Source organism: Dasypus novemcinctus, chromosome 30, assembly GCF_030445035.2.
Source record: "Dasypus novemcinctus isolate mDasNov1 chromosome 30, mDasNov1.1.hap2, whole genome shotgun sequence".
Classification (NCBI taxonomy): Eukaryota; Metazoa; Chordata; class Mammalia; order Cingulata; family Dasypodidae; genus Dasypus; species Dasypus novemcinctus.
This window is the reverse complement of record NC_080702.1, coordinates 42,924,762-43,068,940: the sequence shown is the minus strand read 5'-3', so window position 1 is coordinate 43,068,940 and position 144,179 is coordinate 42,924,762. Positions and strand designations below refer to the sequence as shown.

The following is a 144,179-nucleotide window of genomic DNA, read 5'->3' as shown; positions in this document are numbered from 1 at the left end:
CCATTCTTTTTTTTTAATATTAAATTTATTTATTTATTTTTAAAAATTACATTCAAAAAATATGAGGTCCCAATCAACCCCACCGCCCCCACCCCCACTTCCCCCACAGCAACACTTTCTCCCATCATCGTGACACATCCATTGCACCCAGTAAGTACATCTCTGAACATCACTGCACCCCGTAGTCAATGGTCCAATCATAGCCCACACTCTCCCACATTCCATCCAGTGGGCCCTGGGGGGATCTACAATGTCCTGTAATTGTGCGTGAAGCACCACCCAGGACAAATCCACGTCCCAAAAACGCCTCCACATCTCATCTCTTCCTCCCATTCCCCAAACCCAGCAGCCACCATGGCTACCCTTCCCACACCCATTCCACATTTTCTCTGTGGACATTGGATTGGTTGTGTCCATTGCACATCTATGTCAAGTGGAGGCTTAGATTCCACATGGATACTGGATGCACTCCTCCTGCTTTCAGTTGTTGGCACTCTAGGCTCCATGTTGTGGTGGTTGACCTTCTTCAACTCCATGTTAGCTGAGTGGGGTAAGTCCAATAAATCAGAGTGTAGGAGCTGAAGTCTGTTGAGGCTCTGGGCCTGGGTGTCATATTATCAGTCCAGAGATTCAAATCACCTAAATATATCTTAAACCCCAGCACCAACTACAATTCCAATAAAGTAGCATGCAAGTCTTGTGAGAAGAGATCCCTTCTGAGTCCAATTCCATCATGCAGAAACACCAGCTCCAAAGAAGGGCCATCTGCCATGGCAGTGAACCCCATCTGCCATGACCATGGAACCCGTGGGTCTCTTTATCCCTCAAAAGAACCAATACCTGGGGTTGTATCTATTTTATCTGTCTCTTAGACTCTGCTCAGTTGTGCATAAGGGCATTCCTTCTGACAACCTCCAGACTCTTTTATAGAGACTCATAGCCTTATAATCTCATTTCTCCTTTCCATTTCCCCCTTACATTAGGTCAAACAGCATTTTGAAGTCCTGTTATTATATGTAGACAGGGATATTCTGCTGATCCGTATTGAACCTTTAATTCAAGGTCATTTTCTAGTTGCATCTTCAGCTGGTATGTGGTAGTGATCCCTCGGTGCCAGGGAGGCTCATCCCCGGGTGTCATGTCCCACGCAGGGGGGAATGCACTGCATCTACATGCTGAGTTAGACTGTGAGAGTGGCCACATTTGAGTAACATGAAGGCTGTCAGGAGGAAACTCCCAGGCACAGTGCTACTCTAGGCCTTGTTCTTATTGCAGGTGTATAGGCTCAAAAGCATAGCCATTAGTATCAGGAGCCCACTATTGGGCCCTCCTTCCTTCCTGGAAAAAAACCATTCTTAACCCTCTTCCTCTCAGGGGGTCCTTGAGAGCCTATTGAGGTTTTCTACCAACTGCCTTCATTAGGAGAGTTGGAATTTTCATAGTTTCAGCATGGGACCAGTCTGTTGCCTGTCTCCACCTTCTCACCACCCAAGCTTCTTTCTCCAAGGGCAGCTGGGTTCATCAGGCTGCCTGAGCAGATTCCACTCTCCCCTCTGCCTTGGGCCAACTCAGTGCTGGCTGGTATGTTCCCCCAAATTATAAAGGGTTGCATTAACCAAACTCACAGAAAACAAATCTCTTTCCAAACTTGGCCAGAACCCTCTTCCTCCCAGAGAATGTTGTCTCCCACTGGTAGCTGGTGAGGGTCAGGGGTTATGTGGAGGCTTTTTGCTTTGAGAGTGGGTTTTAACTGCTCACAAATTTCAGCCACAGTGTTGAGAAACTCACGGTATCACTTGGACTCTTTACCTCTTTGTCCAGATCCCTCCAGGTAGATGCCCTGAAGATTCCTGCCCTGTGGGTTCACTAAAAAGCTCACTCAGGTAGGATTTTACCCCTTCCCAGCAATCCTTCCCATTCTCCTTTCAGGAATGCCCACTTAAGTTGATACCATCTTGCAGAACCTCTCTCATATTTTTGATATAACATTTATGTAGTCTACAGCGTGTTTAAAAATAATATAAACAAAGAATTTGGTATAAAAACTGATTAGTATGATGTATCTTTTACTAAGAAGTAACTTGGTCCATCATGTCATTTATTTATGTAGGGTATTGTTTTTCAGTATTTGAATGCTCAAGATATGCCTGTCACAACTGTATGCAAACTTATCATAAATGTGATAAAACTTAATTTGCATATTGTTATTTTCTGATATTTTTCACCTGAAAATCTGTAGGTTATTTCAAAGTGGCATGTTTTAGAATATTTAAGATGAAAACGATAACAATTTTTTCCAAAAAAAAATCCTTTATATGAAAGGACACTTTTCCCCACATCTATTTTCTAAGAGGTTTATACCATACAATAACCTTCATAACATTGACCCAATACCAAAAAGAAGGGCTACTGTTTGAAGGTGTTTGGAGGGGGAGGATCTTGCATCTTTCAAGGTGTTTAATTGGGGGAATCTAGTACAAGGTTCACCTGGGGTGGGCTTCTAGGGAGTGTTCGGTGGTCATCTTGTCATAGTGTGTTATAATCAGTGGGGGGAGACCCATACAATGAGTGGGAAGGTGTTGTACCCCCATCCAGGGGAGGCCAGATGTTCTCAAACAGAGCAGAGTGTGTCTCTCAAGAGCATGCTTGGCTCTCCATGTGGAAGGACAGACTAGTATGTCAAGCCCTCAGAATTGTTGCAAGTGTCTATAAATCTTGCCCTTCAAGCAGTGAAGCTTGGTTGTCACATTTTCCTATCTTTTGTTTTCTGTTGTTTTTCTACTATTCTGCCTCTTTTGTTTGGCTGTCATTTACAAAAGTTCTCTTTTCAACTCTTGTCGTCATTCTGGCCTTTTAATTAATTCTAATTTTTCCCTTGTTAAAAATTTTCTATTTGACTTTTAATTCTTATTCCTTTGTACTTTAAAAAAATTTTTTACTCATATTACTTGTTTAGTCTGCTAGCTTGTACGATTCCTCTTCTGACTTTTTACATTATTTTTACTATTGTTCTTTTTTCTATTCTTATCTCTTTTTCTCTGGTTCTAATATATTTTTCAAGGCAACGCAGACAACTGTAAGGATATAGTGTAAAAGGAAACAAGCATCAAAAAGTAACTTTCCGGAAAGCCGCTGTGGCTCAATCATTTGGGCTTCTGTCTACCATGTGGGTGGCCCTGGGTTCACATCCCCGGGCCTCCTTGTGAAGACAGGCTTGCCTGCATGCTATGGAGAGCCACAGGCCTGGGTGCCATGGAGTGTTGCCCATCCCACAAGCACCGTGGAATCCCACCTGGCCTGCAACTGCTTGCAGAGTGTTTCTGGTCTGCAAGTACCATGGAGGGCCACCTGGCCCACAAGCACCATGGAGTGCTGCTGGCCTGCAAAGGCCGTGGAGAGCTGACTCAGCAAGGTGATGTAGCAAAAAGGGAGACAAGCAAAAATGCAGAAGAGTGCACAAGAAATGGACATAGAGAGCCCACACAGCAAGCAAGCTGCAAGGGGGGGAGGGGAAATAAATAAGAATAAATAGAGACACAGAAGAATGAGCAGTGAATGGACATAGGGAACAGATGGCACACAAAAAGCCTCAAGGGGGGGGGGATAAAAAAATTAACCTTTCTCTCCCCACACACAAAATTAAAACTGTAAAGCAGAAAGGGGAACTAACTAAACAAATAATCACATCATGATGCCTAGACACCAACAAAAAATTACAAGCCATACAAAGAAATGGAGAACATGGCCCAGTCTAATGAACAAACTGAAATACAAGAAGAGATGCAGAACATGGAACAACTAATCAGAGATGTCTAAACAATTATCGTGAATCAGCTTAATGAAGCAAAGGAAGAGATAAAGGCTATTAAGAAGACACTGGAGTGGGAAGTGGACTTGGCCCAATGGATAAGGTGTCCACCTACCACATGGGAGGTCCGTGGTTCAAACCCCAGGCCTCCTTGACCCATGTGGAGCTGGCCCATGTGCAGTGCTGATGCATGCAAGAAGTGCTGTGCCATGCAGAGGTGTCCCCCGCATAGGGGAGCCCCATGCGCAAGGAGTGCGCCCTGTAAGGAGATCTGCCCAGTGCAAAAGAAAGTGAAGCCTGCCCAAGAATGGCACCACACGCATGGAGAGTTGACACAACAAGATGATACAACAATAAGAAACACAGATTCCCAGTGCCACTGATAAGGATAGAAGTGTTCATAGAAGAATACACAGTGAATGGACACAGAGAACAGACAACTGGGGGGATGGGGAGGGGAGAAAAACTAAAAAAACATTTAAAAAAATAAAAAAGAAGATACTAGGGTAACATACTAAAGAAGTTCTAAACATACATAAAATGATGATGGATATGATCATGATGAATGGCACAATGCAAGAAATCAAAAATACCCTTGAAGCTCATAACAGCAGAAAGAATTAGTGATATCGAAGACACTACATCTGAAATCAAATAGATAGTAGCAGAGATAGATAAAAAGAGAAGAAAAATCTAGCAGGAATTTAAGGATTTGAATGACAACATGAAACACAAATATATAAGCATTACAGGCATCCTGGAGGGGGAAGAGATGGAAAATGGGGCAGAAAGTGTGTTGGAGGAAATAATGGTTGAAGATTTCCCAACTCTCTTGAGGGACGTGTTCTTACAGGTCCAGGAAGGGCAGTGTACCTCAAACAGTATAAATCCTAATAGGCTTACCTCAACACACATACATTTCAAATTGTCCAATGGTCAAGACAAAGAGAGAATACTGAAAGCAGAAAGAGAAAAGAGCTCCATCATGTATTAGTCAGCCAAAGGGGTGTTGATGCAAAATATCAGAAATTGGTTGTTTTTTAATAAAGGGTATTTATTTGGAGTAGGAGTTACATATACCAGGACATAAGGCATAAGTTACTTCCCTCACGAAAGTCTATTTTCACTTGTTGGAGAAAGATGGCTGCCAATGGCTGTGAGGGTTCAGGCTTCCTGGATTCCTCCCTTCCAGGGTCTTGCTTCTCTCTAGGTTCAAGGTTCCTATCTTCCGGGGTCTGGCTTCTCTTTCCTCTGTGAGCTTACTTCACTGGGTTCTAGCTTAAGTCTTCAGCATCAAACTCCAACATCAGAAAACCTCAACTCTGTTCTTTGCCTTGCCTTTTATCTGTGAGTCCCCACCCACCAAAAGGTGGGGACTCAACACCCTACTGGCACAAGAGGTTTACATAATTCCTTCATCAAGTAAACCAAACTATGGGTCCAATATAATCTAATATGCCCAGAGGAGAAGATCAGTTTACAAACATAATCCAATATTTCTTTTTGGAATTCACCAATAACATCAAACTGCTATACATCACATTCAAGGAAAGCTTGGTCTTGATTTCTCATCTAAAATCATGGAGACATGAAAGTAGTGGTATGACATGGTTAAGGTGCTAAAGAAAAAAGCTTCCAGCCAAGGATTCTCTATCCAGAAAAGCTGGCATTCAAAAATGAGAGAGACCAGCTTTGTCCAGCCCAATAGCATCACTGCATCACTGTTATGCCCATCCATTGCATAACTACACAATTCCACTTTATTATAGATTTTGCACATATGGGCATTGGCTCACAGCCTTCTTTTCCCTTTCTGTCTCATATAAACCTATGTTCCAGATGCTAACACTGTAAGCCTATTCAGTTTCCTTAATTCAGGTAGGTAAGGTCATGTAATATTTGTCCTTCAGTGCCTGTCTTGCTTCACTCCACATAAGGTTTTCAAGGTTCAGGCCTTCTGCCCCATGGGGCATAAGACCTCTCACAATTAGAGGTAAAGTGGGCATCACCATCACACAATCCTCGGGACTGAGGAGTGGATGATGGACTAGAGTAGAGTTACAGTTATTTGTAGACTTGTTGTGATCCTAGCAATGGAGGAATCATGAATATGGAGGCAGTGGCCTCTGGAGTTTCTAAGCGGAGGAAGAGGAAAAAATAGGTATACTTTGGGGGCATTTTTGGGACATGGGAATTAACCTGAATGACATTTAAATGACAGACACAAGTCACTGTATATCATGTGATAACTTGCAACAATGTGCAGGAGAGATTATAAACTACAATATAAACTATAATCATTGCTTACTGGCAATGCTCCAAGATCTGTTCATCAATTGTATTGTGACAGATGTACCAAACTAATGAAGGATGTGGCTTATGTGGGAAAATGTAGGAGGGCTAAGGAAAGGGCATATGGGAATCTGCTATATATTTTATTATATAACATTTATGTAATCCAGTTTCTTTTAGAAAAAACAAATAAATAGAAAAGGTATATTAAAAATGAGGGAGAGTTCAAAATATTCACAGATAAACAGAAATTAAGAGACTTTGTCAATAAGAAACCTGCCCTTCAAGAAATACTAAAGGAAGTTCTGCAGATTAAAAGGAAAAAACAGGAGAGAAAGCATTGGAGGAGAGTGTAGGAATGAAGGTTATTAGTAAGAGTATATAATAAGACAAAAAGAGAAATAAAAAAACATATGGCATATATAAACCTAAAGAAGATATGGCTAATATAAGTACTGTCAACAGGGGAGTTTCTGGGTTTGGTTCCTGGTGCCTCCTAAAATCATATATAAAAAAACAAACGACAAGCAAACACAAAAAACAAACAAAAAACAAGATAGCCAATGTAGCTCAGTGATTGATTGCCAGTTTCCCACACACTAGGCCCTGGGTTCAATCCCCAGCTCCAGTACCTCAAATAAAAAAGTTTTTGCCCATTTTTATATTGCATTGCTTGTCTTTTATCATTGAGTTTATATACCATGGAAATAAAACCATTATTGAATATGTGGTTTCCAGATACTTTCTCCCATTAATTAGACTGCCTTTTCATTTTCTTTACAAGGTTCTTTGAAGCACAAAGGTGATGATGTTTGAGGTAGTCCTAGTTATCATTTTTCTTTCATTGCTTGTGTTTGGGTATAAGGTTTAAGACACTACCTCCTATCAGAAGAGCTTGGATCTCAGTATTTTGAGTTCTGTTAATCACGACAGATTCTCCAATGGCCTGATCACTGAGAGGTGGCTGCCCAGCCAAGGAGCCTCCTCAGTGCCCGCTTCATGTCCCTGTTCCTCAAGCTGTAGATGAAGGGGTTTAGCATGGGGGTGACCAGGGCATACATCAGTGAGGCCACCAGATTTTTCCTAGAGGATGGTGTGACTGCGGAGCTCAGGTAGATGCCAAAGCCTGTGCCATAGAACAAGGAGACAACTGACAGGTGAGACCCACAGGTGGAAAAGGCTTTATACTTGCCTTTGGCTGATGAAATTCTCAGAATGGAGGAGAAAATCTGGTAATAGGAGAAGAGGATCCCAATGAAAGAAGGAACGCCACAAAAAATAGCTATAAAACTCACGAATATACTATTGATGAGCTTGTCAGAACAAGCAAGCTTCAGGACTTCAAGAAGTTCACAATAAAATTGAGGAATTTCTATGTTTGTACAGAAGGAGAGCCTCAAGGTGGTCTGCGGCGGCTTGCTCAGTCAGTGGCGGTGGGGGTGCTCTGCCCCACGTTGGGCGCCAACTGCGGCGGCTTGCTCGGTCGGTAGAGGTGGGGTCTGGCTGCGGACAAGGGGTCGGTCCAGCTCTGGACGAGGGGTCGGTCCCGCTTGGGACGAGGGGTCGGTCCCACCTGGGACGAGGGGTCGGTCCGGCAGCAGACGAGGGATCGGTCTCACAAGGGATTGCGCGGTTCGGCTGACGGGGTCGCCCGGCGAAGCCGGCGACGAAGGGGTCGCCCGGAGAAGCAGGCGACGAACTGGGGACAAGGGAGGCCAGGCCCTTGTCGGGGGCTCTCAGGACTGGAGGGCGCACGGCAGAAGAACTACCGTGGAGACAAGGTAAACACGCAAGTCCACTTTACTGAGGGAGAGGCAACAGTTTTATAGGGGCTGGGGAAGGCTGGTTGGTCGAAGCCACGCCCTGTTCTGATTGGTTGCCGGCGAAAGGTCAATGGGCGGTACTGGACGGGGGAGGGGTGGTGGTTAGGGATTGGCTGTCGCTGTTGCTGGGGGAAGGGGCAGGGTTTAGGGATTGGTGGCTGCTGTTGCTGGGGTGGAGGGCAGACTTGAGTTTCCCGCCCACGCCTGGCTGTTGCTGCTGTCGGGGGAAGGGAAAAGGGCGGGCTGGATTTTTCCGCCCACACCTGGCTGTTGCTGCTGTCGGGGGAGGGGAAAAGGGCAGACTGGATTTTTCTGCCTACGCCTGGCTGTTGCTGCTGTCGGGGGAGGGGAAAAGGGCAGACTGGAATCTTCCGCCCTGGGCCTGCGCAGGGAGAAAGAAGAAGAAGGGTGCTGCCCCACAAGGCATTGTGTGGCGCTATCCGGGAGGAGGGGCGGCCGCAGAAGCATGGCTGCCGAGAAGGGGAGACCCGAGGGCACTCTGCGCCCATGCCGAGCTTCCTTCAGGGGTGGCGGTGAGTCCGACCAGCCACCCTATTATGGGGGCAGCGGCTTGGCCTGCCGCGGCTGCTCCCCCGCCAGGCCAGCAAACCACACTTCAGCCTGAGGGGTGACCGCAGTGGTCAATGTTTCAAACACTGCCATTGAGACAGTGAGACACCAGGACCCCAGAACAAGCAGGACACAGAGCCGGGGATTCATGATGACCATGTAGTGCAGGGGGTGACAGATGGCCACGAAGCGGTCATAGGCCATTACAGCCAGGAGGAAAGTGTCCAGGCATCCAAATACAAAGAAAAAACATATCTGGGTGAGGCAATCTGCATAGCTGATAACTTTGTTCTGTGTCTGGATGCTCACAAGCATTTTTGGGATGGTAGTGGAGGAAAACCCAAAGTCAGCCAAGGACAGGTTAGAGAGAAAGAAATACATGGGCAAGTGGAGGTGGGAGTCTGAGATGATGGCCAAGATGATGAGCAGGTTCCCAGTGCAGGTGACCAGGTACATGGACAGAAACAGCCCAAAGAGGAGAGGCTGCAGGTCCTTCTCCTCTGCAAATCCCAGCAGGAGAAAGTTTACAACTCCTGTTTGGTTTCCTGTTTCCATGGGATGGCTGGGTTTGCCCTGAAAAGAGGAAAAGAGGAACCAACAATCATTCCAAATAGTCATTCTCTAGCATGACAGCAATATCCTAAACCCAGTAGCTCATGATGCCATATATTTTGTCTAACAATTGTTTCTCCTTTATAACAAATGTTGGTTACTTTTGCTACCTGGAATCCAATGCTATAAATTTTGCTTAGCATCCCAACACAATCATCCCTTTCCACAAAAAAAATGTGACTTCTATTTGCCTTACAGCCCAATGCTGTGGGAATGGAAATTTCCCAAGTCAAGGGCAGTTTTTCCAATATTTGAAATGTTCTTTGTTCTATCTTTGATTCATTGGTGTATGTTACATTCTCTAGGATCTTTGCGAAACCTGTTTAAAAAGTGAATATCCACTCTAATGACTAATTATTGTTTGCATTTCATTTATATGATAGTTTTTCTGATATAAATTCACAGAAATGGTGATTAAATAAGACTGTTCACTTTTCACATGAGACTCTAATGAACATTTTCCCATATAATCCAATGCTCATCAGATAAAAATAGTCTGTTCTATGTAAGTGGCTTATTCTATTTATGTACCACCTGCTTTTAGATATTTCCTCAAAGTTTTCCTAATGAAACCTAATGGTTTGCTTATTTTTAATTAAAAATTTTAAATGAATGCTGTTGTAGGTTTACAGAAAAATCAGGCAGAAAGCTTACAGTTCTCATATACCTTTCCTTGTACCTGCAGTTTTCTCTATTTTGCATCAGCATATTTTCTCTTTGATCTATCTACAAAACTCTTGTGCTCAGTAATTAAACTACCAGTATTTCTTTGATCACTTTCTTAAAAATGATCATCTGTTTCATGATTGTTTATGTTTTTAGAGTGAGCAAGCTGGCAAATCTCTTTGTCCTTATTTTTAATCATATATCTTCATAATACAGTTAAAGATCACCTAGTATTCTAACCTAAGTTCACTCCTTGTGCCAACTTATTGCACTAGATGAATCAGAATAATCTAGCCACATGCACGGAAAATATTGTTGAAATTATAATGAGGATTCCAGAAAGGTGTAAATTAATTTATAGACAGTTGACTTTTTCTTAACTTCACAGTGTTATTCCAGTAACAGAAAAGAAAAATTTTGCTCTAGATATTTAAATACCATTTTGGTAAATAGTCTTGCAGTGTTGTTTATGAATATCATTGTCATTTCTTGTTATCCATGTTTTAAGTTTGTCATTAAGAATGAGATTCCTCCCTCAATTAATTCTATGATATAGCAATTATGTTAGAAAATCTTTTTTTTTTTATATTATCAAGTCATGTTAGCTTTCTGGATTTTATTACTTTAACAATTTTTCTCAAATCCATATACTTTCTCCAAATAATTTATAAATAACATTTTCCATATAATTCATAATAGCCATTTCTATTTAAATCTTATTACATTGGTTAGAAATTCCAGACAATTAAGGATAATGAATAGTGTGACAAAGATCTTTTATGATTTTAAAGGGAATAACCCTAGAAATTTAGATTTAATTTAATGCTCACCAAGATTAAGGATATATTATTTTATTTTATGTTTACTTGAATATATTTAACTCCATGTTATCTTAGAGAAGTTTTCTTAAAGTTATGAAAAATTTTTAAATGGCATTAACTATTTAGAGAAACATACTCTAACTCTCTATTCCCAAAGACATTTCAAACAAATGTGGAAGAGAAGAAAATGCTTGCAATTAGAAGAAAATATAGATTAATATATAGCCATGTAAATTTCTGCATAGATATGATACAGGGAAAAATATGTGTAATTTGGTGGCATTTTTGGAACTTGGGATATATCCTGAATGACATTTCAATGACATATATAGGCCATTATATATAATGTAGTAACTTGAAAAATGTGTAGAAGGAAGTATAAACTACAATGTAGACTATAATCATCATTTAATGCTAGTGATCCAATTTGTGTTTATCAATTGTGACAAATGCACCACACGAATGAAGGATGTTGCTGATGTGGAATAATGTGGGAGGGCTAGGGAGTGGGGTATATGGGAATCCCTTATATGGGTAACATTTATGTAATCTAAGTTTTTAAAAAATAAAAAAGTAAAAAAGAAAATTGTACTTTCTGAATAAAAAATCTTTGGTAGAGATAAGAGAGGAAAAGATGAAAAATTGGGGTATAGTATTGAAAAACTTGGTGCTAAAATATACCATGTAGAAAAATTAGAATGCAAAAATTAATCTACTCAAATATCCTAATTATGGAAAGCAAAAGGTTGTTTCTTTTGTGAGCAGTAACATCATTGGATATTAGCAATATACTAAGGAGGTGTTCATGAGGGTATAAATGTTTGAAAATTTTTCATGAAGGTATTATTGCATGAAAATGAAATAAAACCAGGAGGTTATCTTCACTGAGGGATTTAAAAGGTCCTTTTAAAAAGTAATATAAAGTTTATTGTGTAGGAAAAACCAGCAGTCATATACTGCTACAAATGCATAGTTGGTTTGCTGCTCTAGGATGGAGAATTTAAATCAGCACACAGATCTTTTATAGGGAAACTTGTATTTGCCAATATTCAAGGCAAAAAAAAAATCTGCAACAGGCTACACTAAATTGTTAAAAATGGTCTTCTCTATGTTGAAATGTTAATCTTGACTTTTAGATTCATTTTCTTTGAATATATCATTCAAATGCAAGCGAACACATGAATTCTAGCCTTAAGAAATGGAAACTTTAGAAGTTTGATGATGTTAATGATAAAAGTTCCACAAAGAAAACATAGGTAAAGAGAAGGAAGTAAATAAAAAAGCTAAAATCTATAGTTAATGAATTAAAAGGAAGAAAATCCTAGAACTGAAAAAGAAATCTCATGGCAAATCCTTTGGCAAAAGCCAAATATATCTATATCTATATCTATATCTATATCTATATCTATATCTATATCTATATCTATATCTATATCTATATCTATATCTATCTATCTATATCTATATCTATCTATATATAGAGAGAGATTGAACAGAAATACATAAAAGCAAGGATGAGACAAATTGCCACAGATCTGGAACATCATCTTACTTATATCTCCTGGTCAAAATTTGAAAATCTCCAGGAAAGGAACCCATATTTGGAAAATATGTGTCCAAAGTTGATTCAGAGTGGAGAATAACTGGTAAATCACTAAGCAAAAGAAGTAAACGACAAACACTTACCTCCCAAAATGACTTGGAGGTGTCCCGTGGCAGGAGCAATAGAAGAACTCCCCTCAAATATTGAAGAAGAAATTAAGTCTATGACACAAATGATTTACCAGCATGCTGGAAGATTCCATCAGTGCAAAGCAATGAGAAAAAGAAAGTAGAGATATAAGTACTTTATTTTTTTAAATTATTTTTTTTAATAAGTACTTTAAAAGCAAGTGTTTAGTATTTGCTTCAGATGTACTGGCAGTTGAATACCTGTTTTTTTTTAAAAAATTGCATTTCTGTCATTTCTTTTTGAATTTTTAAATTTAATTGCCATTAAAAAATACATAGATCATAAAAAAATATTACATTAAAATATACGAGGTTCCATTATACTCCACACCCCACCCAATCCCACTCCTCCCACTTCAGCAACCTCTTTCACCACTGTGGCACATTCATTGCATTTGGTGAATACATTTTGGAGCACTGCTGCCCCACATGGATTATAGTCTCAGACCATAGTTGATAAAATTCAGTAGCCATTTTGAAGTATGCCATTGAGTGGTATATTGATTATTCAAATTGTTGTGCTACCATCAACTCTAGTTCCAGAACATTTTCTCCATCCTGAGAGCTCTTATTTATATTATAAAAAGCTTGATTCTCATAATTAGAAATTCATGAATATGTGGGTACAAGAGAGAAAAAGCAGTAACATTCAGATATTCTGTTAAAGTCTTTTAGAAAACAGAGCAGAATCATGTTACATATTAACAAAAATATAAAACTCCTGTAATAGAGAATGGTAATCTGTAAATAATAAACGAGAATAAAAATAGCTAAAATCTATTGATGTCACCACTAGTTAAGCACTGTACTATGTTTGATATGCATGAGCTTATTTTATGTCAATTTAGATTTTACAGATGATAATATAGTGGTGTGCCAATTACATTAATGAACATTTATAGGTTCCAGGTAGGTCAGAGACATGCTAGTAATGATTTACCATGCATTTCCTCTTTTAATTTTATCCTCAGAGTTACTCTTTGAAGTAGATACTACTATTATCCTCATTATAAAAGTAAAAACCGGGGCAGCAGAATATTAAGTAACTGAAATAATATTTCACACATCACACAGAAGATGGGTGAAATGCTTGCAAATGCTAATTACACTGGATCTGAGAAAATGTTTCTAGAGTGAAAGAATGAATGAAGGAGCGAGATTTTATAAATAATTGATACAGGAGGATCCATGAGTGAGTAGAATGGAGGCATTTTTAGTGTATGGAAAAATGTCTAAAGTGTCTGTATAGGAAACACTATAGAGAGGTGGATGCAGAAGAGAAAGACAATTTTCATTAATAGAGACACTTAGAATTGTCTTCTAGACCAGAAAGTTAGAGAAGATGGTAGAGGGGGCTGCGCGACTGGGTGCAATCTACAACTGGATGGACTCACCATTATGTTAAACCACCTTGTCCCATTAGAGATCATGTTCTGAGAGTGCCACATGCCTCCATATCAGTTCCCCACAGTAGACGCTCAGACAACCTTCCTTGAAGTTTGTTTTCCCTGGGTCCTTTCCCTCTTGAGTGATGGAAGTTCAACTCAACTGCCAGGAAGAGCAGGGAGGTGGCATCAAGCATATTCTCCCTTTTACAGTACAGTTGAATTCCCTTGTTCTTGCTATCCTTAAGCTGTAGGTGAGAGGAGGAGTGGGCATATTTATCATTTCTGGGTTCTGAAAATTTTTCTGTGAGATGACCATTAAAGTGATTCTCCCATTCTTACTCCAATCTCTGAGCAATTTGGTCCCATGTGTAAAGTGGTCAAAATAAAAAGTTTATATTCTGCTAACTTTGTATCTTGGGATGTCCTTGGATGACACATAAATTTACTCCTCCCCTGGGACTCCTTCCACCCAGAGTTTTTTCTCCCCAGCTCTGGCCCTCAACATTCGGTGATTTCTCCAAGGAACATTTACTCAACATTTGAGATGGAGTTTCTCAGACAATCAAATACATTTAAGTATGCAATACTATTGATTTTGGTATCCTGGATCACGAGTATCTTGTATTCCTCAATTCAAAGCTTAATGGTATTGTCACTGTCCTTTGGTCCACACTTGGAAATCCACCACTTTTTCTGTGACCTTAATCAGATGGCTTCATCAATGATATAGTGATGTACTTTGCAGCTAGCCTGCTGGCTGCTGGTCTCCTCTCTTGGGATCATTTACTGTTATTGTAAGATTTTTCCTCCATACATGCAATCTCATTGTCTCAGTGAAAGCATGAAGCACTTTCCACCTATTTATCTTTCCTGTATTTGTCTGCTTATTTTGCTATATGAGTTTAGGTGAATTTAAGAGTTTTTCTGTTATGTACAAAATACACGCTCTAGTCTTGTGGATATTTCTCATGGACATGCCCATGATGAACCCCATCATCTACAGTCTGATGAATAAAGACAAAAAGGCTGAACAGATTCATTCTATGGAAGCCATACAAGCATCTTTTCTCTTTGAGTGAAATATTTGCCTGCGATTTGCAGGGCTCAAATCTCAGAGTCTGTAATTGTTATTCTATGAACATTCCATGGAACCAAAATGTACCTTAGGCAGATATGAACTTAAATATGGTGAAGTAAACCCTTCAATCATACATTCTATTACTAAAGTAATTATTTTGGACAATTTATATCTACACATTAGGTATGAAATCTTGGCATCACATTTCTGGGAATTTATGCAATGATCCAGGACTGGATGGCATATTTTTTAAAAAAATTAAAATTATTTATTTATTTTTAAAAATTACATTAAAAAAATATGAGGTCCCAATCAACCCCACCGCCCCCACCCCCCACTCACCCCACAGCAACACTCTCTCCCATATTGTGACACATCCATTGCACCCGGTAAGTACATCTCTGAACATCACTGCACCCTGTAGTCAATGGTCCACATCATAGCCCACACTCTCCCACGTTCCATCCAGTGGGCCCTGGGGGGATCTACAATGTCCCGTAATTGTCCGTGAAGCACCACCCAGGACAACTCCATGTCCTGAAAACGTATTTTATATTATTTTATTGGGGCATAAATAAGTCCTTTCCTGTGTCTCCAAAGAAAATATCTGCCTCTTTTGTAAATTTTGTTATGTACTGTAAAGACCATGTGAGTGAAGAATCTATATTTTTATCTCTATTACCCATTTTTTTGGTAACTTTTCTTCAAAACCCTACTCAGTACTCATGATCAAAGGGTGACATATGAAGATCTTGAAATTCTGTGCAATAAGTCCTCTTAAAGTGTAAGGTTCTGAGAAAGGTCATAGGGTATTCCTGCATAAAGTTGCACGTCCTTCCAAAATCTCCTGCTAAAGAGGAAAGTATTGTCAAAGGTAGTCACATTTAATCATTATTTGCCCAAAGTGTTCTTTTTAAAATTTTAATATTTTGATGATGGTCTTGCATAGTTTGTAACAAATGTTTCACACCAATGCAAAGTGTTGGTGGAGGGGTGATGTATTAGACCCCTGTGAGATGTTATGTACGTTTATTTTGTAAGTTTGCAATCTTTATTATACATTCATTGTTTATATGTGTTCATGTATGAATGATATACTTCAATAAAAAATAAAAAAATTGATTATATAAATGTTAAATAAAAAATATAGGGGATTCCCATATGCCCTGCTCCCCACACTGCCCACATTTGCTCCCATTAACAACATCCTTCATTAGTGTAGTACATTCATTGTAATTGATGAACACATTTTGTAGCATTGCCACAAAGTATGGATTATAGTTTACACTATAGTTTACATTCTCTCCCACACAATTCTGTAGGTCATGGGAAGATATATCATGGCCTATATCTGTCATTGCAATGTGATTCAGGACAATTCCCAAGTCCCCCAAAAGCCCCCATATTACTCCTGTTTTCCATCTCCCTGACCTCAAAACCTCCAATGGCAGGACCTGGGTGTCTCCAGAACCCTCAGGATCTCCACTATTAGGGGTTGTATCTACTTTGGCTGTCTATGAGATACTACTGAGATGTGCATAAGTGTTATATCTGGGATGACCTCCCAACGCACTTTGAAGTCTCTTAGCCATATAAACTCATTTGTCTTTACATTTACCCCCTTTTATTCAAGATCTTTTTCCAGTTGCATTGCTAGTTGGGGCTTGATAGTAATTCCTCAGTGCCAGGGAGCCTTGTCCCTGGGGCTCATGTCCCACTTTGGGGGGAAGTGATTGCATTTATATGCTGAGTTCTGCTTAGAGAGAGGCCACACTTGAGCAACATGGAGGTTCTCAGTCAGTAACTCTTAGGCACCCTATAATACTAGGCTAAGTGTGAATTTCATGAGCAAAGGCTCATAAGCATAGCCATGAATCAAGGGTCCATCGGGGACCAACTTCCTTCACTAGTTATTGCCCCTGTCCTTGGGGGATTCTCCCTGCATTCAGCACATCCAGCAGTCACTGTCTCCACATCAATGACACAATTTCTTCCATTTCTCGAATCACAGTAAGTTGAAAGTAGAATACCAGTAAGTCCACTCTAGTCCATGTTTTATTCCCCAATCTTAAGGATTCTGGGATGGTGATGACCACTCCACCTCTAACTGAGAGTGGGCCTCGATCCCATACATCTGATGGATGGGACTCTTTTGTTTGCAGTTGGAGACTTTCTCAGTTCCTGGAGGTTCTGAGAGGAGGGAGAAAGAAAAACAGGTGTAATGTGGGGACATTTTTGGGCCTTGGGAATTGTCCTGAAAGACATTGCAATGGCAGATACAGACCATTATATATCTTAAAAGAAATTACAAAATTGGGATGGAGAGAGTGTAAACTACAATATAAACAATAATCCAGTGGCAATGCTTCAAAATGTGTTCATCAATTGTAACAAATGTACCACACTAATGAAAGATGTCGGCAATGTGAGAAAATGTGGCAGGTGTTGCAAGTGGGACATATGGGAATCCTCTATATTTTTATGTAACATATATGTAACCTCAGTATCTTTTAAGAAATATTTTAAAAAAACACAGCTAAAGAATTATACACCATGACCACATGGGGCTTCAACATAAGAAAATTAATCAATGTAATATACCACATAAACAGATCGAGAGAAAAATAAAAGGATCATCTATATAGGTGCAGAAAAAGCATTTGACAAAATACAACACCCTTTCCTGAGAAAAACACTACAAAAGACAGGAATAGATGGAAACTTCCTCAACATGATAAAGGGTATATATGAAAAACCACAGCTAACATCATATTCAATGGAGAAATCCTTAAAGCTTTCCCTTTCATATCAGGAATAAGAAAAGAATGCCCACTTTGACTGCTCCTGGTTAACATTGTGTTAGCTGTACTCGCTCAACCACTTAGAGAAGAAAAAGATATAAAAGCATCCAAATTGGAAAGGAAGAAGTAAGTGTCAAAGACAACATGACACAGATCAGCAGACAACATGATCCTATACATAGAAAGCCCTGAGAAATCTACAACAAAGCTTCTAAAGACTATACATGACCTTAGTAAAGACACAGGTTATAAGAATAATGTGTAAAAATCAGCAGCATTTCTGTACACCAACAACAAACAATCTGAGGAGGAAATCAAGAAAAAAAGTCTCATTTACAATAGCAACTAAAAAATTCAAATCCCTAAGAATGAATTTACTTAAAAATGTACGTGACTTATATACAGACAACTACACAACGCTGTTAAAAGACATCAAAGAAGACTTAAGTAAATGGCAGAATATTCCCTGTTCATGGACAGGAAGACTAAACATCATTAATACATCTGTCCTACCCAAACTAATCTACAGATTTAATGCAATCCCAATAAAAAAGTACCACAGCATTTTTTACTGAACTTGAAAGAATAACTATGAATTGCAAGAGGCCCCAAATAGCCAAAGACATATTGAAAAAGAAAAACAAAAATGAAGGAATCACACTAACTGACTTTAAAACATGTTAGAAAGCAACAGTGTTCAAACCTGCATGGTATTGGAATAAGGATAGACATACTGACCAATGGAACTGAGTTGAAAGTTCGATATAGATTCTTGCATATAAAGTCATCTGATATTCAACAAGATCATCAAGCCCTCTCAATTGGGAAAGAGTGGCCTTTTCAACAAATGGTGCTTGTAGAACTGGATATCCATATCCAAAAGAATGAGAGAGGAACACCATTACACACGTTATACAAAAATCAACTCAAGATGGATCAAAAATGTAAATATAAGAGCCAAGACCATAAAGACCTTGGAAGAATATATAAGGAAGAATTTACATGTCCTTGTAATAGGAAATGGTTTCATGAACTTCACACCCAAAACATGAGCAATGAAAGAAAAAATAGATAAATGGGACTTCCTCAAATTTAAAGCCTTTTGCACCTCAAAGGAGTTTGTCAAGAAAGTGAAAAGACAGCCTACTCAATGGGAGAAAATATTTGATAACCATATATCTGATAGGAGTCTAAATCCAGCATATATAAAGAAATCCTGTATCTCAAAATTAAAAAGAAAAACACCCATTTAAAAAAATGGGCAAGTGATTTGAACAGGCAATTCTCCAAAGAAGAAATACAAATGGCTAAAAAGCACATGAAAAAATGCTCATCATCACTAGCTCTTTGGGAAATGCAAATTGAAACTACAATGAGATATCATCTCATACCTATGAGACTGGAGTTCATTAGAAAACAGAGGACTACAAGTGTTGGAGAGGATGTGGAAGAATGGGAACCCTCATACACTGCTGGCGGTAATGTCAAAGGATCCAGCCATTGTTGAGGATAATTTGGTATTTCCTCAGAAAACTAACTCCAGATTTGCCATATGACCCAGCAATTCCACTGCTGGGTTTATACCTAAAAGAATTGGAAGCAAGGACATGAACAGATATATACAAATATTCATAGCAGCATTATTAACTAGTGCCAAAATTTGGAATCAAACCAAATGCCCATTAACAGATGAATGGATAACCAAAATGTGGTATATGCGTACAATGGAATACTACATAGTTGTAAGAAGGATTACAGTACTAACACACGGAATAACACGGAGAATCTTGAGGACCTTATGTTGAGTGAAGCATACCAGACATTGCACTACAAATATTACATGACCTCAGTGATATGAATTAAGCAAATTGAGCAGACTCAGAGAGCTAGGGTCTGGAAGAAAGGATTCCAGGAAATAGAAAGGGAGAAGAAGATTGTGAGCCTATGCCCATATAGGCAAAATCTATGATAATGTGCAAGGAGTACTTGTGTAGTGAAAGGATCTCTGATTAGTTGTTTCATGTTCTGCATCTCCTCCTGCTTTTTATTCTTTCTTTGGACTGGGCCATGTCTTCCTGTTTCTTAGTATGGGTAGTAAATTTTTGCTGGTGTCCAGGCATTAGCTTATCTTGATGAGTTTGTTCAGTTCATCGGTTACTTTTTGTAATCTAGGTCTTATTTTGTTGTTGTTGTGTGTGTGGTAAGTTTTCACTTTGGCACTTCATTCCTATTATTCTATTTCTTTGTTGTTGTCTATGTTCCACTGAGAAAAAGTATTAGGACCCGAGAAAAAGAAAGAGGTAAGAAGAGAAAAAGGATAACAATAATAATGAGTGAAAGGTAGAAAAGGAGTCATATAAGATGTAGGAAAATAGATAATTAACTTGAGCAAGAGGTGCAGAGGAATAAAAATTTAAAAAGTAGAGTACAAACAATGAAATGAGAAAAGAAATAGAGAAAAAATAGATATGATGAATTAAAGACCAGAATGATGAGAAGAGAGGGAAAGAGAAAAGACAAATAGCAAAAAATTAAAAAGAAAGAAAACAGAGAAAAAAGGAGAAAGAAATAAAGACAAGGAAAATTAAAGACCAAACAAAAAGTGATGGAGTGTAAAAACAACAAAAGAATGCAGAAGACAGAAAGATGAAGTAAGGAAAAGTATTAGCATAGGTGGACCAAATTGGTAAACAAAAAATAGGGAAACAAAGGAATGTGAAACATAATAAAGAAGAAATAACACAGCAGCTCCTGAATAAAAAAAGGGAGGGGGGTGTGGAAGCAAGAGGAGAAAAAAAGAACAACAAACAAATAAACAAAAACCATGGATAAACAAAGTTTAATTGTCTCAAGTCCTCTGTCTCATTTGGGGCTTTGATATACTCCTTTGCTTGGGGCATTTCTTCCATTTTCTTAACATGGCTTGTAATTTTTTGCTGATGTGTAGTCATCTGAATATGATAGTGAGTTTACTCTGATACTGGATTTCTCTCCCTTTCATAGGGATTTAGTGGCAGGAGTTTGTGTTACTGCTCTTCTTTGATCCTTAGTTTGGCCTGTTCTGGGTCTTTAGGATTGTCCCTTTTAGCTGCTCAAATCTGGGCCTGGACCCAGTTATGAGTTGCAGACCTACTTTCAAGGGCCTTGGAAAAGGAGGTTATAAAGGTTGGAATAAGCCTTTCTTATTCACTTTTTTTTAAAAATTTTTTTTATTGACTTTGTAATAATATTACATTAAAAATATATATATGAGGTCTCATTCAACCCCACCCCCCCCCCAGCAACACTCATTCCCATCATCATGACACATCCATTGCATTTGGTAAGTACATCTTTGGGCACCTCTGCACCTCATGGTCAATGGTCCACATCATTTCCTCACATGCATTTCCTTGGTCAGCCAGCAGATGGTGATTTTTGGAAGCCCTTTTAGTTCAAAGTTTAGTGTATTAGAATTCACCACCCACAGATCCTGGCAGTGGGGACACATAAAAGTGTAGATATCAGGTCGCATTTGAAATGCAAATAAATAATAGAGACATACACACTGGATAGAGGAAAGAGTTAGTGGGATTAGGTACATTCATTTGGCAGGACCTGGCCTCTCTCCTGAGTGGGAGGGTAGTGGAAAGATGGGGGAACTTGCAAACTCCCAGGGCTATCATCAAGGACTTCATGAATTTATCATCAATGGTCACTTCCAGCTTCCTTTGCAGGTTTCATGATCAGGTAGTCCTATCTTATTCATAATAACACATTGAGTTTCTTTAACTGGTTCCCCAAAGGCATGTTTTTAAGTTTTGCCCTGTCTTCTAATGTGTTAAGGCATTCCTTCATGTGCAGCAGTCATCGAAGAATAAATTGCAATATTATGTGTGACTATTACAAAATACATGTGACACCTAACTATTTTTTATCCCCTTGGAACTCATTTCTTAGTGGGAAATGCTACAATAATTCTAAAATATTTCAAGAACAGTGAATCTAGCTATGGATAAAATTCAGCTGTTAGTAACAGAAAACCCATCAAGATAGTGGCATAAGGAAATTTTGGTTTATTTATTCACACATCGCAGGCATAGGGTTAGGCAGTCCAGAGATGGTATGGCAGCTCAGGAGAGTTGTTAAGGTTTTAAATCTCCTATTTTTTTGAATAGCTGCCAGACTTATAGACACGAAAGCCACATCATATTCAGGAAGAACGGAAATCAAAAATGTAGTAGGATGGAATGTGCAAAATAAGACTTAAATTTTCCTACTTTTTAGTATAACACATATAAGAAAAAGTACCATATTATAAACTCAATGAATTTCCAAAAGCTGCATATAATCCATGATGCCAGAACCCAGTCCAGAACAGAACATATTCAGTCCCCAGAGATCTTCTCTCTGCCCAATGTGATTTATACACTACATGAATAGTATTCAGTAGCAAAAAGGATGGAACTGCTGATGCATGCTACAACATAGATAAACATCGAATACATCATATTGAAAGGTTTAAGACAGGCACACAAAAAACATATTGTATGTTCTTGCTTATATGACGTACTTAGAGGTGGATAGTAGGGAGTGATTATTGGTTACTGTGTTCAGAATTTCTGTTTAAATTGATGAAACTTTTTAGGTAAATGATGTTGATTGTAGCCACATATTGTGCATATAAATATCACCAGTGAATTCTTGTCTTGAATATGATTAAAAGGCATTGAATTATACTTATATTGCTGCAATGTAAGTTCTAAAATGATATAGTTTTTAATTTCTTGATTAGTCTTAAATTTATTGAGACATTGATAAGTCTATTAGGGAAATAAATTGGACTCCACTCAAGGACATGCAGGAAAAATAAGTGAGATTATCCATTCATGTTGCCAGGCTCAAGCTCTGGAGCATAATAAGGTCTAAATATATTTTTTATAATGAACAAACATTTTATAAACGAGCGACAAAATGACAGGTGGTAGTATTTGTCACAAGCACGATATTCTTAATTGTTTTGGCAAAGTGTCATCAAGCAAAGGAATGTAGTATCCATGGTTTCCTTCGTTTTCTATCTAATGGATGCAGTTCTCCTCTTTATTAAATAGGAGAATAGTAAATTTCTAGAGGTAATATCAAAGGCTGTATCTTAACCCCTCATAAGAGCTTTGGAGATCTAAAGGACCTGGTCCAGGTGGGCACCTCACTCTTAAACTTTGGAAGAAACTTTAAGTCAATGGATGGAGTAAGTGACTAGGTGGTTGCATCTGTGGGAGGCAGGGGAGTTCATGGATGACAAATCAGAAGAATGGCATTCCCCTGACTCAGAACCTGGGCTATTGGGAACAGAGAATCTGTATGAAAAATTTTCTTTCTGTCCAGACCAGTGTCCCACAGGGAATTGATGGCTCATGAGTACAAGTGACAAGGAAATGTGCTAATGAATGGCTATAAAGAAGCTGAAAATATCTCCTCTGCTGCTGTCCTTCAACCTGTGCAACCCTGGGCTGGAGGGGACATACTTGTTTCCGTGGGAGCCCCATCTCTGCCTGGGAGACCGATGCCTGACTTGTTACTGCTGTCCTGATGGTGAAAGAGCTTCAGTCTTATCATCACCCACACGGGGAGGAATTTGAACTTCCACACAAAGACCTTCTCAGAGACCTTGTCCTGGTGAGTCTGAAAGCAGAGCAGAATTTGAAGGAAAGGGGTCAAAGAGATTGGCAGCCAAGAGCTTATCCATGAGGTCATCTGAGAGTCAGCCTAGCCTAACCTGGGACCGAAATATCATCGTGCTAGTTTTCCTGCTGGTATAATTAACAAATGTAAATACATATTATGTTAAAAAAGGAGGTGTCCATTGGACTCAACTGTGCAGGGGTCCTTGTTGACCATTAAGTGATGGTAATGGAAGTACAATTAGAAGAGGGAATGTGTAGGATAAAGTGGTTCCGTGAAAAGGAGGACATCTCTGTTCATGGAACTTTGTACGAAATGGGAGTTGGGAAATATGAGATATTAGCAAGGGAGGAATGTGTAGAAGTGAGGGTTTTTCCTTATGAATTCTTTATTTGAGCATATTTCTGTATTGATGGCAAAAGTCTTGTCCAATGGATGTAGATTTTACTTTGCTCATAAATTCATGGGACAAACACTCCCACATTGGGTATTGCATGAGAAAAGATCAGTTTCATTTAATAGCGGTAAGGTGGTATACTAAAAACTTTTCTTTGCAATCATTCTTTTATTGGCAAAGTTAAATCAATGTGAGTTTTTTAGCCATTTAATTTTTTCACTGCTGGCAGTTTTTTTATTCACGTCTTCCTTTGTATATTGGGGCCAAGCGTTTTAATTGTTGCTTTGTTTGCAACCTTCCAAATAACGAACTGTAAGATCTTTTCTCCTTCCTTCCTTCCTTCCTTCCTTCCTTCCTTCCTTCCTTCCTTCCTTCCTTCCTTCCTTCCTTCCTTCCTTCCTTCCTTCCTTCCTTCCTTCCTTCCTTCCTTCCTTCCTTCCTTCCTTCCTTCCTTCCTTCCTTCCTTCCTTCCTTCCTTCCTTCCTTCCTTCCTTCCTCTCTCTCTCTCTTTCTTTCTTTCTTAGCTGTTTGCTTTTTAGTTCTTTTATATATGTGTAGATGTATTTAAGGACATTCTTGAAAGTTTATGTATTTTTTGTGGTCAAATCAATATTACCAGTGTTACATACAGTTTCTCTCCCATTGCCTTTCTTTCTTTCTTTTATTTTATGTTATTTATTTTTAAAGAAGCTTTAAATTGCATGAATTCTACATAAAAATATAAGGGATTCCCATATACTCTCCTCTCCCCTTCCCACACATTCCCTCATTAACAACATTTCATTAGTGTGGTACAATTGTTACAATTGATGAATAATTATTGAAGTATTGTTACTAATCATGATGTATAGGTTACATTATGGTTCACATTTCGCACCACACAATTTTTAGGCTTTGACAAAATGGCCTGTATCCATCATTGCATTATCATGGAAAACATTTCCAATGTCCTATAAATACCCCTTGCTACACCTATTCTTCCCTCTTTCTCCTCAGCACTTTGGTCACCACTATATATCAATGTTACAAGTTCTTCCACTACTAAAATAATAAGTCTACTTTGGTCCATAGTTGTATTCCCTCTTAATGTTTGTTCATTTCTCAGTTGTGGGATTTTGGGATGGTAATGTTCATTCGACTTCTGATTGAGAGGAGGCTTAGATCCCGTGGGATAGATGGATTGAACTGTCTTTCTTCAGTTGTACATATTTCTGTTTTTGGGATGGGCATTGTCCTTCACCATCCTTTTGTTAGTTGTCCTGGGTGAATCCGATAAACTGAACAGTAGGTGTTGGCTGCAACTCTCCTGAGATTCAGGGCTCAACTGGAATATGAACAAACTGAAGTTTTAAGTCTCTGGGACATATATTTAATGCATATAGTGCTAATTATTGGTTTAAATAAAAGGGACAAGTGTAGGGAAATTATAAATGAGTCCAACTTTGATACATTGGGGAGATGAGATATCATGTATTCCAAAGTAAGCCATTGTCCTTCAAATTTAGGAAGCCCTGCTTCATTTGACTTATAATTAATAGTGATTAATATTTATACATATTGCATTAATGACTAAAAATGGTTAATGTTTTATACATATTACCCTCTTGGGTTTACACCCTGTTTTCTTTATTGTACTCTTTGGTAGATCTATTTCTATTATTGCATCACCTTCTGCCACCACCTGAAAGCATTCTTCTTTATCACTTGACAACAGGTCAACTTTATCCTCTCCATAATCTAAAGGGGTTCACAGCATGTTATTATTAGGGCAGAACCTAAGGAACTGAAACAAGGATGTGAGTTTGGGCACTTGTTTGGAAAGAATGAGACATTTGAGAGGAAGAAGAAAATTTAGCCTCATCTTCTTACCCATGATAGCCATTCATTTACTGACAAGAAGGAAACATGCTAAGAATTTTACAGATATAGATTTATCATCTTAATCATTTCAGGTGGATTGATACCAAATTTACCCCTATATAAATGACTGTATTAAGGTTTAAAATAATTTCTTCCTATCAAAATGCTGTGGATGTTAGGGAGAGGGAAGAAGAGACATGATGTGGGCACATTTTCAGGAATTGGAGTTGTCCTGGGTGGTGCTGCAGGTACAGATGCTGGACATTGTGTGTCCTGCCATGGCCCACTGGGTGGAATGGGGGAGAGTGTAGACTACAATGAAGACCACTGTCCATGTGGTGCAGCAGTGCTCCAAAATGTATTCACCAGGTTCAGTGAATGTGCCATGATGATGGAAGATGTTGATGTGGGAGGAGTGGAGTAGGGGGGTTGGGATGTATATGGGGACCTCATATTTTTTGAATGTAGCATTTAAAAGAAAATAAAGAAAAAAATTCAACAGCTATGTAATGGTTCAAAAAATTTTTTTGCATTTACTATCATTAAAAAATCTTCTGCCACAACATTTGTGCTACTTGTTATAGTTTCTTTTGTGAAAAGTTGGCTTATTCCCTTTGCTCATTATACTCTTGTGTGTTTAATCTGTGTTATGTCTTGACACTGTGAATTAGTCACTACTTTTGTTTTTGGTAAGCTGGCTTTTACTCTTTTATTAGCTTTTTCTGAATATCAGGGTATATTATCAAGTTTGGAATTCCACCAGAAAGAAGTAAACCTTCTTTATCACGGGGTAATGTGAGATGATAAATTTTCTTTTCCATCAGGTACATTGAATTTCTTTCTGTCTGCTTACATAGCAGATTTTTTATTTCTTTAAACACAGGTCAGATTGCCATACCAAAATTAATTCCCTACTTTTCATATACAAGGAGTCTTGTGAGCTGGAATTTCTGGGTACTATTTCTAAATATTTTGGGAAAAGAATATGATAGCAGCTGAGCAATGGTGGCCTACTGAAATTTTCTGGGGGTGAGAAGAGCATGCTGCCAACATAGCACTGGGAGATCATTTCGTAGCATTTGTGTGTGTCTCTCTGTCTATGTCTCTGCATGTGTGTTTGAGTCTATACGTGTATGTATGTCTTTCTATGTGTTTCTGTTTGACTGTATGTCCATCTCCTTGTGTGCTTGTGTGTGTATGTGTACTTCAGTGCATGTCTGACATTGTGTTCTTTCTGAGTTTCTTTGTGTGTGTGTCTGCATGTGCATGTGACTTTTTTTCTGTGTGTGCTTGCATTGGACTGTGTGTGCATATCTGTGTGTGCTTGCATTTGTATATGTCCATGTGTGTCTATTTGTGCTTGTGTTTTTCTATCTTTGTGTTTGTCTGAAAGGGTCTCTGTGCATGTGTATCTGGATGTGTATGTCTCTTTGAGTGGATATATGTATATTTGCTGGTGTACACACTCATGAGAGCAGGAGTGTTCATCAATTCTAATAACTGTTTTCTATAACACAGAGTATGGACACAAATTTACCCATGGAAACAGAAGTGGTTCCCTCTCATTTCAGTGGAACATTTTGTGATTGCTAATTTCATTTGTCAGCTTGTCTAGGTTATGGTTCTTGCACAAGCAAGCTCTGATCTGGTTTTTAAAATTTAATATCTAAGGTTTAATTGTTTTTCAAAAGGCTCACAAGAGTAATAAAATACAATTAAGAAAAATAAAATAAAACATTATTAGGAGTAAAAAAAGATAGAAGTATATATTCAAAAGAATTTAAAACAATCTTAAGCAAATATTGTATGCAAAATGCAACAACATATTACAACATTAAAAGAAATGGATGATTTTCTAACAAAGTAATATTACTGAAGTTGATCTGAAAGAAAGCAGAAAACTCAGACATTAATTCAGAAAAGATGGTTCAAGGAATAAATACCTACCATTTTATGTATGTATGTATTTATGTATTTATTCATTCATTTATTTGCAGAATATGGCATTTTATTTGGGACATAAAAGTTTTATTGCAGCAAAGTAAGCCAAAACAGAAGTAGCTTTGGGGTTCTAGGGATAGCAAAGGATTTATTTTTCCCATTAATACTTTGATTTGTATTTATAGTTTTTTAATTAAAAAAAGATATTTAGATAACACGTGTTACATAAATAATGTAGGGGGTTCCCTTATACCTCACTCCCTACCCCTCCAACACTTTCCCACTTGAACAACATCCTTCATCAGTGTTGTACATTTGTTAAAATTAAAGAACCCATATCTGAACATTGCCACTTAGTGTGGATTATTGTTTATGTTATAGTTTAAACTCTCTCCCACATAATTTTGTAAGTTATGACAAGATATATAATGGTCTGTATCTGTCATTGCAATGTCATTCAGGACTATTCCAAGTCCCCCAAATGCCTCCATATTACACTTCATTTCCCTCCCTCTGCCTTCAGCACCTTCAGTGGTCACTGTCTCCACATTAGTGGCATAATTTCTTCCATTGCTAAATATCATTAAGTCTATAGTAGGAGACCAGTGATTCCACTGTACTCCATATTTATTCCCCAATCCTTAGGATTCTGGAATAGTGATGTCCACTCCACCTCTAATTGAGAGGGGGCCTTCAATCCCATATGGCTGATGGATGGACTCTCTTGCTTGCAGTTGTAGACTCTTTTGCTTCCTTGATATGGTGTTTATCTATCCTCACCTCCTTGTTAGTTGTCCTGGGTGAGTCCAGTGAACTGGAGAGTAGGTGTTGCAATTCTGCTAAGGCTCAGGGCCCAGCTGGCACACGGACAACCCAAATATTGAAGTCTCTTGGATGTCCACCTACCAAGTCCAGCATGAACTATCGGTTCAAATAGAAGGAACAGAAGAGGTGTGTGGAGAGAAGTCACATCTGAGTCCAACGCTGTCACACTTGGGAGCACAAACTCTGAAGTAGAGTCCACTGGTGAAGCACCAAACTCCAGATCTAACTGCCATGACCATAGGACCTGGGTGTCTCCAAAGCTCTCAGGGGCTCCATTATTTGGGTTAGTATCTACTTTCGCAGTCTATGAGATCCTGCTGAGATGTGCATAAGTGTTACCTCTGAAATGACCTCCTGACTCAGTTTGAAGTCTCTTAGTCATACAGACTCATTTGTCCTTACCTTTTTCCCTTTTAATTTAAGGTCTTTTTCCAGCTGCATTGCTCATTCATGTTTGGTAGCAATCCCTTGGTGCCAGGGATCTTCATCACAATTGTGAGGAATAAATTAATGGAGCAGCCCATCATTCTTGAAGGACACAGTGGTCACTTTTTTATGTATATCAGAAATTAGTGTGGGAACTGCTGTCTCTGAACTTGGATTCTTAAAAAAAATGGGAAAAATCAATGTTGGAGTGGGAAGAAGCCATGTGGCAGCACCTAATCGCCAAAGACAAGATGTGTGTGTCTACCCTAATGGACAGCAGAGTCAAAGCTGTAATCAGAATGGCCTGACTTACAGACATGTGGCATTGGCTAGTTGATCTTGAGGCATCTAGGAGTTAAATGGATAGAATGACTACTAGAGTCTGACGTGATATCTATAGGAAGAAGTGTTCTGGGTTAAGTGAAGTAATGCCTAACTTGACTCACACAAATTCACACAAAAAATTCTGGTCCCTCAATCAATTCCCAGACTTGGGACAGCTTATTGGCCAGAATTTCTTAAAACAAGAGAAGACCAAGAGATGTGAGGAGAAGACTACTATACTGCTAAAAAACGTGTAGTGTTAATATTCTAGCAATCCCCAGATATGCCAATAGTTTTTACCTAGGTGACTGTACATTGGGGATAAGCAAATGTTTGAACATTTGGGGATTGTTAGACAGTGGCTCTACACTGACCTGAATTCCATGAGAACGAAAACATCACTGTGATCCCCGAGTAAATGAAAGGGTTAACGGAGGTCAGGTGACCAATGGAATTTTTTTGTTTTTGCTTTTTTTATAAAAAAATATTTTAAATTTCCTTTTAAAAGATATATAGATTATATAAAATGTTACAATAACACCCACATGTAAAAAGATCATTACTGGGGAAGGGTGAAAAGGGAGAGGATGTTGGATATATGGGAGTCCTCTATATTCTATATGTGATTTTACTGTGACCTAAAACTTTTTGAAGGCATAATTAAGAAAAGATGTGAGACACTGAGAAAGAACTGGAAGAGATTGCCTTGTCACTGTACATACATGACAACACTTTTACAGTAATGAAAGGCAAAATGGCAAAAAAAATTATGATATTTTTAATTTTTTAATACCCAAATTTACTTTTTGCTTTATTTTCGGTTTTCTAAATTATTTTGTATTTTATTTCTAATCTTTAAACCTATTATGACTATTTCATGTTCTTATTAATTGAATTTGGCAATATATTAGCTTCATTTTTGAAGACGTTTTGGATCACAGAGGGGTTCAACTATGGGAGGGGAAGAGCACTGGTGTGGGATGTCATTGCTGGGGGATGCATGGGTGGGAGACAGTGTCACTAGGGCATGCATGTAGATATTTATGAATGTTTGGGGATTGACCTGGTGGGTAGAGTTTCAAACAAGTGCTGAGCTCCCATCCTGGAGAGCTCTGTCACATTCCTCAATGGAACAGCAACAATCCCCCAAGTGAAGGGCAAAACTAGTGAAGAAGGATGGTCCAATGACGGTCCCTTGATATTTTTGACTATTCTTATGAGCCTGTGTGCTTGAAATTTCAACTAGGCCTAGAGGTGCAGGGTGCCTTAAGTGTTTTTTTTTTTTTTAATTCATTTTTAAAAAAAAATATTACATTAAAAAAATATGAAGTCCCATTCAATCCCACCGCCTCCACCCCTCACTCCCCCCACAGCAAAACTCTCTCCCATCATCATGACACATCCATTGCATTTGGTAAGTACATCTCTGGGCATCGCTGCACCTCATGGTCAATGGTCCACCTCATAGCCCAGACTCTCCCATGTTCCATCCAGTGGGCCCTGGGGGGATCTACAATGTCCCGTAATTGTCCGTGAAGCACCACCCAGAACAACTCCAAGTCCCGAAAACGCCTCCACATCTCATCTCTTCCTCCCATTTCCCAAACCCAGCAGCCACCATGGCCACCCTTCCCACACCAATGCCACGTTTTCTCTGTGGACATTGGATTGTTTGTGTCCATTGCACATCTATGTCAAGAGGGGGCTGAGATTCCACATGGATACTGGATGCAATCCTCCTGCTTTCAGTTGTAGGCATTCTAGGCTCCATGGTGTGGTGGTTGACATTCTTCAACTCCATGTTAGCTGAGTGGGGTAAGTCTAATAAATCAGAGTGTAGGAGTTGAAGTCTGTTGAGGTTCAGGGCATGGCTATCATATTGTCAGTTGAGAGATTCAAATCCCATAAATATATCTTAAACCCCAACACCAACTACAATTTCAGTAAAGTAGCATGAAAGTCTTGTGAAAAGAGATCCCATCTGAGTCCAGCTCCATCACGCAGAAACACTGGCTCCAAAGAAGGGCCAACTGACATGACAGTGAACCCCATCTGCCATGACCATAGAACCCGTGGGTCTCTTTAGCCCTCAAAAGATCCAATACCTGGGGTTGTATCTACTTTATCTGTCTCTGAGACTCTGTTCAGGTGTGCATAAGGGCTGCAGCAGCTTGCTCGGTCGGTAGAGGTGGGGTCTGGCTGCGGACGAGGGGTCGGTCCAGCTCTGGACGAGGGGTCGGTCCCGCTTGGGACGAGGGGTCAGTCCCACCTGGGACGAGGGGTCGGTCCGGCAGCAGACGAGGGATCGGTCTCACAAGGGGTTGCGTGGTTCGGCTGACGGGGTTGCCCGGCAAAGCCGGCGACGAAGGGGTCGCCCGGAGAAGCAGGCGACGAAGGGGTCACCCGGAGAAGCAGGCGACGAACTGGGGACAAGGGAGGCCAGGCCCTTGTCGGGGGCTCTCAGGACTGGAGGGCGCACGGCAGAAGAACTACCGCGGAGACAAGGTAAACACGCAAGTCCACTTTATTGAGGGAGAGGCAACAGTTTTAGCTGGGGAAGGCTGATTGGTCAAAGCCACACCCTGTTCTGATTGGTTGCCGGCGAAAGGTCAGTGGGCGGTACTGGACGGGGGAGAGGTGGTGGTTAGGGATTGGCTGTCGCTGTTGCTGGGGGAAGGGGCAGGGTTTAGGGATTGGTGGCTGCTGTTGCTGGGGTGGAGGGCAGACTGGAGTTTTCCGCCCACGCCTGGCTGTTGCTGCTGTCAGGGGAGGGGAAAAGGGCAGACTGGAATTTTCCATCCTGCGCCTGCGCAGGGAGAAAGAAGAAGAAGGGTGACGCCCCACAGGCATCATGTGGCGCCATCCGGGAGGAGGGGCGGCCGCGGAAGCATGGCTGCCGAGAAGGGGAGACCCGAGGGCACTCTGCGCCCATGCCGAGCTTCCTTCAGGGGTGGTGGTGAGTCCGACCAGCCACCCTATTATGGGGGCAGCGGCTTGGCCTGCCGCTGCCGCTCCCCCGCCAGGCCAGCAAACCACACTTCAGCCCGAGGGGTGACCACAAAGGGCAATCCTTCTGACAACCTCCAGACTCTTTTTTAGAGACTCAAAGCCATATAAACTCATTTCCGCTTTCCATTTCCCCCTTACATTAGGTCAAACAGCATTTTAAAGTCATGTTATTATATGTAGACAGGGATATTCTGCTGATCTGCGTTGAACCTTTAATTCAAGGTCATTTTCTAGTTGCATCTTCAGCTAGTATTTGGTAGTGATCCCTCAGTGCCAGGGAGGCTCATCCCCAGGTGTCATGTCCCACGGTGAGGGGAATGCACTGCATCTACATGCTGAGTTTGGCTTTGAGACTGGCCACATTTGAGTAACGTTAAGGCTGTCAGGAGGAAACTCCCAGGCACAATGCTGCTCTAGGCCTTGTTCTTATTGCAGGTGTATAGGCTCACAAGCATAGCCATTAGTATCAGGAGCCCACTGTTGGCCCCTCATTCTTTCCTGGTTCTTACCGTTGCACCTGGGGGACTGCCACTGCTCCCCTAGAGACCACGACAGAGCCCCCCTGGCCAGTAACCCAGTACCCCCCCAGCTGTTGTTTTTAATTGTTTCCATTATGAGTATATCCAAACATTACCATGCACCCTGGACATATGCCCTGTATAACTCCCTGTCAACCATATATAGCCTGTCAATAACATCCCAAACCAGTATTCCTCCGCCGCCATTGTTGAACCACTCTGTGATCCAAAACTTCCTGTAAAGCGAAGCCCAATATGATGTCAGGTTCCCTTACTAGTAAAATGGAGTATAGCGATGAGTTTAAAGGTTAGATCTAGAATACGTATTGATTTGGAAAAATTCTACATCCTATCTTTTTCTTTTTTTTCCTAATTATTGAGCTTCTCTTCATAAGAGTCTTAGATCACAGTAACTCATATATACAATATACAGTACTCCCACACATCCACCATAAAACCTTTTCCCTTCTACAGCGATAATCTTTTAACTTATTCATATCATATTTACTGAAACTGATGTACAGACTCTGAAACAATAGCTTCCAAACAAGGTGACATCTGTGCTTACAATGTGGTCCATACTTTAGGATATATAGTTTTCTAAATTTTTTAGTTATCCTATGTTTTACATCATGGTTTACATTATTAGTCTGTCGTCCCCTATATGTTTTTGGTGTAATATTACATGTTTTACATTCATCCTCGTGTACTCTTGCGAAACTCCTCTCTTGCCCCCCCCCATTTAACTTGGTTCCATCCATTCAACATCCATTTTCCCCTCCCCTTGGGGCCCACAGCGACAGCCAATCTCCATTTCCCAAGGAGCCACGTCCAGGGATACTTGCAACAGTGTTCAGAGCCTGACTTGCTTAACTGCCCTGATGCCCTGGGAGCCACCCTTTCTCTCGAGAGATACAGTTCCCTCTATTTGATGGCATTAGTCCTCCCCATGTGATGTGGGTCCACCCCAACTCTCACTTCTTGGGTCTCTACCCAATGGTACAACCCACCCTGGCAAAATGAGCATTCAGACATTCCCCAGGAGTCCATCCCACATCAGACCATTCCCTCCACGTATCCTAAACAGGTAACCCTCCTAATTATATTTTGATATGATTTTCTCAGCATTTTACTCTCAACCAACACCTGACACTCTCCTATGTTCATATGTTGCCCCTCCCTCCCCCCATTTTTTTGGGCAATATTATCCAACCGCCCATCCCCAACCACCCTCAAACCCACAAAGCCCCACCCAAAGGCAACCCCTTGCACCCATTTTATCTCTTCTTTGTGTTCATACTTACCACCAGCTGATCATAGGTTCCACCCCTGCAGACATCGGCTCACATCCTTCCTCCACCCCCCGATTTCCTGTAAGCCTATCTTCCAATCTCTAGCTCTCTGAGGCAGCTTGCTTATTTCATATCATTGAGGTCATGTAGTATTTGTCCTTCAATGCCTGGGTTGCTTCACTCAACATAATGTTCTCAAGATTCATCCCTGTTACCACGTGTGCTTGTAGTGTATTTGTTCTTACAGCCGAGTAGTATTCCATTGTGTGTATATACCACATTTTATTGATCCACTCATCTGTTGATGGGCATTTGGGTTGATTCCAACTTTTGGCAATAGTGAACAATGCTGCTATGAACATTGGTGTACATATATCAGTTTGTGTCCTTGTTTTCAGTTCTGGTGGGTATATACCTAGCAGTGGGATTGCTGGGTCATATGGCAAATCTATGGTTAGTTTTTTGAGGAACTGCCAAACTGTCCTCCAGAATGGTTGGATCCTACTGCATTCCCACCAGCAGTGGGTGAGTGTTCCCCTTTCTTCACATCCTCTCCAGTATTTGTATTCTGTTTTTTTCATAGCTGCCAATCTTATGGGAGTAAGATGGTATCTCATTGTAGTTTTGATTTGCATTTCCCTGATAGCTAGAGATTTGAAACATTTTTTCATGTGCTTTTTAGCCATTTGTATTTCTTCTTTGGAGAAGTGTCTGTTTAAATCTTTTTGCCATTTTTTAAATGGGTTGTTTATGTTTTTATTTTCAAGATATATGAGTTCTTTATATATGCAAGTTATGCCTCTTATCAGATATATGGTTGCCAAATATTTTCTCCCATTGTGTGGGTTCCCTTTTTACTTCCTTGACAAACTCCTTTGAGGTGCAGAAGGCTTTAATTTTGAGGAAATCCCATTTATCTATTTGTTCTTTTGCTGCTCGTGCTTTTGGTGTGATATTCATGAAGTCATTTCCTATTACAAGGTCCTGTAGATGTTTCCCTACACTGCTTTCCAAGATCTTTATGGTCTTGGCTCTTATATTTGGGTCTTTGATCCATCTTGAGTTGATCTTTGTATAAGGTATGAGATGGTAATACTCTTTCATTCTTCTACTATGGCTATCCAGTTCTCCAGGCACCATTTGTTGAATAGGCCATTCTCTCCCAGTTGAGAGGGTTTGGTGGCTTTATTGAATATTATATGGCTATATATATGAGGTTCTATATCAGAAATTTCAATTCGATTCTACTGGTCTGTGTGTCTCTCCTTATGCCAATACCATGTTGTTTTCACTACTGTAGCTTTGTAGTATGTTTTGAAGTCAGGAAGTGTGAGTCCTCCAATTTCGTTTTTATTTTTCAATATGTCTTTGGCTATTCGGGGCCTCTTTCCTTTCCAAATAAATTTCATAGTTAGTTTTTCTAGTTCCTTAAAGAAGGCTGTGTTGATTTTTATTGGGATTGCATTGAATGTGTAGATCAGTTTTGGTAGGATAGACATCTTAATAATATTCAGTTTTCCCATCCATGAACAAGGAATATTCTTCCACTTATTTAGGTCTTCTTTGATTTCCTTGAACATTCTTGTATAGTTCTCAGTGTATAAGTTTTTTACCTCTTTAGTTAAACTTTTTCCTAAGTATTTGATTTTTTTATTTACTATTGTGAATGGTATTTGTTTCTTGATTTCCTCCTGATCTTGCTCATTATTAGTGTACAGAAATGCTACTGATTTTTGGCATTGATCTTATAACCTGCAACTTTATTAAACTCATTTATGAGTTCTAGAAACTTTGTTGTAGATCTCTCAGGGTTTTCTATGTATAAGATCATGTCATCTGCAAATAATGAAATTTTGACTTCTTCCTTTCCAATCTGAATGCTTTTCATATCTGGTTCTTGCCTCAGTGCTCGAGCAAGTACTTCTAAGACAATGTTAAATAGAAGGGGAGACAATGGGCATCCTTGTCTTGTTCCTGAGTTTAGAGGGAAGGATTTTAGGATTTCTCCATTGTAAACAATGTTGGCTGTAGGTTTTTCATATATACTCTTTATCATGTTAAAAAATTTTCCCTGTATTCCGATCTTTTGGAGTGTTTTTATCAAGAAAGGGTGCTGTATTTTGTCAAATGCTTTTTCTGCATCAATAGATATAATCATGTGATTTTTTTCCTTCAATCTGTTTATATGATGTATTACATTGATTGATTTTCTTATGTTGAACCATCCTTGCATACCTGGAATAAATCCCACTTGGTCGTGGTGTATAATTCGTTTAATGTGTTGTTGAATACGATTAGCAAGTATTTTGTTAAGTATTTTTGTGTCTAGGTTCATTAGAGAAATTGGTCTGCAATTTTCCTTTCTTGTAGTGTCTTTGTTTGGCTTTGGTACTACGATAATTTGGCATCATAGAAGGAGTTAGGCAATGTTCCTTCTGTTTTGGTTTTTTGGAATAGTTTTAGCAGGATTGGTGTTAGTTCTTTCTGGAATGTTTTGTAGATCTCACCTGTGAAGCTGTCTGGCCCTGGGCTCTTCTTTGTTCGGAGGTTTTTAATGACTGATTCTATCTCTTTGCTTGTGATTGCTTTGTTAAGATCATCAATTTCTTCTTTTGTCAATATGGGCTGCTTATGTGTTTTTAGGAATTTGTCCATTTCCTCTGAATTGTCATTTTTGTTGGAATATAGTTTTTCAAATTATCCTCTTATGATAGTCGTTATTTCTGTGGGGTCAGTGGTGATATCGACTTTCTCATTTCTTATTTTGTGTATTTGCATCTTCTCTCTTTTTTTCTTTGTTAGTCTCGCTAAAGGTTTGTCAGTTTTGTTGATCTTCTCAAAAAACCAGCTCTTGGTCTTGTTTATCTTTTCAAGTGCTTTCTTATTTTCTATTTCATTTGGTTCTGCTCTTTATCATTTACTTCCTTCTTCTTCCTGTTGGGTTACTTTGTTGTTGTTTTTCTAATTCCGTCAAAAGAGCAGTTAGTTCTTCAATTTTTGCTCTTTCTTCTTTTTTGATATATGAATTTATGGCTATAAATTTCCCTCTCAGTACTGCTTTTGCTGCATCCCATAAATTTTGGTATGTTGTGTTATCATTATCATTTGATTCAAGGTAGTCATTATTTCTTTTGAGATTTCCTCTGTGACCCACTATTTTTCTAAGAGTGTGCTGTTTAATTTCCAAATCGTGGTGCAAAATCTGGGCCTCTGACCCTTGCAGATTTCCAGCTTGACTCCACTGTGGTCAGAGATATTGTTTTGTATGATTTCGATCTTTCTGAATTCATTAAGCCTTTCTTTGTGGCCTAGCATATGGTCTATCTTGGAGAATGATCCATGAGCACTTGAGAAAAATGTATATCCTGCTGTGTTTGGGTGTAATGATCTATATATGTCTATTAGTTCCAGCTCCTCTAATATACTGTTCAAATGGTTTGTTTCTTTAGTGATTCTCTTTTGAGATGCTCTGTCCAGAGTTGATAGTGGTGTATTAAAATCCCCCACTATAATTGTAGATGCATCTATTCTTTCACTTAGTTTTTCCAGCGTTTGCCTCACGTATTTAGAGGTGCCGTTGTTAGGAGCATAAATATTTATGATTGTTTAATCTTCTTGACAGATTGTCCCTTTCACTAAAATGCAGTATCCTTCTTTGTCTCTCACAATTGTTTCGCATTTAAAGTCTATTTTGTCTGATATTAATATAGCTACTCCTGCCTTTTTTTTGGTTATTGTTTGCTTGTATGATTGTTTTCCAGCCATTCACTTTCAACCACCATGAGTCTCTGGGTCTAAGATGTGTCTCTTGTAGACAGCATATAGATGGGTCATATTTCCTTATCCAATGTCCCAGTCTGAATCTTTTGATAGGTGAGTTTAATCCATTGACATTCAGTGTTATTACTTTCAAGTAATTATTTGTGTTAGCCATATTTTGATTGGATTTGTGTTTGTCATATTTTGTTTGCATTTTTTCCTTCTATTTTTGTCTTTTTTGTTGCTCTTACACTCTCCTCCAACTCTGCCTGTCCTGTTTTTTCATTTCTTCCTGCAGAACTCCCTTTAGAATTTCTTGAAGGGGAGGTTTCTTGTTGGTATAGTCTTTCACTTTCTGTTTATCTGCGAATGTTTTGAACTCTCCATCATTTTTGAATGCTAGTTGAGCTGGATAGAGTATTCTTGGTTGGAAATTTTTTTCATTTAGTACCTTGCCTATATCATACCACTGTCTTCTTGCCTCCATGGTTTCAGATGAGAAATCAGCATTTAATCTTATGGAGCTTCCCTTGTTTGTGGTGTTTTTCTTTTCTCTTAATGCCTTTAGAATTTTCTTTTTGTCTTGAGCATTTGATAATTTGACAAGTATATGTCTTGGGGTGGGCCTGTTGGGGTTTATGAACAGTGGGGTGCACTGTGCTTCTTGGATATGTACATCTGTCTCTTCCAGTAGATTTGGGAAGTTTTCAGCCATTATTTCCTGCAACACTTCTTCTGACCCCTTTCCCTTCTCTTCTCCTTCTGGAATGCCTATAATACATATGTTTGAGTGTTTTGCATTATCATTCATGTCCCTAAGTCCTAGCTGGATTTTTTCTGTCTTTTTATCGATCAATTCTACTATCTGTTTGATTTCCAATGTACTATCTTCCACATCACTAATTCTCTGCTCTGCCTCTTCTAGTCTGCTGATATTTGCTGCAAATGTATTTTTGATTTCTTGAACTGTGGTGTTCATTCCCATCATATCTTTTATGTTTTTGCGTATGTTTGCAATTTCCCTTCCAAGTGTTGTCTTCATGTTGTTAACCTCTTCCTTTACTTCATTAAATTTGTCAGTGATCAATGTTCTGAAATCTTTCATTGCTTGTGCGAAGTTCTGCTCCCCTTCCTGATTTTTAGTTTGTTGATTGGATTCGGCCATGTTTTCCTGATTACTGGTTTGGTTTGTAGATTTTTGTTGCTGTCTGGTCATCATTTTTTCTTGATGGGTTTAATCAGTTCTTTAGCTTCTTTGCCTAGTCTTGGGGATTAATTAGCTGTTGTTTTTGTGTAAGTGTTATATCTTCTCTTTGGCACTTTGTTCTTCTTATTCTAATTTCTTATTGCTGGTTGAGTTCACTTTAAAGGAAAGTATTAGTGCTGGGGAAAGGCAATTGTGTAAGCAAGGAAAAAGTGTAAAGTATTATTGGTGATATATGTTAACAAAGCAAGAATATGAGATCTGGGAGGATGGAGGTTAGATTCATGTAAATTGTGTAGAGTTATAGCAGTAGGTAGAGTACCTATAAGGAGGTAGTCGACTGAATATGGGAGGAATATGGTATGAATTAAACAGGTATTGTTTTTGTGAGAGAGGGAAAGAGAAAAGAAAGGCAATAGTTTCAAGACTGGATAACAGACAGAAAACAAAACAAAGGTATTAGATATTAAAAGTTAGACACTTTGTGGATCAAAGAAATGAGAGACAGTAGATGATGGAGGCTATCAAGATGTAGGGGAAAGGGATAGTGTAGATAGCCAAAATCTATTCACACAGAAATGAGGCAGTGGAGGATGAGGAAACCCAGCAAATGTGAGGTGTTCCTGCAGTAGCTATTGTATAGTTAAGATAAAATAAAATAAGAAGAAGATGAAGGACAAGAGAGAGATAAAAAAAGGAGAAGAAAGGAAAAAAGAAAAAGGAGGTGGGTAAAGGGCGGGGAGCAGATAGAGAAAGATAAAAAAGATATACACCAACCACCACAGCCACAATACCAATAAAAAAAAAAACCCTAAATAACTAAAAAAAAAAAAAGACTTTGGGGATACGCTGGGAGAAAAGACTAGGGGATAATGCAACGTTAGCAATCAGAACATTACAAAAAATAGAATAAAAATGAAAACAAAACAAAATAAAACAAAAAAGGAAAAGTGCAAATGTTCAGAGTTAGGACATTCAAGGACCTCAGATGGACCTCAGGGCGTGATGGATTCAGGGATGGAAAGTCTGAGATATTGAAGACTCAAGAGGTGTGAGTCTCTGGGGTGTGGGCCACCAGGGTTTAGGGGACTCAGACCTGGCAACCTCAAGTCCAGTTAACAGGGAACCTGGGAGCACCGTAGTGCATCACAGCCTTCAGGGATTCCCGCAGCTGGGTGCCAGCCCTATGGGTGAGGTCACATCCAAAAGCTCTATTCTGTGTTCTGTACCCCACAATTAACTCACTAACTGGGGTCTATTCTGTGGACCCCTCCCACCCTGTGATCCCCCAGAACGGCCACCTGGGGGCGCCTCTAGACTGCAGCCAATTTAATGACGCAGATCAATAGCCAAGCCCGGGGGTGGGGCTGTCACCGGAAACACTAACAACAGAGTCCAAATCTGAAATTCCCACGCTTCGCAAAATATTCCCCTAATCAGCTTTCAAACATTTCCCACCCTGCTAGACCCTGGTGGCATCTCTTTATTGCTATCAATTTAAGTCCACTGTAGATCAGCAGCCGGGTTTGGGGGGTCAGGCCTCTAGGCGGAAGCACTATTGTTTGTGTCTGCAATCAAAAATTCCCCCCGCTTTGCCACAAACCTCCTGTTTGTCTCCCCAAATCGGTCTGCAAGCTCTTGCTGTCCTATTAACCCCCCAATAGGCCGCTCATGGCTTATGAATTCCCTAGTACTGCAGAGCCTCCAAAAAAAAAAATGCCGTGGCATTGCCCCATGCGGTGGCAGCGCCCGGTGCTGCGGCTCCACCCATCCAAGGAGGGAGCTTTTCGCGCGCAGCCGGGACCTCTGTGTATATTTTAGAAACGTATTTTCTCTGTTACCTTCCCACCAAATCGATGTCCAGATACCTCCTGTCCTGCAAAAATTCTGAAACAGCCTGCTCCTGAAGAGCCTCCAAAGCTGCCCAGCCACTTCTTTGCAGGAGATATAGTCAGGTAAGCTCACTCAGCCACCATCTTGCCCCACCACCCAAGCTGGGCAATTTTAAAGGCTTAGTATAAGTAGAATCAAATATCAAAGAAGAACTCTGAGTCTCGGGGAAGGGGGCAACAGGTCTGGCCCATGCGGAGTCCCAGCAAAGGCAGGAGGGTTCCAGGGACCCACTTGGGCGACCTTGAGATGGCCGAGCACGCTGCGCAGGTAGATGGGGGTCACCATGCAGGCCGGTCAGTCCAGGACGCAGGCTTACCGGCTCAGGGGTGGGCTGGGAAGGCCTAAGTTTTACCTCCTGAGAATCTCCATGGCTCACAAATGTGGCCACTCTCTAAGCCAAACTCAGCATATAAATGCATTACCTTCCATCCATCATGGGGAATGACTCCTGGGGATGAGCCTCCCTGGCACCAAGGGATTACTACAAAGCACTGGATGGTGAATCAACCTGAAATAGTCCTTGAAGGAAAGGGGGAAATGGTAAAGACAAATGAGTTTATATGGATGAGACTTCAAAATGAGTTGGGAGATCATCAGAGGGGTTGTGCTTATGCATGTCTCAGTGGGATCTCGAAGACAGCCAAATTATATACAACCCCAGGTAGTGGTGTTCCTGAGGCCTATGGAGACACCCAGGTCCTACCATCATGGCAGGTGACTTTGTGTTCAATACCTTGCCAGTGGGTCCTACTTTGGAATTTGTGCTCCTGAGTGTGATGGAGTTGGAATCAGATATGACTTCTCTACACATGCCTCTTCTGTCACATTTACTGAAACTGTGGTTGGCACTGGGGTTGGTGTATGCCCAAGAGGCTTGAATCTCTGGACTGTCTGTGTGCAAGCTTGACCCTGAGCCTCAGCAGAGTTGAAACACCTACTCTCCAGTTTCTTGAACTTACCTAGGTCAGCTAACAAGGATGTGAGGATGGTCCACCACCACACTAACGAACCAAGAGAGTCTACAACTGCAAGCAGGAGAATCCCATCCATCAGCCACATGGGATATAAGCCCCCTCTCAATTTACAGGTGGAGTGGGCATAATCATTGCAGGGTTCTCAGGATGGAGGAATAAATTATGGATTAGAATGGACTTACTGGTATTCTAATATAGAATTATTGTGACTCAAACCATGGAATAAACTATATCACTGATGTGGAGACAGTGGCCACAGGAGTTGCTGAAGGCAGGGAGAGAGAAACAGAGGCGTGATATAGTGACATTTTCAGGACTTGGAGTTGTTCTGAATGATATTGCAGGACCAGATGCAGGACATTATATATCTTGCCATAACCCACTGAATGGACTGGGAGAGAGTGTAAACTACAATATTCACTCTAACCCATGCTGTACAACAGTGTTCCAAAATGTATTTATCAACTGCAGTGAATGTACCACACTAATGAAAGAAGTTGTTGATATGGAAGGTGTGGGTGGTGTTACACTATATTTGTAGAGACATTAATTCCTCCACTTAGATTTTCCAGTGTTTGCCCTATGTACTTTAAGGTGCCCTCATTAATTCATAAATGTTTATGATTGTTCTTTCTTTGTGAAAAAAATTATCCCTTTTACTAATATACAGTGTCCATCTTTGTCTCTCACAATAGTTTTGCATTTAAAGTCTATTTTGTCCAATATTAGTATAGCTACTCCTGCCCTTTTTTGGTTATTATTTACTTGTAAATTCGTTTTCCAGCCATTCACTTTCAATGTCCTTGAATCCCTGGGTCAAAGGTGGGTTTCTTGTAGAAAACATGGATGGTTCATATTTCCTTATACATGCTGCCAATCTGTCTCTCTTGATAGTGTTTTTAATCAGTTAACATTCACTGATATTACTCTCAAGGATTACTTACACTACCATATTTTCTTTGGAGTTGTGTATGTCATATGTTGTTTTTATTTCTCTTTTAGTCTTTTAGTTGTTTTTGCACTCCCCTCCAACTCTGTTGGTCCTGTTTTTATCTTTCAACTTACAGAATTCCTTTTAGTATTTCTTGAAGGGCAGGCTTCTTATTGGTATACTCTCTTAGTTTCTGCTTATCTGTGAACATTTTGACTCTGTCATTTTTGAATGCGAGCTTTGCTGGATAGAGTATTCTTAGCTGGAAATTTTTTTCTTTTAGTATCTTGACTATTTCATACTACTGCCTTCTTGTCTCCATTGTTTCAGATGATAAATGAGCACTTAATCTTATTGAGCTTCCCTTGTATGTGATGGTTCTCTTTTTTCTTGCAGCCTTCAGTATTTTCTCTTTGTCTTGAGCATTGAATAATTTGACAAGTATATCTTTTAGAGTAGGCCTGTTGGGATTTGTACTGTTTGGGGTGTGCTGCACTTCCTGGACATTTACATCCCTCTCAATAGGTTTGGGAGGTTATCAGACATTATTTCTTCCAACACCCCCCCCCATCCCCTTTCTATTTTTTTCTCCTTTTGGGATGCCTATAATGCATATGTTTGTGCATTTTGTGTTGTCATTCAAATCCCTAAGTCCCTGCTGGATTTCTTCTATATTTTTATATATCAAATCTACTATTTGATTTCAGTTGTACTGTCTTTATTTTTATTTTCTTTTAAATGTTATATTCAAACATATGAGGTCCCCATATACCTCCCACCCCCCCACTCCTCCCACATCGACAACCTCTTCCATCATCATGGTACATTCACTGCACCTGGTGAACACACCCTGGAGTACCGCTGTACCACATGGACAGTGGTCTTCATTGTAGTCTACACTCTCCCCCATTCCACCCAGTGAGCCATGGCAGGACATGCAATGTCAAGCATCTGTCTCTCCAGCACCAACCAGGACAACTCCAAATTCTGAAAATGCCCCCAAATCACATATCTTTCTCTCTCTCCCTATCATCAGCACCTACTGTGGCCACTTTCTCCACATCAATGCTACAATTTCTTCCCTTAATAAACACAGTAGTTTCCCAGCAGAACACCAGTAAGTCCACTGTAATCTGTACTCTATTCCTCCATCCTGTGGACCCTGGGATGGTGAAGTCCAGTCCCCCGCTAAGATGTACCATCTTTAACTTCACTAATTCTTTCCTCTGCCTGTTCATATCTGTTGTTATTTGCTGCGTGTATTTTTGATTTCTTGGATTGTGCAATTTATTACCATCATACCTGTAATATTTTTGCATATGTTTACAATTTCTTCAGTATGCTGTCTAAGGGTTTCCTTAAGATCCTTAATCTCTTCCTTCACTTCATTAGGTTGGTCCATGATATTTGTTTGGAGAGCTTCAATTAGTTGTTCGATGTTCAGCTACTCTTCTTGGATTTTAGTTTATTCATTTGGCTGGGCCATGTCTTCCTTAATCTTGGTATGGTTTGTAATTTTTTGTTGCTGTCTTGTCCTCATTTTTTCTTGATGGGTTTGTTCAGTTGATTAACATCTCCCTCTACTCTTGGGTTTTACTTAGTTGTTTTTGTATGTGTGTTGTTTTCTCTTTGACATTTTGTTCTTATTCTATTTTCTTGTTGTTGTCTAAGTTCCCTTGAAGGAAAAAGATTAGGGCCAGGGAAAACAAAAGATGTAACGAAAAAAAGTTTAATAGTGATATTGATAATAAAAGTTAGCAGAAGTACCATATAAGACCTAGGAGAATGAATATTAAACTCATGTAAGCAATATAGAGTTATAGGGATAAAAAAGTGGAGTACCTACAATGAAATGGGAAACTGAATATGGAAAATAATATATTATGAATTAAAAGGCCAGTGTGATGAGGAGAGAAGGAAAGAGAAAAGAAAGGATAAAAACAGAAAGAATTAATAAAAGATAGAAAACAGAATAGAAGTGTTAGAAATAAAAAGCCAGAAAAATTGGGGGCTAAACAATGAAAGGTGGAATGCAAGAGCAATAGCAGAAGGCCAAAGATAGAAAAATGTAGGAGGTAAAAGAGATAGCATTGGTAGCCAAAATCAGTACACACATGAAAGAGGAAATGAAGGAAAAGGAAACACAGCAAACAAGAAACAAGCTGGCATCTCCTAATTTTAAAAAAAGGAGGGGGATGAAGGGAGAGGAAAGAAAAGAAAAGAAAAAAAACAGACAATCCATGAAGAAGGAGTCAACCAAACACTAAGAATAAACAGATTTCCCTCTTAAGTCCCTGTGGAGCTTGTCAGGCTGCAGGTGTTTATCAATCAATTTCCTTGCAGCTTTCTCACTGCAGATTTTGAAGTGGGTTTTAGTAAGTAAACAAAGTTAAATTACATAACAAATGTAAACTTTTTTTTATAGGAAAAATAAGAGATCCAAGGGAAGCTAATACAAGCATAATGTCTATGTTTTCACTCTTCTAAAATATCACCTAGATTTTTAATATCCCAGTGGGTCACTACTCTAAGAGGAGCTGGGAATCAATTTAGAGACCTTGTATATCCAAGCTTGAAACTCCTCCACTGAGCCAAACCTTCCTGCTGAGTTGATTTGTTCTTCAATCTAGGCTCAACATTGACTGTTTGCAATTGGATAAACTGCTCATTAGGTATCTGTCCTCACCCTCTCCTTTTTCCTAACTGCTTTCTCTCCCATGGCAGCTGGAAGCAATGACCTGTGTGAGAGTTCCCTTTTGAAATTCAAATGGGACCTTGGTGACTTAATTCATGATAGAAAATAATAACTTTCAGTCTCTTTGAGAGAAATCACCCACACTTTCTGGGAACCCTAAATATGTTCTTGGAAGCTTATTAAGCACTTCCTACTGTCCCCCTCCCTTAGTTGAGTTGCACAGGACTAGTTAATTTCCTGACTCCATCTTCCCCGAGACCAATTTTCCCTATCTCAGGAAGATTAGGTAAATCACGCTGCCTCAGCAGATTCACCCCTCCCCTCTTCCTGGTTTCTCCTCAAGCCAGCTGGTATGCACCTCAAAGATGAAAAAAGGGGGCCCACCACTGAATGGATTGGGAGAGAGTGTAAACTACAACATAAACCATAATCCATGCTGTGTAGCAATGCTCCAAGATGTACTCATCAAATGCAAAGAATGTACCACATTAATGAAAGAAGTTGCCCATGTGGGAGGAGTGGGGTGTGTGGGGAGTGGGGTATATGTGAACTTCTTATATTTCTTATTGTACATTTTGTGTGATTTATGTATCTTTAAAAAATAATAATAAAAAAAGAAAAAAGTATAAAAAGGGGGTCCAGACAGAACATACACTCAGGGGATCCCTCCCCACCCTTCACGAGGACCCTCCCACTCTTGGAGTTCGTTTCTTCCAGCTGTCTGACCAGCAAGCGTCAGGGAATGCCATGGCTTCCTGTCTTGAGGGAGGGGCTCATCTGTCCCACGGCGCCGGGCTCAAGAACCAGAAACTCACGGTTTACCTTGAACAATGACTCTTCTTGTTGTGCTCTCTCCAGATCAATGCCCTGAAGCCTCCTGCTTTGTGAGTACCCAAAACAGCTCACTCAGGCAGGATTTTGCTCCTACTCAGCCATTTTGTATAGGAGAGAAGAAGTGGGTGTACGAACTCTGATGCCATATTGCCCCTCCTCTCCTTATATATACTTCTAATGTAACATTTTGTGTGATCTATGTCTCTTTAAAAACATAATAAAAAAGAATATAAAAATAATAAAAATAGGGGATTCCCATACATCCACTCTCCACACCTCCCACTTTTGCCACATTAACAACTTCTTTTAATAGTGTGGTACGTTTATTGCAGTTGATGAACACATTTTGGAGCACTGCTACACACCATGGGTTACAGTTTACATTGTAGTTTACACTCTCTCCCACTCAATTCTATAGGTTATGGCAGGATATATATCTGTATCTGTCATTGCAATGTCTGATCAATGGAGTTTTAGCTCAGGTTTGTCTCTACAATGATTGCAGTGGGTTACAGATTCCATTCTATGGTTACTTCTCAAGTTCAAGAATGTATAATGGAAATAGATATAGGTAGCAACTGACAGAAACCATACATTGGTGTGGAGTGAGGGCTGCTATGGTAAGAAAGGCCAAGTGGAAGCCACTAGAACTGCCTTTAACCAGCAGAGTAGTGAAACAAATCAATAGGGGACTCCTGGAAGGATTGTAGACATTCGTGTCACCACCAAGGTCTGGAAGGATGCATGGTTGGTGATTCCCAATATATCCCCTTCAAGTCTCCTATTTGGTCTGTGAAGAAAACGTATGGATCACAGAGAATGACCATGCATTACAGGAAAGTTAACCAGGTTCTGACTCTTATTGCAGATGCTCTTTCAGAAGTGGTATAATTTTTTGAGGAAATTAACACATCCCTGGAACCTAGTGTGGCAGGTTGAATTATGTACCCAAGAAAAACATCTTAATCTTAATCCATTCCTGGGTGTGTGAATCTATTGTAAACAGGACTATTGGAAGATATTATTTGTAGTTAAGATGTAACCAATTGAATCAAGATGGGTCTTAATCCTACTAATGGAGGACTTATAGAAAATGTTGCAGAGGGAAAGTCTTCTCTATAAGAGAAGATTATAGGAAAAGCTGTTGCACCTGGTTCCTCCTACAACCAAGAAAGGCAAAACATCTCTTTGATCTCTTTGCATTTTGGAGGCAATATATCCTAATTTTTCTATGGTATTCCAGACCATTTACAGAGTGACTTGAAAAGCTGCTAGTTTTGAGTGATGACTTGGACAAGAGAAGAGTCTTTAAAATATGAAGATGCTGTGCAAGCTGCTCTGCCCCTTGAGTCATATGACCCAATAGTGCTGCCAGATTCAGTGGCAAATAGAGAGGTGATTTGGAGTCTTTAACTAACCATGGTAGAATAATAATACAGATCCCAAGGCATCTTGAGGAAATTCCTGCTATCCTCTGTAGATAACAACCCTTTTTTTGAGAAACACCTTTTGCCCTGCTATTGAGTCTTAGTAGAGGCTGAACACTTGCTTGACCATGGGCCACCAAGTTACCATGTGGCCCTATTGAGCCGGGTCTTTCCTAATCCAATAAATTTGGGTATGCACAGCAACACGCCATCACAAAATGGAACTGGTATATATGAGAGGTGACTCATGCTGGTCCTGATGGCACAAGTAATTTCCAGGAAGAAATGACCCAAATGCCCATGGCCTCCACTTCTGCTTCATTGCCTTCTGCTTCCCAGGCAGCAGTGATGGCCTCACGGTGATGTCCCTATGACAGATTGATTGAGAAAAGAAAATAGGGGTCTTGTTTTGAGATGGTTCTGCATGATATACAGCAGACTTCTGTAAGTGGACAGCTGCAGCAGTACAGATCATTTCTAGGCCAACCTTGAAGGGTAGTGGTGAAGGGAAATCCTCCAAGTGGACTGAACTTTAAGCAGTGCACCTGGGTATTCATTTTGCTTGGAAGGAGAAATGGCCAGTCATAAATCATTTGTATACTGATCCCTTGGCTGTGGCTAGGTGGAAATACCTTTCAGTGCCAGGTAGTGTTCTCCAGGAGGCTGTAAATCAGATTCCATTCTATGGTGCTGTTTCTCCCATATGCAGGTTTCGTAGGTCCAAAAATTAAGGTATTGGAATAGAATTGGAATGGTGCCAGTTATTACTGGCTCTATTGATTCATTAGAAAAGTTTTGATTCCTGTGTCTTTGGCCTTATGCTCTGCTGGTTTAGCGGCCTTTCCAATAGGAAAAGTGCTCCCATGAGACACAACAATGTTTCTTTTCACCTGAATGATAAAATTGCCATTGGACCACTTTGGGCACATCTTGCCTATGAATCAGCAGTCAAAGATGGACTCACTGTACTGGCTGTAGTGAATGAGCTTGATTATAGGAACATCACTTACTACTATCATGCCCTGTGGTTAAAGTCAATGGAATACTGCAACAACCCACCCCAGGTAGACAATTAAAGCCCAGCTCTGTCAGGATTGAAGAGTTGAGTCACTAAACCAGGCAGATAGCTGAGATGCTTGCTGAGGGTACAGTGAACATGGAATGGGTAGAAGAAGGAGATAGCTTTACATATGAATAAGGAGCACATAACTAGTTGCAGAAATGAGTTATTTCTTCCTTGTTTTGTTGTGGGTATGTTTGTATATATATATATACATAAAGCAAATATTCTTTGTTTTTTCTCTCCCTTATCCCTATATAATAGTAAATAAATTCTGTTAATCTCATGTTATTGTATTTAAGTTCCAAGATATAAATTATAGTCATTATAATTGCCTAAGTTCTTGCATCCTCTCTGGGCACAGTGCTAGTTTATTTCCAGTACTATGCTAGACAGTTGAATTGCATTAGGTGAAAACATGTCTATTTTAATGACTTTATTTAGAAATTCTGTATAATTTAAGTAGATGTGTATGGGTGGTAAGTTTATTAGGTTTGGATTGTGATATTTAATTTCATGTGTCAACTTCACTGGGTTACTGTGTCCAGTTGTTTGGTCAAGCAAGCATCAGCTTGATTCTTACTGTGAGGGTGTTTCTCAGATGAATTTAAATCATTAGTCAGTTGATTCCATCTATGGCTGATTGCATCTACAGTCAACAATGGAAATTGTCTTTAGAAATGACAAGTCTCCTCATCCAATCTGTGGAGCATTAAAAGGATCACTGAGAACTTCATTAGTTGGAAAGAATGATTTAAAACATTTTTTTTGGTCTTTATCTGTTTTTTTAATGTTACATTAAAAAACTATGAGGTCCCCGTATACTCCCCACTCCCTTCCCCCTCCTCCTCCCCCCATAACAACAATCTCCTCCATCATCATGAGACATTCATTGCATTTGGTGAATACATCTCTGAGCACCGCTGCACCTCATGGTCAATGGGCCACATCATAGCCCACACTATCCCACAGTCCACCCAGTGGGTCATGTGAGGACATACTATGTCTGGTAACTGTCCCTGCAGCACCACCCAGGACTACTCCAGTTCCCCAAAACACCCCCACATCACATCTCTTCCTCCCACTCCCTACCCCCAGCAGCCACCATGGTTCTGTGGATTTTTTATCATCACATTAATTGGAAATTTCCAATGTGCAGCTTCTGTTGGGGAATTCAGCATTACCTTCATTGAGTTGCTAAACTGTCTACCCTACAGAATTTGGAGTCAAAAAACTCCAATCTCTCATGAGCCTAATCCAATGATAAATAATATTTGCATATGTATGTTTATGCTTTCATATATATCTATCTCTCATCTAACTCTTTGTCTCTCTCTGTCTCTGTCTCCATCTCTCTCTCTATCATCACATCTCATCTTCTGTTAGTTTCTTTATTCTGGAGAACCCTCATCAATACACCTTTACAACCAACTTAATAAAGTGCATGAAGTAGAATATGTAGCTAAGGGACTCCGTATGTTTGGAAGTTTAATCATTGGATGCCACCTTGCACTTGAATTCTCTGACACTTTCTCTCATCCCCCCCTCCCTGTTACACCCTGTGTCTCTGCCTTCCTTGTTGACTTTGAACATCCATTGAAGCTCTTTGTTTAGGGCCTTTGCTCTGGACACTCCATCTGCTGGTCATAAACTTCTGATGTCTGTGTGGCTCCTGCCTTCTGTGTTGAGGTCTCTCTTAAATACTTCTTCATCTGCCTGTCTTGCCTGAACATCGAGCACTCCTTCAGAAGTTCTCAATTTTACCTGCTTTCATTTCACTTTAGCAGTTGTTACCATGTGTCATGTTATATGGATATTTGCTTGTTTTCTTTCTCCATCATCAGATTGCTGCTATCTTTAGCTTTTCATGCATTTTCCCCATCGCTTAGTCTGTGTCTGCAGAAGAGCTGGACTGACTATTCCTTCCACAAATGAATGAATGAGTTTGCATAAAAATTTTATAGGTCTATGACAGATTGGCCATTATTTTGAAAGCAGGGGAGCAATTCCAAATCAGAGATGGCACTGTCTGTTTAGATTGATAAATAAATTCAGAAATTAACGTCCTGATTTTAAAATAGAAATTATACAGAGATTAGCAATGCTTGTTTGTTTGAAATTAGTCATGTTATTTCTCTCTTTCTGTTAGAACCATCAAGCACATGGGACCAGGAAATAATACAGGATTTTCAGAATTTCTCCTTTGGGGATTTTCAGAGGAACCAGAAGTGCAGTCATTCTTCTTTGGAATGTTCCTGTCCATGTACCTGGTCACCGTCTCTGGGAACCTGCTTATCATCCTGGCCACCATCACAGACTCCCACCTTCACACACCCATGTACTTCTTCCTCTCCAACCTGTCATTTATAGACATCTGCTTAACCACCACCACAATGCCGAAGATGATGGTAAACATACAGGCACAGATCAGAGTCATAACCTATGCAGGCTGTCTCACTCAGATGTATTTTTTTGTGCTCTTTGTAGGGTTGGATGACTTTCTTCTGGCTGTGATGGCCTATGATCGTTTTGTGGCCATTTGTCACCCCTTAAACTACTTGGCCATCATGAAACCCCAGTTCTGTGTTCTGCTGGTTCTTGGGTCCTGGACCATGAGTGCCCTGCATTCTTTGTTACAAAGCTTAATGCTTTTGCGGCTGTCCTTTGGTAAACACTTAGAAATTCCCCACTTTTTCTGTGACCTTGATCTGATGATCCAGCTTTCTTGTTCTGATAAGTTCCTCAATGAAATAGTGTTATATTTTGCAGCTGGGTTGTTGGCTGTTGGTCCTTTCACTGGTATCATTTACTCTTATTCCAAGATTTTTTCCTCTGTACAAGGAATCTCATCAGGTCATGGGAAGTATAAAGCATTTTCTACTTGTGCGTCTCACCTCACAGTGGTCTCCTTATTTTATTGTAGCTGCCTAGGTGTGTACCTTAGTTCCACTGCATCACCAAATCCACACTCAAGTGCAACAGTCTCGGTGATGTACACTGTGGTCACACCCATGCTGAACCCCTTCATCTACAGTCTGAGGAATAAAGAAATGATGAAGGCCCTGAAAAGATTCTTCAGGAGGGAAGACATGAAAGTGTCATTTCTTCTGTGGCATAGGAAGTGCCTATGAGTTACAGAGATCATAGCCTCGGTGCTAGAAATTGTGATCCTTTCATCATTTCATGGAACAGAACTGACCTAAATTCAGATATTTTCTTAAATCTGATGAAGAAAAACTTTAAAACATTGTTTCACTGCTGTAGAAAATAATTGTATTTGAAGATTAACATCTCACTGAAGTAAAACTTCCAGGTGTTTATATGAAGTGGAATATATACATTTGGAGTGTAGGACTAGGTTGCATGTTTTACACTAATTTATTTAACAAAATAATTTATTTAACAAAATATGTGACTTTCTTCATTTCTTAAATAAAACCATCTGCCATTTTTACACATTTTGTCCTAGACATAAAGTGTATGTCAGTGAAAATTCTATGTATTTACTAAATCATCTTGTGTTATCTCCTTCCTCTCATTTTGCATTAAAAATAACATTTAAACAAAAATGTTACTCACATAGAAGAGTGTATTATAAATATTCCACTTGCTGAATTTTTACAAAATGAATACTCATGTAAAACCAGAGTCTTAGAATTACCCACATCTGCTTTTTTCTAGACTTCCCATTTTTAGAAAGCCAATCTTCTAACTCAAACTTACAGATTAATTTTGATTATTTGTGTCATTTACATAAATAAATGATAATTTATATATTATTTTAAGTAGACTTATTTTCCTTTTTCTGTATTTTTGGATATGGCTATAGACAAACCATGGTCATTGGTCCATGGTGACCCCTTGTGTTAATACAGTTAATTTTATTTATCCCACTTTCCTGTTGTGGCAGATATGTTCTGTTTCCATTTGGGGTTTCTCACCAATAATGTTCCTGCTAAAATCATGGTTTAGGTCTTCTCTGAATGTGTGCATGTGATGGGAGAGAGTGGGCATGCTGGCACTTGGTGGCAAAATAAAGATAAATGTGACTGGAGGTCCTAGCTGATGAGGAGGGAACCTGTATGACTCAAGTTGTCAAGCAAAACAGAACCACCAGGTTATAAGATTCAGAACACTAAAAATTGTGGAGTTCCACTCCAGCAGCCCTGAAGGCTATGCATCAGTCCACAGATGACACAACTTGAAATCTAGTGGAGATTACCCTGGTGCATTTCAGACTTGTGTCTGACACTGGGTACCCATTTTCCTTCCAAGTTCTCCCATCTGGAATTGAAATGTTGTATTAAAGCAACATAAATCACTGTTTTATACAGGAAGCAGAGAATCTATTTCCTAGATTCCAGAAGTCTCCAAAGAAAAGGAATGTTCCCACAGGACAGAGCACAACAATAGTGTATTTTTTGAGAGTTTTGGGATACGGTGATAGGGTGAATATATTTTGCACGAAGAAAGAACAAATCTTTTATCTTTTTTGGGGTCTAAGGGCTGACTGTGGGAGACTAAATTATGTACTCCCTCAAAAGACATGTGTTTAGACATAAGTCTTGTTCCTGCAGGTGGGAATCCACTTAATTTTTTCCCTCTATTTTTAAAAAATATTACATTCAAAAAATATAAGAGGTCCCTATATAACCGAAACCTCCCTCACCCTACTCCTCCCATATCAACAACCTCTTTCATCATCGTGGCACATTCACTGCATTTGGTGAATACATTTTTGAGCTCTGCTGCACCACATGGATATGATTTACATTGTAGTTTATAGTTTCCCCCAGTGCACCCAGTGGGCCATGGCAGGACATACAATGTCCAGCATCTGTCCCTGCAGTACTAACCAGGACAACTCCAAGTCCTGAAAATGCCTCCACATCATATCTCTTCTTCCCTCTCCCTACACTCAGCAGGTACTATGGCCACTTTCTCTACATCAATGTTACAATTTCTTCCTTTACTAATCACAATAGTTCCATAGTAAAGTATCAGTAAATTCACTCTAATCCATACTCTATTCCTCTAGCCTGTGGATCCTCAGATGTTTATGTCCACTCCACCTCTATAATGAGGGGGGCTTAGATTCCACATGGATGATGGATGCAATTCTGCTTGTAGTTGTAGGCACTCATGGCCCCCTGGGTTGGTGGTTGACCTTCCTCACTTCCTGTTAGCTGGCCAGGGTAAGTCCAATAAACCAGAGGGTAGGAGTTGCCAGTCTACTAAGGCTCAGGGCCTGGCTATCACATGGACAGTCCAGAGATTCAGGTCTCCTGAGTATACACCAACAACAATGCCAACCCTAGGTCCAGTAAAAGTGACAGAAGAGACATGTGTAGAAAGGTCACATCTGAGTCATACTCCATCACTCTCAGGAACACAATATCCAAAGTAGTGCCAACTGACATGGCACTGAACTACAGAGCCATCTGATATGACCATATAACCTGTGGGTCTCTGTACCCTCAGGAGAACCAGTACCTAGGGTTGTATCTACTTTGGCTGTCTCTGGTACCCTGCTGAGGCATTTGGAAGAGTGACCCCTCCAATGACTTCCCAACTCTTTTTTTTTGAGACTCATAGCCATATAAACTCATTTGTCCTTTCTGTTTTCCCCTTTTATTCAAGGTCAAAAAGCAGTGTTTAACATCTGATATTACATGTAGGCTGAGATATTCTGCTGGTCTGAGTTGACCCTTTTATTCAAGGTCTTTCTGTAGTTACATCATCAGCTGGTGCTTGATAGCAATCCCTCAGTGCCAGAGAGGTTTATCCCTGGGAGTCATGTCCCATGCTGAGAGGGAAGGTAATGCACTTACATGCTGAGTTTGGCTTAGAGAGTGGCCACATTTGAGCAACATGGAGGCTCTCAGGAGGTAACTCTTAGGCACTCTGAAGCTCTAGGCTTAGTTCATATTTCAGGCATACAGGCTCATAAGCATAGTCATTAATATAAAGAGCTCATTGTTGGATTATTCTTCTCTATTGGTCTTTGCCATTGCACTTGGGGAATATTTGCTGTTCCATTGGGGATTGTGGCAGAGCTCCCCTGCCTAGGAACTTTGCACTCCCTCAGTTGGCATTTTTAACAGGAACTACTATGAAAATATCCAAACATTTTTATGTGCCCTGTATACATGACTTGGAGAACTCCCTCTCAACCACGTGCCCCCCCCATCAATAATACCCCACAACAGTGTTCCTTCCCTGCCAATGTTGAACCTCTCTGTGTTTCAAAACTTCTTCAAAATTGAAGTCTATTATATTACCAAGTTCCATTAATAGTAAAATGGAATATAGGGATGGGGTTAAAGGTAAGATATAGAATACATACTAATTTAGAAAAATTAAATAAAGAGAAAATAAATTGGGGTATCAAAAAATGAAAAAATGATCACTGCCATGACAGATAGCCCTTCTTTGGAGCTGGTGTTTCTGCGTGATGGAATTGGACTCAGAGGGGATCTCTTTTCACAAGACTTGCATGCTACTTTATTGGAATTGTAGTTGGTGCTGGGTTTAAGATATATGTAGGGGATTTGAATCTCTGGACTGATAATATGACACCCAGGCCCAGAGACTCAACAGATTTCAGCTTCTACACTTTGATTTATTGGACTTACTCCACTCAGCTAACATGGAGTTGAAGAAGGGCAACCACCACAACATGTAGCCTAGAGTGTCTACAACTGGAAGCGGGAGGAGTGCATCCAGTACCCATGTGGAATCTAAGCTCTCACTTGACATAGGTGTGCAATGGACACAACCAATCCAAAGTCCACAGAGAAAATGTGGAATGGGTGTGGGAACGGTAGCCATGGTGGCTGCTGGGTGTGAGGAACGGGAGGAAGAGATGAGATGTGGAGGCTTTTTTGGAACGTGGAGTTGTCCTGGATAGTGCTTCACGGACAATTACGGGACATTATAGATCCCCCCAGGGCCCACTGGATGGAACGTGAGAGAGTCTGGGCTATGATGTGGACCATTGACTATGGGGTGCAGTGATGCTCAGAGATGAACTTACCAGGTGCAATGGATGTGTCATGATGATGGGAGAGAGTGTTGCTGTGGGGGGAGTGGGGGGCGGGGGCGGTGGGGTTGAATGGGACCTCATATTTTTCATAATGTAATTAAAAAATAATAATAAATAATTAAAAAAAATAATAGAGAAAAAAATGAAAAAATGAAAAAGCTTCTTTGTCTTTGACATTTTCCTTTCATCCACTTATAAATAGTGCCAGGTAAGGTGTGGACTCACTTGTCAGTAGAATCATCTAAGATTTTATTTAGATATGTCCCAACACACTCAGCATGATCCTTTATTCATATTAGTGAAGGCATTATGAAACCAGAATTCAGAGGAACACACAGAAGGAGGAAATCAATGACACCCCCCATATGATAGAGAACTGTTATGAGCAAAACTACTGAAGCTGGGCAAAAAATTGCCTCTCCTATGCCTTGATTTAAGACTTTGGGCCATAAATCTATGAGCCAACAAACTGTTTTTGTTTGAACCAAATCAACCTATGCTCTTTGTCATAGCAGCCTGGAAATCTAAGACAGAGTCTGAGGCATTGAGTTTGTGAATGAGCAAAGTACAGAACAAGAGTTGAGAGAGAAAAGAATGTAGAGAACACAGAAACTCCAACAAGAGCTGGAGACTTAAATGACATAAGATTTTAGTAATGGGCTGTTCCTTTCTGTGCCTTTACTGTTTTCTGGAACTAGCGTGTCACAGAAGTCTCTTTTCTGTACCAAGGTCTAGACTAGTTTTTCTCAATCCTTCTTCTATTATTTACCTATAAGGAGCATTTTTGGATAATTTAATCAATCAACTTCTTTTCCACATATGAGATTTTAATAACAGAGACACATGTTCAATTTCTGTGATGCTTTATAGGTTTATCAATTATTGCATTTTCTAAAAATTTTTGTTCACTCTCAAAATCTCTTCTTTTTTTATTGACTTTGTAATAATATTACATTAAAAAATATATATATATATGAGGTCCCATTCAACCCCACCACTCCCACCCCACCTCTCCCCCCCCCCCAGCAACACTCATTCCCATCATCATGACACATCCATTGCATTTGGTAAGTACATCTTTGGGCACCTCTGCACCTCATGGTCAATGGTCCACATCATGGCCCATACTCTCCCCCATTCCATCCAGTGGGCCCTGTGAGGATTTACAATGTCTGGTGATTGCCCCTGGAGCACCATCCAGGGCAGCTCCATGTCCCAAAGACGCCTCCACCTCTCATCTCTTCCTGCCTTTCCCCATATCCATCAGCCACCATGTCCACTTTTCCCAATCCAATGCCACCTTTTCTATGTGGACATTGGATTGGTTGTGTCCATTGCACCTCTATGTCAAGAGGAGGCTCAGATTCCACATGGATCCTGGATGCAATCCTCCCACTTTCAGTTGTAATCACTCTAGGCTCCATGGTGTGGTGGTTTTCCTTCTTCAACTCCATCTTAGCTGAGTGTGGTGAGTCCAATAAATCAGATTGTAGGTGCTGGAGTCTGTTGAGGCTCAGGACCTGGCTATCACATTGTCAGTCCAGAGATTCAAATCCCCTAAATATATCTTAAACCCCGACACTAACTGCAACTCCAGCACATTAGCATGAAAGTCTTATGAAGAGATCCCATCTGAGTCCAGATTCATCACACATAAACACCAGTTCCAAAGAGGGGCCATCTGACCTGGTAGTTAACCCCATCGGCCATGACCATAACTCCCATGGGTCTCTTTAGCCCTCAAAGGAACCAATACCTGGGGGTTGTATCTGCTTTATCTGTCTCTCAGACTCTGCTCAGTTGTGCATAAGGGCAATCCTTCTGACAGCCTCCAGACTCTTTTTTAGAGACTCGTAGACATATAAACTCATTTCTCCTTTCCATTTCCCCCTTCTTGATTCTATACTCCTTTTCCTCTGATCAGTTCTGGCCTTATTTACGCCTGGGTCCACTACACCACTGACTTTTAAGCTCAAGTGCAAATAAGTTACCCATCAATCTTGTAAAATACAGACTTCAATTCAGCAGATGTGGAACAAGGCCCTAAAGTCTGCATTTTGGTTGAGGTCCCAGGTGAGGCTGATGCTGCTGATTCATGTACCACACTTGGGATGGTGATACATCAGAAGGTGGTGGGCTTTGTTTCCACCACATTCATAAGCTAATGGAGGGGAATTTGTCCTGGTAGTACTGCCACACCTTATTTATTTATTTATTTATTTACTTATTTTTCTCCCCTTCCCTGCCCTTCCCCCCAGTTGTCTGCTCTCTGTGTCCATTCACTGTGTGTTCTTCTGTGCCCACTTATATTCTTGTCAGTAGCACCATGAATCTGTGTCTCTTTTTGTTGTGTCATCTTGCTGTGTCAGTTCTTCATGTATGTGGCATGACTCCTGGGCTGGCTGCACTTTTTTCATGCTGAGTGGCCTTGGGGTGCACTCCTTGGGGTGCACTCCTTGTGCATGGGGCTCCACTATGCAGGGGGCACCCTTGTGTGGCACGGCACTCCTTGTGTGCATCAGCACTGCACATAGGCGAGCTCTTCACGTGGGTCAGGAGGCCCTGGGTTTGAACCCTGGACCTCCCATGTGGTAGACAGATGCTCTATCCATTGAGTCAAATCTGCTTCCTGCCATAACTTTTGAACAAATATAATAGTCTTAGGCTGAATGACCACACCTCATTAATCATCACATACATGGTATTAATCATTATAGAGATGATGATCTTGGTGGAACTGGACCCATGTCACAGCTTGGATTCCTTATTGTCCCCATTTATATATTGCTTTGCAGATGAAGAAGCTTTCCCATACTAATAGTCTTCATATATGTCTATAAACATACCTCAGTTCAGTTTCTGCTCCAATATGGTAGGGTTTGGATATTTGCTTACTTTTGTGATACTCCTTTGAATACCTACTACTTTGTCATGACATTGTGCAGTAGTTATCACAAGTTTAAGTGCAATATCACTGGTATGATTATTACAAAATAACATGAACTGAATCCATTTTTATGCCCATGCAGCTCTTTTATTAGTGGGACATGTACAAAAGTCGCAAATGTATGACTACAGTATATCTATTGTATCCAGTTAGTGTTGACATTCAACTGCAAGTAACAGAAAATTTGTAAAAAAGATGCTAAAATTTTTGGGTATTTATTCACACATCACAGGTCTAACATTAGGGAATCCAGGGCTTTTATTTTAGCTCAATGACATTGTTAAAAATTGTGACTTCTTTTAGTTTACTCAACATGTGTTTTTCATCCTCATGGTCACAGATTAGCTGCTGCATCTACAGACTTAATTCACATCCCAGTTAGAAAGGCTAGGAGCAGAACTAGAGATGTAGTACAAAGAGAAGTGCTGGATGGGTCTTTCTGAAAAACCCCTTTTGTGAATTGTAGCATCTATATGGAAAAGTGTCATATCATAATCTCAATGAATTTTAAAAAAGTATTTAGTCAGTGTAACCAGAATCAAGACTAAAAATCAGAGCATGGCCAGCCAGGGAGAATCTCTATCTCCTATTACTGCTATTCCTTCTACCATTAGGACAAACCAATTTTCAGAATATTAACACCAGAGTTATATTTGTGTTTCTGAACTTTATATAAATAGAATCATACAATGTAATATTTATTTGTATGGCTTATTTACTGCCTTGTGATACTGTCTTTTTTCTGTTTTTAAAATGAGGAACATACATGTTTTCCTAATAACTTGTATATTAGACTGCTTAATACATTTCAGTGGCGTAATATGTGGCATATGGAGTTGTACATGGAATAATGTGCTTCCAACGATGCCCACATAATAATCACTGGAGTCCATGAATATGTTATTTTACATAACATAGAGGAGTTAAGTTTGCACATGGCACTAACATATCAGCTGTCCATTAAATAGGGAGATTATTCTGGATTATTAGGGTGAGACAAACAATCAAAGAGGAAGCAGAAAAGTGAGTATCAGAGTGGAACCATGTGAGAAGACTAGAAGATCCCTTTGGGATTTGAAGATTGAAGAAAGTAACGAGTCAAGGAATGTGGGCAGCCCCTAAGAAGCTGGAAAATGAAGGAAAAATAGATACTTTCTTGGAGCATTCAGAAAAACACAGTCATGCCAATACTCTGGGGGTTTATTTTGCAAGATGAGGCTCTTTTTGGAAATTTGAACTAAAAGACTGAAAGGTCACAAGTTTATGTTGTGTTAGCCACTAAGTTTATGGTAATTTATACCATCAGCAATAGTAAATCAGGTACATGGTAACCCCTGGATTCTTGGTATGTCTGTGAGATTGATAATTAAGCTAATTATCTTGCCATTCCCCCCAAAATCAATGTTCAGCTATTCACAAACCACCCAGGTATAAGCAACCTAGCTATGTTTCCCATAAAAAAATATTTTGCCATGATAATTTTTAAAAAGAGGAATAAATAGCAACTATTTGCCCACTTATTATTAAAATAATACAGCCATGCTGATCAAAACATTGAGAAAATGGTTTAAGTCTGATAGTTATATCAATGCAGCAGAATAAAAAAAGTAATTCCTCTAAAATAAAAGGAATTAAATTACAAAAGTTACATCAAAAGCCATGATTAAAGGAAGGATTTAAAATAAATGGTGCTTGGCCCACTGGATGGAACGTGGGAGAGTATGGGCTATAATGTGCACCATTGACCATGAGGTGCAGCGATGCCCAGAGATGTACTCACCAAATGCAATGGATGTGTCATGATGATGGGGGAGAGTGTTGCTGGGGGGAATGGTGGGGTGGGGGCTGTGGGGGGTGAATGGGGACCTCATATTTTTTTAATGTAATATTTTTAAAAAATGAATAAAAAAGAGAACTTTTAAAACTTAACATCAGTAATATAAATAACCCAATTTTGTAAGTGACCGAAGGACTCATGTAGACATTTCTCTAAGAATGATATACAGATGGCCAACAATCACATGAAAAGATGCTTAATTAACATCATTAGTCATTAGGGAAATGCAAATCAAAACTATAAGATAACACACCCACGAGGTTGGCTATAACAAAAAATAATAATAAGTATCGACAAAGATATGGAAAAATTAGAATCCTAGTGCATTTTCTGATGGGAAAGGTGAAATAGCATAGCCACAGTACAAAACAGTCTGATGGTTCTTCAAATAGTTAAAAAAATGTCATTACTATATGACCCAGAATTTCCACTGCTAGGTAAATACCCAAAATAATCAAAACCAGGTATTCAAGCAATAAGAATATTCATAGAAGAACTATTGACAATAGCTAAAAAGTAGAAACTACTCAAATGTCCATCAATGGATGAATGGAGAAATAAATTGTCATGTATGCAAACAACATATTATTCTGTCATAAAAAGGAGTGATGTACTGATATGTGGTACATATTAATGAACTTTGAAAATTATGTTAAATAAAAGAAGTCAAACACACACGCACACAAAAATAAAAATAAATGGTGCTTGAAGAGGAGTAAAATGGTGGCAGAGTAAGGAGTTCCAAGGGTCAGCTCATCATAAGGGTAGTTAGTAATTACCTAGAGATTTCTAAAGCACTTGCTTAGGGGCCCCAGGAGAACAGAAGAGCATCCTGCAGTATCCTTGAAAGAATGAAAGAAGGAAATTGCCCAATTACAGAGAAGATTCATGAGTAGAGCAGTCCACATCATGGATGCTGGTGCCCATCCTACACTGGTGGTTCCAACCACCTTGGGAGATATTCCTTAGCGGGAGTTGGAAGCTCCATGACCCAAAACTGGGGGAGAAAGAGATTGCTGGACACCAATTTCAGCTACTGATTAGTAAATTCAGCTGGCTAAAATATATTCCTAAGAACAATTAAAGACACCCTGACCAAGTCAGAAATATGTTGGTAGCTACCATTTTAATTCTGCCCCCAGCATGAGGGGAAGCAGGCTGATTTAAAATCACAGCGATGGTAGGAATCAGCTTTTTTCCACCCAGATCAGTATGCAGCTCTAGCCTAGGCTCCAACCTCACCTCTGGTAGGAAGGAAGCTGGCTGGACCTGTCCCAGCCTCTCTAGGTAACTGCAGGTGCAGTCAGCTGGCACAGACTGAATAGTGAGACAACTAGGGCTCCATCCCCACACCCAAAGAGGATAAGAGGAGAGCTGTGTTTCCTCAGCCTCTCCAGGTAACTGCCGAGGTTTTCAGCCAACACAAAGTGTTTAGGTGAGTGCCTTCAGTTGCATCTCCATTGTCCAACCCCACAGTATAGAAGGGGTCTGGTGTTTCTTCAGCCCATATGGTAAACTACAGATGCTTTCTGCCTGCATGGTTTGGATACTCTGTCACCTGTACTCCATCCCCAATTGCAATAGGATAAGAGCAGATCTGTGTTTCCTAAGCTTGCCTGGGTAACTGCAGGGGCTTTTAGCTCACAGAGACTAAATAGATGGACACCTTTAGCTCCATTCCCACCCTCATGTAACAGGAAGAGAGCTGTTTTTTCCAGGCTTTCTGGACAATGGCAAGCACTTTTGGTCTGCTCAGCCTGTCTTGACAAGTTCCTGTGGATCCATCCTGAGCCCCCAAAAAGGTAGGAGGGTTCTGGTATTTCCTCAGCTTTTCCAAGCAATAGTAGGCACTTTTGACCTGAAGAGAATGGACTATTGTATGCCTGTGGATCCACTACATGCCTTAATAATAAAGGAGGGACTGATGCATCCTCAGACTTTCTGGGCAGTAGCAGGCATTTTCAGCCTACAGACACTGAACTGTTGGACATGGGTGATTCCAAATTCCTAAGGGGCAGAAAGGATAGCACTCCCTCAGGCTCTCAGGGCAACTACAGGTGCATTTGGTCCACAAGGATTAGACTGTTAGGCAGTCTGGAGGGTCCTTCTCCCACATGTCAGGGAGGGAGGTCTAGTGCCATGTCAGGGTATCTGGAAAACTGTCATTTTGGACCTTCATGGATTATATTGCTGCCCACATTTGCAGTTCTATCCTCACCTCAGGCAGGGGAGGGAGGGTGTGAAGCTTCATTAGTGTAGTAGTGTGATATTATTTATAAATTCTGAAAAGAAATATTGATTATATTTGTTTTGTGATCTGTTCCTCTGGCATGATAAACCTTTTTAAAAAGTTTTTAAAAATTAAAGTTAATAGATCTCAAGGAATGTACATTAAAAAACATAAAAAAGCAAGAAACATAAGATTTTCCTGAATAACCCACTCCCACTCCCCACCACATCATTTACATAAATTATATTTTTTGAAGATATATACTTCACAAAAAAAGTCACACTAAAAAATATAAGAGGTTCCTCTATACCCCTCACCCCCCCACCCCACTCCTCCCACACCAACAACCTCCCTTATCATTGCGGCGCATTCATGCACTCGGTGAACACATTTTGGGGCACAGCTGCACTACACAGATAATAGTTTACCATGAAGTTCGCACTCTCTCCCAGTACATTCAGTGGGTTATGGCAGGATATATAAGTTCCAGCATCTGACCTTGCAATATCATTAAGGACAACTCAAAATCCCAAAAATTCCCCCACATCACATCTCTTCTACCCTCTCCCTGCCCTCAGCAACTACTGTGGCCATTTTCTCCTCCTTGATGCCAAAATTTCTTCTATTATTCATCACAATAGTTTTATAGTAGAATATCATTAAGTCCACTCTAGTCCATATTTTATTCCTCCATTCTGTGGACCCTGGGATGGTGATGTCCCCTCCACCTCTAGATCAAGAGAGTCTTAGATTCCACATGGAGGATGGATGCAATTCCTCTGCTTACAGTTGTAGGCACTCTTGATTCCCTGGTGTGGTGATTGACTATCTTCACCTTTCTGTTAGCTGACCTGGGTAAGTCCAATGAACCAGAGAGTAGGAGTTGCCACTTTGCTGAGGTTCAGGGCCCAGCTGGCATATGGGCAGTCCAGAGAGTCAAGTCTCCTGGGTATGGTCCAGGCATGAAAAACCTTTGATTGTATTAGATTCAGCTGATATACCTGATGAAATTATGTTAAGATTAGGGCTTTGAATCAACCATGTCGTTAGAGAGTGACTCAGCATTGAGTCCCAGCCATCTTGAGGTGATAAAACAGATTCTCACACAGAAGCAGATACCCAGGAAGAGAGAATGTTCAATAGACACAGACCCTGGAAGAGAGATGAGCTTGTTAGTCTATACCCAGCCTTGTAGAGAGAACAGAGTAGCTGAGCCCATAAAGAAATGACCCCCAGGGAGAGAAGCCATATGCTGGCCTACAGATGAGATTGGAAGAAGCTTGAATGATGGAGCCTTAAGAGGAAGGAGAACATCACCTGCCATCTTGCATCTACACATGGTAACAGATTATGTGTGAGAAGATACCTCTTATGGCAACCTGGACTCTTTAGGGCCTTGTAACTATAAGTTCTACCACAAATAAATACCCTTTATAAAAACCAACAGAGTTCTGGTACTTTGCATCAGCATCCCTTTGATTAACTAGTAAAATAAGTCTCTCCATGCAACTACAGAGGATATCTCTGTCCCTATCCCTGGCAATGGAGAAAAGTGGGAGAAGCTTCATCACAACCTGGGGCAATGTGTGCAGCAGCTTCACCCTCCACAGTTTACAACACCTACAGGACCAACTAAATCCTTGACTCATACTATACAACCAGCAAGGGAGAAAGGGCAAGAAAGCACTAAACTAATGAGAGAACTTGCAACCAGAATAAATACTTCTAGTAAGCCATATTTCAAGAACAACAAAAAATTATGATCTATACCAAGAAACAAGAAGATATGACCCAGATAAAGGAACAAGATAAGCCTCCAGATGATATAAAGGAGTTGAGGCAACTAATGATAGATGTTCAAACAAATATCCTTAATAAATTCAATGTGATGGCTGAAGAGATTAAGGTCATTAAAGACACTGGATGAGTATGAAGAATTTGAATGCATACATAGAAAAACAGCACCTCTTATGAGAATGAAAGCCACAAGAAATGAAAATAAAAATACACTGGAGGCATGTAACAGCAGGTTTGAGGAAGCAGAGGGAAAGGATGTGAGTTTGAAGACATGGACTCTGAAAGCAAATGTACAAAAGAAAAGATGAAGAAAGTAATGGAAAAAATCAAGAGAGTCTCAGGAAACTAAATATTCTAAGAATGTGCAAATATGCATGACATGGGAGTCCCAGAAGAAGAAGAGAAAGAAAAAGAGGTAAAGGAATATTTGAAGAAATAATGATATAAAATTTTACTATACTATAGAATGACACAGATATCTATGTCCAAGAAGCAGGGTGTACTCCCATCAAAATAAATCCAAATAGATCAATTCTGAGACACATAGTAATAAAAATGTCAAATGCCAAAGACAAAGAAAGAATTCTGAGATTAGCAAAAGAAAAGCAATGCATATCATATAAGGAATACACAAGATTAAGTGCCAATTTCTCATCAGAAACCATGGAGGCAAGAAAGGAGTGGTATGATATATTAAATATACTGCAAGAGAAAAACATCCAGCCAAGAATCTTATATCTGGCAAGACTGCCTTTTAAAAAATTAGGTCGAATTTAGAATATTCACAGATAAACAGAAACTGAGAGAATTTATATCAAAGATCTCAGCCTTGCTTAAATACTAACAGGTGTGCTTCAGTCTGAAAAGAAAAGACAGGAGAGAGAGGATTGTAAGGGAGTCTAGGAATGGAGATTATATCAGGAAAATTAACTAAAAGTATCAAAAGATTGGAGAAAATAAAATATGACAGATAAAACTCATAGGTCAAAATGAGTGATGTAAGGGGAAATGGACTTTGGCCCAGTGGTTAGGGCGTCCGTCTACCATATGGGAGGTCCGCGGTTCAAACCCCGGGCCTCCCTGACCTGTGTGGAGCTGGTCATGCAGCAGTGCTGATGCACGCAAGGAGTGCCGTGCCACGCAAGGGTGTCCCCCGCGTGGGGGAGCCTCACGCGCAAGGAGTGCGCCCGTGAGGAAAAGCCGCCCAGCGTGAAAAGAAAGAGCAGCCTGTCCAGGAATGGTGCCGCCCACACTTCCCGTGCCGCTAATGACAACAGAAGCGGACAAAGAAACAAGACGCAGCAAATAGACAACAAGAACAGTCAACCAGGGGAGGGGGGGAAATTAAATAAAAATAAATAAATCTTTAAAAAAAATGAGTGATGTAAGAACTGACTTTACAGTAATAACATTGAATGTTAATGGATTAACTTCCCAACCAAAAGACATATGGAAAGTGGATAAGACTCAAGCAGTTGGACACATGGCTATCACACTGGTCCTAGTGCTTCCTACAGAAGATGAGCATGCAGTTGCTGAGGGCAGGGAGAGGGAGAAGGAGATGTGATTTGGGGACATTTTTGGGACTTGGAGTTGCCCTAAGTGATATTGCAAGGACAGATGCTGGACATTATATATCCTTCCATAACCCACTGAATGTATTGGGAAAGAGTGTAAACTATAATGTGAACTATAGTTCTTGTGATGCGACAGTGCTCTAGAATGTATTCACCAAGTGCAATGAATGTGCCACAATGATGAGAGAGGTTGTTGATGTGGGAGGAGTGGGAGTGTGGGGTGTGAGGCATGTGGGAAACTCTTATTTTTTTTATGTAACATTTTTTGTGCTCTATGTATCTTAAAAAAGACAATTTAATGAAAAAAAGAAAAAAAAAAAAGATGAGCAGATGCCACACCTGTTGCAACATGCTAGATGCTGCACCCACTGCAACTAGCAAATGCTACAAGGAAGCAGATGCCACAGTCTGTGGGGAGCAAATTTGCCCAGACCATTGAGCACTCACCTCCTGTATGGGAAGTACTGGATTTAGTTCTCAGTGCTTCCTGAAGATGAGCAAACAATGATCAGATTGTTGAGAGAACCATCTGGGGGAGGTGGGATAAATTTTTAAAAAGCAAATAAATAAATCTTGAAAAGACTGGCAGAATAAATAAGGAAATATGAACCATCTACTTGCTGTCTACAAGAGATACACCTTAGACCCAAGGATGCCAATAGATTGAGAGTGAAAGGCTGGAAAAAGATATTCATCACACGCAGTAACAACAACAACAACAACAACAACAAAAGCCTGAGTAACTATACTTATATAAAATAGAGTTAAAAGCAAAACTCTTTTTAGAAACAAGGAAGGTCATTATATATATTATTAAGAGGGGCAATTCATCAGGAACAAAAAAGTCGTAAATGTATATGCACATAATAAGGATGCCCCAAGATACATGAAGCAAACACTCCAAAACTGGAGTGAGAAATAGATATTTCTATAATAATAGTTGAAGATTTCAATACATCATTCTCAATATTGGATAGAACTTCTGGGCAGAAAATTTATAAAGATACAGAGGACTTGAATAATATGGTAAATGGACTAAACCTAATAGACATATACAGAACATTGCACCCCCAAACAGCAGGATAAACATTCAAGTTCTCATGGATTATTCTCTAGGTTATACCATATGTTGGGTCACAAAGCAGATCTCAGTAAATTCAACAAGATCTCAATTATACAAAGCACTTTCAGTCATCATATGGAATAAAGGTGGAAATCAAAAATAGTAAAAAGGGAAAATTCACAAATATATGGAGATTAAACAACATGCCCTTAAATAATCAGTGGGTCAAAGAAGAAATTTCAAGAGAAATAAAAAATATCTAGAGATGAATGACAACAGGAACTCAACATATCAGAGTCTATGGGATCATCAAAGACAGTGCAGAGAAAGAAATTTATAGCCCTCAATAATTGCATTAAGAAAGAAGAGCGAGCTAAAATCAATGACATTATTGTTCCACTGGATGATTAAAAAAAAACAAACCCAGCAAACTCTTCCCAAAGCAAATAGAAGGAATGAAATAACAGAGATCAGAGCAGAAATAATTGAAACTGAGAACAAAATAAAATAGAATTAGTAAAACAGAAATTTGGTTCTTTGAGAAAATTAACAAAATCACCAAGCCCTTAGCTAGACTGAAAAAGTAAAAAAGAGAGAAGGGGCAAATAAATGAAGGCCTGTAAAAATGAAAATGGGGGCATTACTATTGATCCCAGAGAAATAAAAGAGATCTTAAGAAGATACTATGAACAACTGTATACCAAAAAAAACCAAAAAAACAAAACAAAAAACCCGGACAATGTGGATGAAAGGGACTTATTCCTAGGAATGCATGAACAATCTACACTGACCCTAGAAGAAATAGAAGACCTCATCAAACCAAACTAAAAAGATTGAAAGAGTCATTTAAAAAAAATCCCTATTTGTAAAGCTCAGGACCACACGGTTTCACAGGTGACTTCTACCAAGCGCTTAAAGAAGTTTTAATACCAGTTCAACTCAGCCTTCTCCAAAAAATTGAACAAACTCATTCTTTGAAACCAATAGTTTCCTAATACCAAAGTCAGATAAGATATTACAAAAAAAGGAAAATAACAGACTCATTTCCCTAATGAATACAGATGCAAAAATCCTCAACAAAATACTTGTATTTTGAATCCAACAAACACATTAAAAGAATTATGTCTCATGGTTAAGTAGGTCTGATACCAGACATGCATGGATGACTCAACACAAGAAAATCAATCAGTGTAACACACCACATTAATAAATCAAAGAAGAAAAAGCACATGATTCTATTGACTGACAGAAGAAAGGAATTTGAAAAAATATAGCTTCCTTTTTTGATAAAAATACTACAAAAGTTAGGAATTGAGGGAAACTTTCTCAACATGATAAAGGCCATATATGAAAAACTCACACTAACATTTTACACAATGATATAATGACTGAAAGCTTTCCCTTTGAGATGAGGAAAAGGACTAGGATGCGCACTGTCACCACTCTTGTTCATACAGTCCTAGATATTCTAGTTAGAGAAATCAGGCAAGGAAAAAAAAAAGACATCCAAATCAGAAAGAAGTAAAATTTTTGCTATTCACAGATGATATGATCCTATACTTAGAAAGTCCTGAAACTTCTACAATAAAGTTGCTAGAGGTAATAAATAATTTTTGTAGAATTCAGGACACATGATCAATATGCAAAATTCAGTGGTGGTTCTATACACTGGTAATGTGCAGTCTGAGGAGGAAGCAGGAAATATTTCCATTTAAAATACTGACTAAAGAATCAAGCATTTAGATACAACCCCCAGATATTGGTTCCTTTGAGGGCTAAAGAGACCCATGGGAGTTATGGTCATGGCCGATGGGGTTAACTACCAGGGCAGATGGCCCCTCTTTGGAAATGGTGTTTATGTGTGATGAATCTGGACTCAGATGGGATCTCCCTTCATAAGACTTTCATGCTAATGTGCTGGAGGTGCAGTTAATGTTGGGGTTTAAGATATATTTAGGGGATTTGAATCTCTGGACTGACAATGTGATAGCCAGATCCTGAGCCTCAACAGACTCCAGCACCTACAATCTGATTTATTGGACTTACCACACTCAGCTAAGATGGAGGTGAAGAAGGACAACCACCACACCATGGAGCCTAGAGTGATTACAACTGAAAATGGGAGGATTGCATCCAGCATCCAGGTGGAATCTGAGCCTCCTCTTGACATAAAGGTGCAATGGACACAACCAATCCAGTGTCCACATAGAAGAGGTGGCATTGGATTGGGAAAAGTGGACATAATGGACAAAGGGTATGGGGAAAGGCAGGAAGAGATGAGAGGTGGAGGCGTCTTCGGGACATGGAGCTGCCCTGGATGGTGCTTCAGAGATAATCACCGGACATTGTAAATCCTCACAGGGCCTACATGATGGAATAGAGGAGAGTATGGGCCATGATGTGAACCAATGTATATGAGGTGCAGAGGTGCCCAAAGATGTACTTACCAAATCCAATGGATGTGTCATGATGATGGGAACGAGTGTTGTTGGGGGGGGGAGAGGGGGGGGTGGGGGGGGGTGGGTTGAATGGGACCTCACATATATATTTTTAATGTAATATTATTACAAAGTCAATAAAAAATAAAAAAATTAAAAAAAAAAAAAGAATCAAGCATTTAGGAATAAACATAACTAAGGATGTAAAGTACTTGCATTCAGAAAACTATAATGCATTGTTAAAAGAAATTTTAAAAAAATGACCTAAATAATAGGAAGAACTTTCCATGCTCTTGGATTGGAGGACTAAATATTAGTAAGATGCCAGTTTTACTCTAATTAATATATAGATTCAATGCAATCCCAATAAAAATTCCACCAGCATTTTAAAAACAAATGGAAAACATAATTATCAAATTTATTTGAATGGGTAACAGTTCCTGAGTAGCCAGAAACATCTTAAAAAGCTGAAGTGAAGTTGGAGGTCGCTCACTTCCAGATTTTAAATCATACTACCTTCCTACAGTGGTAAAAACAACAAGGCACTGGTATAAAGATAGACACATAGATCAATGGAACAGAATTGATGGTTCAGAAAGAGACCCTGACATCTATGGTCAAGTGAATTTTGACAAGCCTGTCAAACCCACACTTTGGCAGAACAGTCCATTCAATGAAGTGTGCTGGGAGAACTAGGTATCCATAGCTAGAAGAAGGAAAGAGGACCCTTATCTTACACCTTATACAAAAATTATCTCAAAGTGGATCAAAGACCTAAATATAAAAGGAAAAAATATAAAGCCTCTAGAAAAAAATGTAGGAAAACACCCCCAAGAGCTGATGTTAGGTAGTGGATTCTTTTTTTATTTTTTAAGTTTTTTTTGTCTTTATTTTTTTAATATTACATAGAAAAAATATGAGGTCCCCATATACCCCCCACCCCATTCACCCTACTCCTCCCCGCATAACAACAATCTCCTCCATCATCATGAGACATTCATTGCATTTGGTGAATATGTCTCTGAGCACCGCTGCACCTCATGGTCAATGGCCCACATCATAGCCCACACTCTACTACATTCCACCCAGTGGGCCATGGGAGGACATACAATGTCTGGTAACTGTCCCTGCAGTACCACCCAGGACAAATCTAAGTCTCAAAAATGCCCCCACATCTCATCTCTTCCTCCCATTCCCTACCCCCAGCAGCCACCATATCCACTTTCTCAACACCAATGCCACATTTTCTCCGACTACTAATCACAATAGTTTATGAATAGAATATCAGTAAGTCCACTCTAATCCATACTCTAATCCTCCATCCTGTGGACCTTGGAATGGTTGTGTCCACTCCTCATCTATATCAAGAGGGACTTAGATTCCACGTGGATGCTGGATGCAATCCTCCTGCTTTCAGCTGTAGGCATTCTTGACTCCCTGGTGTGGTGGTTGGCCTTCTTCAACTCCATGTCCCTGGGTATATATTAAACCCCTGCACCAACTACAGTTCCAGTAAAAGTAACAGGAGGGGCTTGTAAACAAAGATCACATCTGAATCCAGCTCAATTAAACAGAAGCACAAACTCTGTAGTAGGGCCAACTCACGTGACACTGAACTCCATCTACCAAGATGATAGAAAGTGTGGGTCTCTGTAGCCCTCAGAAGAACCAGAACCTGGGGTTGTATCTACTTTATCTGTTTCTGGGACTCTGCTCAGGTGTGCATAAGGGCAAGCCCTCTGATAATCTCCTGGCTCTTTTTTGAGACTTATAGCCATATATACTCATTTGTCCTTTCCATTTGCCCTTTTGATTCAGGTCAAAAAGCATTTTTAACTCCTGATATTATATGTAGATTGAGATATTCTGCTGGTCCAAGTTGACCCTTTTATTCGAGGTCATTTTCTAGTACATCATCAGCTGGCACTTGGTAGTAATCCCTCGGAGCCAGGGAGGCTCATCCCCGGGAGTCATGTCCCATGCTGTGGGAAAGGCAACACATTTACATGCTGAGTTTGGCTCTGAGACTGGCCACATTTGAACAACATGGAGGCTTTCGGGAGGTAACTCTTAGGCACCCTGCAGCTCTAGGCCGTGTTCTTATTTCAGGTGCATAGGCTGACAAGCATAGCCATTTGTATCAAGGGCTTATTGTTGGACCTTCTTTCTTTTTTGGTCTTTGCCATTGAACTTGGGGGATTGTTGCTGTTCCTTTAGGGACTGTGATAGAGCTTCCCTAGCTAGGAGCTCAGCACTCCCTCAGTTGTTGTTTTTAATTGTATCCACTATGAAAATATCCAAACATTTTTATGTACCCTGGATATATGCCCTGGAGAACTCCCTGCCAACCATGTGTCCCCTGTCAATAACATCCCACACCAGTATTCCTCCCCTGCCATTGTTGAACCTCTCTGTGATCAAAAACTTCTTGAAAAGTGAAGCCCAATATATTGCCAGGTTCCATGAATAGTAAAATGGAATATAGTGATGAGTTTAAAGTTTAGATATAGAATACATATTAATTTGAAAAAGTTAAAGTAAAAATAAATTGGGGTATCAAAAAATTAAAAAATGCAAAAGCTTTGTTTTTGATGTTTTGTGTTCCATCACTGCAATAAGTGTTGCCCTGTATGCAAATTGGCAAGGCAGCTACTTCCGTCTTCTCCTCAGTGTCTACGCCCTATCCTTTTCTTTTCTTTTTTCTAGTTATTGAGCTTATCTTCACAAGAGGTTTAGAACTCAGTGATTCATATGTACAATATACAGTATTCCCACATATCCAACATAAAACCTTTTCCCTTCCACAGCAATAATCTTTTTACATATTCATACTATATTTACTGAAACTGATATACAGATATTGAGACAATAGCTTTCGAACAAGGTAACATTTGTGTTTACATTGTGGTTTATATTTTAGACTATACGATTTTCTAAATTTTTAGTTATCTTATGTTTTACATTATGATTTACATTTTAGCTTATCAGACTCTATATGTTTGTAGTGTAATTTTACATGTCTTATATCCATCCTTGCGTACTCTTGTAAAACACTTCTATTGCCACACAGTTACATTGGTTCCATCTATTCAATACCTCTTTCCCCCTCGCCTTAGGGCCCACAGTGACAGTCAATCTTCATTGCTTGAAGGGCCATGTTCAGAGATACTTGCAACAGTGTTGACAGCTTGACATGCTCAACTGCCCTAATGCCCTGGAAGCCACCATTTTTTTCGGGAGATACAATTCCCTCTATTTGAGAACATCTGTCTTCTCCAGGATGTGGGTTTACCTTCACTCTCATTATATGGGTCTCTATTCAATGATATAACCCACTATTGCAAAATAACCATTCACATATTCCCTAGGAGCCTGTCCTGCATCCAATTATCCCCTTTAAGCATATTAAACAAGTAACCTTCCTTATTATATTTTTGAAAAAGTTTTCTCAGCATTATACTCTCAAACAAATACTTGACAATTTCCTATGTTCATATGTTGCCCCACCCTCCCCCCAATTTCTTGGGCAATATTACCCATCTTCCCATCCCTAGCCCCCCCTCAAGCCCACAAAGCACCACCCAAAGGTAACCCTATGCCCCCATTTTATCCTCTCCTTGTACAAATACATACCTCCAGCTTATCATAGATTTCACCCATGTTGGTGTCAGCTTACATCCTTCCCCTACTCCCCAAATTCCCTTAAGCCTATCATCCAGTCTCTAGCTCTCTGAGGCAGCTTGGTTTACTTATTTCATATTAGTATTTGTCTTTCAATGCCTGGGTTGCTTCACTCAACATAAAGTTCTCAAGATTCATCTATATTATCACGTGTGTTTGTAGTGTATTCATTCTTAAAGCCGAGTAGTATTCCATTGTATTTATATACCACATTTTATTTATCCATTCATACGTTGATGGGCATTTTGGTTGATTCCAACTTTTGGCAATAGTGAACAATCTATTATGAACATTGGTGCCCATATATCGGTTTGTGTCTTGTTTTCAGTTCTGCTGGGTATATACCCAGCAGTGGAATTGCTGGGCCATATGGCAAATCTATGGCTAGCTTTTTTTAAAAAATTTTTTAAAAATTGATTTTGTAAAAATATTACATTACAAAAAAATATATGAGGACCCCTTCAACCCCACCACCCCCACCCCAGCACTCCCCCCCCAGGAACACTCATTCCCATCATCATGACACATCCATTGCATTTGGTAAGTACATCCCTGGGCACCTCTGCACCTCATGGTCAATGGTCCACATCATGGCCCATACTCTCCCCCATTCCATCCAGTGGGCCCTGTGAGGATTTATAATGTTATGGCTAGTTTTTTTGAGAAACTGCCAAACTGTCCTCCAGAATGACTGGATTCTTCTGCATTCCCACCAGCAGTGGATGAGTGTCCCCCTTCCTCCACATCCTCTCCAGCATTTGTAGTCTTCTGTTTTTTTCATAGCTGCCAATCTTATGGGAGTAAGATGGGATCTCATTGTAGTTTTGTTTTGCAATTCTGTGATAACTAGAGATTTGGAGCATTTTTTCATGTGCTTTTTAATCATTTGTATTTGTTCTTTGGAGAAGTGTCTGTTTAAATCTTTTCCCCATTTTTTAAATGGGTTGTTTATCTTTTTATGTTCAAGATATAGGAGTTCTTTATATATGCAGGTTATAAGTCTCCTATCAGATATATGGTTACCAAATATTTTCTCCCGTTGTGTAGCCTCTCTTTTCACTTTCTTAACAAACTCCTTTGAGGTGCAGAAGGCTTTAATTTTGAGGAAGTCCCATTTATCTATTTGTTCTTTTGCTTCTACTGCTTTTGGTGTGAAATTCATGAAGCCATTTCCTATTACAAGTTCTTATATATGCTTCCCTACACTGCTTTCCAAGGTCTTTATGGTCTTGGCTCTTATATTTGGGTCTTTGATCCATCTTGAGTTGATTTTTGTATAAGGTGTGAGATGGTAATCCTCTTTCATTCTTTTACATATGGATATCCAGTTCTCCAGGTACCATTTGCTGAATAGGCCATTCTCTCCCAGTTGAGAGGGTTTGGTGGCTTTATCAAATATTATATAGCTATATATATGAGGATCTATATCAGAACTATCAATTCAGTTCCATTGGTCTGTGTGTCTCTCCTTGTGCCAATACCATGCTGTTTTCACTACTGTTGCTTTGTAGTATGTTTTGAAGTCAAGTAGTGTGATTCCTCCAATTTAGATTTTCTTTTTCAATATGTCTTTGGCTATTCGGGGCCTCTTTCCTTTCCAAATAAATTTGATAGCTAGTTTTTCTAGTTCCTTAAAGAATGCTGTGTTGATTTTTAGTGGGATTGCATTGAATGTGTAGATTAGTTTTGGTAGGATAGACATCTTAATAATATTTAGTCTTCCATGACTAAATAATATTTAGTCTTCATAATATTTAGCTATTCCATGAACAGGGAATATTCTTCCATTTATTTAGGTCTTCTTTGATTTCTTTGATCAGTCTTGTGTAGTTCTCTGTGTATAAAAGTTTTTTACATCTTTAGTTATATTTATTCCTAGGTATTGGACTTTGTTATTGACTATTGTAAATGGTATTTTTTTCTTGATTTCCTCCTGCTCTTGCTCATTTTTGGTGTACAGAAATGCTTCTGATTTTTGTGCATTGATCTTATAACCTGTGACTTAATTAAACTCACTTATGAGTTCTAGAAGCCTTTTTGTAGACATCTCAGGGTTTCCATGAATAAGATCATGTGATCTGCAAATAATGGAATTTTGACTTCTTCCTTTCCAATTTGAATGCCTTTTATATCTGGGTCTTGCCTCAGTGGTCAAGCAAGTAATTCTAAGATAATGTTAAATGGGAGAGGTGATAGTGGGCATCCTTGTCTTGTTCCTGTTATTAGAGGGAAGGATTTTAGGATTTCACCATTGTAAATGATGTCAGTTGTATGTTTTTCATATATACGCTTTATCATGTTCAGAAAATTTCCTTGTATTCCAATCTTTTGGAGTGTGTTTAACAAGAAAGGGTCCTGTATTTTGTCAAATGCTTTTTCTGCATCTATAGATATAATCATGTGATTTTTTCCCTTCAATCTGTTTATATGGTGTATTACATTGAATGATTTTCTTATGTTGAACCATCCCTGCATACCCGGAATGAATCCCACTTGGTCATGGTGTAAAATTCATTTAATGTGTTGTTGAATATGGTTAGCAAGTATTTTGCTGAGGATTTTTGCATCTAGGTTCATTAGAGAAATTGGTCTGTAATTTTCCTTTCTTGTGGTGTCTTTGTTTGACTTTGGTACTAGGGTAATGTTGGCATCATAGAATGAGTTAGGTAATGTTTCTTCCATTTCAGTTTTTTGGAAGAGTTTCAGCAGGATTGTTGTTAGTTCTTTCCAGAAAGTTTTTGTGGAATTCACCTGTGAAGCCGTCTGGCCCTGGGCTCTTCTTAGTTGGGAGGTTTTTAATGACGGATTCTATCTCTTTACTTGTGATCAGTTTGTTGAGATCATCAATTTCTTCTTTCATCAATATAGGCTGCTTATGTGTTTCTAGGAATTTGTCCATTTCCTTTGAATTGTCATTTTTGTTGGAATGTCGTTTTTCAAAGTATCCTCTTATGATAGTCTTTATTTCTGTGGGGTCAGTGGTGATATCCCCTTACTCATTTCTTCTTTTGTGTATTTGCATCTTCTCTCTTTTTTTCTTTGTTAGTCTTGCTAAGGATTTGTCAATCTTATTGATCTTGTCAAAGAACCAGCTCTTGGTCTTGTTTATCTTTTCAAGTGCTTTCTTATTTTCTATTTCATTTAGTTCTGCTCTTATCTTTGTTGTTTCTTTCTTTCTTCTTCCTGTGTGGTTACTTTGTTGTTGTTTTACTAATTCCTCCAAATGTGCAGTTAGTTCTTCAATTTTTGGTCTTTCTTCTTTTTTGATGTATGAATTTATGGCTATAAATTTCCCTCTCAGTACTGCTTTAGCTGTGTCCCATAAGTTTTGTTACGTTGTGTTATCATTTTCATTAGTTTCAAGGTAGTTATTCATTTCTTTTGAGATTTCCTCTTTGACCTACTGTTTTTCTAAGAGTGTGCTGTTTAATTTCCATATCTTGGTGTGAAATCTGGGCCCTGGCCCTTGAAGATTTCCAGCTTCACTCCATTGTGGTCAGAGATATTATTTTGTATGATTTTGATCTTTCTGAATTCATCGAGCCTTTCTTCATGGCCTAGCATATGGTCTATCTTGGAGAATGATCCATGTGCACTTTAGAAAAATGTATATCTGTAGGGTGGCACCGTGTGGGAGCATGGCGACAGCAAGGGTCAGCTCGTCTCCAGGCGCCGGTGCGAGTCGGACCCGGGTGGCGGGAACGGGCATTAAGGCCCTCCGCTTGGGGTTCGGGCGTACTGCCCGCCCCTCTGCCCAGCTGCACCCGCTTCCCCCTTGGTGACCTAACCCCGCCTCTCCCCTGAGGGCCACCGCCGCGCCATGACAGCCCCGCCTCACTGCCGCCGAGAACCCTGGCTGCCCCGTCTTCTGCCCGCAACCAGTGATGCACCCCTGCACGAACCTATCAGCCATCTGCCGCCCCCGGCCACGCCCCCTGCCCCTCCCCCATCTTCGCCCTATATTAACCGCTGTACTTCCTGAATAAGTCAGACTTGCACACAGATCCTGGTCTCCTCAATAGTCTTCTTCCTACCACGCATCCTCCGCACCTTGCCGGCCCCGGAGCGCCTTCTTGGAAGGCCCCTCTGTGTGTTGCAGCCCTCTGCTCGAGCCCACACCACCCCTGCAGCGGCCCTCTGGGCGAGCCCACACTGTGACATATATCCTGCTGCATTCGAGGGTAATGATCTGTATATGTCTATTAGATCCAGCTCCTCTAATATACTGTTCAATTTTTTTTTTCTTTTCTGATTCTCTTTTGAGATTTTCTGTCCAAAGTTGATAGTGGTGTATTAAAGTCTCCCACTAAAATCGTAGAGGCACCTATTCTTTCACTTAGTTTTTCCAGTGTTTGCCTCACATATTTGGAGGCGGCCTTGTTAGGAGCATTAATATTATGATTGTTCATCCTTGAAAGATTATTCCTTTCACTAATATGTAGTATCTGTCTTTGTCTCTCACAATCATTTCACATTTAAAGTCTATTTTGTCTGATATAAATATTGCTACTCCTGCCTTTTTTGGTTATTGTTAGATTGTAAGATTGTTTTCCAGCCATTCACTCACAACCTCCATAAATCCCTGGGTCTAAGATGTGTTTCTTGTAGACAGCATATAGATGGGTCATAGTTCCTTATCCAATCTCCCAGTCTGAATCTTTTGACATGTGAGTTTAATCCATTTACATTCAGTGTTGTTACTTTCAAGTAATTATTTATATTAGCCATATTCTGTTTGGACTTGTGTTTGCCATTTTTTTTTGTTTTTTCCTTCTCTTTTTGTCTTTTTTGTTGCTCTTACACTCTCTTCCAACTCTGCCTCTCCTGTTTTTCTCTTTCTTCTCTCAGAACTCTGGTTCATATTTCTTGAAGGGCAGTATTCTTGTTGGCATACTCTTTCAATTTCTTTTTATCTGTGAAGATTTTGAACTCTCCATCATTTTTGAATGCTAGTTTAGCTGGGTAGAGTATTCTTGGTTGGAAATTTTTTTCTTTTATTACCTTGACTATATCATACCACTGCCTTTTTGCCTCCATGGTTTCAGATGAGAAATCAGCACTTAATCTTATGGAGTCTCCCTTTTATGTGATGGTTTTCTTTTATCTTGCTGTTTTCAGAATTTTCTCTTTGTCTTGAGCATTGGATAATTTGCCAAGTATATGTCTTGGGGTGGGCCTGTTGGGATTTATTATGTTTGGGGTGCGTTGTGCTTCCTGGACATGTACATCCATTTCTCTCAGTAGATTTGGGAAGTTTTCAGCCATTATTTCCTCCAACACCCTTTCTGTCCCTTTTCCCTTCTCTTCTTCTTCTGGCATGCATATAATACATATATTTGTGCATTTTGCATTGTCATTCAGGTCCCTAAGTCCTAGCTGGATTTTTTTCTATCTCTTTATTGATCAGTTCTACTATCTGTTTGATTTCAGATGTACTGTCTTCCACATCGCTAATTCTCTCCTCTGCCTCCTCTAATCTGCTGGTATTTGGTGAGAGGGTATTTTTGATTTCTTGAATATGTGGTGTTCATCACCATCATATTAGTTATCTTTTTTTTTGCTATCTTAATGATATTTATTTATTTATTTATTTTTTATTGATTTTGTAAAAATATTACATTAAAAAAATATGAGGTCCCATTCAACTCCACCACCCCCACCGCACCCCTCCCCCCACCCAGCAACACTCACTCCCATCATCATGACACATCCATTGCATTTGGTAAGTACATCTCTGGGTATCTCTGCACCTCATTGTTATTGGTCCACATCATGGCCCACACTCTCCCCCATTCCATCCAGTGAGCCCTGGGAGGATTTACAATGTCCAGTGATTGCCCCTGAAGCACCATCCAGGGCAACTCCAAGTCCCAAAGGCACCTCCACATCTCATCTCTTCCTGCCATTCCCCATACCCATTAGCCACCATGTCCACTTTTCCCACTCCATTGCCACCTTTTCTCTGAGGTCCTTGGATTGGTTGTGTCCATTGCACCTCTATGTCAAGAGGAGGCTCAGATTCCACATGGTTACTGGATGCAATCCTCCTGCTTTCAGTTGTAGGCACTCTAGGCTCCATGGTGTGGTGGTTGCCCTTCTTCAACTCCATCTTAGCTGAGTGAGGTGAGTCCAATAATTCAGATTGTAGGAGCTGGAGTCTGTTGAGGCTCAGGGCCTGGCTATCATATTGTCAGTAAAAAGATTCAATCCCCTAAATATTAGTTATCTTTTTGCATATGTCTGCAATTTCCTCTCCAAGTGTTTTCTTCATATTGTTAATCTTTTCCTTTCCTTCAATGAATTGGTCTCTAATATATGTTTTGAGGTCTTTAATTACTTGTCTGGTGGTCTGCTCTGCTTCCTGGTTTTAGTTTGTTCATCGAGTTCAGCCATGTTTTACTGATTATTGGTTTGGTTTGTAGTTTTTGTTGCTTTCTGGTCATCATTTTATCTTGATGGATTTAAGCAGTTCCTTAGCTTCTTTATCTAGTCTTGGGGATTAATTAGTTGTTATTCGTGTGTAAGTGTTATGTCTCCTCTTTGTCACTTTGCTCTTCTTACTCTATTTTCTTGTTGCTCTCTAAGTTCACTTTGAAGGAAAATATTAGGGCCAGGGAAAGTAAAATGAGTAAGAAAAGAAAGACAATAATATCAAGAGTGGATAAAAGAGAAAACAGAACAAAGGTATTAGAAATTAAAAGTCAGACAATTTGGAGGCCAAAGAAAGGGAGGTGGAATGTAAGAGAAGCAGTAGATGATGGAGGATAACATGATTTGGGGGAAAGGGGATAGTGTAGGGAGTCAAAATTAATTCACACAGAAAAGAGGAAATGGAGGATGAGGAAACACAGCAAGTATGAAATGCTCCCTGCACCACCTATTATATAAATAAAATAAAATAAGAATAAAAAGAGAGAAAAGAAAAAAAACTGAAGAGAAAAAGGGGGTGGGCAAAGGAAAGGGGACAGGGGAATAAGCAAGAGAAAGAAAAAGAGAAAAAAATTAAATAAAAGAAAAAGGACCTTGGGGCATAAAATGGGAGTAATCACCAGGGGACAATGCAATATTAGCAACCAAGACAAAAAAACAACTACAAACGCTGAGGGCTAGGGTAATCAAGGACCTCAGATGGACCTCAGGGTGCGGCGGATTCAGGGATGGGAAGTCTGTGATATTGTAGACTCACAGTGTGTGAGTCTCTGGAGCATGGGTAACCAGGGTTTAGGGAATTCAGACCTGGGAACCACACATCCAGTTAACAGGGGGCCTGGGAGCACCACAGCACAACACATCCTTCAGGGATCCCTGCAGCTGAGCACCAGTCCTAGGGGAAGGGGTCCCACCCACAACCTCTGACCTCCCTGTCAGAAACCCAAAATTCCACCTCTCACAAGAATTTCTTCTGTCACTGTCTCACCAAATTGACATCCAGACACCTCCTGCCCTGCAAGCCCCTGAAACAGCCTGCTCAGGGATTGGGAGTGCCGCTGCATGAATATTTCAGGGACCACTGAGGACGGGTCACCAGCCCTAGGGGGAAGGGTTCCACCTACAACTTTTGACCTCCATGTCAGAAACTGAAAGTTCCACCTCTTGCAAAAATCTCTTCTGTCACTGTCTCACCAAATCGACATCCAGACACTTCCTGCCCTGCAAGCCCTCAAAACAGCCCGCTCAGGGCTTGGGAACTCCCCAGCACAGCAAAGCCTTCAGGAATTGCTGCAGCTGGGTTGCCAGCCCCAGGGGGAAGGGTCCTGCCCACAACCCTGACCTCCGTGAAAGAGACCCAAAATTCTACCTCTTGCAAGAATCTCCTCTGTCACCATCCCACTAAATTGACATCCAGACACCTCCTGCCCTGCAAGCACCCAAAACAGCCTGGTCCAGCAGGACTCCAACCCTACTCAGCTGTTTCTTTGCAGGAGAGATTATGAGGTGTATTCACTCAGACACCATCTAGCCCCACCTCCCCTCAGAATTTTTTTCTTGATTTCACCTCAGATTGCTCATTATTGGTTAACAGAAGTGCTACTGATTTTTGTTCATTGATCTTATAACCTGAGACTTTACTGAACTCATTCATAAGCTCTAGAAGTCTTGTAGATTTCTCAGGCCTTTATGTTTAGGATCATATCTTTAAATAGTGAAAAATTTTTACTTCTTCCCAATTTGGATGTCTTTTATATCTTTTTCTTATCTAAGTGCTCGAGTAAGTAGTTCTAACACAATGTTAAAACAGTATCAAGGAGAGTGGACTTATGTGTCCTGTTCCTGATCTGAGAGGAAATCTTTTTGGATTTCTCTACTGAATATGATTTTAGCTATGGGTTTTTTCATATATACCCTTTACCAAGTTAAGGAAGTTTCCCTCTATTCCTATATTTTATAGTGTTTTTATCAGAAAAGTATGTTGTATTTTGATAAATATGTTTTCTGCATTTATATAGAAGATCATTTGATTTTTTTCCTCTTGATCTGAGGCCCACTTGGATATGGTGACTAATATGTTTCATGTGTTGTTGGATATGAGTAGCAAGTATTTTGCTGAGGATTTTAGCATCTACATTCATTAGAGAGATTGGTCTATATTTTTTTCTTTCTTGTGGTTTCTGCCTGGCTTTCGTATTAGGGCGATGTTGGAATCAGAGAATGAGTTAGGCAGTGCTTCCTTCACTTCTATTCTTTGAAAGAGTATAAGCAGGATTGTTGTTAGTTCTTTCCAGAATAGTTGAAAGAGATCACCTGTGAAACCATGTGGTCCTGGGCTCTTCTTAGTTGGGAAGTTTTTGATGACAAATTCTATCCTGTTACTTATAAATGGTTTGTTGAGTTCATCAATTTCTTCTTTCATCGATGTAGACTGCTTGCATGTGCTAGGAATTTGTCCATTTCCTCTAAATTATTCATCTCGTTGGCGTGAAATTTTTCAAAGTATCTTCTTATGGTATTCTTTATTCCTGGGGGGTCAGTGATGATGTATCCTTCCTCATTTCTTACTTTATGTATTTGTTTCTTCTCTCTTTTTTCTTTGTTAGTCTAGCTAAAGGTTTGCCAATTTTATTGATCTGTTCAAAGATCCACTATTGTTTTTGTTTATTTTTTTCTAGTTCTTTCTCATTTTCAATTTCATTTAGTTATGCTACCCTATTGTCTGGAGACCAAAGGATAAAAGCTTCACAAGCTACATGATGATTTATCTCTTTTCAAATTGCATAAGAGTTAATGGGTCTAGTGAGGTCCAACTAGCACCAGCCCTTAATTTAATCTTATTAACATTGATAACTTTAAAAAAGTAAAAGAAGGAAAGATAAACCTAAATTTCCAATAAAATAACAAAGAAAAATATCTGTACAAACAATAAAATACATCATTAACACCAAATAAGTCCTCATTATATGCCACATCATGACATTTTCTTTATGAAATGTAGCTCGTTGATTCAGAAATTGGAGATGTCTTTTCAATAAGTTATGTTTCCCTCCTTTCCCCAAATTAGGGAATTTGAAAAAGCCTAATTTGTATGAGTTACCAAATTAAATTTTCATGTACCCATATTTAACTATTTACAAAGTACCCAATATTGTAGCTTAGAATGCATAAGATGCTTGAAAATAAAATGACACTTGTGACACTTGTAACACCTTTTGTTCTGTAAAAAACATTCCACATACAAGCACACCATAGAAAAAATCTTTTTTGTTTGGGAAATTTCCTATGCTCTTTAACTTAAAACTGTCAACATTTATATAATCAATATTTCTAAAGTTAAGATAATTGGATGCCACCTAGCGTTCAATTTCTGCAATTTCTAACCTTATAAATTCAAAGTTGTTTTTAAAACCCGGTTCTTTAGTTTGGGTTACTGGTTTGGGGTATTGGATGGGGAGCATTCGGCATAGGGCACATGTGGGGCAGGCTTCTAGGGTGATTATCTTGTTATGGTGTGTTATATCGGTGGTTGGAGAACCATATAATAAGCAGGAAGGTTTTGTACTACCATTCTGGGGAGGCCTGGTATGTTCTCAAACAGAGAGGAAAGTGTTTCATGAGAGCAATGGTGGTTCCAAAAGGGGAATACAGAGTGTTTGTCAAGCCCTCAATGTTGTTGCAATATCTATGAATCTTGCTGTTTAAACAGTGAAGCCTGTTTGTCACTGTGGGCCTGAAGGAGAGGGGTAGGGAGGAATAGAATAGATGGAAGAGGGGATATTTATGGAGCAATGGAAATGTTTTGCATGATGTGCAATGATGGACACAGCCATGTTAAACTTCACCAAAAACTTATAAAAGTATATGGTCTAAAATGTAAACCATAATGTAGACTACTGACCATATGTTTAAACATTTTTTTAAACATTTGTACATCAATTGTTACAAATGTACCATCCACATGTAAAAAGATCATTAATAGGGAAAGGGGAAAGGGGGAGGATGTTGGGTTTTTGGGAGTTCCCTATATTCTGTATATGACTTTACTGTGACCTAAAATTTCCCACATCCCCCACTTTTCCCACATCAACAGTTTCCTTTATTAGTAAGATATTTTCATTGCAATTGATGAACACAATTGATGAGCACTACTACACAGCTGGAATGTAGTTTTCATTGTAGTTTACATTCTTTCCCAGTCCATTCAGTGGGTTATTGTAGGATTTATAATGTCCTACATCTGTCCCCACAATGTCGTTCAGAACAGCTCCAAGTCCTGCAAATGCACTCCATATTACAACTCTTTTTTGAGGATTTTGGGATGATGAGGTTCACTCTGTTTATAATTGAGAGGGGGCTTAGATCCTATGGGGCCAAATGAATGGAACTATCTTGCTTGCAGTTGCGGGCACTCTCTGTTCCTTGGGATGGATGCTGTCCATCATCATCTTCTTTTTCACTGTCCTTGGTGAGTCCAATGAACAGGAGAGTAGGTGCTGCAACTCTGCTGAGATTCAGGACTCAATCAGCACATGAACAGATTGAATATTTAAGTCTCTGGGGCATATATTTAATAAGCATAATGATAATTATTGATTCAGATAAAAGGGAAAGAAAAGCCCTGTATAGGGAAATTATGAGTCTAAATCTATTGTGTTGAGGGGCATACATTCCCACTGACCGGGTGTCCAATTCTTGAGATTGTCAGCCCTACTTGAAGTGTCTCGATGTCTCTAGAGGCCTCAGGACTGCTGCTGTTTGAGGCACTGGTTACTGTTGCAGTCAATGAGATCCTGCTGAGATGTGCGTAAGCATAACCTCTGGAATGACCTCTCAACCCACTTTAAATTTCTTACCATAAAAACTAATTTGTATTAATATTTTCCCCTTTTTGTCAAGACCTTTTTCAGATGCATTGCTAATTGGTTCTTGGTAATAAACTTTTGGTGCCAGGGAGGTTTATCCCTAGGAGTCATGCCCCATGCCAGGGGGATGGTAGATTATATGTTGAGTTTTGCTTAGAGAGAGACCACATTTGAGCAATAAGGAAAATTTGAGGAGGTAACTTTTAGGCAATATATAATACTAGGCTATGTTCCCATTTCATAATAAAAGGTTGACAAGTAGAATCATCAATATCAATGGCCTGGTGTAATGGTCTGCCCTCTTTCACTAGGCACTGCCAATGTACTCAGGAAATCCTTGCTTTTTATTAGAGAAAGTAGCAGGATTTCCTTGGAGGAAAAATTCAATATTCTTTAGGATTTCCACCTACTGAGAAACTGCCCCATGAACACTTGAAAATATTAATATGCTTTCGGGGTATAACTCCTGGGGCACCCCTCTCCCCAAATCCCCTCATCATTGACACCCTACACCAGTGATCCTCCCTGCCACAGTTGTGACCCTTCTGTGATCCAAACCTCCTTAAAAACAAAGCCAAAAAGCCCAAATAAAAATAATAAGAAAATAGTAATACAAATAAATAAATGTAAAATACAAAAAATTAAAAATTAAAAAAATAAATTGAAATGAAAAATTTTTGGACATTGTGTCACTCATCACTATAAGATGCTATCCATGGAACTGGGTGGGAGTGTTGGGGGAAGAAGTTGGTTAACTTTGGGGATTTGCAGGTTTGTGGTTATCACTACAATGATGGGGATGTTCTTTTGGCAAATATGGCAAGGGAGGGTTCCTGGTGTTGGGCATTGGTGGTGGGGGGACATGAGGGTTAAGATGCACCTGGGGCAAGCTTCTGTGGAATATCTAATTAATTATCTTGGTATAGTGTGTTATATCTTGCACAACAAGCAAGAAAATATTAAACTCCCATCCTGGGGATTCCTAGTGTGTTCTCAATTAGAGGGGTTAGAATCTCTGGTGAACATAGGGAGTGCCTAATAAAAGAAAATGGGCCAATTTGTCAAGCCCTCAACATTATTGCAAGTAACTATGAATCTTATTCTTCAAAAATTGAAACATCGGATATCATAGGATCTGGGGGGTGTGTGTGTGGATAGACTAGATGGAACATAGCTTACATTTGGGCAATAGAATTGTTCTGCATCATCTTGCAATAAGGGATATAGGCACTTTAAATTCTGTCAAAACTTACAAAATTGCACAGTGAAAATTTTAAACCATAATGTAAACCATTGACCATGGCTATAAAGATTCTTCAGTATTTGTACATTAATTGTAACAAATGTACCATCTATATGTCAAGTGTTATTAATAAGGGAGAGTGGAAAAAGGGGAGGGTATTGGGTATATGGTAATCCCCTATATTTTCTATGTGGCTTTTCTGTAACCTAAAGCTACTTTGAAGATAAAATGAAGAAAATAAGACACTGGGGAACATACAGAATAAATTGTTGCTGTACATGTAAGATGACAGATCTTACAGTGATGGAGATTCTTTTTAGGATGATGAAAATATTTTGGAACTAGAAAGAGGTGGTGATTGCACCACATCATGAATGTACTATATGCCACTGAATTGTTTTCTTCTAAATGGTTACCTTTATGCTATGTGAATTTCACCTGAATGAAATTGCTTGGAGAAAAAGGAATGAAGTTCTTCACCCACCACTGAAATCATTGTTATATTGACACTAGATTATCCTCTACCTTTGGCAAATAATATAAATATAAGAATGCCCTTCATTGTATGTCCCCCCATGGCACTCTGGGTGGACTGTGGGAGAGTGTGGGCTATGATGTGGACCATTGACCATGAGGTGCAGCGGTGCTTAGAGATGTATTCACCAAATGCAATGAATATCTCATGATGGTGGAGGAGGTTATTGTTATGGAGGGATGTGTAGGGTGAGGGGGGTGGGGGGTATATGGGGACCTCATATTTTTTGAATGTAACATTAAAAAAATAGAGACAAAAAAAGAATGTTCTTAAGTACAAAATCCTAAGAATATGGTGATACATTGAAAAATTACAACTAATGTTACTTATGGGTGATTGTTAACAGTAATATTGTAATATTTGTAGTATTGGTAAAGAAGAAATTATATGAATTATAAGAGACAACAATTGGGGGGTAAAACAGGATAAGGGATTTTTCCTTTGGAGTAACAAAAATGTCCTAAATTCAATGAGGTGATGACAGCACAACTTTGATATGAAAATGAGAGCCACGAAGTGTATGTGCTGAATGGATAGTAGAAGGCATGGTACAGTATAATACAGAGAATACAACAATGGAAAAATGACTCTGGTTAACAGAACAAACATGAGAATGCTGTTTCATGAACTATAGCAAATATATAATACTAGTGCAGGGTGTTAATAATAGGGTGGGCTGGGGGGTGGATACACCAAATGCAATATATGAAATATAATTAGTAGTGATAGTTGATAATGAAGTTTTTCATTTGTAAAAAAATGTTTCACAACAATGTAAGGTGTTGTTGGTGGGGTGAAGTATGGGAGACTCGTGTAATGATATGAATGTTTTGTAAGTTCAAAACTTATTGCACATAAACCAGAGAGTAGGAGTTGCAAGCCTAAAGTGTATTCACCAGGTGCAGTGAATGTGCCACAGTGATGGAAGAGGTTATTGATGTGGGAGGAGTAGTGTAGGGGGGTGGGGGTACATGGGGACCTCAAATTTTTTGAATGTAACATTTAAAAGAAAATAAAGAAGATAAAAAATCTAAAAAAATTACTGCACACCTATTTTTCTATGTATGTTCATGTATGAATTGTATACTTAAATAAAATTTTTTAAAGAAAAGAAAAAAACCCAGAATGATGTACTGATACATGCTCCTACATGGATAAACCTCAAAGATATCATGAGAGTGAAAAAATGCAAACACAAAAGAGAAACACTACTTGATTCTTCTCACATGAACTACCTAAAGGAAGCAAATTAATAGTGCAAGATAGTAGATTACAGTTTTCCAAGAGATTGAGGCAAAATAAATGGAAAATTGTTATTTAAAGTCTCAGTTTTCTGTTCGAGGTGATAAAAATTTTAGGTAATATAGGCTAATGATTATGCAAAATTGTAAATGTATTTCTTACCAGTATATTGAACAGTTGGGAGTGATTAAAATGCAAATTTTTGAATTGTATTTCTGTTTCTACAATAAAATTTTAAAAAACTCTTTACAAAAATATATTTCAATAAGTTAAAAAAAAAGATTCCAAAAATAAAAAGTATTGGGATAATAACTAAAAGAACACAGTATAGTGTTCTGGTGTGTGGTTGGTTTGGAAAAAAAAGTTATAATAGAACAATTAACTAAATAAACAACATTATTCAGGGCTATGGGGAGGAAATGAAATGAGAAATTAAGTATAAGTTATGTAGGACATAAAAATGTCTAAATATATATAATATATATTTTTATAATCAACAATCATTTTATAGATAAGGGATTAAATGACAGGACTTTTTAGTGTTACCAGCATAGTATTTCTAATTGCTTTGAAATAGCACAATGAACTAAAGAGGTGTTTGGCACTTGGAGTTGTCCTAAATGATATTGCTGGGACAGATGCTGGACATTATATATCCTGCCATAACCCACTGAATGTCCTGGGGGAGAATGTGAACTACAATGTAAACTATAATCCATGCAATGCAGCACTGCTTTAAAATGTATTCACTAAATGCAATGAATGTGCCACAATGATGAAAGAGGTTGTTGATGTGGGAGGAAAGGGGGATGCTGGGGGGTGGGGTGGGATATGTGGGAACCGCTTATATTTTTTAAAGTAACATTTTTTTGTAATCTACTTATCTTTAGAAAAAGACAATTTAATTAAAAAAAGAGGTGTGGCATCATGGTTTTATGTCAAGTGAGCACAGTTCTCCACTTGGTTGAAGAGGAGATTAGTAATTTTCTGATTTTATATACTGTACGTGAATCCTCAGCCCATGTCAGTGCCTTTCCCCCCTCTTTTCATCATTTTATTTATTTTTTTAAGACACATAGATCACACAAAATGTTACATTAAAAATATAAGAGATTCCCAAATTCCCCACTCCTCACACCCTCCACTCTTTCCACAACTTCTTTCATCAGTGTGGTACAATTGTTGCATTTGATGAATATATTTTGGAGCACTGCTAAACACGGATTATAGTTTACACTGTAGTTTACACTCTCTTCCAGTCCATTCTGTGGGTTATGGCAGGATATATACTGTCCTGCATCTGTCCCTGCAATGCCATTTAGAATAACTCAAGGTCCCGAAAAAGCCCCCATATCACACCTCTTTTTCCCTCTCCCTGCCTTCAGCAACTCCAGTGGCCACTACCTCAACATCAATGATATAATTTCTTCCATTGTTAGAGTCACAATAATTCTATAGTAGAATACCAGTAAGTACTCTCTAATCCGTATTTTTTATTCCTCTGTCTTGAGGACCCTGGGATGGTGATGACTACTCCACCTCTAAATTGAGATGGCTGTTAGATTCCATATGCCTGATGTATGTGATTCTCCAGTTTGCAGTTGTAGACTCTCTCAGTGCCTTGGTGTTGTGGTTGACCATCTTCACCCCCTTGTTAGCTGACCTGGGTAAGTCCAATGAACAGGAGAGTAGGTGTTACAACTGTGCTGAGGCTCAGGGCCCAGCTGGTACATGCCAGTGTTTTGGAGAACCAAGAAACCTAGTCAATATGGGTTCCTTAGTGTTAAACTTTGGAGTAAATTTTAGGCCAATGGATGGGGTAAGTTGCTACCAGGTTAGAAGTATGGAAGACAGAAGAGTTTTTGGAAGAGGAATAATAAAAACCTGGATTCACCGACTCATAACAGAAACAGAATCAGGAAGAAAAGTTTTCTGGAAACAGAATTAGGAAGAAAATTTTTCATTCTGTCCAGAGCAGAGTCCCACAGGAAAATGATTGTTTAGGGGTTGGAGCAATAAGTGTGGAAAGGTGCCTAATGAGAAGCTGTAAATATTGTATCTGCTAAACTCAGTTATCTTGTGCACCCTCAGGGTGAAAACACATGGTTGTTTCTTTTAGGGTCCTATGTCTTGTTTGGGGACTAATGTCTGACTCTCTCTTTTTGTCCTGTGTGAGAATAGAGCTTCATCCTATCACCAACCACCCAGACAGGAATTCAGACTTCTACAGGAAGACCTTCTTACAGATTCCATCCAGGTGATTGAAGTAGATCCTTCACACAAGAGTCAGAGTGGATGGAAGCTGAGAGCTTTTACTTAATCTCATCTGGGAGCCACACCATCCAGGCACAAATCTGAGAGATCCTGGTACTTGTTTTCCTGTTTTTTCTATTAATGAAAGTTTTTATTAATATGTTAAAAAGGATTATTCATTTGAGTCAAAAATGAAAGGGCTTATTGTGGATGATTATGAGATGGGAATGGAAACACATTTATGAGGAAACTACCTTAGAATGATAAAGAGTATGTATGAGAAACTCACAGCTAACATCATGCTCAATGGTGAAAAGCTGAAAACTTTCCTCTCAAATCTGGGACAGGGCAAGGATGCCCCTGTCACTACTATTGTTCAGCATTGTACTAAATGCTCTAGCCAGAGCACTTAACCACGGTCCATAGGTTACTCCAGTTGTATTTTCCCCATGCTTTTCCACATTTCCACCAACCTGCAATAGTGACGTACATCTGCTCTAATTCACAAAGGACACTCTTGCATCTGTACCATCAACCACAGTTCCATCCACCTCTGGGTTTACTGTGCTATTCATTTCCTAGATTATTCTCTAGTTTTCTGTCAATTGGCATTTACATCCCTAGACTACCATTTTAGTCACAGTCCCATTTATAAACCATCTGTTACTCGCTGTAATGTGTTACCATCAACTCTGCACATTTCCACACTTATATAGTAAAGTTAATTAAAACTTCTACATACATTAAACATCAGTAGTCCATTTCAGTCCTCCTCTTATCTCCTTTAAGCATCTATCACATACCACAAGGTCCTGAATATATTTCCTACATTTTCTTCTAGAAGCTTTATGGTTCTTGCATTTATATTTAGGTTTTTGACCCATTTTGCGTTAATTTTTATATAAGGTGTGAGATAAGTGTCCTCTTTCCTTCTTTTGGCTATGGATTCCAGTTCTCTCAGCACCATTGGTTGAATGGACTGTTCTGCCTGAGCTGGGTAGGTTTGACAGGCTAGTCAAAAATCCCTTTACCATAGGTGTAAGGATCTGTTTATCAACCATGAATTATATTCCATTGGTCTGTGTGTCTGTCTTTATGCAGTACCTTGTTATTTTACCACTATAGCTAGGCAATATGATTTAAAGTCTGAAAATTAGAGTCTTCCAACTTTGCTTTCACTTTTTAAGATATTTCTGGGTGTTCAGGACTCTTACCCTTCCAAATAAATTTGATAATCATGTTGCCCACTGAATTTAAAAAATGGTGGTGGATTTTTTAAATTGGGATTGCATTGAACCTGTACATCAATTTGAGGAGAATCATCTTCTTAATGATATTTAGTCTTCCAATCCATGAGCATGGAAAGTTCTTCCAATTATTTAGGTCTTTTTGTGATTTCTTTTAACAATGAATTGCAATTTTCTGAATACAAGTGCTTTACATTGTTGGTTAAGTTTATTCCTGCATATGTGGGTTTTATCTGTCAAATTTTATTTTCACCACTGTTTTGATATAATCTTCATTTCTAGACTATCTTTCAGCATCTCTCTCCTGTCTTTTCTTTTCACACGGTAGCACACCCTTTAATATTTCCTGCAAAGCTGGTCTCTTGGTTACAAAATTCCACAGTTTCTGTTTATCTGTGAATATTCTAAACTCACCCTCATTTTGAAAGACAGTCATGGTGGATGTAAGATTCTCAGCAGGAAGATTTTCCTTGCAGTATCTTATCTTATCTTATCTTATCTTATCTTATCTTATCTTATCTTATCATCTATCTATCTATCTATCTATCTATCTATCTATCTATCTATCTATCTATCTATTCAGATGGGAGTACATTGTACTTCTTAGACATGGATATTTTTGTCCTTCATATGGTTGGGAAATTTACTACCATTATTTTTTCAAATGTTCCTTCTACCCCTTTTCTCTTCTCTTCTCCTCCTGGGACACATATGACACATATGTTTGCACATCTCTTGCTGTTATTTAGTTCCCTGAGAAATTGTTCAATTTTTCAATTCTTTTTTTCATCTGTTCTTTTTTATGTTTGCTTACAGAAGCCATTTCTTCAAGCTACCAATCCTTTCTTCTGCTTCCTCAAATCTGCTATTATATGATTTCAGTGTAATTTAAATCTCATTTATTGCACCTTTCATTTCCTAAATACTGTTATTTTTATTTTTATTTTTATTTTTTTTATAATTTTTTTATTTTTTATTGACTTTGTAATAATATTACATTAAAAATATATATGTGAGGTCCCATTCAACCCCACCCCCCCAGCCCCCCTCTCCCCTCCCCCAACAACACTCGTTCCCATCATCATGACACATCCATTGGATTTGGTAAGTACATCTTTGGGCACCTCTGCACCTCATATACATTGGTTCACATCATGGCCCATACTCTCCTCTATTCCATCATGTAGGCCCTGTGAGGATTTACAATGTCCGGTGATTACCTCTGAAGCACCATCCAGGGCAGCTCCATGTCCCGAAGACGCCTCCACCTCTCATCTCTTCCTGCCTTTCCCCATACCCTTTGTCCATTTTTCCATTTATGATTTCTAACTCTTCTTTCTGCTCATCCATTGTCTTTATTTTTTTCCCTCTCTATTTTTTGTTGCTTTAAAAAAATATAAGAGGTCCCCACATATCCCCTGCCCCCCTCACCCCACTCCTCCAAAATCAACAACCTATTTCATCATCATGGAATGTTCATTGCATTTGGTGAATACGTTTTGGAGCGCTGCTGCACTGCATGGAAAATGGCTTACATTGTGGTTTACACTCTCCCTCAGTCAACCCTGTGAGCCATGGCAGAATATACATTGTCCAGCACCTGTCCCTGCAGTACCACCCAGGACAATTCCAAGTCCTGAAAATACCCCTACATTATACCTCTTCTTCCCCCTCCCTAACCTTAGCAGCTACCGTGGCCACTTTCTCCACATCAATGCTACAATTTCTTCCATTACTAATCACAATAGTTCCATAGTAGAATACCTGTAAGTTCACTCTAATCCATAATCTATTTCTCTATCCTGTGGACCCTGAGATGGTTATGTCCACTCCACTTCTATATTGAGAGGGAGCTTAGATGCCACATGGATAATGGATGCAATTCTACTTGCTATTGTAGGCACACTTGGCTCCCTGGTGTGGTGGTTGACCTTCTTCACCTCCCTGTTCACTGGCTGGGTTAAGTCCAATAAACCAGAGGGTAGGAGTTGCCAGTCTGCTGAGGCTCAGGGCCTGGCTGTTACATGGACAGTCCAGAGATTCAGGTCTCCTGAGTACACTCCAACACCAGCATCAAACACAGATCCAGTAAAAGTGACCGAAGAGGCGTGCGTAAAAATGTCACATCTGAGTCCAACTCCATCACACTCAGGAACACAAACTCCGAAGAGGACCAACTGATATGGCACTGAACTCCAGAGACATCTACCATGACCATAGAACCTGTGGGTCTCTGTACCCTCAGGAGCACCAGTACCTGGGGTTGTATCTACTTTGGCTGTCTCTGGGACCCTGCTAAGGCATGTGTAAGCATAACCCCTCTGATGACTTCCCAACTCTTTTTTGGAGACTTACAGTCATATAAATTCATTTGTCCTTTCCATTTCTCCCTTTTATTCAAGGACATAAAACAGTTTTTAACACCAGATATTACATGAAGGCTGAGATATTTTGCTGGTCTGATTTGACTAGTTTATTCAAGGTCTTTTTCTAGTTACATCATCAGCTGGTGCTTGGTTCTAATCCTTTGGCACCAGGGAGGTTCATCCCTGGGAGTCATGTCCCATGCTGGGGGGAAGATAATGCATTTACATGCTGAGTTTGGCTTAGAGAGTGGCCACATTTGAGTAACATGGAGTCACTCAGGAGGTAACTCTTAGGCACCCCACGGCTCTAGGCCTAGTTCATATTTCAGGTGCACAGGCTCATAAGCATAGTCATCAGTATCAAGGGCTCATTGTTGGGCCATCCTTCTTTATTGGTCTTTGCCATTGCACTTGGGGTATTGTTACTGTTTCATTGGAGAATGTGATAGAGCTTCCCTGGCTAGGAATTCAGCACTCATTCAGTTGTCATTTTTAACTGTAACCTCTATGAAAATATCCAAATATATTTATGTACCCTGTAAACATGCCATGGAGAACTCCCTCACAAGAACACCTCCCCATCAATAACACCCAATACCAGTGTTCATCCCCTGCCCTAGTTGAACCTCTCTATGGTCCAAAACTTCTTAAAAAATGAAGCCTAATAGATTGCCAGGTTCCATTAATAGTAAAGTGGAATATAGTGATGGGTTTAAAGGTTAGATATAGAATACATACTAATTTAGAAAAATTAAATAAAGTAAAAATAAATGTGGGTTTTAGAAAATGAAAAAATGAAAAAGCTTTGTTTCTGATATTTTTCCTTTCATCACTTCTATAGGTGTTGCCCTGTATGTACAGTGGCAAGGCAATTTCTTTCATTTCTTCGTCAGTGTCTGCATCCTACCTTCTTAAAAAATCTAATTATTAGTTTTGTCTTCATAAAAGTTTTAGAGCACAGTAATTCACATATATAATATAGGGTACTCTCACATATCCAACATCAAACACTTTGCCCCTTCCCTAGCAATGATCTTTTTACATATTCTTATTATCTTTGCTGCAATTGATGTACAGATATTGAAACATAGCTTTCTACCAAGGTTCCATTTTGGTTTACATTATGGTTGATATTTTAGACTATACAATTTTCTAAATTTTAGTTATCTTATGTTTTACATTATGGTCTACATTTTAGCCTATAGACTTTTATACTTTGTTGGTATAATTTAACATGTCTTGCATCTATCATTGAATGATCTTGTGGAACACTTCCATTACCCCAGAGTTACCCTGATCCATCTGTTCAATACCTCTCCCCCTCCCCACAGCGCCCATAGTGACAATCAATCTTCATTACTTGAAGGACCATATTCGAAGATACTTGCAACATTGTTGAGGGCTTGGCATACTCAATTGCCTTAAACCATTGGGAGCCACCAATTCTATCGAGAGACACAATTCCTTCTGTTTGAGAGCATCAGTCCTCCCCAGGATGTGGGTATACCTTCACACTCATTGTATGGGTTTCCACCCAATGATGTAACCCACTATGACAAAAAGAGCAGTGACACACTACCTTGAAGCCTGGCCTTTGTCAGATGTCCCCTTTAAACATCTTAAACAGGTAATCCTTCCTTATTATATTTTCTAACGAGTTTTCTCAACATTATAGTTTCAACCACATACCTGATAATCTCCTATGTCCAAATGTTCCCCCGCCCTCTCCCCAGTTCCTTGAGCCATCTGACCCATCCTCCCATCCCTAGTCCCCCTCAAGCCCTCAAATCTCCTCCCAAAGTTATGTCTATGCCCCCATTTTATCCCTTCCCTGTACAAATACTTAACTCCAGCTTATCTTAGATTTCACCATTGTAGGTGTCAGTTTGCAAGTTTCCTCTACCCCCAACTTCCTTTTAGTCTTTCATCCAGTCTCTAGCTCTCTGAGACAGCTTGGTATACTTATTTCATATCAGAGAGTTCATGTAGTATTTGTCCTTCAATGCCTGACTTGCTTCACTCAACGTAAGGTTCTCAAGGTTCATCAATGTTAGCACATTTGCATGTAATGTATTCCTTCTTATAGCTGAGTAGTATTCCATTGTATGTATATAACATATTTTATTTATCCATTCATCTGTTGATGGGCATTTGGGTTGATTCCAGCTTTTGGCAATAGTGAATAATGCTGCTATGAACATTGGTGTGCATGTATCAGTTTGTGTCCTTGTTTTCAGTTCTACTGGGTATATACTCAGCAGTGGAATTGCTGAGTCATATGACAAATCTATAGATAGTTTTTTGAGAAATGGCCAAAGTGTCCTCCAGAATAACTGGATCCTTCTGCATTCCCACCAGCAGTGGATGAGTGTTCCCATTCCTCCACATCTTCTCTAGCACTTGTAGTATTCTGTTTTTTTGATAGCTACCAGTCTTATGGGAGTAAGATGGTATCTCATTGTAGTTTTGATTCACATTTCCCTAATAGCTAGGAATTTTGAGCATTTTTTCATGTTGCTCTTAGCCATCTGTATTTCTTCTTTGGAAAAGTGTCTGTTTAAATCTCTTGCCCACTTTTAAAATATGTTGTTTGTCTTTTTATTTTCAAGATATGACTTCTTTATATATGCAGGATATTAGTCTTCTATAAGATATATGCTTACCAAATATTTTTTCCCTTTGTGTAGGCTGTCTTTCCACTTTCTTGACAAACTGCTTTGGCATGCAAAAGGCTTTAATTTTGAAGAAGTCAAATTTTTTTTTGCTGCTCGTGCTTTGTGTGTGAAGTTCATGAAGCCATTTCCTATTACAAGTTCCTGTACATGCTTCCCTACATTGCTTTCCAAGGTCTTCATGGTCTTGGCTTTTATATTTAGGCTTTTGACCCATCTTGAGTTGATTTTTATACAAGGTGTGAGGTGGTAATCATCTTTCATTCTGTTGCATATGGATATCCAATTCTTTAGGCACCATTGTTGAAAAGGCCATTCTTTCCCAGTTGAGTGGACTTGGAGGCTTTGTCAAATATCAGATGACTGTATATATGAGGATCTATATCAGAACTCTCAATTCGGTTCCATTGGTCTGTGTGTCTCTCCTTATGCCAATAGCATACTATTTTCACTTCTGTAGCTTTGTACTATGTTTTGAAATCAGGTAGTGTGATTCCTCAATTTCATTTTTCTTTTTCAATATGTCTTTGGCTCTTCAGGGCTTCTTTCCCTTTCAGAGTTAGTTTTTGTAGTTCATTAAAAATTGCATAAATTTAACTAAAGATGTAAAAGACGTCTGCAGAGAAAACTACACAACATGTTCAAGGAAATCAAAGAAAACTTAAATAAATGAAAGAATATTCCCTGTTCATGAATAGGAAGACTAAATATCATTAAGATGTGTATCCTACTAAAACTGATCTACACATTCAATGCAACCCCAATAAAAATCAATACAGCATTTTTTAATGAACTACAAAAACTAACTATAAAATTTATTTGGAGGTTCCCACATACCCCACCCCCCACAATAGCATGCTATTTTCACTTCTGTAGCTTTGTACTATGTTTTGAAATCAGGTAGTGCGATTCCTCCAATTTCATTTTTCTTTTTCAATATGTCTTTGGCTCTTCAGTGTCTCTAACTTAGGTATTTGATTTTTAAAAATTTACTATTGTAAATGGTATTTGTTTCTTCATTTCCTCCTCAGATTGCTCATTATTGGTGTGCAGAATTGCTATTGATTTTTGTGCATTGATCTTATAACCTGCGACTTTACTGAACTCATTTATAAGTTCTAGAAACTCTGGTACACTTCTCAGGGCTTTCTATGTATAGGGTCATGTTGCTTTCATATAGTGAAGTTTAGATTTCCTCCTTTCCAATTTGGATGCCTTTTATATCTGGTTCTTGCCTCAGTGCTTGAGCAATTACTTCTAACACAATATTAGGTAGAATGTGTGATATTGGGCATCCTTATCATTTTTCTTATCTTATAGGGAAAGATTTTAGGATTTCCCCATTGTAACTGATGTTAGCTGTGGGTTTTTCATATATACCCTTTATCATGTTCAGAAAGTTTCCTTCTATTCCCATCTTTTGCAGTGTTTTCATCAAGAAAGGGTACTGTATTTTGTCAAATGCTTTTTCTGCATCTATAGATATGATCATGTGATTTCTTTCCTTTGATCTTTTTATGTGGTGTATTACAGTAATAGATTTTATGTTGAACCATCCTTGCATACCAGGAATGAAACCCACTAGGTCATGATGTATAATTCATTTAATGTTTTGTTGAATATGATTAGCAAGTATTTTATTTTATTTTTTAAAAGATTGATTTATTTCTCTCCCCTTCCCAACTCTCCCCCCCCCACTTGTCTGCTCTCTGTGTCCATTTGCTGTGTATTCTTCTGCATTCCCTTAGATTCTTGTCAGCAGCATCGGGAATCTGTATCTTTTTTTGTTGCATCATCTTGCTGCATCACCTCTCCATGTGTGTGGCTCCACTCCTGGGCAGGCTGCACTTTTTTTTTGCACTGGACGCCTCTCCTTATGGGGTGCACTCCTTGTGCGTGGGTCTCCCTTACACAGGGGACAACCCTGCATAGCACAGGACTCCTTGCATGCATCAGCATTGCGCATGGGCCAGCTCATCACATGGGTCAGGAGGCCCTGGGTTTGAACCCTAGGCCTCCTATGTGGTAAGCAGATGCTCTATCCATTGAGTCAAATCTAGTTCCCTTGCAAGTGTTTTATTGTGGATTTTTGCATTGAGGTTCATTAGAGAGATTTGTCTGTAATTTTCCTTTCATGTGGTGTCTTTGTTTGGCTTTGTTATTAGGGTAATGTTGGCATCATAGAATAAGTTAGGCAATGTTCTTTCTATTTAGATTTTTCAGAAGATATTAAGCAGGTTTGGAGTTTTTGCTTTGTGGAATGTTTGGTAGAATTCACCTGTGAAGCCATCTGGTCCAGGGCTCTTTTAGTTGGGAGGTTTTTATTAACTACTTCTATCTCTTTACTTGTGATTGGTTTGTTGAGATTGTCAATTTCTTCTTTTGTAAATGTAGGCTGCTTATGTGATTCTAGGGATTTGTCCATTTCCCATGAAGTGTCCTTGTTGGAATATAGTTTTTCAAAGTATCCTCTTATGGTAGTCTTAATTTCTGTGGGGTCAGTGGTGATATCTCCTTTTTCATTTCTTAAATTCTATTTTGTCTGATATTAGTATAGCTAATCCCACCCATATTTGGTTTTTGTTTGCCTGTAAGATTGATTGCTTTCCAACTGTTCATTTTCAACCTCCTTGAATCCCTGGATTTAAGATATGTTTCTTGTAGACAGCATATAGATGGATCATATTTCCTTATCCATTTTTCCAATCTGCATCTATTAACAGGTGAGTTTAATCAGTTGACATTCATTGTTATTACATTCAAGAAATAACTTATACTAGGCATATTTTCTTTGGATTTGTATTTGTCATATGTTGGGCTTTTTTTTTTCTCTTTTATCTTTTTAGTTGTTTTTACACTCTCGTCCAATTCTGTCTCTCGTGTTTTTTTTCTTTCCTCCTGTAAAATGCCCTTTAGTATTTCTTGAAGGGCAGGATTCTTGTTGGCATAATCTCTAAGTTTCTGTTTATCTGTGAATATTTTGAACTCTCCATCATTTCTGTATGCTAGCTCTTCTTGATAGAGTGTTCTTGGTTGGAAATTTTTTTCTTTTAGTACCTTGATTATGTCATACCACTGCCTTCTTGCCTCTATGTTTTCAGATGAGATATCAGCACTTACTCTTATTGAGCTTCCCTTGTATGTAATGGTTCTCTTTTCTATGGCTGCTTTCAATTTTTTATCTTTGTCTTTAGCATTGGATAATTTGACAAGTATATGTCTTGGGATAGGCCTTTTTGGATTTATGTTGTTTGGGTGCATTGTGCTTCCTGTACAATTACATCCATCTCCCTAAATAGGTTTGGGAAGTTTTCAGCCATTATTTCCTCTAGCACACCTTCTGTCCCCTTTCCCTTCTCTTTACTTTCTGGGATGCCTATAATGCCTATGTTTGTGCATTTTTTTGTTGTCATTCAGGTCCCTATCTCTGCTGGATTTTTTCTTTCTATCAATTCAACTATCTGTTTGATTTCTGATGTATTGTGTTCCACATCACTAATTCTTTCCTCTGCCTCTTCAAATCTGCTGTTATTTGCTGAGAGTGTATTTTTTATTTCTTGGATTGTGGTGTTTATCACCATCATATCCCTTATCTTTGTGTGTATGTATACGATTTTTTCTGTGTGCTTTCCAAGTGTTTTCTAAATATCCTTAACCTCTTCCTTCACTTCATTAAATTGGTCCATGATACATGTTTTGAGAGCTTTGATTAGTTGTTCTATGTTCTGCCCATTTTCCTGGTTTTTAGTTTGTTCATTGGATTGGGCCATGTTTTCCTGAATATTCGTATGGTTTGTAAATTTTTGTTGTTGTCTGGTCACCATTTTATCTTGATGGGTTTATTCATTTGATTAGTTTCTTTGGTGGTCTCAGGGTTTATTTAGGTATTGTTTTTATGTGTGTGTTATGTCTTCTCTTTGACACTTTATTCTTATTATTCTATTCCATTGTTGTTGTCTAAGGTCCTTTGAAGGAAAATATTGGGGCCAGGGAAAGCAAAAGGTGTAAGAAAAGAAAAAGTATAATAGTACTATTGATCATAAATGTTAGCAAAAGAACCATTTGAGATCTAGGAGAATGGATATTAAACTCATACAAGCTGTGTAGAATTACGACAGTAAAAAAGTGAAGTACCTACAATGAGATGGTTACCTGAATATGGAGAAGAATATAGAATGAATTAAAAGGCCAGTGTGGTCAGGAAAGTGGGAAAGAGAAAAGAAAGTACAATAACATAAAGAGTGAATAAAAGAAAGAAAATAGAATAGAGGTGTTAGAAATAAAAAATCATAAAAATTGGGGACTAAACAAAGAGAAGTGGAATGTTAGAGAAACAATAGACAATGGAGGATAGAAGGATGTAAAGGAAAGGGGATAGCATTGGTAGCCAAAATCATTACACACAGAAAAGTAGAAATCAAGGATCAGGAAGCCCAGCAAATAAGAAACACTTCTTGCAGCACTGAATAGAAAAAAAGAAAAAAAAGAAACAAAAAGGGGAATAAAAAAGAAAAAAAATATACCTCCACTCATGCCACATTAACAACCTCTTTCATCATTGTGGTACCTTCATTTCATTTGTTGAATACATTTTGGAGCACTGCTGCACTGCATGGACAATAGTTTACATTGTAGTTTACACTCTCCCCCAGTATATTCAGTGGGTTATGGCAGGATATATAATGTCCAGCATCTATCCTTACAATATCATTTAGGACAACTCCAAGTTCCCAAAATGCCCCAACATCTCATCTCTTCTTCTCTCTCCCTGCCATCAGCAACTATCATGGACACTTTCTCCACATCAATGCTGTCTGATTTTAGTGAGTAAAATAAGGGAAATTTTTAAAAAGGAAGCTTTTCTTTGGAAAAAATAAGAGATCCAATAAAAGCCAATACAAAAGAATGTCTATATGTTCCCTGTCATAAAGTTTCAACTGAATTCCTGATAATCTGGGGGATCACTTCTCAAAGAAGAGGTGAAAATTGAACCAAGGATTTGAGAGGCTAGGCAGGAGTTCTTACACTGAACTATTCCACTCCTTCGGTTAATTAGCCTTCCTGACAGCTTTCCACCCTTTTTCCCTTGGGCAGGTTAGATTCTCTGCAGTCCACTGGAGTCCTGCTGATCAGCCACCCCTCTCTGCCTCCTCTCTGATGTAATTCCTCTTTTCCTAGGTGGCTGGGCATGACCACCTGCCTGAGGAGATCCCACTCCCCTTTCCCTGTCTAGGAGTCTTTTCCAATATTTAAGGGGGGCCCAACTGACTAAACTCACTGCAATGAAATCACACTCCACCCTCCAAGACTCCTCTTCCTTGCGGGGAATCTGCCATCACTCTCCCATTTGGAGCAGGGGACCACGAGCTCCACCTAGTCTGCCACTCTGAGAGCCAGGTATGTTTGCCACTTCCAGCCACCAAGGTAAGCAACCCAAGATGTCCCACTGGCTTCCGAATCTGTCTACCACCCTCCTAGATGACTCAGAGCTCCTTCCTGTGAAGGTTAGGTTCCCTCAGTTAGATACAATTTGCCAGAAGTTTTACCCTCACTTTATATTTCTGGGATGGGTGAAGGGACACCGGGGGGAACCCCTTCCTGACATCCCAAAGATTTAATAACTCATGATTTCTTGTTTTGACTTCTTCATCTTTCTGACCCTCACTCTTCTGGGAATTGTGAAGCAGTGCCCTGGTTTGTTGTATCCCAAAGCAGGTCCCCAAGGCAGCCTCTGGGTTTTCTTTTTTTTTTTCTGTTTTAGTGAGAGCTGAGGCTTATCTGTGTACCCCATTGGCCATGTTTCCACAGTTCCCTATACTTTAGGTATTAATTCCATGTGTCTATTCTTTGTATTTGGTTCATATTAGTGAGACCGTTCTATGTTTGTCCATTTTTGTCTGGATTATTTCACTCAACATAATGTCCTCAAGGTTCATGTATGTTGTCATATGTTCCCAATTTAATTTCTTCTTACTGCAGTATAATATTCCATTGTATGTATACAATACATTTTGTTTAACAATTCATTGGTTGAAGGACACTTGGGTTGTTTCTACTTTTGGTAATAGTGAATATTACCACTATGAATATGGGTGTACCAATGTCTTTTTATGTTCCTGTAAATAGTTTTCTGGATAGATTCCTTGTAGAGGGATTGCCAGAGCACACAATAGTTGTATATTTAGCTTTGTGAGAAGTCTGCAAATTGTCTTCCACAGAGGTTGCACTATTCTACATTCACACCACAGTGAAGGAGTGTTCCTATTTCTCCACATTCTCTCCAGCACTTTTAGTTTTCTGTTCTTTTTTTTAAAATGGCCATTCTATGAGGTGTGAGATATTTTTTTTTGTTTCATTTTTATTTTTTATTTTTTATTATTTTTTTATTGACTTTGTAATAATATTACATTAAAAATATATATGTGAGGTCCCATTCAACCCCATCCCCCCACCCCCCCTCTCCCCCCCCCAACAACACTCGTTCCCATCATCATGACACATCCATTGGATTTGGTAAGTACATCTTTGGGCACCTCTGCACCTCATAGACAATGGTTCACATCATGGCCCATACTCTCCTCCATTCCATCCAGTGGGCCCTGTGAGGATTTACAATGTCCGGTGATTACCTCTGAAGCACCATCCAGGGCAGCTCCATGTCCCAAAGACGCCTCCACCTCTCATCTCTTCCTGCCTTTCCCCATACCCATCGTCCACCATGTCCACTTTTCCCAATCCAATGCCACCTCTTCTATGTGGACATTGGATTGGTTGTGTCCATTGCACCTCTATGTCAAGAGGAGGCTCAGATTCCACATGGATGCTGGATGCAATCCTCCCATTTTCAGTTGTAATCACTCTAGGCTCCATGGTGTGGTGGTTGTCCTTCTTCACCTCCATCTTAGCTGAGTGTGGTAAGTCCAATAGATCAGATTGTAGGTGCTGGAGTCTGTTGAGGCTCAGGACCTGGTTATCACATTGTCAGTCCAGAGATTCAAATCCCCTGAATATATCTTAAACCCCAACATTAACTGCACCTCCAGCACATTAGCATGAAAGTCTTATGAAGGGAGATCCCATCTGAGTCCAGATTCATCACACATAAACACCATTTCCAAAGAGGGGCCATCTGCCCTGGTAGTTAACCCCATCGGCCATGACCATAACTCCCATGGGTCTCTTTAGCCCTCAAAGGAACCAATATCTGGGGGTTGTATCTGCTTTATCTGTCTCTCTGACTCTGCTCAGTTGTGCATGAGGGCAATCCTTCTGCTAGCCTCCAGACTCTTTTTTAGAAACTCGTAGCCATATAAACTCATTTCTCCTTTCCATTTCCCCCTTACTTTAGGTCAAACAGCATTTTAAAGTCATGGTATTTTATGTAGACATGGATATTCTGCTGATCTGCATTGAACCTTCCATATAAGGTCATTTTCCAGTTGCATCATCAGTTGGTAGTTGATAGTGGTCCCTCGTTGCCAGGGAGGCTCATCCCCGGGTGTCATGTCCCACGCTGGGGGGAAGGCATTGCATTTACATGCTGAGTTTGGCTTCGAGACTGGCCACATTTGAGTAACATGAAGGCTGACAGGAGGAAATTCCCAGGCACAATGTTGCTCTAGGCCTTGTTCTTATTTTAGGTTTATCAGCTCACAAGCATAGTCATTAGCATCAGGGGCTCACTGTTGAACCCTCACTCCCTCCCAGTCCCTGCCACTGTACCTGGGAGACTGTCGCTGCTCCCCTAGGGACCATGACAGAGCACCACTGGCCAGGAACCCAGTACCCCCCCTGCTGTGGTTTTTAATTGTTGCCACTATGAGTATATCCAAACATTACCATGCATCCTGGACATATGTTCTGTACAGCTCCCTGTCAGCCACATATCACCTGTCATTGGTATCCCATACCAGTATCCCTCCATTGCCATTGTTGAAACACTCTGTGATCCAGAACTCCCCGAAATTTGAAGCCCAATATAATGTCATGGTCCCTTACTAGGGAATGGCATATAGCGATGGGTTTAAAGGATAGATAAAGAACTTGGATAAAGTTAGATAAAGAACTTAGATAAAGAATGTTGACTTGAAAAAATTCCACATCCTATCATTTTCTTTTTTTTTTTTTTCCCCTCATAATTATTCAGCTTTTCTTCACAGGAGTCCTAGACCACAGCAATGTATATATATAATATACAGCACTCCCACACATCCACCAGAAAACCTTTTCCCTTCCACAGTGATACTCTTACACCCTATTCATATCATATTTACTTAAAGTGATGTACAGAGTCTGAGACATTAGCTTTCTAACAAGGTGACATCTGTGCTTACATTATGGTGCATACTTTAGGATACACAGTTCTTTACATTTTTAGTTATCCTATGTTTTACATTATGGTTTACATTATCAGTCTGTCATCTCCTATATGTTATGGTGTAATATTACATGTTTTATATCCATCCTTGTGTACGCTCAAGAAACTCCTCTCTTACCCCCCATTTACTTTGGTTCCACACATTTAACATCCATTTTCCCTTCCACCTTGGTGCCCACAGTGACAGCCAACCTCCGTTTCCTGAGGAGCCACTTCCAGAGATAGATGGAATAGTGTTCAGGGCCTTACTTGCTCAACTGCCCCAATGCCCTGGGAGCCACCCTTTCTCTCGAGGGATACAGTTCCCTCTATTTGATGGCATTAGTCCTCCCCAGGATGTGGGTCCACCCCCACTCTCATTACTTGGGTTTCTACCCCATGGTGTCACCCACTCTGGCAGAATGAGCATTTAGACATTCCCCAGGAGCCCGTCCTGCATCAGACCCTCCCCTCCGAGCATTCTAAACAGGTAACCCTCTTTATTATATTTTGATATGATTTTCTCGGCATTTTACTCTCCACCAACACCTGACCCTCTCCTGTGTTCGTATGCTACCCCTCCCTCTCCCCACTTTTGGGCAACGTTACCCATCATTCCCTCCCCAGCCACCCTCAAACCCGCAAAGCCCCAACCAAAGGCAACCCCTTGCCCCCCTTTTATCTCTTCTTTGTGTTCATACTTACCACCATCTCGTCTTAAATTCCACCCCTGCAGACATCGGCTCATATCCTTCCTCCACCCTCCGATTTCCTGTAAGCCTATCGTTCAGTCTCTTGCTATCTAGGGCAGCTTGTTTATTTCATATCATTGAGGTCATGTAGTATTTGTCCTTCAATGTCTGGGTTGCTTCACTCAACATAAGGTTCTCAAGATTCATCCATGTTATCACATGTGTTTGTAGTGTGTTTGTTCTTACAGCCGAGTAGTATTCCATTGTGTGTATATACCACATTTTATTGATCCACTCATCTGTTGATGGGCATTTGGGTTGATTCCAACTTTTGGCAATAGTGAACAATGCTGCTATGAACATTGGTGTACATATATCAGTTTGTGTCCTTGTTTTCAGTTCTGCTGGGTATATACCCAGCAGTGGTATTGCTGGGTCATATGGCAAATCTATGGCTAGTTTTTTGAGAAACCGCCATACTGTCCTCCAGAATGGTTGGATCCTTCTGCATTCCCACCAGCAGTGGATGAGAGTTCCCCTTCCTTCACATCCTCTCCAGCACTTGTATTCTTCTGTTTTTTTCATAGCTGCCAATCTTATGGGTGTAAGATGGTATCTCATTGTAGTTTTGATTTGCATTTCCCTGATAGCTAGAGATTTGGAACATTTTTTCATGTGCTTTCTTGCCATTTGTATTTCTTCTTCGGAGAAGTGTCTGTTTAAGTCTTTTTCCCATTTTTTAAATGGGTTGTTTATCTTTTTATTTTCAAGATATAGGAGTTCTTTATATATGCAAGTTATAAGTTTCTTATCAGATATATGATTGCCAAATATTTTCTCCCACTGTGTGGGCTCCCTTTTTACTTTCTTGACAAACTCCTTTGAGGTGCAGAAGGCTTTAATTTTGAGGAAGTCCCATTTATCTATTAGTTCTTTTGCTGCTCGTGCTTTTGGTGAGATATTCATAAATCCATTTCCTATTACAAGGTCCTGTAGATGTTTCCCTACACTGCTTTCTAAGGTTTTTATGGTCTTGGCTCTTATATTTAGGTCTTTGATCCATCTTGAGTTGATCTTTGTATAAGGTGTGAGATGGTAATCCTCTTTCATTCTTCTACATATGGCTATCCAGTTCTCCAGACAACATTTGTTGAATAGGCCACTCTCTCCCAGTTGAGAGGGTTTGGTGGCTTTATCGAATATTATGTGGTTGTATATGTGAGGTTCTATATCAGAGTTTTCAATTCGATTCCATTGGTCTATGTGTCTCTCCTTATGCCAATACCATGCTGTTTTCACCACCGTAGCTTTATAGTATGTTTTGAAGTCAGGTAGTGTGATTCCTCCAATTTCGTTTTTCTTTTTCAGTATGTCTTTGGCTATTCGGGGTCTCTTTCCTTTCCAAATAAATTTCATAGTTAGTTTTTCTAGTTCCTTAAAGAAGGCTGCGTTGATTTTTATTGGGATTGCATTGAATGTGTAGATCAGTTTTGGTAGGATAGACATCTTAATAATGTTCAGTCTTCCTATCCATGAACAAGGAATAGTCTTCCATTTATTTAGGTCTTCTTTGATTTCCTTGAACAATCTTGTATAGTTCTCGGTGTATAAGTTCTTTACCTCTTTAGCTAAATTTATTCCTAAGTATTTGATTTTTTTATTTACTATTGTGAATGGTATTTGTTTCTTGATTTCCTCCTGATCTTGCTCATTATTGGTGTACAGAAATGCTACTGATTTTTGTGCATTGATCTTATAACCTGCAACTTTACTAAACTCATTTATGAGTTCTAGAAGCTTTGTTGTAGACATCTCAGTGTTTTCTATGTATAGGATCATGTCATCTTCAAATAATGAAATTTTGAATTCTTCCTTTCCAATTTGAAATCCTTTTATTTCTGGTTCTTGCCTCAGTGCTCGAGCAAGTACTTCTAAGACAATGTTAAATAGGAGCGGAGACAGTGGGCATCCTTGTCTTGTTCCTGAGTTTAGAGGAAAGGAGTCTAGGATTTCTCCATTGTAAACAATATTGGATTTAGATTTTTCATATATACTCTTTATCATGTTCAAAAAATTCCCCTGTATTCCAATCTTTTGGAGTGTTTTTATCAAGAAAGGGTGCTGTATTTTGTCAAATGCTTTTTCTGCATCAATAGATATAATCATGTGATTTTTTTCCTTCAATCTGTTTATATGGCGTATTACGTTGATTGATTTTCTTATGTTGAACCATCCTTGCATACCTGGGATGAATCCCACTTGGTCGTGGTGTATAATTCGTTTAAAGTGTTGTTGAATATGATTAGCAAGTATTTTGTTAAGTATTTTTGCGTCTAGGTTCATCAGAGAAATTGGTCTGTAATTTTCCTTTCTTGTGATGTCTTTGTTTGGCTTTGGTACTAGGGTAATGTTGGCATCATAGAAGGAGTTGGGTAATGTTCTTTCTGTTTCGATGTTTTGGAATAGTTTCAGCAGGATTGGTGTCAGTTCTTTCAGGAATGTTTTGTAGAATTCACCTGTGAAGCCATCTGGCCCTGGGCTCTTCTTAGTTGGGAGATTTTTGATAACTGATTCTATCTCTCTGCTTGTGATTGGTTTGTTAAGATCATCAATTTCTTCTTTTGTCAATATGGGCTGCTTATGCGTTTCTAGGAATTTGTCCATTTCCTCTAGATTGTCATTTTTGTTGGAATATAGTTTTTCAAAATATTCTCTTATGATAGTCTTTATTTCTGTGGGGTCAGTGGTGATATCGCCTTTCTCATTTCTTATTTTGTGTATTTGCATCTTCTCTCTTTTTTTCTTTGTTAGTGTTGCTAAAGGTTTGTCAATTTTGTTAATCTTCTCAAAAAACCAGCTCTTGGTCTTGTTTATCTGTTCAAGTGCTTTCTTATTTTCTATTTCACTTAGTTCTGCTCTTATCTTTGTTATTTCCTTCCTTCTTCTTCCTGTTGGGTTACTTTGTTGTTGTTTTTCTAATTCCTTCAAATGTGCAGTTAGTTCTTCAATTTTTGCTCTTTCTTCTTTTTTGATATATGAATTTATGGCTATAAACTTCCCTCTCAGTACTGCTTTTGCTGCATCCCATAAATTTTGGTATGTTGTGTTATCATTATCATTTGTTTCATGGTAGTCATTGATTTCTTTTGAGATTTCCTCTTTGACCCACTGTTTTTCTAAGAGTGTGCTGTTTAATTTCCAAATCGTGGTGTGAAATCTGGGCTTCTGTCCCTTGCAAATCTCCAGCTTGACTCCACTGTGGTCAGAGATAATGTTTTGTATGATTTCAATCTTTCTGAATTCGTTCAGCCTTTCTTTGTGGCCTTGCATATGATCTATCTTGGAGAATGATCCATGTGCGCTTGAGAAAAATGTATATCCTGCTGTGTTTGGGTGTAGCGATCTATATATGTCTATTAGATCCAGCTCCTCTAATATACTATTCAGATGTTTTGTTTCTTTGGTGATTCTCTTTTGAGATGTTCTGTCCAGAGTTGATAGTGGTGTATTAAAATCCCCCACTATAATTGTAGATGTATCTATTCTTTCACTTAGTTTTTCCAGCGTTTGCCTGACGTATTTAGAGGCACCCTTGTTAGGGGCATAGATATTTATGATTGTTCGATCTTCTTGACAGATTTTCCCTTTGACTAAAATGTAGTATCCTTCTTTGTCTCTCACAATTGTTTCGCATTTAAAGTCTATTTTGTCTGATATTAATATAGCTACTCCTGCCTTTTTTTGGTTATTGTTAGCTTGTATGATTGTTTTCCAGCCATTCACTTTCTTTTTTTTTTTTTTTTTGATTTTTTTTTATTGACTTTGTAATAATATTACATTAAAAATATATATGTGAGGTCCCATTCAACCCCACCCCCCCACCCCCCCTCTGCCCCCCCAACAACACTCGTTCCCATCATCATGACACATCCATTGGATTTGGTAAGTACATCTTTGGGCACCTCTGCACCTCATAGACAATGGTCCACATCATGGCCCATACTCTCCTCCATTCCATCCAGTGGGCCCTGTGAGGATCCACGATGTCCGGTGATCACCCCCGAGGCACCATCCAGGGCAGCTCCATGTCCCAAATACGCCCCCACCTCTCATCTCTTCCTGCCCTTCCCCATACCCATCGTCCACCATGTCCACTTTTCCCAATCCAATGCCACCTCTTCTATGTGGACATTGGATTGGTTGTGTCCATTGCACCTCTATGTCGAGAGGAGGCTCAGATTCCACATGGATGTTGGCTGCCATCCTCCCATTTTCAGTTGTAATCACTCTGGCTCCATGGTGTGGTGATTGTCCTTCTTTAACTCCATCTTAGCTGAGTGTGGTAAGTCCAATAAATCAGATTGTTGGTGCTGGAGTCTGTTGAGGCTCAGGACCTGGCTATCACATTATCAGTCCAGAGATTAAATCCCCTAACTATATCTTAAACCCCAACATTAACTGCACCTCCAGCAGATTAGTATGAAAGTCTTATGAAGGGAGATCCCATCTGAGTCCAGATTCATCACACATAAACACCATTTCCAGAGAGGGGCCATCTGCCCTGGTAGTAAACCCCATCGGCCATGACCATAACTCTCATGGGTCTCTTTAGCCTTCATAGGAACCAATATCTGGGGGTTATATCTGCTTTATCTGTCTCTTTGACTCTGCTCAGTTGTGCAAGAGGGCAATCCTTCTGCCAGCCTCCAGACTCTTTTTTAGAAACTCGTAGCCATATAAACTCATTTCTCCTTTCCATTTCCCCCTTACTTTAGGTCAAACAGCATTTTAAAGTCATGTTGTTTTATGTAGACATGGATATTCTGTAGATCCGCATTGAACCTTCCATATAAGGTCCTTTTCCAGTTTCATCATCAGTTGGTATTTGATAGTGGTCCCTCGTTGCCAGGGAGGCTCATCCCCGGGTGTCATGTCCCACGCTGGAGGGAAGGCATTGCAATTACATGCTGAGTTTGGCTTCGAGACTGGCCACATTTGAGTAACATGAAGGCTGACAGGAGGAAATTCCCAGGCACAATGTTGCTCTAGGCCTTGTTCTTGTTTTAGGTTTATCAGCTCACAAGCATAGTCATTAGCATCAGGAGCTCACTGTTGAACCCTCACTCCCTCCCGGTCCCCGCCGCTGTACCTGTGAGACTATCGCTGCTCCCATAGGGACCACGACAGAGCACCACTGGCCAGGAACCAAGTACCCCCCCTGCTGGGTTTTTAATTGTTGCCACTATGAGTATATCCAATCATTACCATGCACCCTGGACATATGTTCTGTACAGCTCCCTGTCAGCCATATATCACCTGTCATTGGTATCCCATACCAGTATCCCTCCATTGCCATTGTTGAAACACTCTGTGATCCAGAACTCCCCGAAATTTGAAGCCCAATATAATGTCATGGTCCCTTACTAGGGAATGGCATATAGCGATGGGTTTAAAGGATAGATAAAGAACTTGGATAAAGTTAGATAAAGAACTTAGATAAAGAATGCTGACTTGAAAAAATTCCACATCCTATCCTTTTTTTTTTTCCCCCCCCACTCCCTAATTATTCAGCGTTTCTTCGTAGGAGTCCTAGACCACAGCAATGCATATATATAATATACAGCACTCCCATACATCCACCACAACACCTTTTTCCTTCCACAGCGATACTCTTACACCCTATTCACATCATATTTACTTAAGGTGATGTACAGAGTCTGAGATATTAGCTTTCTAACATGGTAATATCTGTGCTTACATTATGGTGCATACTTTAGGATACACAGTTCTTTACATTTTTAGTTCTCCTATGTTTTACATTATGGTTTACATTATCACTCTGTCGTCTCCTATATGTTATGGTGTAATATTACATGTTTTATATCCATCCTTGTGTACTCTCAAGAAACTCCTCCCTTGCCCCCCATTTACTTTGGTTCCACACATTTAACGTCCATTTTCCCTTCCACTTTGGTGCCCACAGTGACAGTCAACCTCTGTTTCCTGAGGAGCCACTTCCACAGATAGATGGAATAGTGTTTAGGGCCTAACTTGCTCATCTGCCCCAATGCCCTGGGAGCCACCCTTTCTCTCGAGGGATAGAGTTCCCTCTATTTGGTGGCATTAGTCCTCCCCAGGATGTGGGTCCACCCCCACTCTCACTACTTGGGATTCTACCCCATGGTGTCACCCACTCTGGCAGAATGAGCATTTAGACATTCCCCAGGAGCCCGTCCTGCATCAGACCCTCCCCTCCGAGCATTCTAAACAGGTAACCCTCTTTATTATATTTTGATATTATTTTCTTGGCATTTTACTCTCCACCACGTCCTAACCCTCTCCTGTGTTCGTATGCTACCCCTCCCTCCCCCCACTTTTGGGCAACATTACCCAACCGTCCCTCCCCAGCCACCCTCAAACCCGTAGAGCCCCAACCAAAGGCAACCCCTTGCCCCCATTTTATCTCTTCTTTGTGTTCATACTTACCACCATCTCGTCTTAAGTTCCACCCCTGCAGACATCGGCTCATATCCTTCCTCCACCCTCCGATTTCCTGTAAGCCTATCGTTCATTCTCTTGCTATCTAGGGCAGCTTGTTTATTTCATATCATTGAGGTCATGTAGTATTTGTCCTTCAATGTCTGGGTTGCTTCACTCAACATAAGGTTCTCAAGATTCATCCATGTTATCACATGTGTTTGTAGTGTGTTTGTTCTTACAGCCGAGTAGTATTCCATTGTGTGTATATACCACATTTTATTGATCCACTCATCTGTTGATGGGCATTTGGGTTGATTCCAACTTTTGGCAATAGGGAACAATGCTGCTATGAACATTGGTGTACATATATCGGTTTGTGTCCTTGTTTTCAGTTCTGCTGGGTATATACCCAGCAGTGGTATTGCTGGGTCATATGGCAAATCTATGGCTAGTTTTTTGAGAAACCGCCATACTGTCCTCCAGAATGGTTGGATCCTTCTGCATTCCCACCAGCAGTGGATGAGTGTTCCCCTTCCTTCACATCCTCTCCAGCACTTGTATTCTTCTGTTTTTTTCATAGCTGCCAATCTTATGGTTGTAAGATGGTATCTCATTGTAGTTTTTTTTTTTTTTAATTTTTTTATTTTTTATTGACTTTGTAATAATATTACATTAAAAATATATATGTGAGGTCCCATTCAACCCCACCCCCCCACCCCCCCTCTCCGCCCCCCCAACAACACTCGTTCCCATCATCATGACACATCCATTGGATTTGGTAAGTACATCTTTGGGCACCTCTGCACCTCATATACATTGGTTCACATCATGGCCCATACTCTCCTCTATTCCATCATGTAGGCCCTGTGAGGATTTACAATGTCCGGTGATTACCTCTGAAGCACCATCCAGGGCAGCTCCATGTCCCGAAGACGCCTCCACCTCTCATCTCTTCCTGCCTTTCCCCATACCCTTTGTCCATTATGTCCACTTTTCCCAATCCAATGCCACCTCTTCTATGTGGACACTGGATTGGTTGTGTCCATTGCACCTTTATGTCAAGAGGAGGCTCAGATTCCACCTGGATGCTGGATGCAATCCTCCCATTTTCAGTTGTAATCACTCTAGGCTCCATGATGTGGTGGTTGTCCTTCTTCACCTCCATCTTAGCTGAGTGTGGTAAGTCCAATAAATCAGATTGTAGGTGCTGGAGTCTGTTGAGGCTCAGGATCTGGCTATCACATTGTCAGTCCAGAGATTCAAATCCCCTAAATATATCTTAAACCCCAACATTAACTGCACCTCCAGCACATTAGCATGAAAGTCTTATGAAGGGAGATCCCATCTGAGTCCAGATTCATCACACATAAACACCATTTCCAAAGAGGGGCCATCTGCCCTGGTAGTTAACCCCATCAGCCATGACCATAACTCCCATGGGTCTCTTTAGCCCTCAAAGGAACCAATATCTGGGGGTTGTATCTGCTTTATCTGTCTCTCAGGCTCTGCTCAGTTGTGCATGGGGGCAAACCTTCTGCCAGCCTCCAGACTCTTTTTTAGAAACTCGTAGCCATATAAACTCATTTCTCCTTTCCATTTCCCCCTTACTTTAGGTCAAACAGCATTTTAAAGTCATGGTATTTTATGTAGACATGGATATTCTGCTGATCCGCATTGAACCTTCCGTATAAGGTCATTTTCCAGTTGCATCATCAGTTGGTAGTTGATAGTGGTCCCTCGTTGCCAGGGAGGCTCATCCCCGGGTGTCATGTCCCACGCTGGGGGGAAGGCATTGCATTTACATGCTGAGTTTGGCTTCGAGACTGGCCACATTTGAGTAACATGAAGGCTGACAGAAGGAAATTCCCAGGCACAAAGTTGCTCTAGGCCTTGTTCTTATTTTGGGTTTATCAGCTCACAAGCATAGTCATTAGTATCAGGGGCTCACTGTTGAACCCTCACTCCCTCCCGGTCCCCACCACTGTACCTGGGAGACTGTCGCTGCTCCCCTAGGGACCACGACAGAGCACCACTGGCCAGGAACCCAGTACCCCCCCTACTGTGGTTTTTAATTGTTGCCACTATAAGTATATCCAAACATTACCATGCACCCTGGACATATGTTCTGTACAGCTCCCTGTCAATCATATATCACCTGTCATTGGTATCCCATACCAGTATCCCTCCATTGCCATTGTTGAAACACTCTGTGATCCAGAACTCCCCGAAATTTGAAGCCCAATATAATGTCATGGTCCCTTACTAGGGAATGGCATATAGCGATGAGTTTAAAGGATAGATAAAGAACTTGGATAAAGTTAGATAAAGAACTTAGATAAAGAATGTTGACTTGAAAAAATTCCACATCCTATTTTTTTCTTTTTTTTTTTTTTCCCCCCCCCCCCTAATTATTCAGCTTTTCTTCACAGGAGTCCTAGACCACAGCAATGTATATATATAATATACAGCACTCCCACACATCCACCAGAAAACCTTTTCCCTTCCACAGTGATACTCTTATGCCCTATTCATATCATATTTACTTAAAGTGATGTACAGAGTCTGAGACATTAGCTTTCTAACAAGGTGACATCTGTGTTTACATTATGGTGCATACTTTAGGATACACAGTTCTTTACATTTTTAGTTATCCTATGTTTTACATTATGGTTTACATTATCAGTCTGTCATCTCCTATATGTTATGGTGTAATATTACATGTTTTATATCCATCCTTGTGTACGCTCAAGAAACTCCTCTCTTACCCCCCATTTACTTTGGTTCCACACATTTAACGTCCATTTTCCCTTCCACCTTGGTGCCCTCAGTGATAGCCAACCTCCGTTTCCTGAGGAGCCACTTCCAGAGATAGATGGAATAGTGTTCAGGGCCTAACTTGCTCAACTGCCCCAATGCCCTGGGAGCCACCCTTTCTCTCGAGGGATACAGTTCCCTCTATTGGATGGCATTAGTCCTCCCCAGGATGTGGGTCCACCCCCACTCTCACTACTTGGGTTTCTACCCCATGGTGTCACCCACTCTGGCAGAATGAGCATTTAGACATTCCCCAGGAGCCCGTCCTGCATCAGACCCTCCCCTCCGAGCATTCTAAACAGGTAACCCTCTTTATTATATTTTGATATGATTTTCTCGGCATTTTACTCTCCACCAACACCTGACCCTCTCCTGTGTTCGTATGCTACCCCTCCCTCCCCCCACTTTTGGGCAACGTTACCCACCCGTCCCTCCACAGCCACCCTCAAACCCGCAAAGCCCCAAGCAAAGGCAACCCCTTGCCCCCCTTTTATCTCTTCTTTGTGTTCATACTTACCACCATCTCGTCTTAAATTCCACCCCTGCAGACATCGGCTCATATCCTTCCTCCACCCTCCGATTTCCTGCAAGCCTATCGTTCAGTCTCTTGCTATCTAGGGCAGCTTGTTTATTTCATATCATTGAGGTCATGTAGTATTTGTCCTTCAATGTCTGGGTTGCTTCACTCAACATAAGGTTCTCAAGATTCATCCATGTTATCACATGTGTTTGTAGTGTGTTTGTTCTTACAGCCGAGTAGTATTCCATTGTGTGTATATACCACATTTTATTGATCCACTCGTCTGTTGATGGGCATTTGGGATGATTCCAACTTTTGGCAATAGTGAACAATGCTGCTATGAACATTGGTGTACATATATTGGTTTGTGTTTTTGTTTTCAGTTCTGCTGGGTATATTCCCAGCAGTGGTATTGCTGGGTCATATGGCAAATCTATGGCTAGTTTTTTGAGAAACCGCCATACTGTTCTCCAGAATGGTTGGATCCTTCTGCATTCCCACCAACAGTGGATGAGTGTTCCCCTTCCTTCACATCCTCTCCAGCACTTGTATTCTTCTGTTTTTTTCATAGCTGCCAATCTTATGGGTGTAAGATGGTATCTCATTGTGGTTTTGATTTGCATTTCCCTGATAGCTAGAGATTTGGAACATTTTTTCATGTGCTTTCTTGCCATTTGTATTTCTTCTTCGGAGAAGTGTCTGTTTAAGTCTTTTTCCCATTTTTTAAATGGATTGTTTATCTTTTTATTTTCAAGATGTAGGAGTTCTTTATATATGCAAGTTATAAGTTTCTTATCAGATATATGATTGCCAAATATTTTCTCCCACTGTGTGGGCTCCCTTTTTACTTTCTTGACAAACTCCTTTGAGGTGCAGAAGGCTTTAATTTTGAGGAAGTCCCATTTATCTATTAGTTCTTTTGCTGCTCGTGCTTTTGGTGAGATATTCATAAATCCATTACCTATTACAAGGTCCTGTAGATGTTTCCCTACACTGCTTTCTAAGGTTTTTATGGTCTTGGCTCTTATATTTAGGTCTTTGATCCATCTTGAGTTGATCTTTGTATAAGTTGTGAGATGGTAATCCTCTTTCATTCTTCTACATATGGCTATCCAGTTCTCCAGACACCATTTGTTGAATAGGCCACTCTCTCCCAGTTGAGAGGGTTTGGTGGCTTTATCGAATATTATGTGGTTGTATATGTGAGGTTCTATATCAGAGCTTTCAATTCGATTCCATTGGTCTATATGTCTCTCCTTATGCCAGTACCATGCTGTTTTCACCACCGTAGCTTTATAGTATGTTTTGAAGTCAGGTAGTGTGATTCCTCCAATTTCGTTTTTCTTTTTCAGTATGTCTTTGGCTATTCGGGGTCTCTTTCCTTTCCAAATAAATTTCATAGTTAGTTTTTCTAGTTCCTTAAAGAAGGCTGCGTTCATTTTTATTGGGATTGCATTGAATGTGTAGATCAATTTTGGTAGGATAGACATCTTAATAATGTTCAGTCTTCCTATCCATGAACAAGGAATAGTCTTCCATTTATTTAGGTCTTCTTAGATTTCCTTGAACAATCTTGTATAAATCTCGTTGTATAAGTTCTTTACCTCTTTAGTTAAATTTATTCCTAAGTATTTGATTTTTTTATTTACTATTGTGAATGGTATTTGTTTCTTGATTTCCTCCTGATCTTGCTCATTATTGGTGTACAGAAATGCTACTGATTTTTGCACATTGATCTTATAACCTGCGACTTTACTAAACTCATTTATGTGTTCTAGAATCTTCGTTGTAGATCTCTCAGGGTTTTCTATGTATAGGATCATGTCATCTGCAAATAATGAAATTTTGACTTCTTCCTTTCCAATTTGAATGCCTTTTATTTCTGGTTCTTGCCTCAGTGCTCGTGCAAGTACTTCTAAGACAATGTTAAATAGGAGCGGAGACAGTGGGCATCCTTGTCTTGTTCCTGAGTTTAGAGGAAAGGAGTCTAGGATTTCTCCATTGTAAACAGTATTGGCTTTAGGTTTTTCATATATACTCTTTATCATGTTCAAAAAATTCCCTTGTATTCCAATCTTTTGGAGTGTTTTTATCAAGAAAGGGTGCTGTATTTTGTCAAATGCTTTTTCTGCATCAATAGATATAATCATGTGATTTTTTTCCTTCAATCTGTTTTTATGGTGTATTACGTTGATTGATTTTCTTATGTTGAACCATCCTTGCATACCTGGGATGAATCCCACTTGGTCGTGGTGTATAATACGTTTAATGTATTGTTGAATACGATTAGCAAGTATTTTGTTAAGTATTTTTGCGTCTAGGTTCATCAGAGAAATTGGTCTGTAATTTTCCTTTCTTGTGATGTCTTTGTTTGGCTTTGGTACTAGGGTAATGTTGGCATCATAGAAGGAGTTGGGTAATGTTCTTTCCGTTTCGATGTTTTGGAATACTTTCAGCAAGATTGGTGTCAGTTCTTTCCGGAATGTTTTGTAGAATTCACCTGTGAAGCCATCTGGCCCTGGGCTCTTCTTAGTTGGGAGATTTTTGATAACTGATTCTATCTCTGCTTGTGATTGGTTTGTTAAGATCATCAATTACTTCTTTTGTCAATATGGGCTGCTTATGCGTTTCTAGGAATTTGTCCATTTCCTCTAGATTGTCATTTTTGTTGGAATATAGTTTTTCAAAATATCCTCTTATGATAGTCTTTATTTCTGTTGGGTCAGTGGTGATATCGCCTTTCTCATTTCTTATTTTGTGTATTTGCATCTTCTCTCTTTTTTTCTTTGTTAGTGTTGCTAAAGGTTTGTCAATTTTGTTAATCTTCTCAAAAAACCAGCTCTTGGTCTTGTTTATCTGTTCAAGTGCTTTCTTATTTTCTATTTCATTTAGTTCTGCTCTTATCTTTGTTATTTCCTTCCTTCTTCTTCCTGTTGGGTTACTTTGTTGTTGTTTTTCTAATTCCTTCAAATGTGCAGTTAGTTCTTCGATTTTTGCTCTTTCTTCTTTTTTGATATATGAATTTATGGCTATAAACTTCCCTCTCAGTACTGCTTTTGCTGCATCCCATAAATTTTGGTATGTTGTGTTATCATTATCATTTGTTTCAAGGTAGTCATTGATTTCTTTTGAGATTTCCTCTTTGACCCACTGTTTTTCTAAGAGTGTGCTGTTTAATTTCCAAATCGTGGTGTGAAATCTGGGCTTCTGTCCCTTGCAAATCTCCAGCTTGACTCCACTGTGGTCAGAGATAATGTTTTGTATGATTTCAATCTTTCTGAATTCGTTCAGCCTTTCTTTGTGGCCTAGCATATGATCTATCTTGGAGAATGATCCATGTGCGCTTGAGAAAAATGTATATCCTGCTGTGTTTGGGTGTAGCGATCTATATATGTCTATTAGATCCAGCTCCTCTAATATACTATTCAGATGTTTTGTTTCTTTGGTGATTCTCTTTTGAGATGTTCTGTCCAGAGTTGATAGTGGTGTATTAAAATCCCCCACTATAATTGTAGATGTATCTATTCTTTCACTTAGTTTTTCCAGCGTTTGCCTGACGTATTTAGAGGCACCCTTGTTAGGGGCATAGATATTTATGATTGTTCGATCTTCTTGACAGATTTTCCCTTTGACTAAAATGTAGTATCCTTCTTTGTCTCTCACAATTGTTTCACATTTAAAGTCTATTTTGTCTGATATTAATATAGCTACTCCTGCCTTTTTTTGGTTATTGTTAGCTTGTATGATTGTTTTCCAGCCTTTCACTTTCAATCTCCATGCGTCTCTGGGTCTAAGATGTGTCTCTTGTAGACAGCATATGGATGGGTCATATTTCCTTATCCAATGTCCCAGTCTGAATCTTTTGATAGGTGAGTTTAATCCGTTGACATTCAGTGTTATTACTATCAAGGAATTATTTGTGTTAGCCATATTTTGATTGGATTTGTGTTTGTCATATTTTGTTTGTATATTTTTTTGGTCTTTTTTGTTGTTGTTGTTGGTCTTATACTCTCCTCCAACTTTGCCTTTCCTGTTTTTTCCTTTCTTCCTGCAGAACTCCCTTTAGAATTTCTTGAAGGGGAGGTTTCTTGTTGGTATACTCTTTCAGTTTCTGTTTGTCTGTGAATATTTTGAACTCTCCATCATGTTTGAATGCTAGTTTAGCTGGATAGAGTATTCTTGGTTGGAAATTTTTTCCTTTAGTACCTTGACTATATCATACCACTGTCTTCTTGCCTCCATGGTTTCAGAAGAGAAATCAGCACTTAATCTAATTGAGCTTCCCTTGTATGTGATGGTTTTCTTTTCTCTTGCTGCTTTTAGGATTTTCTCCTTGTCTTGAGCCTTGGATAATTTGATAAGTATATGTCTTGGGGTGGGCCTGTTGAGGTTTATGACTTGTGGAGTGCGCTGTGCTTCTTGGATATGTACATCTGTCTCTTTCAGTAGATTTGGGAAGTTTTCAGCCATTATTTCCTGCAACACTCCTTCTGACCCCTTTCCCTTCTCTTCACCTTCTGGAATGCCTATAATACGTATGTTTGAGCGTTTTGCATTGTCATTCAGGTCCCTAAATCCTAATTGGATTTTTTCTATCTTCTTATTGACCCCTTCTACTATCTGTTTGATTTCTGAGGTACTGTCTTCCACATCACTAATTCTCTGCTCTGTCTCTTCTAGTCTGCTGATATTTGCTGCAAGTGTATTTTTGATTTCTTGAACTGTGGTGTTCATTCCCATCATATCTGTTATGTTTTTGCGTATGTCTGCAATTTCCCCTCCAAGTGATGTCTTCATGTTGTTAACCTCTTTCATTACTGCATCAAATTTGTTGGTGATGAATGTTCTGAGTTCTTTCATTGCTTGTGCCAAGTTTTGCTCCCCTTCATGCTTATTGGTTTGTTGATTGGATTCAGTCATGTTTTCCTGATTATTGGTTTGGTTTGTAGATTTTTGTTGCTTTCTGGTCATCTCTTTATTTTGACAAATTTAATCAGTTCCTTAGCTTCTTTGTCTGCTTTTGGAGGTTAATTAGTTGTTATTTTTGCATAGGTGTTATATCTTCTCTTTGTCATTTTTTTCTTCTTACTCAAGTTACTTGTTGTTGGTTAAGTTCACTTTAGAAGAAAGTATTAGTGTTGGGAAAAGGCAATTGTGTCAGCAAGGGTAAAGTGTAAAGTGGTATTGGTAATGTATGTTAACAAAGCAAGAATATGAGATCTGGGAGAATGGAGGTTAGATTCATGTAGATTGTATAGAGTTATAGGTGTAGGTAGAGTATCTTTTATGAAGTAGATGACTCAATATAGGTGGAATATGGTATGAACTACAAAGCTATTGTTTTCATGAGAGAAGGATAAAGAAAAGAAAGGTAATAGTTTCAAGAGTGGATAACAGACAGAAAACAGAACAAAGGTATTAGAAATTAAGAGTTAGACACTTTGTGGATCAAAGAATGGGAGGTGGGGGGTGGAATATAGGAGAGACAGTAGATGATAGTGGTTACCAAGATGCAGGGGAAGAGGGATAGTGTAGGTAGCCTAAATCAGTTCACACAGAAATGAGGCAGTGGAGGATGGGAAAACCCAGCAAATGTGAGGTGTTCCCTGTAGCACCTATTGTGTACTTGAATTAAAATAAAATAAGTGGAAAATGAGGGACAAGAGGGAAAGAGAGAACCGAAAAAAAAAAACACTAATTATAATAAAGAAAAAAAGAAAGACAAGAAGAAAGGAAGAAAGAAAAAGAGGATAGGCAAGCGGTGGGGAACAGATGGGGGGAGAGAGATACAGGTATACACGTGTCACAATTGCAACACTATCTAAAACAACAACCAAAAAAACCCCTAAATATCTGTATAAAAAAAAAAAAGGACTTTGGGGGAGACGCTAGGAGAAAAGACTAGGGGATAATGCAATATTAGCAATCAGGGCGTCAAAAAGAGTAAAAAATAAGATAAAGTGAAAATAAAAACAAAACAATATGAACCATTAAAGATAAAACGCAAACGTTGATGTCCAGGGCACTCAAGGACCCCAGGTAGACCCCAGAGCGTGATGGATTCAGGGGTGGAAAGTCTGAGACACTGAAGACTCAAGAGGTGCGAGTCTGGGGTGTGGACCGCCAGAGTTCAGGGGACCCAGACCTGGCAAGCTCAAATCTGGTCCACAGAAAGCTTAGGAGCCCCGCAGTGCAACACAGCCCTCAGGGATCCCCGTAGCTGGGTGCCAGCCCTCTGGGGGAAGCCAGATCCGCGAATTTTATATTGAATTTCTGATCCCTGAAATTCACCTAACTCCTCAGGGTATCAGCCTTTGGACAGCTCCCTCCCTGTGCTCCCTCGCAACGGCCACTTGAGGGCGCCTCTACACCACGGCCAGTTCAATGACCCAGATCCCAAGCCCCGCCGGGTGGGGTGGGCTTCAGCTGGAAACGCCGAAAACAGACTCTAAGATCCGAAATCCCAAACTTCGCAAAATATCCTCCAATCAGCTTCCAGACGTGTCCTCCTCCCTCACTGCACCCTACAACAGTCTCCCAATTGTGTCCCCTTATTGTCCAAAATCCAATTCCGTTGCAGATCGGCAGCCGGACCTGTGGGGATGGGGCTCCAGGCGGAAGCACAGCCCCCCCTGTCCGGCGACCAAAAACGTCCCCCGCTTCACAAGAAAACACCGTCTGTCTCCCCAAATCAATCTGCAAAGGAGTCTTGTCCCAACAATCCCTCACCAGCCAGCCCAGTATCCGCGAATTTCTCAGCACCGCAAAGCCTCTAGTAAAAGGAAAAAAAAAACAAAAACCCTGGCCGCCGCGGCTCCGGAACTGCAGGAGCGCCTGCTACCGCGGCTCCGCCCACCCAAGGAGGGAACTTTCCGAGCCCAGCTGGGACCTCCGTTTATATATTATAGATGTATCCTCTCTGTTACCTTCCCACCGAATTGACGTCCAGACACCTTCCAACCAGCAAAAATCCCCGAAACGCCATTCACTTTCAATCTCCATGCGTCTCTGGGTCTAAGATGTGTCTCTTGTAGACAGCATATGGATGGGTCATATTTCCTTATCCAATGTCCCAGTCTGAATCTTTTGATAGGTGAGTTTAATCCGTTGACATTCAGTGTTATTACTATCAAGGAATTATTTGTGTTAGCCATATTTTGATTGGATTTGTGTTTGTCATATTTTGTTTGTATATTTTTTTGGTCTTTTTTGTTGTTGTTGTTGGTCTTATACTCTCCTCCAACTTTGCCTTTCCTGTTTTTTCCTTTCTTCCTGCAGAACTCCCTTTAGAATTTCTTGAAGGGGAGGTTTCTTGTTGGTATACTCTTTCAGTTTCTGTTTGTCTGTGAATATTTTGAACTCTCCATCATGTTTGAATGCTAGTTTAGCTGGATAGAGTATTCTTGGTTGGAAATTTTTTCCTTTAGTACCTTGACTATATCATACCACTGTCTTCTTGCCTCCATGGTTTCAGAAGAGAAATCAGCACTTAATCTAATTGAGCTTCCCTTGTATGTGATGGTTTTCTTTTCTCTTGCTGCTTTTAGGATTTTCTCTTTGTCTTGAGCATTGGATAATTTGACAAGTATATGTCTTGGGGTGGGCCTGTTGGAGTTTATGACTTGTGGAGTGCGCTGTGCTTCTTGGATATGTACCTCTGTCTCTTTCAGTAGATTTGGGAAGTTTTCAGCCATTATTTCCTGCAACACTCCTTCTGACCCCTTTCCCTTCTCTTCACCTTCTGGAATGCCTATAATACGTATGTTTGAGCGTTTTGCATTGTCATTCAGGTCCCTAAATCCTAATTGTATTTTTTCTATCTTCTTATTGACCCCTTCTACTATCTGTTTGATTTCTGATGTACTGTCTTCCACATCACTAATTCTCTGCTCTGTCTCTTCTATTCTGCTGATATTTGCTGCAAGTGTATTTTTGATTTCTTGAACTGTGGTGTTCATTCCCATCATATCTGTTATGTTTTTGTGTATGTCTGCTATTTCCCCTCCAAGTGATGTCTTCATGTTGTTAACCTCTTTCATTACTGCATCAAATTTGTCGGTGATAAATGTTCTGAGATCTTTCATTGCTTGTGCCAAGTTTGCTCCCCTTCATGATTATTGGTTTGTTGATTGGATTCAGCCATGTTTTCCTGATTATTGGTTTGGTTTGTAGATTTTTGTTGTTTTCTGGTCATCTCTTTATTTTGACGAATTTAATCAGTTCCTTAGCTTCTTTGTCTGCTCTTGGAGGTTAATTAGTTGTTATTTTTGCATAGGTGTTATATCTTCTCTTTGTCACTTTTTTCTTCTTATTCTAGTTACTTGTTGTTGGTTAAGTTCACTTTAGAGGAAATTATTAGTGTTGGGGAAAGGCAATTGTGTAAGCAAGGGAAAAGTGTAAAGTAGTATTGGTGATGTATGTTAACAAAGCAAGAATATGAGATCTGGGAGGATGGAGGTTAGATTCATGTAGATTGTATAGAGTTATAGCTGTAGGTAGAGTACCTTTTATGAAGTAGATGACTAAATATGGGAGGAATATGGTATGAACTACAAAGCTATTGTTTTCATGAGAGAGGGAAAAAGAAAAGAAAGGTAGTAGTTTCAAGAGTGGATAACAGACAGAAACAGAACAAAGGTATTAGAAATTAAGAGTTAGACACTTTGTGGATCAAAGAACGGGAGGTGGGGGGGTGGAATATAGGAGAGACAGTAGATGATAGTGGATATCAAGATGCAGGGGAAGGGGGATAGTGTAGGTAGCCTAAATCAGTTCACACAGAAATGAGGCAGTGGAGGATGGGAAAACCCAGCAAATGTGAGGTGTTCCTTGTAGCACCTATTGTATACTTGAATTAAAATAAAATAAGTGGAAGATGAGGGACAAGAGGGAAAGAGAAAACCGAAAAAAAAACACTAATTATAATAAAGAAAAATAGAAAGACAAGAAGAAAGGAAGAAAGAAAAAGAGGATGGGCAAACGGTGGGGAACGGATAGGGGGAAGAGAGATACAGGTATACACATGTCACAATTGCAACACTATCTAAAACAACAACTTCCCCCCGCTTTGCCCTAAAACCCCCCGTCTGTCTGCCCAAATGGGTCTGCAAGCACCTCCCTTCCCACAAACCCCCAATAGCCGCCCAGGTTCCCACGAACTCCCCAGTACTGCAGATGCTCCAAAAAAAAAAAAAAAATTAAATAAAATAAATTAAAAAAAAAAACAAAAAAAAACAAAGAACAGAAACCCCTCCGCAGGCCCGGCTCTGCCCGCTGCTGCCTGCCATGGAGGCCTGGACCGGCTCTGCCTGGCTCCTTACGCCGCCGCGGCCTGGCCTGGCTCCGCCCGGCTCCGCTCGCTACAGCGGCCCAGCCGGCTCCTGCGTCCACCTCCCGCCACCGTGGCCTGGACCGGCCCCGCCTGGCTCCGTACGCTGCCGCGGCCTGACCCGGCTCCGCCTGGCTCTGCTCGCTACAGTGGCCCGGCCCAGCTCCGGCGTCCGCCTCTCACCGCCGTGGCCTCCACCGGCCCCCGCCCGACTCCGTAGGCCGCCGCGGCCCGGCCCGGCTACGCCTGGCTCCGCTCGCTACAGCGGCCCGGCCCGGCTCTGGCGTCCGCCTCTTGCCGCCGCATCCTGGACCGGTCCCGCCCGGCTCCGTACGCCACCGCGGCCCGGCCGGCTACGCCCGGCTCCGCTCGCTACAGCGGCCCAGGCCCGGCTCCGGCGTCCGCCGCTGCGGCCCGGCCTGGCTCAGCCCCACCGAGCGGGGCTAGATGCCTCGTCTCCGCCTACCCAAGGAGGGAATCCTCTACAGGTAGCTGGGATCTCCGTGTATATTTCACAGACGGATCCTCTCTGTTACCTTCCCTCCAAATCAATGTCCAGACACCTCCAGACCAGCAAAAATCCCAAAACAATCTGGTCCCAAAGAGTCTCCAACGCCGCCCAGCCGATTCCCTGCAGAAGACCCTAACAGGGATGTTCACTCAGCCGCCATCTTGCTCCCTCTCCCCGAGGTGTGAGATATTATCTCATTGTAGTTTTGATTTGCATTTCCCTAATAACTACTGATACTGAATGGTTTTTCAGGTGCTTTTTCATCATTTGTATTTCCTCTTTAGAAACATGTCTACTTAAGTCTTCTGCCTATTTTCAAATTGGATTGTTTTCCCTTCTATCATTGAGTTATATGATCTTTTTATATAGAATGGAAATAAAACACTTATCATATATGTGGTTTCCAAATATTTTCTCTTACTGAGTAGCTTGTCTTTGCAACATCTTTCTTTTTTTATTTTAATTTTTAAAGAAGCTTTAGAGTACACACACGTTATATAAAAATATAAGGGATTCACATAAACTTACCATGTTCCCCTCCCACATTTTACCACATAAACAACCACATTAGTATGGTAAATTTGCTAAAATTGATGAACACAAATTGAAGCATTGCTACTAACTGTGGGCTGTCATTTACATTGTAGTTTACACTCTATCCCACACAGTTCTGTGGATTATGACAAAATATATAATGGCCTGTGACCATCACTGCAATGTCATACAGGACTATTCCAATGTACTAAAAATGCCCCTGTATTACACATATTCTTCCTTCTCCCTTCCCTCAGGACCTCTGGTGGTCACTGCATTTAAGACAATGATAAAAATTCTTTTATTGCCAGAATAACAAGAAGTCTATAATAGAATAATGATATGTCTACTTTAGTCCATTGTTCATTCCTCAATCTTGAGAACTTTGGGATGGTAAGGCCAACTCTGTTTCTAATTGAGAGGGGGCCTAGATCCCATGAGATGGATGGAACTATCCTGCTTGCAGTTGTGGACACTCTCTGTTCCTTCAGGTGAGTGTTGTCCACCATCTCATTATTAGTTGTCCTGCATGAGTCCAAGGAGTAGGTGCTGCAACTCCGTTGAGATTCAGGACTCAATAGGCACATGAACAGTCCAAATATTTAAGTCTCTTGGACATACATTTAACAACCATACTACTAATTAGAGGTTCAAATAAAAGGGGCAGAAGAGCATTGTGTAGGGAAACTATAAATTTGTTTAAGTCTTTTGCAATGAGGAGCATAAATTCCAGGGTAAAGCACACTGATAGGGTGTTGAATTCCTTAGCTTATTTGTCCTGCTTGTAGTCTCCAGATGTCTCTAGAGCCATCAGGAGCCCACTGTTTGAGGCCCTGGTTACTGTGGCAGTCAATGAGATCCTGCTGAGATGTGGATAAGAATAACCTCTGGAATGACCTCCTAATGAGGACTTACTTTGAAATGCCTTAGTGACAAAAAATTCACTTGTATTTACAATTTCCTCCTTTTGGCCAAGATCTCTTTCCAGGTGCATTGTTAGTTGGTGCTTGGAGATAATCCTGTAGTGTAAGGGAGACACATCTTCAGGAGTCATACCTCACATGGGGTGGAAGGTAATGCGATTGTATGTTGAGTTTGGCTTAGAGAGAGGAAATATTTGAGCAACAAAGATGCTCTCAGGAGGTAATACTTTAGGCAATATATAATACTAGGCTGTTTCAATTTCAGAAGGACAAAGTTCATAAGTATGTCCATCAGTATCAAGAGCCTGGCATAATGGTTTGTCTTCCTTCCTTAGGCAATGCCTTAGTACTTGGGGTATTCTTGCTGTTCTATTAGAGAGTGTAGCAGGACACCTGAGGATGGGAATTCAATATTCTTTTTGTTATTGTGTGTGCCTCCACCCACTGAGACAATGCTCCATGAACGCTTGAACATATTCATATGCCTTAGAGGCATGTCCCCTGTGAATTCTTCCTCACATATACCCCTTCACTGACACCCCTCACCAGTGATCCTCTCCTGCCACAGTTGTGACCCTTCTGTGATCCAAAATTTCTCCCAAAATGAAGAAAAAGGCCAACAAAAATTAATAAGAAAATGCAATATTTGTAAGATCTATTGTCTTATATGTACAGTAACATTTTCTTCCATATATTCCTCCAGTGTCTTCTTTTCCATTTTATCTTCAAAAAAGATTTAGGTTACAGATTACACAGGGGATTCCCATACACCCCACACCCTCCCCCTTTTCCAATCTCCTCTTTTAATAACATTTTACATGAGGAGAGTAACATGTTACAATTGATGTGTAAATATTGCATCATTGCTACTAACCATTGTCAATGATTTACATTAAAGCTTATATTTTGGAATCTATACTTATAAAAGTTTTAACAATATTTATAATGACCTGTATCAATTATTACAAGATCGTGCAGAACAGTTCTAATGCCCTAAAAATGCCCTATGTTCCATCTTTTCTATTCTTCCTTCCCCCTCCCCTCAGATCCTATTGTAACCGCTAGTGTCAATTTTTGAAGAATTGAAGAATATGATTCATAGTTACTTGCAATAATATTGAGGACTTGACATATTGGTCTGTTTTCTTTTATTGATTACTGCCTATGTTTTTGAGGTGCTCTCATCCTTCTAATAGAGAACACAGTAGGACTCCCCAGGATGGGAGTTTGATATTATCTTGTTTATTGTGTGGGTCTCCAACCACTGTGATAATTCACTATGAAAAGAAGAACACTTAGTTATTCCATAGAAGCACACTCCAGGTGTGCCCTAACCTGTATATCACCTGTTACCCAGTGCCCTACCCTGGTTAACCTTCCCTGCCATATTTGCCAAAAGAACTTCCCCAACATTATAATTTTAAACACAGACCTGATAATCCCAAGAGTTTACCCTTACCACAGTTCCATGGATAGTCCAACCCAACCTTCCCACCCCACTCACTCTCACAAATAGAACCACCAAGCCCATTAACATCACTGTACCACTCTCATGCCCACTCACTGCCCAACCACAATTATCACAGTTCTCCAATTGTCCCATCATTGAGAGGTAACAGTGCAGCCAAGGAGCCTCCACAGTGCCCCCTTCATGTCTCTGTTCCTCAGACTGTAGATGAAAGGGTTCAGCATGGGGGTGACCAATGCATATATCACTGAGGCCACCAGGCTCATCCTAGAGGATGGTGTGGTTTCAGAACTAAGGTAGACACCAATGCCTGTGCCATAGAACAAGGAGACAACTGAGAGGTGAGACCCACAGGTGGAAAAAGCTTTATACTTACCACCGGCTGATGTAATCCTCATAATGGAGGAGACAATCTGGAAATAGGAGAAGAGGATCCCAATGAGAGGAGGAATGCCACTAACAATAGCTACAAAATACACAAATAAGTTATTGATGAGGGTGTCAGAACAGGCGAGCTTCAGGACTTCAGGAAGGTCACAGTAAAAGTGTGGGATTTCCATGTTTGTGCAGAAGGAGACCCTCAAGATGCTCACTGTCTCAATCAGGGCCATCGAGACAGTGAGACACCAGGACCCCAGAACCAGCAATATACAGAGCCGAAGGTTCATGATGACTGTGTAGTGCAGAGGATGACAGATGGCCACGAAGCGGTCATAGGCCATTGCAGTCAGGAGGAAACTGTCCAGGCATCCAAATACAAAGAAAAAAAATATCTGGGTTAGGCAGCCTGCATAGCTGATAACTTTTTTCTGTGTTTGGATGCCCTGCAGCATTTTTGGGATGGTGGTGGTGGCAAACCCGAAGTCAGCCAAGGACAGGTTGGAGAGGAAGAAGTACATGGGCGTGTGGAGATGGGAGTCTGAGATGATGGCCAAGATGATGAGCAGATTCCCAGTGCAGGTGACCAGGTACATGGACAGGAACAGCCCAAAGAGGAGTGGCTGCAGGTCCTTCTCCTCTGCAAATCCCAGGAGGAGAAAGTTTGCAATTCGTGTTTGGTTTCTTGTTTCCATGGAATGGCTGGGTTGCACAGCATTCAGAGAAAAGGAACAAAACAATCAGTCTAAATTGACGTTCTCCAGCATGACAGCAATATCCTAAATCCAATAGCTCATGATGCCATACATCTTGTCTAATAATTGGGTCTCCTTGATGATAAATGGTGGTATCTTTTGCTGGCTTGCCTGGAATCCAATGTTAACAATGTTTGCTTAGCACCCTAATGCCTTACAGATCAATGCTGTGGGACTGGAAATTCCCCAACTCAAGGGCAGATCTTTCAATTATTTGAAGTGCCCTTTCTTTGTTCTATCTTTGAGTCATTTGTACATGTTACATTCTCTAGGGCCTTAGTCTAATGACTAATTTTGTTTACATTTAATTTATGTGAGTTTTTCTGATATAAATTCAACAGAAGTGGAGACTAAATAAAGACTACCCTCTTTTCACATAAGATAATCTAATGTCATAATCCTAGGTACTGGTTCTCCTGAAGGGTATGGAGATCCATAGGGTATATGGTCATGGCAGATGGATTTAGAGTTCTGTGCCATGTCAGAGGTCCCTATTTTGGAATTTGTGCTCCTGAGTGTGATGGAGCTGGACTCAGATACACCTTTTCTACACATGCCTCTTCTGTCACTTTTACTGAACCTGTGGTTGGTGCTGGGGATGGTCCAAACTCAGGAGACTTGAATCTCTGTATTTCCCATGTGCCAGCTGGGTCCTGAGCCTCAGTAGAATGGTGACTCCTACTCCCTAGTTCGTCGGACTTACCCAGGTCAGCTAACAGGGAGGTGAATATGGTCAACTATCACATCAGGGAATCAAGAGTGCCTACAACCGCAAGCAGAGGAATTACATCTATCATCCATCATCATCCATAGACCCCTTCTTGATCTAGAGATGAGGGAACTTCACCATCCCTGGGTCCACAGAATGGAGGAATAAAATATGGACTAGAGTGGACTTATTGGTATTCTATTATAAAACTATTGTGACGAGTAATAGAAGAAATTTTAGCATCGAGGTGGAGAAAGTGGCCACAGTAGTTGCTGAGGGGAGGGAGAGGGAAGAAAAGATGTGATGGTGGGCATTTTTGGGATTTTGAGTTGTCCTAAATGATATTGCAGGATCAGCTGCTGGACTTTATATATCCTGCCATAACCTACTGAATGTACTGGGGGACAGTGCGAACTACAGGGTAAACTATTATCTATGTAGTGCAGCAGTGCCCCAAAATGTATTCAGTGAGTGCGATGAGTGTGCCACAATGATGGGGGCAGTTATTGGTGTGGGAGGAGTGAGCTGGAGGGATGGGGGGTATATGGGAACTTCGTTTTTTTTTTAATGAAGCATTTTTATGTGATGTATATATCTTCAAAAATTACAATTTACAAAAATGATGTGGTGGGCGTGGGGAGTGGGTTATATGAGAAAAAATAAATAAAAAATAAATGAAAAAAGATAATCTAATGAACATTTTCAATATTATCCAATGCTCATCAGATTAAAAATATTCTATTTTCTGGTAGTGCCATATTTCATTTATGTACCACCCATTTTTGAACATTTTCTCATTGTTTTCTTAATGAAATATAATGGTTTGTTTAATTTAAATAAAAAAAAATTATGACCACAGTTGTAGGTTTGCAGAAAGATAATTCAGAAAGTACAGAGTTCCCATATACCTGCCCTTGTATATGCAGTTTTCTCAATTTTGCATTAGTATATATTCCTTTTAATCTCTCTATAATACTCTTGTGCTAAGTAATTAAACTTCCATTGTTTCCTTGACCACTTTCTTAAAAATGACGATCTGTTGCATGATTTTTATGCTTTTATAGTTAGCAAGTTGTCAAATCTTTTGGTTTTTATTTTCAATGATCTATCTGCACAATATGTTTAAATGTTGAATAAATAAATTTACTTAGTATTCTATCATAACTTCATTCCTATTGCCAGCTTATTCTACTAGATGAATTCAGAATCTTCTAGCAACATGGAAGGAAAATATCAGTCAAATTTTAATGAGGATTCCATTAAAGATGGAAACGAATTTATAAAGAGTAGACATTTCTCTTAAGTTCCCATTCTTACTCCACTAACAGAAAAAAATTGTTCTAGATATTCAAATACCATTTTGATAAACATTTTTGCAACAGGGAACAGGAATAAAGTTATGATAGAATATTAGGTGAATTTTTTTATGAATACCATACTCATTTCTTGCTAACTGTATTTTAAGTTTAATGTTATTAGCGATGAGACTCCTCCCTCCAATATGTGCATGATATTGTAATTACATTAGAAAATCTTTTGATTTTTTTTTTTGGTATTATCATATCATATTTGCTTTCTGGATTTTCTTATTACTTTAGCAATATTTCTCAAATCCATATGCTTTCTCCAAGCAATTTATAAATCATGCATTTTTCATATAATTCATAATAACCACTTCTCTTTAAATCTTATTGCATTGCTTTGAAATTCCAGACAATTTCAAGAATAATGAAAAGTGAGACAATGATCTTTTATTTTTATGAAATTAAAGGGAATAATCCTAGGATTTTAAATTTAATTTAATGCTAACTATGATTTAGGGTGTATAATTTTATGTCATGTTAACTTGAATATATTTAATTCTTAGTTACATTAGAGAAGTTTTTTTAGCTTAATGAAAAATGACTCATTAAGGAAAACATACGGTTAGATTTTGTCTCTCCATTTCCTAATAAATTTCAAACAAATGTGAAAGAAAAGAAAATACTAGCTGTTAGAAGAAAATACAGATGAATATAGAGATATATAAATTTCTTCATAGGTATAATCTTAAGAAGAAATAATCTTTTCTGAATATATATTCTTCTATAGAAATAAGAAAAGATGAAAAATTGGGCCATAATATTGAAAAACCTATGCAAAAATATGCCATGCAGAAAAATTAAAATGTGAAAATGAATTTACTTTAATCTCCCAGTTATGAAAAGCAGAAAGGTTATTACTTTTGTGAGCATAAGCAGTATTGGATATTAGCAATTCATTAAGGAGTTGTACATGAAGGTATAAAAGAAAAAAATTTCAGCATATTATTGTATGAAAATGAAATTAAAAACAAGATGTCATCTTCACTGAAGGATTTCAAAGGTCTTTCTTAAAAATGTATTACAGAAAAATTCTACTGGGTGGGAAAAGCAAACAGTCATATACTGCTACAAACGCATAATGGGTCTGCTACTTTGGGATGGAGAATCTAAATGAGCATACAGATTTTTTCTAGGGAAATTCTTTGCCAATACCCAAGGTAAAAAAATCTGCAACAGGTTAATCTAAATTGTTAAAAGCGATTATCTCTAAGGTGTAAAGTTAACCTTGATTATTAGATTCATTTTCTTTGAAAAAGTCTTTTAAATGTAAATGAACACATTCTAATCTTAAATGAAATCTTTAAAAGTCAGAGGATGTTATCGATAAAAGTTCTACAAAACAGACCTACGGGGAAACGGACTTTGGCCCAGTGGTTAGGGCATCCGTCTACCACATGGGAGGCCCGCGGTTCAAGCCCCGGGCCTCCTTGACCCGTGTGGAGCTGGCCCATGCGCAGTGCTGATGCACGCAAGGAGTGCCCTGCCACACAGGGGTGTCCCCCGCGTAGGGAAGCCCCACGCGCAAGGAGTGCACCCATAAGGAGAGCCGCCCAGTGCGAAGGAGGGAGCAGCCTGCTAAGGAATGGCACCGCCCACACTTCCCGTGCCGCTGACGACAACAGAAGTGGACAAAGAAACAAGATGCAGCAAAAAGACACAGAAAACAGACAACCAGGGGAGGGGAGGGGAATTAAATAAAATAAAAATAAATCTTTAAAACAAACAAACAAACAACAAAAAAAACAGACCTACGCAAAAGAGAAGATAGTAAATCATAAAGATAACATCTATAGTTAATGAATTAAAAGAAAGAAAATCCTAAATCTGAAAAAGAAATCTCAGGGCAAATTTTGGCAAGAGCCCAAAACTAGAGAAAAATACAAGTATGGAAAAATGAATATATAGAGAGGTGAATAGAAATACCTAAAAGTAAGAATGAGACAAATTAAAAAATGCTAAAATAGGCAAGATAATCTTACTTATAGCTCCATGTCAAAATATGAAAATCTCCAGTAAAGGAACTCATTTTTGGAAAATGTATGTATCTGAAGTCAATTCAGGGTGGAGAATAACAGATAAATCACTGAAGAAAGAATTAAGTAAATGACAAATACCTCCCAAAATGACCTGGAGGTGTCTTGTGGAAGGCACAATAGAACGTGTCTCAAATACTTAAGAAAAATCAAGTTTATGACATTAATGTGATTTACAAGCGTCCTTGAAGTTCCCACCAGTGCAGTGAAACTGAAAAAGAAAAAAAGATATGAGTACTGGAAAAGCAAGTATTTAACATTTGCAGATGATATACTGGCACCTGAACACTAATTTTTTTTTTTTTACTCTTTTATTTATTTATTTTTTTATGTCTTTATTTTTTAATGTTACATTAAAAAAACATGAGTTTCCCATATACTCCCCACCCCCCCTCACCCCACTCCTCCCCCCATAACAACAATCTCCTCCATCATTGTGAGACATTCATTGCATTTGGTGAATACATCTCTGAGCACTGCTGCACCCCATGGTCAACAGTCCAGATCATAGCCCACTCTCTCCCACAGTCCACCCAGTGGACCATGGGAGGACATATAGTGTCTGGTAACTGTCCCTGCAGCACCACCCAGAACAACTCCAAGTAATGAAAATGCCCCCACATCACATCTCTTCCTCCCACTCCCTACCCCCAGCAGCCACCATGGCCACTTTCTCCACACCAATGCCACATTTTCTTCGATTACTAATCATAATAGTTCATGAATAGAATATCAGTAAGTCCACTCTAATCCATACTCTATTCCTCCATCCTGTGGACTTTGGAATGGTTGTGTCCACTCCACATCTATATCAAGAGGGGGCTTAGATTCCACATAGATGCTGGATGCAATTCTCCTGCTTTCAGCTGTAGACACTCTTGGCTCTCTGGGGTGGTGGTTGATCTTCTTCACCTCCATGTTAGCTGAGTGGGGTAAGTCCAATAAACCAGAGTGTAGGAGTTGCAAGTCTGTTGAGGCTCAGGGCCTGGCTATCACATGGTCAGTCCAGAGATTCAGGTCCCTGGGTATACATTAAACCCCAACACCAACTACAGTTCCGGTAAAAGTAACAGGAGTGACTTGTGGACAATGATCACATCTAAGTCCAGCCCAATCCCACAGAAACACAAACTCCAAAGTAGGGCAAACTGAGATGGCACTGAGCTCCATCTGCCATGACCATAGAACCTGTGGGTCTCTGTAGCCCTCAGAAGAACCAATACCTGGGGTTATATCTACTTTATCTGTCTCTGGGACTCTGCTCAGGTGTGCATAAGGGCAACCCCTCTGATGAACACTTATTTTTAATAAGTAGGTTTCTAGGAGGGTAGTTGATAAAATAAAGCAGCCCTTTTGATGTGAGAAATTCAGTGGCATTTTGATCACTCAAATTATACTACCATCAGCTCTATCTAGTTCCAGAACATTTTCACCATCATGGGAGCTCTTTTTTTACATTATTCAGAGCTCTCTTCTCATTATTAGAAATTTATGAATATGTGGGTACAGGAAAGAAAAATCAGTAACATTCAGATATATACTGTTAAAGTCTTTTAGAAAACAGAGCAGAATCATTTCAAATATTAATAAAAATATAAAACTCCTGGAACAGAGAATGGAAATCTGTAAATACTCAATAAATGAGAATAAATATCACTAAAATCTATTGGCAAAAAAAAAAAAAAATCTATTGGCATCACCAGGAGGCAATCTCTGTGCTGTGCTTGATATGCATGAACTCATTTTGTTACCATTACCATTACTTTGATTTAACAAATGATAATATATTGACAGTGGTGTACCAATTACCTTAATGAATATTCATCGGTTCCAGGTAGGTCTTAGTCACTGAAATAATGATTTCCCATGCATTTTTTTCTCCTTTAATTTCATCCTCATATCACCCTGTGAAATAGATACTACTGTTATCCCCATTACATAAGTGAAAACCGTGGCAGAAGAATATTAAGTAACTGAATTAACATTTCACACATCACACAGATGATGTGAGAAATGCTTGACAAGTGCTAAAAACACTGGATCCAAAAAAATGTTCTTAGAGTGAATGAAAAAAATGAATGAGTGGGATTATGTAAATAACTGATACAAGAGGATCCATGAGTGGGTAGAATGGAGACATCTAAAAAAATACTTACTTTTTGTTTTATTTTTTATAAAGATACTTAGATTATATAAATGTTACATAAAAATATAAGGGATTCCCATATGCCCCACTCCCTCATTCTCCCACATATTCTCACAATAACAACATTCTTCATTAGTGGCGTACATTCATTACAATGATGAAAACATTTTTTTAATGTATGGAAAAATGTCTAAGTGAGTTAAATAAGAAACACTTGAGAGAAGTGGATGCTGAGGAGAAGGCTATTTTTCATTAAGAGAGACTCTTAGAATTGTCTTCTAGACCAGAAAGTTAGAGAAGATGTTAGAGGTGGCTGCATGACTGGGCACAACCTTTAACTGGATGGACTCACCATTGTCTTAACCCAGCTGATACTACCAGAGATCATGTTCTGAGAGTGCTGCCTGCCTCCATATCAGTTTCCCACAGCAGATGCTCAGAAGGTCTTCCTTGAAGTTTGTTTTCCCTGGGACCTTTTCCTCCTGAGTGATGGAGGTTCAACTCAGCTTCAGGGAAGAAGAGGGAGGTGGCATCAGGCATACTTTCCTCTAAGAGTACAGTTGAATTCCATTCTACTTTGTACTCTTGAGCTGTAGTTGAGAGGAGGAGTGGGCATATTTACCATTTCTGGGTTCTGAAAGTTTTCTCTGAGATGAGCATTAAAGTAATTGTCCTACTCTTACTCTAATCTCTGAGCAACTTGGCCCCGTGTGTAAAAGTAGCCAAAATAGAAATGAACTTATTTTCTGATAATTTTGTAACTTGGGAGGACCTTGGATGGCACGTATGTTTATCTCCTCCTCTGGGGTTACTTCCACCTGGTGTTTTTTCTCTGTGGCTCTGACCTTCACAATTCAGCGATTTCTCCAAGAACATTTACTCAACATATGAGATGGAGTTTCTTTGACTATCAAATACATTTAAGTATACAGTACTGCTGGTTTTGGTATCCTGGATCATGAGAATCTTCTATCCCTCAATACAAAGCTTAATGATGTTGTCACTGACCTTTTGTACACATTTGGAAATCCACCACTTTTTCTATGACCTTAATCAGATGGCTTCATCAATGATATAGCGATGTGCTTTGCAGCTAGCCTGCTGGCTGCTGGTTCCCTCAATGGGATAATTTACTGTTTTTGTTAAGATTTTGTCTCCGTACTTGCAATCTCATTGGTGTGGTGAAAGTATGAAATATTTTCCACCTGTTCATCATATCTGTAGTTGTCTGCTTATTTTACTACATGAGTTTAGGTGAGGTCAAGAGTTCTGCTATGCACAATGCGCATTCTTCAGCCATGGGATGTACCTCATGTTCATGCCCATGACGAATCCCACTATCTACATTCTGATGAATAAAAACATAAAGGAGGACTGAACAGATTCACTCTAGGGAAGCCATACAAGAGTATGGCTTTGGGTGAAATAATTGCCTGTCATCACAGGGCTCAAATCCCCAGAGTGAGAAATTGTGATACTATGAACATTCCATTGAACCAAAATGTACCTTAAGCAGATAAGAACTTAAATATATGAAGTAAACCATTCAATCACACATTGTATTACTAAAGTAAAGAATTACTTTGGATGATATACAGTTACACATTAGATAAGAAATCTTGGCATACATATTTCTAGGGATTTATGCAATTGGTGCAAGACTGGATAGCATGTTTTATATTATTTTATTGGGATATAAATAAGCCCTTTTCTGTTTATCTAAACAAAAATCTGCCCCTTTTGTAAATTTTGTCATATACTGTAAAGACCATGTGAGCGAACAATTTAACTCTATTCCCCATTTTTTTAAATATTTATGTTCAAAACCACACTCAACACTCATGATCAAAGGATGACATTTGAAGAGCTTAAACTTCTATGCAATACGGGTGCAGTGGATGTGCCACAATGATAGAAGAGTGTTGATGTGGGAGAGGTGGCATGGGTGGGGTAGGGGGTATATGGGGACCTCATATTTTTTGAATGTAACATTTAAAAGAAAATAAAGAAGAAAAAAATGAAAAAAATTCTATGCAATAAATCCTCTTAAAGTGGAACGTTCTGAGTAAGATCACAGGGTGTTTCTGCATAATCTTTCATGTCCTTCCAACATCTCCTGCTAAGGTGGAAAGTACTCTCAAAGGTAGTCACATTTAATCATTAGTTTTCCAATGTGTTCTTGAATAACAGAATGATCATGAATACTTTCAATATCTGAAATAAGACTAAGATGCACTTGATTGTCCTTAATATTCTCAATTCTTTTTTTTAAATTTTGTTTACTTGACCTCAGATATGTTTCTTTTTTTTTTAAACATTTATTTATTTATTTTTTCTCTCCCCTTCCTCCCCCTTGTCTATTTGCTGTGTCTTCTTTGTCCACTTCTGTTGTTGTCAGCGGCATGGGAATTCTTGTTTCCCTTTGTTGTGTCATCTTGTTGTGTCAGCTCTCCATGTGTGAGGCGCCATTCCTGGGCAGGCTGCACTTTCTTTCACACTGGGCGGCTCTCCTTACTGGGCACACTCCTTATGCATGGGGCTCCCCTACGCGGGGGACACCCCTGCGTGGCAGGGCACTCCTTGCGCACATCAGCACTGCGCATGGGCCAGCTCTACACCGGTCAAGGAGGCCTGGGGTTTGAACCACGGACCTCCCATGTGGTAGACGGATGCCCTAACCACTGGGCCAGGTCCGCTTCCCAATGCCCTCAATTCTGTTCACAACGATTATTGTATGTGTTAGCTAGGGCTGTATATAAACAGTCCCCCAAAAGGGTTTAAGATAATGGTGTTAATATCACAACTGAGTCTATATATAGAGTTGTGTTGATCGCCGCAGAGTACTTCAAAGTCTGTAGTCAGCTGGCAAGACTCTGCTTCTTCTAGCTGGGGTCTCTTACATGTTTGGACTTTTCTGGACAAGACTAGTCCAGGGTGCCCTTGGCTGACAAAAGAACATCATCTGCTGGCTGACCAAGGAAGAGCATGTGAGGAAATTAAAAGTGAAGAACAGAGGCTTTTTCCAGGCTTTATAACCTCCCTACCAAAGCCCTTGGAAGCAAGGCTGAAACTCATTACTTGGTCCAGGGCCCAGATTTGAGCAGTTAACAAGGACAATCCTAAAGACCGAGGACAGGCTGAACTAAGGATCAAAGAACAGCAGTAACACATCCTCCTGCCACTAAATCCCTATGAAAGGGAGAGAAACCCAGTATCAGAGTACACTCTCCATCATAATCAGAAGCCTAGACATCTGCAAAAAATTACAAACCATACTAAGAAAATGGAAGAAATGGTCCAAGCAAAGGAACATGTAAAAGCCCCAGATGAGACACAGGATTAGAGACAAATATTCAATGATATTGATACAAATTTCCAAAATCAGATGTGACCTGAGTAAACCAATACTTATTGATTTCATGGAAGGAATCTCAAACATTCCTCTGTGAAGCACTCCCTGCACCAACTCCCAAGATCAGGCAAAAATCACTTTGAAATGTGTGAATGAGAGCAAAGCATGGAAGAAATGCAGTTGTGTCCTGGGAGTGGTGAAACACAAAAACATGGGTCTCAGGTCACTTTTGAAATGCAAGTAAAAACAAAGACACACACACTGGGAAGAAGAAAGAGTTAGAGGAATTAGGTTCATTCATTTGGCAGGACATGGCCCTCTTCTTGAGTGGGAGCATTGAGGAGAGATGGGGGGAATTGCAGACTCCAGGGTTATCAGCAGGGACCTCATGAATTGATCAGTGGTCTCTCCCAGCTTCCTTTTCAGGTTTCATGACCTCCTAGTTCTATCATATCCATAATAACACACTGAGTTTCTTTAACTGGTTCCCCCATGACATAGTAGTTCTATATTGGAGGTCTTCTAATGTGTCAAGGCATTCCTTTATGTGCAGCAGTACAATATTATCATGTGACTACAAAATACATGTGGCATCTAACTACTTTTTAACCCTTAGAACTCATTTCTTAATGGGAAATGTTACAATAATTCTATAATATTTGAAGAACAGTTAATCTGGTTATGCATACAATTCAAGTGCTAGTAACAGAAAACTCACCAAACAGTGCTATGAGCAAATTTTGGTTTATTTATCCACACATCACTGGTCTAGAATTAGGCAGTCCAGGGAAGGTAGGCTGCTCAGGAATGTTGTTAAGTTGTGAAATCTCCTTTTACGTTTGTATAACTGCTATACTTAGAGACATGAAAGCCATATCATATTCAGGAATAATGGAATTCAAAGGTGTAGTACAAAGGTATGTGCAAAATGAGACTTTTAAAATGTGCTATTTTTTAAATATAACACATATAATAAAAAGTGTCAAATCATAAGCTCAATGAATTTTCAAAAACTTGATATAATCCGTGGAACCAGACTCTGATCCAGACCAGAAAGTGGCCAGTCCCTGAAGATCTTCTCTTTGCCCAATGTGATTTATATACTAAATGGAATATTATTCAGCAGTAAAAAGGATGGAAATTCTGATGCATACTACAACATGGATAAACATTGAATACATCATGTTGATTGGCATAAGATAGGCACAAAAACATATGGCATGTTCTTGATTATATGAAATACACAGAGGTGGATAGTAGATTATATTACCAGGGATCAAGTTATGGAGTGGTTATTGCTTAGTGTGTGCAGAGTTTCTGTTTAATTTGATGAAACAGTTTAGGTAAATGATGTTGATTGTAGTCACATGTTGTGCATATAAATATTACCAGTGAATTTTTATACTTGAACATGATAAAATTGCAAATTTTGAAGTGTACTTAAGGTACGACAATGTAAACTTTAAAAAATACAATAAGTTTTAAATTTATTGTTTAGTATTAAATTTATAGGAACATTAATAGATCTATTAAGGAAATAACTTGGGCACTTCTCAAGGATATGGCAGGAAAAATAAATGAGACCATTCATTTGGCTCAAATCTGGTGTATAATAAGGTCTAAATACATCTCTTATAATGAATACACATTTAATAAATGAGGGACTAATTGACTGGTGGTAATTTTTGTGAGAAGCATGATATTTCTAATTGTTTTTGCAAAATGTTGTCAAGCTAAGGAATGTAGTATCCATGGTTTCCTTGCTTTTTATCTAATGGATGCAGTTCTCCCCTTTACTGAAGAGGATAATAGTAAATTTCTAGAGATAATATCAAAGGCTGTATCCTCACCCCATGTCAGAGTTTTGGAGATCTAAGGGACCTGGTCCAGGTGGGCACCACAGTCTTAAACTTTGGAAGAAACTTTAAGTCAGTGGATGGGGTAAGAGTCTTGGGTATTGCATCTGTGGAAGGCAGGGGAGTTTATCGTTTACCTGACTATTGGGAACAGAGAAACAGTTGGAAAAATTTCCTTTCTTTCCAGACCAATGTCCCACAGGGAAATTATGGCTCCTGGATACAAGTAACAAGGAGATGAGCTAATGAGTGGCTATAAGGAAGTTGAAAATATCTCCTCTGCGGTTTCCTTCAGACTGTGCAACCCTGGGCTGGGCAGATCATGCTTGGTTCTGTGGGAGCCCCAGCCCTGCCTGGTGAACTGATGCCTGACTAGTTCCTGCTGTCTTAATGGTGAAGGAGCTTCAGTCCTGCAATCAACTACCTGGGGATGAATTTGGGCTTCTTCAGGGAGACCTTCTTCTCAGAGAAACCATCCTGGTGAGTCTGAAAGGCCAGCAGAATTTGCAGGAAAGTGTCAAGGGGAATGGAAGCCAAGAGCTTTTCCTTGAGGTCATTGGAGAGTCAGCCTAGCCTAGCCTGGAGCTAAGAGATCATCATGCTTGTTTTCTTGTTAGCATAATTAATGAATGTATTTACTTATTATGTAAAAACGGAGATGTCCATTGAACTCAACTATGCAGGGGTCCTTGATGACAATTAAAGATTGGGATTGGAAACATAACTAGAGGAGGGAATGTGTAGGATAAAGTGATTCCCAGAAAAGCAAAACATCTGTCCATGGAGCTTTGTACCAAATGGAATTAGGAAAAATGGGATATTAGCAGTGGAGGAATGTATAGAAGTGAGGGCTTGTTTCTGTGTGGCAAAGTCCTGTCCAATGGATGTACATTTTACTTTGCTCAAGATTTCATGGGGCAAACACTCCCATCTTGGATATTGCATGGAAAAGATCAGTTTTATTTAATTGTTGTAAGGTGGTATTCTAAAAACTTTACTTGGCAATAATTCCTTTATTGGCCAAATTAAATCAATGTATTTTTTCCATTGCAGGCAATTGTTTAAGTCTTGCTCTGTATATAGGGTCCTGAGTTTTTAAATTGTTGCTTTGATTGCAACATTTCAAATATAGGAATGTAGGGTTTTCTTTCTTTCTTTCTTTCTTTCTTTCTTTCTTTCTTTCTTTCTTTCTTTCTTTCTTTCTTTCTTTCTTTCTTTCTTTCTTTCTTTCTTTCTTTCTTTCTCTTTTCTTTCTTCTTTCTTTCATTCATTCTATCATTCTTTCATTCTTTCCTTCTCTCTTTCATTCTCTCTTTCTATCTTAGCTGTTTCTTTTTTAGTTCTTTTATGTATAAGTAGATATATTTAAGGGTATTGTTTGAAAGTTCATACATTTTGTGTGGTCAAATCAATGTTGCATAATATTTTTCTCCCACTGCCTTTCTTTTTTTAGTTTTTAAAAAATATTTTGAAATAACTTTTAGATTACCTAAATGTTACATCCAAAGCAAGGAACTGAGAGACTCTACAACTGCAAGCAGGAGAATCCCATCCATCACCCATGTGTGATCTAAGCCGCCTCTTAATTTAGAGGTGGAACAGGTATTGCCATCCCAGGGTCTGCAGGATAGAGGAAAAAATATGGATTAAAGTGGCCTTACTGGTATTCTACTGTAGAATTATTGTGACTCCAGCAATGAACGAAATTATATCATTGTTGTGGAGACAGTGGCCGTGGGTGTTTCTATAATCAGGCAGAGGGAATAATATTTGTGATATGGGGGCATTTTTTGGTCTTGGAGCTGTCCTGAATGATATTGTAGGGACAGATGCAGGACATTATATAACCTGCCATAACCCACTGAATGGATTGGGAGAGAGTGTAAACTACAAGGTAAACTATAATCCATGCTGTGTATCAGAGCTCCAAAATGTATTCATCAAATGCAATGAATGTACTACATAATGAAAGAAGCTGTAGCTATGGGAGGAGTGGGTGTGTGTGGGGAGTTGGGTCTATGGGAACCTCATATATTTTTTTCTTTTTTGATGGCTCCTTAAAGTTGTGCTTTCCTAGCCTGCCAGGAAATGCAGCAGTTTTTTTAATTGTATTTTTTGAAGGTACATAGATCACAAAAAATGCTACATTAAAAATATAAGAGGTTCCCACATTCCCCACACCCCACCCCACCCACTCGTCCCATATCTACAACCTCTCTCATCATTGTGGCACATTCACTGCATTTGTGAATATTTTGGAGCACTGCTGCACTTCATGGTTTATAGTTTACATGGCAGTTTACATGCTCCCCCAGTATATTTTGTGTGATCTATGTATCTTTAAAAAAGATAATAAAAAATAAAAACTGAAAAACATTTAGGGGGTTCCCATATACCCTCCCCATCCCACACTTTCCCCTATCAACAATATCTTTCATTAGTGTGGCACATCTGTTAAAACTGATGAACACATATTTGTGCATTTTCACTAACCATGATCTATAGTTTACATTATGGTTTACATTTTGCACCACACAATTTTTTAGGTTTTCACAAAATGGACTGTATCGGTCATTGCTTTATCCTGGAGAACAATTCCAATGTTCCAAAAATGTCCCTTGTTACACCTATTCTTCCCTCCCTCTCTCCTCAGAACCTCTGGTTACTACTGTCTTTGTATCAATGTTACCAGTTCTTCCACTACTAAAACAGTAATAAGTCTAATTTGGTCCATAATTGCATTGCCCCTAGTGTTTCTTCATTTCTCAATCATGAGATTTTGGGTTGTTGATGTCTATTCAGCTTCCAATTGACAGGGCACTTAGATGCCATGGAACAGATGGATGAAACTTTCATGCTTGCAGTTGTAGATACTCTGATTTTTGGGATGGGCTTTGTCCGTCATCATCATTTTGTATGTTGTCCTGGGTGAGTCTGATGACCTGGAGAGTAGGTGTTGGTTGCACTTTCCTAAGATTCAGGGCTCAACTGGCATATGAACAAACTGAAGATTTAAGTCTTTGAGACATATATTTAATGGATATAGTGCTAATTATTGGTTCAAATAAAAGGGGCAGCCAAACTATGTGTAGGGAAATATACATGAGTCTAACTCTGATGAATGGGTTTTCATATATTTCAAGGTAAGCCATTGCATTTCAAACAGAAAGCCCTGCTTCCTTTGACTTAATGATTAATAATGATCAGTGTTTTATACACATTGCATTATTGATTAGTAAAGATTAATTTTTATATGTATTGCCTTCTTGTTTGCACACCCTTGTTTTCCTTATTGTACTTTTTGTCTTTTGTGGTTAGATCTATTTCTATATTTGCATCACTTCTGCTATCACCTGAAAGCATTCTCATCTTTTGACAACAGGTCACCTTTATCCTCTCCATAATCTAAAGGGATACATGGTCTGTTATTATTGGGAGGCATGCTAAGGAATTGAAATAAGGATGGGGGATTTGGGACTTATTTGGAAAAAATGAGACATTTGAGGGGTAGAAGAAAACTTAGCCTCTTTTTCTCATCGATGATAGCCATTCATTCACTGACAGGAGGGGGCCATATTAAGTATTTTACAGATATTGATTTATCATCTTAATTATTTTAAGAAGATGGATACTGACATTGCCCCTATATAGGCGACTGTATTAAGAATTAAAATGGTTTGGTTCATATCAATTTTCAATAGCTAATGAATGGTAGAGCTGAGCTTCAAAATCTATTTTGTCTGGTTCCAAATTTTTTTTGGTTTTGCATTTAACATCATTTAAAAATCTTCTACCATTTTCCATAAAAAAGTCCAAACTTTTCTGCTACATATTTTATTTTCTACTGTGAAAAGTTGGTTTGTTCCCTTAACT

The 144,179-nt window shown here is 39.5% G+C and overlaps 3 protein-coding genes across 3 annotated transcripts; 1 reads left to right on the top strand and 2 right to left on the bottom strand.

The window, feature by feature from the left end:
• Window positions 1-7,050: 7,050 nt before the first annotated feature.
• Window positions 7,051-9,048, bottom strand: LOC101414669 (olfactory receptor 7C1-like). The gene is made up of 2 exons (XM_058290427.1): window positions 8,557-9,048; window positions 7,051-7,506 (listed from the first exon to the last, which is right to left on the bottom strand). The coding sequence occupies exons 1-2, from the start codon at window positions 9,046-9,048 to the stop codon at window positions 7,051-7,053; spliced, it is 948 nt and encodes a 315-aa protein (XP_058146410.1).
• Window positions 9,049-50,782: 41,734 nt separating this feature from the next.
• Window positions 50,783-126,200, top strand: LOC101414237 (olfactory receptor 7A10-like). Its single transcript, XM_058290426.2, has 3 exons — window positions 50,783-51,679; window positions 124,498-124,689; window positions 126,111-126,200. The coding sequence occupies exons 1-3, from the start codon at window positions 50,783-50,785 to the stop codon at window positions 126,198-126,200; spliced, it is 1,179 nt and encodes a 392-aa protein (XP_058146409.2).
• A 1,647-nt stretch (window positions 126,201-127,847) lies between these two features.
• Window positions 127,848-128,786, bottom strand: LOC101413787 (olfactory receptor 7C2-like). The gene has a single exon (XM_004478075.2). It carries the CDS (start codon window positions 128,784-128,786, stop codon window positions 127,848-127,850), a length of 939 nt encoding a protein of 312 aa, XP_004478132.2.
• Between the last annotated feature and the right edge of the window lie 15,393 nt (window positions 128,787-144,179).

What these genes read in the sequence shown, in the direction of transcription:
- LOC101414669 (XM_058290427.1), bottom strand. Translation starts at nt 9,048, where the DNA reads ATGGAAACAGGAAACCAAACAGGAGTTGTAAACTTTCTCCTGCTGGGA. An exon ending in TTGAAACATTGACCACTGCG is followed by an intron (nt 7,507 to 8,556) that starts GTCACCCCTCAG and finishes AAGCCGCCGCAG; the next exon opens with ACCACCTTGAGGCTCTCCTT.
- LOC101414237 (XM_058290426.2), top strand. Translation starts at nt 50,783, where the DNA reads ATGGGACCAGGAAATAATACAGGATTTTCAGAATTTCTCCTTTGGGGA. An exon ending in GGAATAAAGAAATGATGAAG is followed by an intron (nt 51,680 to 124,497) that starts GCCCTGAAAAGA and finishes CCGACTCCGTAG; the next exon opens with GCCGCCGCGGCCCGGCCCGG. An exon ending in CTCCGGCGTCCGCCGCTGCG is followed by an intron (nt 124,690 to 126,110) that starts GCCCGGCCTGGC and finishes TCCTGCTTGTAG; the next exon opens with TCTCCAGATGTCTCTAGAGC.
- LOC101413787 (XM_004478075.2), bottom strand. Translation starts at nt 128,786, where the DNA reads ATGGAAACAAGAAACCAAACACGAATTGCAAACTTTCTCCTCCTGGGA.